A 107,643-nucleotide genomic window follows, 5' to 3' on the forward strand; every position below is an offset into this window, starting at 1 on the left:
ACTTCTTTCTTACTTTGTGTGTGTGTGTGTGTGTGTGTGTGTGTGTGTGTGTGGTGTGTGTGTGTGTGTCCCTTCTCGCCTTACAGCCCAGACATTCTCTCACCTGCATTGCCTTTATCGGCCAGCTTCTAAGCTATATTTGCAAATAAATCATAACATTCTGTTTGGGAAAAAAAGGAGGAAAAGAATGGAATTCCATTGATGAGGAAGGAAAAATAAGCATTTTCTCCAATTTGTCATATGAGTAGAATTAACAAAAGTAAGTATTATTTGCAGTCCTCCCTAGCGCATAACCTGACCAAATATCTAACGAATTAAGCGTCAGCCGAAAAACCTACAAAGAACGGAACTCGTCTAGCTTCAAGGGGGAAACCAGATGGCGCTATGGTTGGCCCGCTAGATGGCGCTGCCATAGGTCAAACGGATATCAACTGCGTTTCTTTTATATATGGACCCCCATTTTTATTACATATTCGTGTAGTACTTAAAGAAATATGAATGTTTTAGTTGGACCACTTTTTTCGCTTCGTGATAGATGGCGCTGTAATAGTAACAAACGTATAAGTACGTGGTATCACGTAACATTCTGCCAGTGCGGATGATATTTGCTTCGTAATACGTTACCCGTGTCAAAATGGACCGTTTACCAATTGCAGAAAAGGTCGATATCGTGTTGATGTACGGCTGTTGTGATCAAAATGTCGAACGGGCGTGTGCTATGTATGCTGCTCGGTATCATCCAAGTGTCCGGACCGTTCGCCGAATAGTTACGTTATTTAACGAAACAGGAAGTGTTCAGCCACATGTGAAACGTCAACGATGATCTGCAACAAATTATGATGCCCAAGTATGTGTTTTAGCTACTGTCGCGGCTAATCCGCACATCAGTAGCAGACAAATTGCGCGAGAATCGGGAATCTCGAAACGTCGGTGTTGAGAATGTTACATCAACATCGATTGCACCCATACCATATTTCTATGCACCAGGAATTGCATGGCGACGACTTCGAACGTCGTGTACGGTTCTGCCACTGGGCACAAGAGAAATTACGGGACGATGACAGATTTTTTGCACGTGTTCTATTTAGCGCCGAAGCGTCATTCACCAACAGCGGTAACGTAAACCGGCATAATATGCACTACTGGGCAACGGAAAACCCGCGATGGCTGCGACAAGTGGAACATCAGCGACCTTGGCGGGTTAATGTATGGGGCAGCATTATGGCAGGAAGGATAATTGGCCCCCATTTTAACGATGACAGTCTAAATGGTGCAATGTATGCTGATTTCTAACGCAATTTTCTACCGATGTTACTACAAGATGTTTCACTGCATGACAGAATGGCGATGCACTTCCAGCATGATGGATGTCCGGCACATAGTTCGCGTGCGGTTGAAGCGCTATTGAATAGCATATTTCATTACAGGTGGATTGGTCGTCGAAGCGCAAAATCATAGCCCGCACGTTCACCGGATCTGACGTCCTCGGATTTCTTTCTGTGGGGAAAATTGAAGGTTATTTGCGATAGTGATCCACCGACAACGCCTTACAACATGCGTCAGCGCATTGTTAATGCATGTGCGAAAATGCGAACATTACGGAAGGCGGACTACTCGCTGTTGAGAGGAATGTTGTTAGACGTATTACTAAATGCATTGAGGTTGACGGACATCATTTAGGGCATTTATTGCATTAATGTGGTATTTACAGGTACTAAAGCTCTAACAGCATGCGTTCTCAAAAATGATAAGTTCACAAAGGTACATGTATCACATTGGAACAACCGAAATAAAATGTTCAAACGTCCTTTATTTTTATTTTAAAAACCTACCTGTTACCAACTGTTCGTCTAAAATTGTGAGCCGTATGTTTGTGACTATTACAGCGCCATCTGTCACAAAGCGAAAAAAGTGGTCCAACTAAAACATTCTGTTGTGGATTGGCAAGAGAGCCAACCCACTATGAGAGGAAGCCGAAAGGCACGCGTTTTAGCTCACGCAGGCTGGCGTGAGGTCTGGAACAGGACAAGGAAGTGAGACTAGCGAAAAAAGGACGTAGCTGTGGAATACTTAACTTTAATCCATAAATGTTGAACGTAGCTCTTGTCTGTACGTTCTTTACAATATCAATAGCAACTGATAATGGCGTCTTGCTAGGTCGTAGCAAATGACGTAGCTGAAGGCTATGCTAACTATCGTCTCGGCAAACGAGAGCGTAATTTGTCAGTGAACCATCGCTAGCAAAGTCGGCTGTACAACTGGGGCGAGTGCTAGGAAGTCTCTCTAGACCTGCCGTGTGGCGGCGCTCGGTCTGCAATCACTGATAGTGGCGACACGCGGGTCCGACGTATACTAACGGACCGCGGCCGATTTAAAGGCTACCACCTAGCAAGTGTGGTGTCTGGCGGTGACACCATACATTCATATTTCTTTACGTACTACACGAATATGTAATAAAAATGGTGGTTCCTATTTTAAAAAAACGCAGTTGATATCCGTTTAATCTATGGCAGCGCCATCTAGCGGGCCAACCATAGCGCCATCTGGTTTCCCCCTTCAAGCTAGACAAGTTAGTTTCGTTCGTTGTAGTGTTTTCGTTTGACGCTTATTTCGTGAGATATTTGGCCCGGTTCTTCTTGATATTTCTTGTTTCCAAAGTAGTAAACACAAAAATTTATATTACACGAATGTCTATCACTTCATTGTTGAATGCAACTTTCTCTCCTGTTCTGCGAGAGAAAGGAAACGTAAGAACATTAAATGGGAAATAAAACTGCCTTCTGCAATGGTAAGCGCCTGGAATAACATCTTAAAATTTCGACAATAACTAAAGTCTCAGGAAGCAAGTAGGATTCTTATATACAGATCAGTGGCAACCTCTAGTATCCGAAATACTGGATTTGAAGTATTTAACCGTTGATTATGATGTGGAGCATACTTCCAAATACTCTCCTGTAGTTAAGATGTTGTCTTATTTTAAGGTGTTCAATTTCGATATAATAGTAATAATCTAGGAAAGTAGGATGCCTATTCTGCATAATAAACGATGGTGTGTGGCCCACGATCCACGTTGCAGCGTTGTTTTTTGCTAGTGGATACCTCAGTTTTTGTAGCTGAATGATTTCTAAAAGGTCTACGCTATTAGGCGTCGTGCGGTCTTATCACCGACCATCTTTGAAAAAGAAATATTGCAATTTCTTCTGCATGTCCGCACGTAAGCCTATGAATTAGTGTATCTTCTCTTCTGCATGCGTCACAGTTGGCGTCGGATGAAGGCGTATCTTATGTAGCTTGTCAATCGTTGCTACTTTATAGTTGACTGTGAGATACCAGTCGGCTATAACGTGTGACGGTAACACGTCGCTGTGCACATCCCGCCATACTTTACTCCATGTTATATGTGGACATTTGTCTTCGAGACGATTCCTGTGGTTTGTTGTCATGAGAAGGTTATAATGTTTCCTATTTGTCAGACTGCTGGTATCGACGATGTTGTGTCGGATGTAGCTCAGTTCCATGTGTTGCATGTCGGAATAAAACGGAATGCCGGTGATATCAGCGGGTGGCTCAAGGCTATGAGCCTTCCATCGCTGGGTGAGGTTTGTGATGATACTGGTCCTCCGGGTACGAACGTCCTTCCTCATGCGATTTAGGAGCAGGATGACACATTTTTTGTGTACCTTAATGAGGTTAAGGCCACCTTTGGACGTAGGTAAAGTTAATGCATCAAATTGAAGTCTTAAAATGTGTCCTATAAAAAGAAGCCCGCATAGCGCTTGTTGGATACTCTTTGCTAGATGGTCGGATATAGGAAGAATTTGCGCCAAATAATTCATCTTGCTTGTAATGGCGATCCCTATGGTCTTAACTTTCTGTATTATGTTCAAATCACGGTCGGGGTGGAGTATCAAAACAGCCCGTAATTTGGTAAGCCTTTGTGACCAGTTCTGCGTCAGGAATTTGTCTGGGATGGCCTCAAAGGTAACACCGAGAGTTTTGTGACAATCCTTTACATTGCACCAGGTAACATGGGATACATCTCTGATATCGCCTCCGATGGGAAAAACTGTGGTTTTAGTTCTATTTAATATTGCTCCTGAAAGAAACGTGAATACTTGTAAAAGAGTTTCTGCTGACATAAGTTGTTGTGAGGATGAAACAGCTACGCATGTATCGTTAGCATCCGCAATACATGTGACAGTAACAGAATCGATGCTAAGCCCGATCCCACAGTGCACTAAGCTGTGCAGTAGCGGCTCTACTGCAATGGCGTACAAAATCATTGACAGAGGACATCCTTGTGGGATGGATTGCCCAATGGATACTTCTTTTGTAAAATGGCCATTAATGAGAAACCGGGAAGAGACATTCGTAGTAAGTTTGCGAATTAATTCTATGAGATGAGGTCCAAAACCTAGAGTCCCCATGCTTTTAAAGAGGAAGTCATGAGGTACACGGTCATAAACCTTACCAAAATCTAGAAAGATCAGAACGTCATTTCCTTTGGTTTCAGCATATGAACAGATGATGTCCCTCAAATCACAAGCAATTGAGATTGCACTTCGGCCTTGCACTGCACTGTATTGGTAATTACCTAAAACCTTGTGCATAGTGGTTTGCATCCGAAGCTTAATCGATCTGGTAACGATTTTGAAATCGGCGTTCAGGAGTGTGATGGGTTGCATGTTTTCTACCTTCCTGCTGGTGCCTTTTTTCGGCAAGGGAAAGATGATACCTTCCTTGAATGCCTTGGGTATTACTTCCAGGTGCCAGATTTCATTCGCTATCCCGAGGAGTGTCGGGCCGATAATGTTCCAGTAGCGGTGATAAAAGTCAGCGCTGAGACCGTCGGGTCCTGGTGATTTCCCTTTCTTTGCACTGTGGACAGCTAGTAGGATTTCGTCCTCCGTGAAAACAGATTCCAGATTTGCATTACGCTCGTGTGACAAGCGGCAGCTCAAGGTCCTCAGAAAATTGTCGCACAAGTGTTCACCAACTGGTTGCGTCTTGTAAAGTTCACTATAATAGTCGTAGACGTGCGAAATGATGTCACGTTGCTTCGCAACGGCATTCTCGGCGTCATCAACGACGACTTCAATTTCGCCGGTCTCAGGATGTGGTACAGAGAGGCCCGTTCTTCGGCGGCAACGTCTTGTGGGCTGGCTCGCACGGTGATTCCTTCCATTCGTTTGCGTTGCATCACCGTGATTTCGCTTTACATAGTTTGATCTTGACATCGATATCATGAGAAGGATTGGTAGTGCGACTGTACAGTTCTCTCAAACAGCGATAATAAAATTCCATAGTCTGTTTTTGCCAAAAGCTTTTTTGTCGGGAGTATGGCATGATAGTGAGGCGTAATTTGGGCTTAGCACACTGAATCCACCACTGTAGAACGCTAGCGTAACGACGTCGGTGCCACTGGAACTGTAGCCACGTTATGTTCACCTCCTCGTCAAGCTGGCCATCCTGCAGAAGGCTGACATTCAATTTCCAGTAGCCTTTGCCGCGGTAGATTTGCTGACGTAGGTTAAGGTGACACTGATATGCGTAATGGTCGGATATGTTGACCGGAGCTATGTCACAGTTCTCAGTGTGGCACTGGAGGGCATCGGACACAGAGATCCTATCCAGCCGACTGGCAGAATGACTGGTTACGAAGGTGTACGCTACCCGTTCACCGTGCAGTTTCTCCCACGTATCGTGAAGACGCAAGCCATGAATTAAGTGTAGAAGTTCTACACACCTGTTCGTGTTAGGACGTTGGTCTCTGTTGTTAAGTTGCAGTTCATGACATCCAGTCTTACAAATTTCAAAACTCCGCCATTTCTCTCCCCACATCCACCACTGCTGGCGGCTCAACTCCAACTGCGCAACGCTACGCGATGTTCACATCCAGCTGCCCAACACTACAATGGCAGACAACAATGCAAACTAGCCACAGACTGCACACAGCACAGCCAGTGATTTTCAAACAGAGCGCTCCGTAACGTTGCCAATAAGAAAACATAAACAGCCTACTTACATATCCCCCATGCTCCCCACAAAAAAATTTTACAAATTGTTTTGGGCAGTGGCCAATAATAATTTGATAAAATTTTTCATAATTACAATAACAAAGAAATCAAATAAACACACTTATTCATACAATGTTGGTCAAAAGCTAAAATTTTCTCACAGTCCATTAAGACAGTCCTGATCATTCATCACAGTAAAACTGCCGTTTCTTTTCTCAAAGTCTGGGCAGTAAAAGACAATGCACACGGAAATAGTGGATTTCCATGCAGTTTTGAAGAAGTAGTGTTGTCCTTCCAACGGAAAGACAGTGCTGACTCTTGACATGCTGACAGGTAATGGGCCACAACAGAGCAAACCCACAGCAGAGTCAGTCGAAGTTTTGAAGAATATTGGTAAGTAGGTCATCACAGAGCAGACCCACTGTAGTCCTGGTAGAGATTATGGTATTGGTGGGCCATCAAAGATGCAGACCCACTGTAGTCCATGTAGAGACGGCCAGCAGCCATCTGTTGCGACTGTGCAGGTGCACAATCACCATCGAAGAGTCTTGTGGAGAATATAGGAAGTCCATAAACTACCACTTGTCCACTCACAAAAAATTTGTTTGAAATGTCCTTAGAACCAGCAATGCTGTTATCCAGTCCCTTGCTGAATTATTAACACACGTGCAAACACTATCAGTCCCTACTTCTCACATATTGTCCATATACTATGACCAACAGAAACGTGTGCAGTGAAATGTAACTTACAAGTTACTTAATTTGATGAACTGGTGTCAATTACAATTTTATAACGTAAGAATACAATAACAAAGGTACAAAATACATCATCAAAGAACATAACAATACTGATAACATTTGTAGTAATACGGGCTTTACAAAAGAAACGAAATAACACATACATCAGTGTTACAGGAATTACGACATAAGTAAATACATAAAAGATCAGAATAACTTTTGAAACATCAACTTCGCACATGAGCATTAAAACAAAACAGAATAAATAATGTCTAAGCATATTTACAAGGTAAATAACATATTATCAGAAAAATTCTACAACATAAATCTTATTAGCTAGACACACACAGACAGGAAAAACACAAATTCACATAGTGTAAAAACACAAAAATACAGGACAGCGTTAGTTTTCAGTGTAACATTTGTTACTGCAGTCCAACACAAAACTTCATTCCATAGATCTTTCGTCTTATTTCAACATTTGTTTACACCAAAAAAATCCTATCCAAGCATGCTTTCTGTATTTATTTGTTCACATATTTCTTACCTCCTTATTTATTTTCCGTTATCTTACCTCATCATTTATTTCCAAGAAAATCCTACCTATACCTGCTTTCTGTACTTTTTTCGTATAACTTCTCAATGCATTTCTTCCAATTCATCGCAACTCATTCTCTTATATAGTCTAACCCCTCTTAAGATAACTTAAATCTACTGAGCTCAGATGCTAAACTAAGGGACGAGGCAATGCAGCAGCATAAAACAATTAATACAAACAGCAATGATAAAAAATACAAATGGCAAAGCAAGCAGCATAAATTAGCAAAGCAAATGCAATATTAGAACTAATATAAGGCAATGTGCAGCAAACAAGAAAAATAAATCAGTAGTAAAACTAGATTAACAGAGTAATACAAAATGAAATTTAATAACACTATGCCTGGCAAACAGCAGCAGCAAATGCAATAACTGATATCTAAACATGACATAGCTCAAGCAGGAAAAATAGTACACTAAAGTAAACAATGCAGATAAGGGAAGTGTATATTCACATCTTAATATCTATGTCATTAAAGTGGTGCACCACAACTTATTCTACAAAATAAATTACCAAGTACTTGAAAAGAAAATTATGAATGCAGTTTCTGTTAAGGTAAATGTCTTTTTGTGCTCCCTTATTTTTTTGAAAAAATTTATTATTTACTCGATCTGTAGACACAAAATATTTATATTAGTACATCTATAAAATTTTATTTTAACCAATGCTGCAGTGCAGCTAGAAACTAGATATTAAACGAAATGAGCAAATATATACAAAGCAATGTGTGAAACGTCATTCACTAGGCAAATGGCGTCTCCAAAGCCAGTAAAAAAATCTCTCAACTAGAAAGACAATAGATGTAAAAATGTTTCTCGTCATTTCATTAGGCAATTTAGTAAATATCATAAATTAAGAGCTCCACAGTGTAATCATATGTTTTCAAGTTCGACCGTGTCGTTTTTGCGATGCTTTCTACAAAAGAATGTCAATAGCGAGGATAATGGCCTCTTTTTTTCTCCACCTGTGGCTTTATCCTTTTTCACAAGTCAGAGTCCCTAACCACTACTCATTATTCCTTACCTTATTACACATAAACATATTCGTCGACACGTCAATCTTGCGGCGACACTTCAATATTTCATCATAATAAATATGTAGCATAATCAAATTCCTCATATAGCATCAGCTTATTGATCATAAACATACCTCAGCAGCATAATATACATTGTCGTCGTAAAAATAACATCATAACACCTCAGTCAAATCTCAAAAACGTCGTAGCTTTCTGCAATAATTTAAAAACCTAAAAAAAATTCTCTGCTAATTTCAATAGTGTCATCTAACTCAAATGTACTTTAAAAATCATGATCCCATACCAAATACATCATTCAAAGCTCTCGTAGCATCACAATGGTTCCGAAAAAAATGAACAGTTCACAAAGTACAGACAAAATACAGTTTCATAAGTGTGAAGTTATCCAACTGTGTAATTGCGTAAACATGTGTCACTGATATAGTAAAAAAATGTTTGTTTCTCTGTTAAATAATCTGATAGCTGTGTAATTCTGTGTTGGAGAAATATGATACCGATGTGTAAAGTTGTATAAGCAAATACCATATTAGCTAGGCCTCCTTGTGCTTGCCACACACATGGTACACAAAGTAAGCGTGTACCCCCCTGAGGATTAATGTAATTATACCCTCAGGTGTTACAGATTACAGCAATGGAATGAAATGTATCACGGAAAACTTTCTTTGTAATTCAAAAATCTTGAAAAATAAATAGTTTAAGTACAAAATTAATCACTCAAATGCATGTCCTGTAGCGCTAAGTGTGCGTCTTGCTGTAAGATAATTCTGTGGAACTGTCGTAGTTATCGTCCTCTGTAAGCAAAGTTCTGCTGAAGTCAATGTACTTACCTCATCATAAACGAAAGTGAAATGCTTTGCGTATAGATATCGTAGTTATTATGCTTATTGCCGTGATGAAGAAAGTACTATAATGTAACCTATTGTTGTGCTATGAAAAAGAGTGTCTCTTTGTAGCTATACCACAAAAGTTACTACTAAAACATGTTTTACTTACCAGAAGAATTCAGAAAAACTGTGCAGATATAAAACAGATACACCGCAAAAACAACATTGTAAATTGTCACTCATTAGTAGCGTCGTGATAAAATCGTGTAACTGTCACATTAACTAACCACTGTGTCATCTGGTATCTCACAGAAAGTACTTTAAATCCAGAATGTATTTTCAAGTAAACCAAAATGTTGCATTAAAACCTCATTAGCAGTACTAGTATATGTTCTAAGTATGTAAGCCTTATAGTTGTTACGTAATCGTGCAACTAACAAGCAAGAATGTACAAATAACAACACTGTGTCGTCTGTTCACCATAACAATGCATTCGTAATTTCTGTTTAAATAATTTCTCTTGGTTCTTGACTGGATGGTTAACTTCAAAACATTGTTGCATGTTAACAGTTTCTATGTGTGACAAATTGTACTAGTAGTGTGAAGTGAAAAATTTTATGGCAAAGACTAAGTTAAAAAGCAGATTATCTCTCAATGAACGGTTTTACATGTGAAATGTGGTGCAATCCTTTACTCTTCATAGTACTCAGAGTTTCAACTTGAACGCAACTATCATGCGGTATACGTCGGTAAAGAATACTGGAATTTTTCTCAAGGTTAGCGTCTATGTTATTTTTCTCTGAGACAGCCGGCGCACGCGGCTGCCTGCGGTGCGAGTCATTGTTTGTTTCTTTGTCAGTGCGCGTCGTTATTGGGATTAGGAGACCTAACTTCTACAAATTCACCTTGTCGAGAGTGCCCAGCTCTGTTTGAATACCGCCAGTTCTGATGGAATTCAGGTCTGTCGTTTTGTCGGTAGTTTACATAGTTTATTGTTTGTCGGTCATGTGGTGGATAATTTCTCCTGGAATCGTAACTGCGCGCTGGACTGTTGCGTCTGAAGTTATTCTGTCTCCCTTGATAATAATTGTTTTTGTTCCCATATTGTCTGTTTCTATGGTAATCTCTGTCACATTCATTACTACGGAAATGCGATCTTTCTCTCTAACTATTACTCTGCCAGTGGTTGTCATACGGGTGGTGTCTGTTTTGTTCACGGTTTGCATTGTAAGAATAGACTTGTCGTGTCCAGTTATTGTTTCTGTCGTCACGGAATTGTGACGGATGCGACCTGTAGTGATTGTTATCCTGTTTTCGCATCCCGCGACTGTCTGTGTCAATTTCTAATTCTTGTAAGAGTCCCTGAAAAGCTTCAATGTCGTCTTTGCAACGTCCTGCCATAATATTTCTTAAATGTTCAGGCAATTTGATTAAGCAAATGCGGATGAGTTCTGAGGGGCTGTATGGGTTTGACAGGTACTGATTCTTGTGCAACATGTCTTCAAAATATTTCGCAAGACTGGAGAATTCAGATTGTTCGAAATGTTTCATCATTATGATGCTATGTTTTACTCGGTCTTGTGTAGCTTGAGACCAATATGCTGAGAGGAAGGCATGATAAAATTCTCCTTCACTGTGACAATCGTGAATGACCGATCGCATTCTTACAGCTGGTTCATTCTCTAAATAGCCACACATAAATTCTAATCTGTGTTCTAACGACCAGTTGGGAGGAAAACAATGAGAGAATTGATGGAGCCACGCTTGTGGATGAATGTCGTCGTCAGAATTCTTAAATGTTTTGAATTTACGTGTAGTAATGAACAGCCTATAGTCAAAATCATCGTGTCGGCGAGTCGCACATCGCTCATTGTTACTTTGTTTCGGCGGTTCCATCTCAAAATTCAATGCGCTGTGCCAATTTCTTTCATAATTTCCGAAGTTTCCTGTGTTATTATTTTGTGGTTGCTCCGTATTTCTATGTCCCTCTTCCCGTACTGGAGCGCGAGTGTCCTCTGAAATATGTAATTCTTGTATTACTTGTGCCAACTGATCTTGTATTTCCCGGATTTCTCTTTTGTACTGTGTATTGATTTGATTTTGATTTTGTTTGAATTTTCTAATTTGTACATACTCTTCAGTGTCAGTGAAGGCTGCAGGTCTTGTGTCATTCAGATCATCATCTACCTTTGTAGATAAGTTAGTGAACTGATCTAAAAGTTCGGCTACTTTATCCGATAGTAAAATTATTTCCTCTGTGTGTTTTTCTGAACCAAGTTTCAGAGTGTCCATTTGTGTTGAAATCGTATCTACTGTGTCTTTTAAGTTTTCCTGAGTTTTTACAAGTTGCGTAACCGAATCGGTAGATGCAACTGAGTCAATTTTAGCTTGCAAGGTGTCACGATTTTCATGAACAATAGTTTGCAGTTCTTTTATGGCTGCTTCGTGATTCTGCAATGCATTTTCATGACGCGAAAAAATAGGTTGGAAATGCTCACAAATTTGTGTTTTTACGTCATTACAGGCTTTTTGACATTTCGATTCAATGTTATGTAACTCAGTAGTTAAATCTTCACGTGTTTGTTCAAGTGTGATGTCTAATTTTTGAAGCTTTTGCTGTGTTTGTCTCTGATTTTGTTCCATTGTGTCTAACTGTTGCTGTGTTTGTCTCTGATTTTGTTCCATTGTGTCTAACTTTTGAAGATTTTGTTCCATTGTGTCTAACTTTTGAAGCTTTTGCTGGGTTTGTCTCTGATTTTGTTCAATTTGTTGCATTAATTGCAATAATAATGTATTAGTGTCTGGAATGTGTTTCTCTATGCTTTTTGGCAGTGCATTTTCACCGGCAACATTCGCATTTTGAAAAGCAGAATATGTGTCTTGACTTATTTGAGAAAACGGTGAGGACGCAAAACCTGAATCTGCAGTATTTGCAAGATTGTGTCCTGTCATTTCGGATTCCTGAGGCGAGCTGTTGCCGACCGATCGATCGATAATTCTTCCCTGTTTACTATTTGTTTGCCGCCCGCTCCATTTCCCTATGCACAATTACCAAATTACTATGTTGAACATTAGTTAATTCATTACATGGTGGCACTAACACACTGCTTTCGTCTTCACTGTCATTTCTCAGTTTACTTTGGAGCCTAGTATTACGTTTTTCACACGCCATTATTGACACAATATTTCACACGACAACACAGAAAAGCACAATTTGAAGAGAAAAATAACAAAACACATTAACATCGTGGTGTCACCGCCAGACACCACACTTGCTAGGTGGTAGCCTTTAAATAGGCCGCGTTCCGTTACTATACGTCGGACCCGCGTGTCGCCACTGTCAGTGATTGCAGACCGAGCGCCGCCACACGGCAGGTCTAGAGAGGCTTCCTAGCACTCGCCCCAGTTGTACAGCCGACTTTGCTAGCGATGGTTCACTGACAAATTTCGCTCTCATTTGCCGAGACGATAGTTAGCATAGCCTTCAGCTACGTCATTTGCTACGACCTAGCAAGGCGCCATTACCAGTTACTATTGATGTTGTAAAACATGTACCGTCAAGAGCGATGTTCACCAATTATGGATTAAAGTTAAGTATTCCAGCAGCTACGTACTATTTTTGCTAGTCTCATTTCCCTGACCTGTTCCAGACCTCACGCCAGCCTGCGTGAGCTTAAACGCGTGCCTTTCGGCTTCCTCATAGTGGCATGGCTGTCTTGCCAAGCCACAACAAACATAGCATTGAAAATAGTATCTAGTTAATTGCAAGCGCAGCTGCGAAATACTTGGTGCAAATCTACATGCATGCCACAACTGTTTTACTGTACAACAATGAAAGATTGCAACTACAAAGGAGATTCTCTCTACAATTACGCGCTAGCAATAAACAAAATCTACACTAATTACACAAACTACAAGAAAAAATGAGAAGATTCCAGTGAGGTATCCTCGGCCAAGGGTCGACATATGAAACGTCCCCTTAGAAAAATTATACAAGACTGTGCTTAAACTGACACACAGTATTTTTAGCGCAACGCAATCTGACTTTCAAAAATCCCTACAAAAGAATGGCCCTGACTAACATTAACCTATACCTTTCACAAATCACTTACCTCACAAAAATCTTCGTTACTCGAACTACTGCAATACAGCGAGCGCCATTACTGCCAGCTAAATAAGAGATTCAAACTACGGAAGGCACTAACTACTGATAGGCATAGTTAGCAAATGAAAGATTTTAGTAGGGAACAAACAATATATTTACCTTAATAGTGTTGAAAAATCATAATATACATAGCAGTTCATGACATCCAGTCTTACAAATTTCAAAACTCCGCCATTTCTCTCCCCACATCCACCACTGCTGGCGGCTCAACTCCAACTGCGCAACGCTACGCGCCGTTAACATCCAGCTGCCCAACACTACAATGGCAGACAACAATGCAAACTGGTCACAGACTGCACACAGCACAACCAGTGATTTTTAAACAGAGCGCTACGTAACGATGCCAATAAGAAAACATAAACAGCCTACTTACAAAGTAAACAATTGAAGTCACCACCAAGAATGAGATGTGCACGGTAAGCGCTAAGGAACATGGGAACCTCGTTTTTACACTACTGGCCATTTAAATTGCTACACCAAGAAGAAATGCAGATGATAAACGGGTATTCATTGGACAAATATAGTATACTAGAACTGAGATGTGATTACATTTTCACGCAATTTGGGTGCATAGATCCTGAGAAATCAATACCCAGAACCACCACCTCTGGCCATAATAACGACCTTGATACGCTGGGGATGTACGGGTACAGCTGTCCATGCAGCTTCAACACGATACCACAGTTCATCAGGAGTAGTGACTGGCGTATTGTGACGAGCCAGTTGCTCGGCCACCATTGACCAGACGTTTTCAATTGGTGAGAGATCTGGAGAATGTGCAGGGCAGGGCAGCAGTCGAACATTTTCTGTATGCACTAAGGACTCTACAGGACCTGCAACATGCTGTCGTGCATTATGCTGCTGAAATGTAGGGTTTCGCAGGAATCGAATGAAGGGTAGAGCTACGGGTCATAACACATCTGAAATGTAACGTCCACTGTTCAAAGCGCCGTCAATGCGAACAAAATGTGACCGAGACGTGTAAACAATGGCACCCCATGCCAACACGCCGGGTTATGCGCCAGTATGGTGATGACGAATACACGCTTCCAATGTGCGTTGATCGCGATGCCGCCAAACACGGATGCGACCATCACGATGCTGTAAACAGAACCTGGATTCATCCGAAAAAATGACGTTTTGCCATTCATGCACCCAGGTTCGTCGTTGAGGACACCATCGCAGGCGCTCATGTCTGTGACGCAGCGACAAGGTAACCGCAGCCATGGTCTCCGAGCTGATAGTCCATGCTGCTGCAAACGTCGTCGAACTGTTCGTGCAGATGGTTGTTGTCTTGCAAACGTCCCCATCTGTTGACTCAGGGATCGAGACGTGGCTGCACGATCCGTTACAGCCATGCGGATAAGATGCCTGTCATCTCGACTGCTAGTGATACGAGGCCGTTGGGACCCAGCACGGCGTTCCATATTACCCTCCTGAACCCACCGATTCCATATTCTGCTAACAGTCTTTGGATCTCGACCAACGCGAGCAGCAATGTCGCGATACGATAAACCGCAATCGCAATAGGCTAGAATCCGACCTTTATCAAAGTCGGAAACGTGATGGTACGCATTTGTCCTCCTTACACGAGGCATCACAACAACGTTTCACCAGGCAACGCCGGCCAACCGCGGTTTGTGTATGAGAAATCTGTTGGAAACTTTCCTCATGTCAGCACGTTGTAGGTGTCGCCACCGGCGTCAACCTTGTGTGAATGCTCTGAAAAGCTAATCATTTGCATATGAGAGCATCTTCTTCCCGTTGGTCTGTAGCACGACATCTTCGTGGTGTAGCAATTTCAATGGCCAGTAGTGCATAAAACGTTGAACGTTCTGTCTTATGGCTGCTAACTGAGAGGGCGTACACACCATGCACTCGAAGAGAAATGCCACGACGACTAGGCAGCCGTTGCACGTCCGCAAAGGGTAAGCGTCGGGCAAAAGTATGGCAGTGCCAACAGCATCCAGCATATCGACGTTATCAGTAAGTACATAACCGGACACTTCTAAGGCAGTGACTACCTCCTGCAGCAGGGCAATGTCAGCGCTGGAACCATACAAGACATCAGTCAGGGCACAGAGCTTCACCGCACTTTGAACTCTATTGATATTAAGTGTGGTAATATGGTAGGTTTGGCTATCGCACATAGTGGAACAAAGTGCGAATTATTGGGATCGTCGTGGTCGACAGTTTCAAACCAGGCTCGTTTTGCGACGTCTGCAGTATGAGGCGATACGCCAGTGCCATAACGTGTCAGGGAGTGGCATTGTCACGCGCGAGAGCCGCTGCTGCTGCATCTCCCGGTCCTGCCGCCCCCACAGCTCACTGCTGCCGGGGAGGTGCGCGGTGAGCCCGCCGCCTTGCCCGCCACCGCCGGCTGAGCCTGTCAGCGTGGCCGCATCGGGCGGGGCAAAGCCTTCTAGATACAAGGCCTACGCACAGCGGCCACATTGGCACGTGACGCACAAACTGTTGGTCATCTTATCTGTAGTCGGCAGTCCTGTTGGAGTGTATGTTGTGTTGAAAGTGTGTGCCACGTGAAAGTGATATATATTTCATAAAGTATTCGCCTACAGTTCTTCGAAGTATGGCATACAAGTGTTGCGTTCCCTTATGCCAGGGTAATTATAAATTCCAAAATGGCATGAAAGTGCACATGTTTAGGTTTCCCAAATGTGTGAAGTTGAGAAATCGCTGGATTGCAGCTATTCCGAGACAGAAATTCGTGTCTACGCATCAATCAAGGGTAAGTAAATAACAAAAAAATTATATCGTGTTATTTGTTTCCATTGCACCACATTTGCCAATTGTTTTTAAAAGCAGTTATGTATCATGTACCAGAATAATTTGTTTCTTAATTCTGGACCATTGCTGCGAGGTTAATACGAAGCAACTATTGTCACACAGAATAGTTATATTAATTAGTGTGACTCGAAAATGTTTACTATTCCTTATCATTCCTACCAGATTATTGAGTTTCCAGTACTTTTATATGGAAGAGAGACAGAATAATTTTGTTCAGTTTTACATATACAGCTGTTCGGAAATAATTTCAATTTGGGTAAACTACGTTAGAAAATTGCTTTAATGAATTGAGTGTTCGACAGATTAAGCAGTATAGGAAGCAGAATTTCGATGTAAGTGCTGTGATTGCATTAACAGCACTCTGTGACACGAATTTCAGTCAAGGATACAGGAGAGACAATCTTCTCATGTTTAAGGTTCTACAGTTCTGGAGAAACAGGGAAATAAAACATTTTTTCAGTTTTTTTATTTATTAAACCTTACGTCAGGAGGTGCTACATTTCATCGAATGATCTGAGTTTCGTGAGAGGTCAGCAAATTTTGAAGTGGAGAGGAAAATTTACGAAAATAACCAGGGAAACAAATTCTTCAATTCTGTAGCAGCTCCAGCTTCTTTATTTAAACCCGGAAACGTCTGCTTGTTATTGCATATTGCTGATTTTTTACTGCAAGAAAACATAGCTTCTGAGGTAAAAGACAGAATTTAAAATTACAGTTTGTATTCGAGCCTAGAAATGCGTATTTAATGCATATCGTCAAAATAATTTTACATCTTTAAATATCATAGGGCAGTTTTGTTCAGTTATTTTACGCAATGATATAAATTTCCATACTTTCATTGCACGGCCATGTAGAAGAGGAAAGCACGAGAATCCCTATGCGGTCTCAGCTCTAAAACTCGTGAAGTTCTTATAGCTGCAGAGTGCTTAACAGGAGCGTTCGGATACAGACCCGGCCATTAGTATGTGACGTTACAAGTGGGCACGCAGGCCTGTAGTCTAGGTGGTGTTGATCGGGGCTGCGACTGACGTTATCGAGTTCCTGCGGGAGCGCTGCTGCGGCTGCTCGCTGCTCTGCCCGCTCTTCCTCTTGGCCGGTACGGCGCTCTGTTCCCTCTCGGCGCTCGGTAGTGCCTTCAGCTGTATGGTTTGTTAGAGAATGCCTCGCAGTTTTCTCGCAGCGCACTGAGCGAGAAGACTGAGGTTCAGTATCGCTGCCACTTTCTGACACGGATACGGTTATCAAGTCATCCGACTTTTCCTCTTTGCCGCTATTCCCTTTCCTTCTCCTTCGACGTCCTTTCTTCGTTTCTGCTGCAGTCTCTGCCGGTAGGGGTGGTTCGGGCAAACTGATCTGCACCTCTTCCTGCGCCTCACACGGCTGAGTTTCGGAGGAGGCCGCCGCATCGTCGGTATCCGGCGCTAACTGTCCCGGCGCGGATGGCGGCGCCGAAGTGCCGTCCGTCCTGCCGGGAATGCCTTTGTCACTGCTTTCCACCTGAACTGTCTTTGTTAAGATGTTCCGGCTGCAGAGGTTGTAGTACAGTCCCCGCGGCTACCTCACTCAATAATGGAACAAGCCTTTCACTCCCGTCTGCAAGACGTTCCGGTGGAAGCTGAACTGGACGTCGACGTACATCCGCAGATGTTCTGTCGAATGGCAGATCGAACAGGTAGGAGGTTGACTAATGTAAGTTACCTGGGAGCGACAGCCGCCAATGGCAACACACGAAGGTATATGCTTTTCCAAGTCTATAGTACACCTGTAACGCCACTGACCTCGTCCTGGGCCTTGTCCTGGCGCTGCTCGTCTGTTCGCCGCGTCGCAGACGGCCGGAGGACATCCGCACTCACGTGGCGTGCCTCACGGCTCTGGGTCTGCCGACACAGAAACCGTGGACTGGGTACCGGCTGTCGCCGGGCCGCCGCCGCCGCCCACGTCTCCCGAGGTCACTACCCTGACGGGTGTGATGGAGTCACTGCCGCCCACGGACAGCCCGATGGCGAACCCACCTACTGTGGACACCGCGGTTGTGGGTGGACCGTTGCCTCCTTCCGCACACTTCCCTCGTTTATGTGTGGAGCGCAGGGCACTGGCCGGGAGGCAGACCGGGGCCAGAGTCGACGGCCAGAGCAACCCCCGGTCCCATCACTAACGTCTCACCCACACCTTCTCCCCGTCCTCGTCGTAGTCACCGTGACACACAGTATTCGACGGCGGTGCGTCGCTTTCGAGTGAGGGGGGGGGGGGTGATGTCGCCTGAGAGATCGATCCACCGGATGCGATTATCTCGATAAAAGGAACAGAAGAACGGCTGTGCTGGCCAAGGAGTACACAGCCAGTCGCCGCTAGGCCATTTCATGTGCAGCAGGAGACTAGTGCAGTTGTGCCGGTCTACACTTCGTAGCCCTGCTCAGTGGTCAGCTAGCGCTTTTCCAACTTAGTCTTCAAATTCACCGGATTCGACATAAAATTACAGTTATAAAGAAAAGAGACCTAAGCAATGCTCGCACACGCTGCTCGGCTCCCCACCTCGACTGTCACCGCGCGCTGAGCACTGGCCGCCTGCCCGACCACGACTGATGGAGATTAAATTTAAAAAAAAGAAATAAAGGAAAAACACGCAGCAGCACAGTGCCAGGGCGCGCTGGTGCATATTATCCGCTGAGGAAGAGGCGCAAAGCGCGAACTGCCCATACAACAGGTTGAACGTATCGTCTCTCGCGGTGGTATGAGTTGCGGTCGACAAAGACACCGTCGATACCGCAGACTGCATCTCCTATCCCTAACGATTCCAAGCTATTTAGCAGAATGTCAAGATCAACAGTATCAAAAGCCTTGGACAAATCTAAGAACGAGCGTGTAAAACACTCGTCCTTCTCAAAAGCGTCAAGTATCACATTTGCAAATTTTAATATGATTAGTTCTGTAGTTCTACCATTTCAGAGCCGAAACTGTGCCAAATTTCGAGGAATGTATTTACACAGATAATTCGTTATCCTAACTTTCATACTCTAATTCTGGAAGCTGAACAAATGAATTAAAATTTGTGCCCCCGCCGAGACACGAACTCGGCTTCTCTGCCTCACTCGATAGAATTGCTGACCATTACACCACCCCAGCTCTATGGTCGTGAGGCTTGCACCAACTACTAACTTAATTCATTTCTTCAGCTTCCAGCATTATCGTAATAAATATGAGACTTAAATGTCTCAGGAAAAATCTAATTATTTGCACAAAAGAGAGCATATCAAAGGCAATAAATTGTAGCAATGAGAAAAAGAAGAGACGAAAACTATCATTGTATACGTTTCCTAAGAATACAAGAGGTATGAAAGAACAGACTACAGAATTGTCTATTTACGATTCGCGAGAAATTCATTTACTGAAGAATAACGTTTCTCTTTTAGAACAAGAAACAGATAATAAATAGCAGAAAACATATATTTGAGAAAGACGTCGTATATGTAGACAATGATCTTATGATCTGTATAATACGAATATTGCACTGGTAGCAGCAAGATTTTAGTTTAACCTCGTTCCGACACCTGTTATAGCTATCTTCATCAGAAAATCCACACAGTTATATGTAGTAACAGATGAACAGATTTACGAGCGAAACGCTCTCGTCATGCAAAATACTTCATAAAAGCTATTTTCTTGAAGTATTCTACACTCCTGGAAATGGAAAAAAGAACACATTGACACCGGTGTGTCAGACCCACCATACTTGCTCCGGACACTGCGAGAGGGCTGTACAAGCAATGATCACACGCACGGCACAGCGGACACACCAGGAACCGCGGTGTTGGCCGTCGAATGGCGCTAGCTGCGCCGCATTTGTGCACCGCCGCCGTCACTGTCAGCCAGTTTGCCGTGGCATACGGAGCTCCATCGCAGTCTTTAACACTGGTAGCATGCCGCGACAGCGTGGACGTGAACCGTATGTGCAGTAGACGGACTTTGAGCGAGGGTGTATAGTGGGCATGCGGGAGGCCGGGTGGACGTACCGCCGAATTGCTCAACACGTGGGGCGTGAGGTCTCCACAGTACATCGATGTTGTCGCCAGTGGTCGGCGGAAGGTGCACGTGCCCGTCGACCTGGGACCGGACCGCAGCGACGCACGGATGCACGCCAAGACCGTAGGATCCTACGCAGTGCCGTAGGCGACCGCACCGCCACATCCCAGCAAATTAGGGACACTGTTGCTCCTGGGGTATCGGGGAGTACCATTCGCAACCGTCTCCATGAAGCTAGGCTACGGTCCCGCACACCGTTAGGCCGTCTTCCGCTCACGCCCCAACATCGTGCAGCCCGCCTCCAGTGGTGTCGCCTGTCGACAGGCGTGAATGGAGGGACGAATGGAGACGTGTCGTCTTCAGCGATGAGAGTCGCTTCTGCCTTGGTGCCAATGATGGTCGTATACGTGTTTGGCGCCGTGCAGGTGAGCGCCACAATCAGGACTGCATACGACCGAGGCACACAGGGCCAACACCCGGCATCATGGTGTGGGGAGCGATCTCCTACACTGGCCGTACACCACTGGTGATCGTCGAGGGGACACTGAATAGTGCACGGTACATCCAAACCGTCATCGAACCCATCGTTCTACCATTCCTAGACCGGCAAGGGAACTTGCTGTTCCAACAGGACAATGCACGTCCGCATGTATCCCGTGCCACCCAACGTGCTCTAGAAGGTGTAAGTCAACTACCCTGGCCAGCAAGATCTCCGGATCTGTCCCCCATTGAGCATGTTTGGGACTGGATGAAGCGTCGTCTCACGCGGTCTGCACGTCCAGCACGAACGCTGGTCCAACTGAGGCGCCAGGTGGAAATGGCATGGCAAGCCGTTTCACAGGACTACATCCAGCATCTCTACGATCGTCTCCATGGGAGAATAGCAGCCTGCATTGCTGCGAAAGGTGGATATACACTGTACTAGTGCCGACATTGTGCATGCTCTGTTGCCTGTGTCTATGTGCCTGTGGTTCTGTCAGTGTGATCATGTGATGTATCTGACCCCAGGAATGTGTCAATAAAGTTTCCCCTTCCTGGGACAATGAATTCACGGTGTTCTTATTTCAATTTCCAGGAGTGTATATGACGGGAGCATTTTGCCGGAAAATATGTTCATTTGTTACTGCGTGTAATTTTTTGGATTTTCTGATGAAGGCGCCCATAGTAGGCGTCGAACTCAGGTGAAAGTAAAACCTTGCTGCAACCGGTTGGCAGTGTTATGCAAACGATATTGTTGTACGGCTGCTGTCTCACAGCCATGTTCAAAATTTCAAGCTTCTGTTTTTATCTGTCACACTTTTATTTGTTTTCTATACTTTTAAATGAAGAAAACAGCTATATTTTGTACAAAAAGCATCATACAGTCTTTTCTTTATAAGATTTTTTAAAAATGTTTTAAAGTTTCCATTCATAAATATTTTGTCTCAATTCATATTCTGTAAAACTCTTGGCTGAAGAACGGAATTTGTACCAGTTGCAGACCACCCTCCACCGTTATGATGCGAGGAGGATGAAATAAGAATAAGGGGAAAAAACCACCCCTCTGCCGATTAGAGGCTCTGATACGTACTCCAGTTTACAAAGCTGCTATTGTCTCAGTTCATCGTATTATTCATTTGTGCCTACAAGACTTGCAGGGAATAGCGCTGGCAAGCTGTGAGAATAAGTACGGCGACACGTGTGGCCTCAACAATGGCGTTGCTTGCCCTGTGTTTAGTGCAGCATGCAATGGCAGTCTGTCCGATGTATCGTTAGTTTGCTGTCGTAGTAAACGGTTGTACGGGTCGGCCGCGAGAAATAATTCGTCTCCGGATGATAAGAAAGTTTTCTTAAATAGTGCTTATTCACGCGAAATGGTCCAAGGTTTAATTAAATTGACAACCAGAAAGTTTAGTTAAGGACAGAGGAATGTAGGATACTGTGAATTAGTTTATAAAGGAGAAGTATGTTGCAACATACTCTCGTATGAGAAATTTAAATTCAGTTTACCGATCCACACTCATCCCGCTTTAGGACAAGGGGGAAAGAGACGGCGAACAATTAGTCTAACGGCACGGAGGTTATAAGTGCCTACGAATATAAGACAGAATTCGGCGATAATTGCTTATCTCTAGATGGCTCCGAAGATACTGATATATCGCGATACAAGAACACCTTGTGTTCGGCATCAGCAGTATCTTATGGAAAATCAATTAAACTGCCAACAGTCTGTTAGCAACCGTCGAACGCTACCTTATCAAAGCTCTCGTATAAAGGAAACGGCTAATAAGCATTATCTGATGAGTCATTAGCTCTTGAGCCATCAATACTTCTGAAACAGTAAGCAGGAAAGCGGTGCTCCATATAAACGACTTCCTGCCAATATACACCATCTCCACTGATAATACCCACTTCTCTCTTGTAACTGCGGCATATCTACGTACTTGTTTGTAGCTTATCTCGTTAATGACTTATCTATTATCATTGAATGTTTCATAAGAGTAAACATCATGTGGAGTATTATTGCGTAACATGTTTATTAAATTAAAACACAGGCGAGGTATATAACTGTTTCTACGTCTGACACGGTCACTGGTGTGGAACAATGTTGAGGCTGGTGGTCGCTCTCTCGGCCGTGTTGGCCACTGGTTCGGCACAGACCGCCACTAACAGATTCCCAGACGGTTTCATGTTGGGAGCCGCCACGGCTGCCTATCAGATAGAAGGCGCCTGGAACGAGGATGGTGAGTCAGCAGAAAACAGCAGAAGTAGTCACTGTATTCCAGATCTGCAGGAGATCTTAGGCTTAATATTTACGCCAGTAACGCTGCTCACGAGGAGAACATGGCAAGTGCCATAACCCGATTTCCCGGAAACTTCGCGCAGTGGAAGACGAGTCAAAATAAGCGAACACATGTAGCAGAGGCGTATCCATAAGTATTCTATCTTTACCGAGAAAACCGACGGTCAAAGTTTTCGAAGTACTTCGTATGCCTCTTAGTGAATAAACAGTTCATCTAAAGTGGTGGTACGGTGGCTATAGTTGCGGGCTGTCACTTTTGCGTCCCGTATTCGAAACCCTTGTATTATTTTTATTTTTCATATTTCTCCCCACGTCTGCAGAAATTACTACATGAATGTTTTCCAGTGTATACTGGAATAACTTTGTCGTTATTTGTCTGATAATGTTATATCTGGTGAACGAATTAATAAATGAAAGGAAAAACGTTTTTTGCCGGCCAGAGTGGCCGTGCGGTTCTCGGCGCTACAATCTGCAACCGAGCGACCGCTACGGTCGCAGGTTCGAATCCTGCCTCGGGCATGGATGTGTGTGATGTCCTTAGGTTAGTTAGGTTTAAGTAGTTCTAAGTTCTAGGCGACTGATGACCTCAGAAGTTAAGTCGCATAGTGCTCAGAGCCATTTAAAAAACTTTTTGAAATTGTTTTCGGTAAAATGCCTGTAGTGTATCTTGAATCATCCTCATGGCAAGCGTCAGTTTTCGGAAAAGTGATCCATTACGCGTGGCTCGTCGTGAAATTATTGCCAACGCTTGAAATCTTCAGTAATGATGTTGACGATGTTCTTTTCCCGAGATAGTTTCATAGGAAGAACTGTCACTGTGACACACCTGCCTAAGCGCGATGGTTGGGGTGTCTGGAATATCCATGTTTCAAATGTTTTCAGTATCATGTAAGGGAATGCATCAAATCTCCGTGGAGAATAAACATAACAATACAATAGAAGAATTAACGACTATTATAAGAATATGAGAATTTAAGATGACTGAAACCCCTGAAAATACCATATATACATATGTTGTATAAAAATGTATGATGCTTGTTGTGAATTTCAGTTGCAATTTTATAATTAATATAGCTCTCTCATATCACCTAACTTGATCAGAAAAATTCGTGTAGTAACCTCCTACAAAAACCGGATAGATAAATGAAAGTAAAATAAAGTAAAGTAAAATAAATGAAAATAATAACTCGATTTCGAACACGGGACGCAAAACGTGAGGAGGTGTATGGCTAGCCACTACGCCACCTATTGGGCTGAGCTAATCAAATGCCAAAAGGCATCTAAATTAAAACGAAAATTTCGACAGTTGTTTTCTCAGAAATGGTCGAATATCCAGGAATAACCTGAGACAAGTGTTCGCTTATTTGACCTCCTCTTCCAATGTGCAAAGTGTCCGGGAAATCGGGTTATGGCATTTGTCTGCTCTCCTCGTTAGTTTATTTTATGCTATGGTAACATGCATTGACGGGCCAAAACATTATGGCCACCTGCTTGGAAGCATGTTGGCCCACATACGGAACGCAATACAGTAGCGATTCTGCGTCTCATGGATTCGACAAGTCCGTAGTAGGTTCACAGAGGTAATTAGCACCATATCTATGGACAGATCACGGAAACCCGATAAATAACGGACAAGTGGTTTGTGGGCACTCCACTGGAGCCGGGTAGCGTCCCGGATGTATTCCACTGGGTTCACATCAGGAGAATTTTGTGGACGTGTCTTCAACGTGAGTTCGCTATCACGCTTCTCAAACCAATGTAACGCTGCTTTGGAGTTGTACAAGAACAGTTATCCTTCTGGAAGTTGGCGACACTGTTGGGGAAGACATCAAGTGTGTAGGGATGCAGGTGCTCCGCTGTAATGTTCACGTCCTCCGCAACTGCCACGACGGCTTCGATTAATTGAAGCGCAGGTGTATGTCCCCCATACCTTAATACCGCCCCCATAAGTCTGACCCCATGGCACTGAGCATGTTCTGAGTAGCTTTTTGCAGGCGGAATCAGCAACCTGGTGCATCAAGAAACCTGAATCACGTGACCAGATTCCACATTTCCATTGACCCATAGACAATGGAAATACATAGCGGACGTCTCTCGCAGAGCTACTTGTTCAACACTGTGCACTAAATGGTTTTCCCTGAAACACTTATTCTTGCACTAACATTGTACTCTGTCGTCAGACTTGCCGCAGATCGCCAACTAACCCGCTTTCTAGAGTCGACCTCCACGTCTAGGACACCCACAATCTTGTCCACTGGCGGTTTCACGGCCCTTACCACTTTCCATAGTACAGACGCACAGTAATAGACAGCAGTCAAATTTCAGCGTTTGCAAGATGCTCGTCACCAAGGGCCGGACTACAACAATCTGCGCTTTGTGAAAGTCGCTTACACAGTGTGTCCCAGAACCGTTAGGACTGTGGCTGTGAAAAATAAAAGTCACGGATTATGCTCACGATATTGCTGTATCTGAATAAACAAAAAAAGCTGAAATCGTATTAAAAGTATTTGAAACAGTCACAGTAGTCATTTTTTGGATCTGCATTTATAATCGAGACAGTGTAAGATGATCCATGGCAGCTAGTAGCACTGTGGGACAGACAATAGCCTTCTATAGAACTGCAGAAACACTGAGTCGTTTACAGAATCGCGTTACGTGACTGGTTGACGTAGGCGCGTGAAGCTGCAGAGCCCAGCCCGCTGCAACTGTCAGCTACTTTTTTACGCCGTCTCGACCATAGCGCTGCAGTACAGATTACTTAGATGTCGTCAGTTGCGCTGTAACGGTGTCCTTTCATTTCTAACTTCAATCTCGGGAAACAACCAGAAGTGAGCTCGGGCCAAATCCGGCGAATACGGCGGTCGGTTCAGGACTCCAATCCGTTGCTAGCCAAAACTAGTGCACGATCTTCGTTTTGTGGGCTGGTGCGTCGTTGTGGCGAGCGAGCAGGAATCTGCCTCTCGGTATTTGGATCGAATGCCACTAATTCTCGTCCACAAATGATCGAGGCCGCGGAAATATTACTCAGGATTAACGGTTAGCCCTTCTGGTGTATGGACCTTCTGAATGATTCCTTTGCTTTGATTTCGAAGGAAAGTCTTAGCGTTGTCATGACACAAATCTTCTGCAAATGCAGATTCTTTGGTTTCGGATTGTATGGGATTGACCACGCTGCACTCTGCCACTTTGTACGAGGTTCGTCGCCAGTTGCCATCCATTTAGTATCACTGTGTAACAGGGCTTTGCAGTGTTCGACGCTGCCACGTTTTTCAATGCCCGAAAGTGCATGCAGCCCTAACTGCGCAAATCCTCGATCAAAATTCCGCGCACAACAGTTTTCGATAGCGTTGACAGCTCATCGACGAGTGCAGATGCAATTATTTCGGCAATTGTTTTGGACATTTTCGTTCGTGCGACTTGTTCGCGGCTTCGATACTCGTGGCGCGTCCTTGATGACCTCCTTACCGTCACGATTTAGAGCACATCACCGAAAAACATTTGAGCGACTTAAAAAATCACTACCATAAACACACTTCATCATATCAGACGTTCCACTGGCTGATTTGTCTAAGTAAATACCCCACACGGGGTAGCCGCGCGGTCAAGGGCGCCTTGTCACGGTCCGCGCGGCTTCTCCCGTCGGAGGTTCGAGTCCTCCCTCGGGCATGGGCGTGTGTGTTGTCCTTAGCGTTAGTTTAAGTTGGATTAAGAAGTGTGTAAGCTTGAGGACCGATGACCTAAGCAGTTTCGACCCATAATATCTTACCACAAATTTACAAATTCTAGGTTAACACAAAACACGATGCTGCCTGGATGCTCCACCGCCGTTTTCCGACAAGTGTCAGACACGTACTGTTATATTCGCAGCCAGGCCTCCGGCTGCAGCATTGTTATTACTTTGGCCTTCTACACAGCTGTTATTGAAACTTCGAGGATGCCCAATTCGAAACGAGACGGCATTTCAGTTTGGAATTTCACACAGGCAGTTCTTGCGGACCTGGAACACACCGTGTACGTCAATCGGTTTTCAGATTTGCACTCTGTATCGTCTCCAGAACGATTCCCAACTGTCCTCTGCTCCGCTTACATACATGCCCCGCTGGATCACGTGTCCACAACGCCACCAAGTGGCGTTTAATCTATCGGTGGAAAGTGCTCATAATGATTTGGCTTATCAGTGCAGCTACTTTATGAATTTGTCCAGAAGTACAATTTTTATGTGTTTGTAGGTAAAGGAGAAAGCATCCAGGACCATTTTTACCATAACTATCCTCTACTCGGCCTAAACAGCACAGGGGACGTCGCTTGCGATTCTTACCACAAGTATAAGGAAGACGTGCAGATGCTGAAGGGTATAAACGTGAGTATTATGTAGGAGTATGTAATCGAAATATGCAATTTGCAAGTCTCGCTAATATTAGTGATCGCAAGGTGATATTCGCTTTCAGTATACTTTTATTTCCTTTCTGAATACGATATCATGGATTTCACTCTCTGATAACTAAATGACTTACTTGTCACATAGTAGCTGGTGAATATGAACAACTTTATACATATCGTAAGTAAAACATATCATCGAAATAGACTGAAACATTCTCATCAAAGTGAACCAAAGCTCTGACCCACAATCATGTTAAACTTGTCTATTAGAGGGGCTCCAGACCTAATTCCGAAAGATTCTGATCATAAACGTATAATAGTTGCGAAATTTAAAACATTCCCGCCGTATAGATCGTTCCGTGTGGTTTCGAGCGAACTGCCTGTTGTCTGTAACTACCTGCTGCGATATTTCGGAGCATAGTTTTCTGGTCATCTTCAGGTATATACCGCGAAAAAGTACAGAGTTCCCTTGTTTAAAGCACTGTCAACGCATGCGTGGTGTGCCAAGTTGTCACTGCGCATGCGTTATTTTAGCCCTGTGCTGCTGCTACATGCCAGAGCGCTACTCCATGGCGTCAGCTTATAACCACCCACTACACTTCCGGCTGAGGATTTAAATGGAGCGTGTGCCGAAAGTTCCCTGTTGCTAAATGAAGTCCGTGAACTGTATGTGCAGTTATTACCCAGTCGCTAATGCTCTGTACTTGCAGCAATGGCGACAAGAACTAAAAACTCAGTTAAGATTAAAAGAATATAAAATTTGGATGCATGGAATTACAGTAGACAGTTAAATTTCGAAAATGTTACGAGTTTAGTCAATGAATTAAAGAAATTCAACGGTCTCTTTTTTAAACAGTTACGTAAATGCAAAATTTCTGTGACGTCACACACTGTAATGCTTACTGTCTTTAATTTTACTCAAAACGTTATTTATGTCTACTCATTACTGAATGCTAGCATTCACTTAAAATTAATCGTAACGATATAGCATCATTCCTATGAGTTACAGCTAAGTAATTTGTAAAGTCAAACTTTCGATTGCAAAAGGACGACAAAGCTCATAATATGATTTCACTGACTCACTGGTTTCTTGTAATTTCAGCTTTTAATACTATTCATTAATATTTTCTGCTAAACACTTTGTGCAGATATTACTGTTATTAGCTCAAGTCATTAACGCACATTTCTAGTTGCAGTCGCGTAAAAATGAAAAAACAAAAAAAAATTCTGCACAGAACTTCCTCATTCCTTACCTTGTCACTACACTTAATTTTCAACATTTCTTCAACAATGCTTCGATTCTCTTCCAGTTTTCCCACAGTCCTTGTTTCACTACCATACAATGCTATATTCCAGACGTTCATTCGCAGAAATTTCTTCCTCAAATTGAGGCCGATATTTGATATTAGTAGACTCTTCTTGGCCAGGAATGCCCTTTTTGCCATTGCTAGTCTGCTTTTTGATGTCCTTGATCCGTCCGTCACTCGTTATTTTACTGCCTAAGCAGCAGAATTCCTTAACTTCATCTGTTTCGTGAACATCGATTCTGATTTTAAGTTTGTCGCTGTTCTCATTTCTACTACTTCTCAATACCTTTGTCTTTCTTTGATTTACTCTCAATCCATACCATGTACTCATTAGACTGTTCATTCAGTTGAGCAGATCATGTAATTCTTACTCACTTTCACTCAGGATAACAATGTCATCAGCGAATCTTATCATTGATATCATTTCACCTCGAATTTTAATTCCACTACTGAACCTTACTTTTATTTCTGTCATTACTTCCTCGATACACAGATCGAACAGTAGGCGCGAAAGACTACATCCCTCTCTTACACCCTTTTTAATACGAGCACTTCGTTCCTGGTCGTCCACTTTTATTATTCCTTCTTGTCTGTTATACATATTGTGTATGACCCGTCTCTCCCTGTAGCTTGCCCCTACTTTTTTCAAAATTTTGAACACCTTGCACCATTTTACATTGTCGAACGCTTTGTCCGGATCGACAAATCCTATGAACGTGTCTTGATTTTCCTTTAGCCTTGCTTCCATTATTAACCGCAACGTCAGAATTGCCTCTCTCGCGCTTTTACCTTTCCTAAAGCCTAACTGATCGTCATCAAGCTCATCCTCAAATTTCTTTTTCCATTCTTCTGTATATTATTCTCGTCAGCAACTTGAATGCATGAGCTGTTAAGCTGATTGTGCGATATTTCTCGCACTTGTCAGCTCTTGCCGTCATCGGAATTGTGTGGATGATGTTTTTTCCGAAGGTCATATCGTATGTCACCAGTTATACATTCTACACACCAACGCGAATAGCCGTTTTGTTGCAACTCCCCCTAACGATTTTAGACATTCTGATGGAAAGTTATCTATCCCTTCTCCTTTATTTGCTCACCAAAGCTCTTCTAAATTCTGGTTCTAATACAGGGTACCCTGTCTCTTCTATCACGCCAGTCAAATCTTCCCCCTCATAGAGGGGTTCAGTATATTCTTTCCACCTATCCGCTCCATTGTCTGTATTTACCAGTGGAATTCCCGTTGCACTATTTATGTTATCACCCTTACTTTTAATGTCACTGAAGGTTGTTTTGACTTTCCTGTATGCTGAGTCAGGCCTAGCGACAATCATTTCTTCTTCGATGTCTTCACATTTTTCATGCAGCCATTTGGCTTAGCTTCTGTGCACTTCCTATTTATTTCATTCCTCAGTGACTTGTATTTCTGTATTCCTGAGTCTCCCGTAACATTTTCTTACTTCCTCCTTTCATCCATCAATTGAATTATTTCTTCTGTAACTCATGGTTTCTTTGCAGTTACCTACTTTGTGCCTATGTTTTCCTTCCCAACTTCTCTTTCCGCCCTTTTTAGGGATGTCCATTCATCTTCAGCTGTACTGCTTAGCTATTCCTTATTGCTCTATCTGTAGGCTTAGAGAACTTCAAACGTGTCTCGTCATTCCTTAGTACTTCTGTATCCCACTTCTTTGCGTGTTGATTCTTCCTGGCTAATGTGTTAAACTTCAGCCTATTATTCGTCAGTACTGTGTTGTGATTTGAGTCTATATATGCTCCTTGGTACGCCTTACAATCTGATTTCGGAATCTCTGTCTAACCATGATGTAATCTAATTGAAATCTTCCCGTATCAAGCATTCCTTTTCAAGTATACCTCCTCCTTTTGTGATTCCTGAAAAGAGTATTCGCTATTACTGTTGTGGACTCGCAAGACAGCCAATCCACAGTGACGGATAGCCGAAAGGCACGCGTTTAAGCTCACGCAGACTGGCGTGAGGTCTGGAACAGTTAAAGGATTTGAGTCTAGCAAATAAAGTACGTAGCTGTTGGAATACTTAACTTTAATCCATAATTGGTGAACATCGGTCTGACGGTACATGCATCACAAAAACAGCAAAAGATAATGGCGCCTTGCTAGGTCGTAGCAAATGACGTAGCTGAAGGCTATGCTAACTATAGTCTCGGCAAATGAGAGCGTAATTTGTCAGTGAACCCTCGCTAGCAAAGTCGGCTGTACAACTGGGGCGAGTGCTAGGAAGTCTCTCTAGACCTGCCGTGTGGCGGCGCTCGGTCTGCAATCACTGACAGTGGCGACACGCGGGTCCGACGTATACTAACGGGCCGCGGCCGATTTAAAGGCTACCACCTAGCAAGTGTGGTGTCTAGCGGTGACACCACAATTATTAGCTGAAGTTTATTACAAAAGTCAATTAATCTTTCTCCTCTCTCATTCCTTGTGCCAAGCCGACATTCGCCTGTAACTTTTTCTTCTACTCCTTCCCCTAGAACTGCATTTCAGTACACCATGACTATTAGATTTTCATATGCTTTTGAATATTGTATTATACTTGTAATATCCTCATATACTTTCTATATCTCTTCATCTTCAGCTTGCGACGTCGGCACGTATACGTGAACTATCGTTGTCGGTGTTGGTTTCCTGTCGATTCTGATAAAAACAACCGTATCACTGAACTGTTCACAGTAACACACTCTCTGCCCTGTCTTCCTATACGTAACGAGTCCTACTCCCGTTATCCCATTTTTTGCTGCCGTTTATATTACCCGTACTGACTGACCTGACCAGATATCCTTCTTTCCACTTCACTTCACTGACCCCTACTATATGTACATTGAGCCTTTGCATTTCCCTTTTCATATTTTCTAGTTTCCGTACCACGTTCAAGCTCCTGCCATTCCACGTCCCGACTCGTAGAACGTTATCCTTCCGTTGATTATCCAATCTTTTTCTCATGGTAACCTCCTCCTTGGAAATCCTCTCCCTTTTGCTAAAGGAGAGATCATCATGACACTTTTTCAGTTACAGGCCATACACATGTCCAGTGGATACACGTTACGTGTCTTTAATGCAATGGTTTACATTGCCTTCTGCATCCTCATGGCGTTGATCTTTGTTGATTCTTCCGCGTTCAGGGTCAGTTTCCCACCCCTAGGACAAGAGAATGCCGTGAATCTCTGTCTGATCCTGCGCCCTCTTTGGCAAGTCCTTTAGCAGAATGAGGGTGACTTCTTGTGTCGGAAGTCACTATGCTACGCTAATCCTTCACCTGCATATACCTACTGTATTCCGCTCTGTCAAGGAACTGTACTTTTTTTTAATCTCGTTGACCCTACAGCGTTTATCCTTTAATAAACAATACAATGCCGGGTTAAATAATATAACTCAGAGCGTATTTCATACCTTTATTTTACAACAGTTATCAGATCTCATGGAGGTAGTTCAGCAAAAAAGTTCGTTGAAGTTTGTCCGCTCGCTGTTAGTGCCCATTTGCACTTTTCTTAAAACGCGCAAGAAAGCATCAGAAAAAGCTGTGTGTGTGTGTGTGTGTGTGTGTGTGTGTGTGTGTGTGTGTGTGTGTGTGTGTGTGTGTCTACACTCGTCTCACAGACAGCCGTCAGTACAGAACGCCTGCAGAGGAAGCTCTCATCGCCTCGAGTCTTAGCAGGAAGTCAGCAGTTCTTTATTTCTCCGCTGCTCCTTCACTTCACGCCGTGGCACTGAGCAGCACGAGTAGAAGAAGACGTTCATTACGGGTGAGCATACGGGGTTAAAGTGGAGGCCTTCAATTTCTTCGAACTGTTACGATGAAAATACGGAATTTCATTAAATGTAAATATTCGATTGCGTGTCTCTAGAAACATTGTCTTAGCTGCGTATTAGACATGCTATTCCTGTCTACCGAGGACCTGTGCTTCAAACTCTGTCAAATAACCACGTTTTTGGTACGTAAAGATCCTCACTGCCAGCACCATTTTTCTTTGAGGCGTCTGCAGCTTGAACCTGTGACCTTTAAATTCTATTTTAGTTTTAATTTCCTGCACTGTTGTCTGATATCTACACTATTTGAACATAGAGCATACTCAGATTAATGCTGTATCAGGTTTGCTTTTGTTGTGATAATCTTTTCTCCTGATGTCAAAAACAGACAGCTTCAGTTAGTAATGTCCAATTAAATCACTCTCGTGTCCTTTGCACTATCTTGCCATATTCTGCTGTCATTCTTGTCGAAACCACTTTGTCAGATCGCCGCGGTGACTTTGAATGCACAGATGCGGACATCGTCACTGCCTGAAAGCGCACATGTGAGTGAACGCTTCGATTTGTATCGGCAACATTCGTAGAATATCGCGCACGGGTACGAATAATTAAATGCACTGCAGCAGTCACCCCCCCGGGACGAGATTTTTTGGTGGTCGCGTAAGCTGAGCAGAAGAGGTGATGAGTGAAGCTACTAGCGCAGGGGGCCGAGCACACCAGCCGCTGCTGGTGGTTTAGGGGGAGGGGACCAAACAGCTAAGGTCGTCGGTCCCATCGCGTAAGGGAAGGATGGGGGAGGAAGTCGGCCGTGCCCTTTGAAAAGAACCATCCCGGCACTTGCCTGAAGCGATTTAGGGAAATCACGGAAAGCCTAAATCGGGACGGCTGGACGCGCGTTTGAACCGTCGTCCTCCCGAATGCGAGTCCACAGATCACTCGGTGTGGGTGGCTGACGTAGGCCCTAGGGGGTCAGTGAAACAGCGCTGTCGGGCATCATATTGGGATTAATTTTGATTGTCTTCTCCAGCGCAGCGGCAGGTGTGCTGATTCGCACACTCGAGTGTGAGAAGGAATGCGTCGTCAGCCGCGTCCGTTGTGCAGGTCAGGACCCAGCAGCGCGTCGTGCGGGTGGCGCAGACAGACACCTGCAGGCGCCAGCGGGCCACAGCTCACTGACAGCTGGTGCGGCCCGCGCCGTCACTCCAGTGAGGGACGTGCATTTCAGCGGGTGCCGACAGCGTACCGTGACGGTGGGTGCCGTGGAAGCGGGTGTTCAGGACCCAAACCAGCAGCACAGCGTACTGCCAGAGAGGCGGTGCTGCCAGGTAGGCGGTGCCAAGGTGTCGCCTGAGAGATTCTAGGCGGTTTTTAATGGTCACTCAGTGCAGCCCTTCACCAGTGGCAGCCACAGACTCGTCCACATCTTCTTGAATCACGGCGGCGACAAAGCAGCAGTGGCAGCTTGCAGCGGCTGGCTGTGGCCTCTGAGGCGAAGTGTTCTCTTGCCAACGGGCACCACATCACGATTCGCCAGTGAAGTAATCCTGTATCTATCGAAACTGTCATTCCGTCGGAATCAGGGAGCAGACGGGATTACCAGTCACTGAGACTAAGGCTTCAGAATCGGTGGTAGGGTAAGACTGGGAGAGTGGATCACTTGCTTCAATGTGGGACAGATGGAGAACAGTTAAATTTAGCTTCAAGGCATGTTGAATAATCCTACTGAACATTGCCGCAGTCTCAGGTTATGCTTATTTGTCGGAAGATTCGTTTCTGCATGGTGCAGGGAATGGCAATTGAATCTCAATGTAGACAAGTGTAATGTGCTGCGAATACATAGAAAGAAAGATCCCTTATCATTTAGCTACAATATAGCAGGTCAGCAACTGCAAGCAGTTAATTCCATAAATTATCTGGGAGTAGGCATTAGGAATGATTTAAAATGGAATGATCATATAAAGTTGATCGTCGGTAAAGCAGATGCCACACTGAGATTCATTGTAAGAATCCTATGGAAATGCAATCTGAAAACAAAGGAAGTAGGTTACAGTACACTTGTTCGCCCACTGCTTGAATACTGCTCACGGGTGTGGGATCCGTACCAAATAGGGTTGATAGAAGAGATAGAGAAGATCCGACTGACAGCAGCGCGCTTCGTTACAGGATCATTTAGTAATCGCGAAAGCGTTACGGAGATGACAGATAAACTCCAGTGGAAGACTCTGCAGGAGAGACGCTCAGTAGCTCGGTACGGGCTTTTATTGAAGTTTCGAGAGCATACCTTCACCGAGGAGTCAAGCAGTATATTGCTCCCTCCTACGTATATTTCGAGGAGAGACCATGAGGATAAAATCAGAGAGATTAGAGCCCACACAGAGGCATACCGACAATTCTTTTTTCCACGAACAATACGAGATTGGAATAGAAGGGAGAACCGAAGAGGTACTCAAGGTATCCTCCGCCACACACCGTCAGGTGGCTAGCGGGGTATGGATGTAGATGTCACCAAAATGAAGAGCAGAACCTCACGCAGAGGGCAACTGATCCCAAGCGCGTCAAAAGAGCAGAGTCATCTGAAAAAGTCAAATTCCTACATAACTTCGGACTCCACCACTTCTAAATCTATAAGATTAACACCTAAAAACTACTACCCCTAAGCTAACACTGACCAAACTTATGAGAGAAGTACTATTCCGTCTATTGATAAAATCACGACTTTAAAGAGGAAGGCAGCAGCTGTATTCAGAGTGTTAAACTCTGCTCAAAATATTTAAACTGTAGAGAAAAAGGAGAATAACAAAATGGAGGAAACAGAAAAAGAACAAAACGATCACTAAATGGAAATACTAGTGAACAAAAAAAAAGACTGAAGAAGCTAAAAAACAAAAGTGCTGCAAGTTACTCACCATGTTCATCAGATGCATGCATTGTAGAAAATTACAAAAATAACGTTGATGCGTGGGGTGAAATGAATGTGCTGGGTGTGGTGAAATCCATTACACGAAAGTAATAGTAATGACGACTGGATTCAGTGTGCTTCCTGGTCAGGTTGCTCTGGTCAGGTTGCTCACGTGAATGCTGCTCGACATTTGCTAATTAATGCAACTGCCGTGGCTAGAGAAAGACAGGCTAATGTTCGAGCAGAACCAACACCTCATTACAAAAGTCTATGTTCAATCAAGTTTTATAACAAACTGATAACATTGTTTTAAAGTGACACATTTAATATTATAATTCTATATTCATTACCACGCACTACACATAAAAATTTGTTATTTTAATTGATTCTTTTATTCATGCACACCTATTATTATATCGTCCATCTCTCTCAGTACTTTGGTCCGTCTCGCCCACACATCTATGGATGAGATGGACCTCTCATGTAGATGTTCATTTTATCATATCTTATTTTGGCAGTGTCTCAGTAACGTGGTATATTGTACATAAGTTTATATGACACACGGTACGAACACACTGCCAGAATTCAAAAAAAAGTTTTAAAAAAGAAACAAATTTTATGGTGAAGAAGAAAAGCAGCTGAGCTCGGAGCTTACATGTTATGTTTCCGTAGTGGAAGGTTCGCGGACTGACGCATTATCAGCTTCCACACAGTGCCGTTTGTGTTTCTTGATTACGGCTCGGCTTCATGTGGCAATGTGTTACGAGCGGCGCCCTGCCTCCTGCAACATGGCACACTCTTTGCGTGTCTCAGACACATAGTACGAGCCGGATCTGATTCTCTGCCGTTCCGCCAACTAATAACTTCAAAAATTTATGTGCGCACTCGGGAATTGAATTTGCTATGCAACTCTGTGTACGGTGTATTTGGTCAGGAGATCCCATCTGGGGAGTTAGCCACCTCGTGCCAGCTTTTTTTCTTTTTTTCTTTTTTTACTTGCGAGTTGATGAGGATGGAGTGGTGATTCAGGCAACGTACACGCCCCGTACCGAGAGGAGAAAATGGACGAATCGGCCGGTATTCGTACCCTCGCCTTCGTTATAAAAGTCACCAAAGCTAACGATACGGAACAGACTTGCCTTTGGTTCCATGTAACATGAAGCCAGAAGGTGAGGGTAGCGAGTTTAGGCAATTTACGCAACTCTAGATGTTTTGTTCTCTTTGCCGTTTTTATGTCGTCTCGCTGTCTCTGTAGAGCTGTACCGTGGGAAGCAAGGAGACGGTGTTTGTTGGTGGCCGGTTTCCTCGTTGTGTAACACAAACTGCACGCAATTAATAACTGTGTTCTATATTCATAAAGAAAGAGCTACTTAAACCAAGTTTCCATGTTCTGTGGAACAAGCTCTCTTCTGTATAGTCCATACAGCCTCAATGCTGTCGAAGTCTGCTATGGTCACTATAAAGTTACTATGTGCTGCCTGTCTCTGTTCCAGAGGCTAAGTCTGCGGCTCCATCTTGGTGACACGCTGCAACTCCACAGCGCACAGACTCGAACTAACTGCAACAGGCTCGAACTGACTGACTAACTGGCTAAAGCTCGAACCAGCTGCCCAACTAACTGACCCTTTGATCCGTGGCGGCGATCCTAAATACTGGCGGCTGAGAGGGCGTTGCCTCTGTCGATACTCTCGTAACCTTTATGCCGCACGGAGTGCTGGCGCCAGCGTACGCCAGCACACTGGAGACACTTGTAGACGAAAAGCATCTGTTGTTCGTCTTTTTCTTTTCACATTGGACACTTCAGGATTACGTTATTTCAACTGGGTTTTTCCTATTTCTTGAGCCTGGGCTTTAACTTTAGCACAGTATTCCCACATTTGCTTGCTATAGTGTTCCTTCCTCGCTTCAGTCCACGTTTTGCCAGTTTTTAGTTTTCGCTTGGAACCAAGGTGCTCCTGGAGTTTATGGATATCCTCAGTTTATCAAATGCAATCAACAGATATCAAATGCTTCACATCCTTAATGATGTGTGCCTATTCATCCTTCTTCCGTAGTAAAAATTGCAATAGCAATGGAGTGTTTCTTATACGATATGTGATGATGCGGCTAAATACTGCTCAGACAGGCTTGAAGTTATATGTTACAATATAAACTTTACAGATAATAGTTTCCAGTCGTATCTGGAATACATTTACATCTGTACTCCGCAAACCATCTTACGGGGTGTCCTCCGGTGTTATCCTCAATTCTTGAGATCTTTTTCAAAATCGGTGAACCAGACATGTTTGATTTTATTGTTGAGAAAGTGACGGAAAATCCGATTGATCAACCTTGTACCACTCATACCGATAATGTGGCTATAGAAAACTATGAATGGTGCCTGTGATCGTTTCTACGTGTGTATAGAGTTCATGTTTGTATAGTCTCCTGAATTCGCCATTTTCTTTGATCTGACCTAGGAACTACCTCAAGATTTGTCCTTCAAATTTCTCGATCAGAATTTTTTTTATCATAATTTGGCATTCTGTGCAGTAATGTTACACCTCGGCATTAACACTGTCCTTTTCTTGTAGACACTTTTAGTTAGTTGATGTGCTGTTTAAATTTTTACGATCCGTGATGCGAAGGCTTCTTTTTCAGAGTAGTTTCGCCAGACTCACTCTTCTACGCAACCGAACCTCTCCATCCCTTTACCGTTCCCTTCTTTTACCTCCAATATTCTGAGTAGTGACGTTATGGTCGTAACAAATTCAGTTTTCTCGAAGGAGATCTCAAGTCCCACCTATGCTGCCTGTGTATCCAGTCCATTGATTTACGCTACAGCTGTATATAACGAACCGCAGAAAACATTCAAGGTCATCTGCAAAGACCAAGTAGATCAACCTCAAATTTATGTTCCTCGGCCAACCCTGAGTCCATTTTTAACACATTTGTCACTCATTGTCTCCGGCCACGCGTGGATCTTTTCTTGAGTACACAGCTGAATAGAAAGGGCGAGACTCCGACTCCGGAACTGATCTCAAAAAGTTTTTGCGATCTCTTCCATGATCTTCTCTTTGGGGGTGGTTTCGGTAAGAGTCTGTCAGATGATAATCCGTGTCTTGTTATACAAGCCGAATCGTTTGAGGTTTTCGGTAGGAGTAGTTCGTTCAATTGAATCAAAATCCTTTTTGAAGTCTACGAAGGTAACCACGAATTTCTCAAAAGTTCATCGTGTGTTCAGCTCATGAACTGTTTTTCTGTCGTAGCCTGAAGCGCTTTTGAAAGAATCTTCTAGATTATCAAGAGAAGAGAGATGCCACGATATATGCTTACATCAGTTCAGTCTTCTTTCCAGTGAAGTGGGTGGACCAATGCGGAGAACTACTCAGACGTAAGTTCCTCAGTTTCTCAGATGGATTATCAAAGGTAGTTCTCTGCTTTCCTCCAAATTTCAGCAGTTATTGAGTCTTCACCTGATACTTTTGAGTTCTTTAGCTTCATTAATTTCTTTTTATGTAGGAGGTAACGAGTCAGAACGGTTGGGTTCGCTTTCTTCGAACTTGAAACTTGGTTTTGGAGCCTCGTAACTGTAGAAGCAATCGAAATTATGCGCCAGAATATGGTAATCATCTTTATTATTGCAGGCAACTTTAACATCGGGCCTCTGAGGTGTAGACCTGGTGAACTTGCAGAAGTTAAGAATTAACTCGCAGTTCCCATGCATGCATGTCGGACGGAACATTGCTTCGTATTATATACACTGAAGAGCCAAGGAAACTGGTACACCTGCCTGATATCGTGTAGGGCCGCCGCCAGCACGCAGAAGTGCCTCAACACGACGTGCCATGGACTCGACTAATGTCTGATGTAGCGCTGGAGGGAACTGACACCACGAACCCTGCAGGGTTTTCCATAAATCCATAAGAGGGGGTGCAGATCTCTTCTGAACAGCACTTTGCAAGGCATCCCAGATATGCTCAATAATCTTCATATCTGGGAAGTTTGGTGGCCAGTGAAAGTGTTTAAACTCAGAAGAGTGTTCCTGGAGCCACTATGTAGTAATTCTGGACGAGTGGGGTGTCGCATTGCCCTGCTGGAATTGCCCAAGTTTGTCAAAATCCACAATGGACATGAATGGATGCAGGTGATCAGACAGGATGCTTACGTACGTATCGAGATGAATCAGGGGTCCCATATCACTCCAACCGTACACGCCCAGCGCCATTACTGAGCATCCACCAGCTTGAACAGTCCCCTGCTGACATGTATTGATGAGATTGTCTCCATACCCGTAAACGTCTATTCGCTCGATACAATCTGAAACGAGATTCGTCCGAACAGGCAACATGTTTCCAGTCATCAACAGTCCAATGTCGGTGTTGACGGTCCCAGGCGAGGCGTAAGACTTTGAGTCTTGCGGTCATCAAGGGTACCAGAGTGGGCCTTCGGCTCCGAAAGCCCAAATTGATGATGTTTCGTTGGATGCTTCTTATGCTGACACTTGTTGATGGCCCAGCATTGAAATCTGTAGCTACTTTCAGAAAAATTGCACTTCTGTCACGTTGAACGATTCTCTTCAGACGTCGTTGGTCCTGTTCTTGCAGGATCTTGCTCCAGCTGCAGTGATGTCGGAGATTCGATGTTTTACCAGATTGCCGATATTCACGGTACAGCTCGTGAAACTGTCGTACGGGAAAATCCCCACTTCACCGCTGCTTCAGAGATGCTGTGTCCCACCTCTCGTGCGTCAGCTATGACGCCACATTCGAACTCACTTAAATCTTGATAACCTGCCATTGTAGTAGCAGTAACCGATCTAACAACCGCACCAGACACTTGCTGTCTTATATACGAGTTGCCGACCCTGGATGTTTACATATATCTGTATTTGAATACGCATGCCTAGGCCAGTTTCTTTGGCGCTTCAGTGTAGTACAACACAGATACTACACTACAGTATTGGATTCCGCAGGAAGGTGATGTGACGAGTGAAGACAGTGTCTCACCCAGTGCAGGAATCACGAGATTATAATGCGAGCACAAGAGTGTAAAGACATCACGACAAACGGAGATTTGGGCCGCTCCTGGAAACGTTCTTGGATGGCTGAAGTGGTTAATACTCGTATAATCGCTCCCGACAAGTGGGAGATCCGGGTTCGAGTCCCGATGCAGCATAATGGATTTGCTACTCAGGAAATTGTGGTCTTACGTAAAATCGGTATGCGGGTCGAAGGCTTCCATCCAGTCACTCACTGATCAGTCTGGTCTGGCAACGGAAGACAGCAAAACGAAAGCTGAAATTTTAAATTTAGCATTTGAGAAATCTTTCACGCAGGAGGATCGTACAAACATACCGCCGTTCGAGTCTCGTACAGATTCCCGTATGGAGGACATAGTGATGGACATCCCTGGGGTTGTGAAACAGCTGAATGGGTTGAAAATAAATAAATCACCAGGTCCTGATGGGATTCCAATTCGGTTTTACAGAGAGTACTCTACTCCATTGGCTCCTTACTTAGCTTACATTTATCACGAATTTCTTGCCAACGTAAAGTACCGAGAGACTGGAAAAAAGCGCAGATGACGCCTGTATATAAGAAGGGTAGAAGGACGGATCCTCAAAATTACAGACCAATATCCTTAACATCGGTTTGTTGCAGGATTCTCGAACACACTCTCAGTTCAAATATAATGAATTTCCTTGAGACAGAGAAGTTGCTGTCCATGCATCAGCACGGCTTTAGAAAGCAGCGCTTCTGCGAAACGCAACTCGCCCTTTTTTCACATGATATTTTGCGAACCATGGATGAAGGGTATCAGACTGATGCCATATTCCTTGACTTCCGGAAAGCGTTTGACTCGGTGCCCCACTGCAGACTCCCAACTAAGGTAAGAACATATGGGATTGCTTCCGAAATATGTGAGTGGCTCGAAGACTTCTTCAGTAATAGAACCCAGTACGTTGTCCTCGATGATGAGTGTTGATCGGAGGTGAGGGTATCATCTGGAGTGCCCCAGGGAAGTGTGGTAGGTCCGTTGTTCTTTTCTATCTACATAAATGATCTCTTGGATGGCGTGGATAGCAATGTGCGGCTGTTTGCTGATGATGCTGTGGTGTACGGGGAGGTGTCGTCGTTGAGTGACTGTAGGAGGATACAAGATGACTTGTACAGGATTAGTGATTGGTGTAAAGAATGACAGCTAACTCTAAATATAGTTAAATGTAAATCAATGTAGATGGATAGGAAAAAGAATCCAATAATGTTTTAATACTCCATTAGTAGTGTAGCGCTTGACACAGTCACGTCGATTAAATATTTGGGCGTAACATTGCAGAGCGATATGAAGCGGGACAACCATGTTGTGGGGAAGGCTGATAGTCGTCTTCGGTTCATTGGTAGAATTTTGGGAAGATGTGGTTCATCTGTAAAGGAGACCGCTTATAAAACACTAATACGACATATTCTTGAGTACTGCTCGAGCGTTTGGGATCCCTATCAGGTCGGATTGAGGGAGGACATAGAAGCAATTCAGAGGCGGGCTGCTATATTTGTTACTGGTAGGTTTGATCATCACGCGAGTGGTACGGAAATGCTTCAGGAACTCGGGTGGGAGTCTCTAGAGGAAAGGAGGCGTTCTTTTCGTGAATCGCTACTGAGGGAATTTAGAGAACCAGCATTTGGGGCTGACTGCAGTATAATTTTACTGCCGCCAACTTACATTTCGCGGAAAGACCAGAAAGATAAGATAAGAGATATTAGGACTCGTACAGAGGCACATAGGCAGTCATTTTTCCGTCGTTCTGTTTGGGAGTGGAACAGGGAGAGAAGATGCTAGTTGTGGTACAAGGTACCCTCCGCCATGCACCGTATGGTGGATTGCGGAGTACGTATGTAGATATGTAGATGTTGATGAGGTGACATGCAGTAAGCAGACCACGTTCCAAGTCAATGAGCTCTTCTGACCGACACACTCTGCCCTCACTGCTTCTCCACTGACAACACGATACTCCCCGCCTCTTTTTGTTATTGACGTGTTCACTCCTCGTGACAATCAGCGGTCAATTCCGCATTATATATAGTGATCTCCGGTCACTGTAGATCGGATATCGTATCTATTGCTATACTGGGACATACTGTGTGACAACCACACGGAAGCATCATAACATCTATTCCGAAGGAAGTATCTGAAACAGAAGCGAAATTTCAGTTCACATGGTGTTAGGAATTACGTGTGGAGGCAGCAAAAATGTTTATATTGTGTGATGTGGCGACAACTGGCGACATATATATATATATATATATATATATATATATATATATATATATAAGCTTTCTACAGTTAGACTGCTTCTAGAATCGGAAGTGAGTGAATGAGTGTCATTTTATGGATTTCCTCCTCACTGTCTGCAACATTTTTATCCGCATTCGTTTGTTTTCACGAGAGTGAGGACGCCGAGAACCCCATCACTGAGCGTCCATAAGCTCTAAACACACACACACAGACACACACACTGCTTCTAGAAACAGTATCAACTGAATATCAGTTCTAGATAAGTTGCAAAATTTCTTTTCTCTCTGTCGATCGATATACCAATTAGATGAAGAAGAAGAATATAAGAACTTGCAGGGGGACATACAGACGTATCATTATTCCTTACTGGTTTATAATATTGATCAATAAATAAGAAATTATGTTGATTAGGTCTTCAAATTAAAAAAAACCAACAGGTGCATTGTATTAATGTATATATGTTGACGCATGATGTTGTTGTCACTCGCCCCTTACACCTTGTGATGCAACAGGCGGACGTGTACCGATTCTCGATATCCTGGCCACGTGTCCTTCCAACTGGAGATCTTGACGTCATCAACCAGGCTGGCATCGACTACTACAACAACCTCATCAACGAGCTGCTCGCCAATGGAATTCAGCCTCTGGTGAGTCAGGGTAAAGAGTTTTCATTTCAAACAGGATCATCTAGAAGGGTATGCATTTGAAGCTTGTAGTTCAGCAATTCTAGCTTTGAATTTTGCAATACATTTCTTTCTCTCTTGTGTGTGTCTCTCTCTTCATGGTAACATAACTGATAAAACCGTCATTTTCTACAGTCTGGCCCACACATTCGACTCGTAACAGTACTGTGCGTGTTTTCCTGTCTACTCATCAACTCTACTGCTAAATTAACCAATTCGGATGGCTAGTCCCATGAGCTCATTTCTTATTGAATCGGTGTTATATGGTTTTGGCCACCAGTTCATGAGTCAGCTACTAACGTTATAAATTTTGGTAGCAAAAGGAGAAAGGGGTGAGTGCCAATTAGACTATCTTTATGGTGCCCCTGCGGAAATATGGGAAATAAAACTGATGACGTTCTTGGTGAGAATCTTGCCGGCCGGTGTGGCCGAGCGGTTCTAGGCGCTTCAGTCTGGAACCGCGCGACCACTACGATCGCAGGTTCGAATCCTACCTCGGGCAGCGGGCTGATGACCTCAGAAGTCCCATAGTGCTCAGAGCGATTTGAACCATTTTTTGAGAATTTGTATAAACATTTAGTCCTTTCACATATTTACATCTTCAGCTTTATCTCGGTTCCGACAGTATGTGAGGTGCCACTAAAATTTCCCCAAAAATGTGAACATTTGCTTCACATCTTAAATTTAACCCTCTCCTTCAACGTAGTCCCCCCGCACCTGTATGCAACACACATTTCTTTTTTCAGGAAATTCTCTTCTTGCTATTGACAGTATGCATTATTTATCCTCTCTACTTCGGCCGTCATCAGCTATTTTGGTGCCCAAATAGCAACACTCATCTACCACATTTAGTGTCTCACTTCCTAATCTAATTCACTCAGCATCACCTGAGTTAATGGCTCTGAGCACTATGCGACCTAACTTCTGAGGTCATCAGTGGCCTAGAACTTAGAACTAATTAAACCTAACTAACCTAAGGACATCACACACATCCACGATCGAGGTAGGATTCGAACCTGCGACCGTAGCGGTTGCTCGGCTCCAGACTGTAGCGCCTAGAACCGCACGGCCACTCCAGCCGGCTCACCTGAGTTAATTCGTCTACATTCCATTACCGCAGTTCCACGTTTTAGATATTCTTAGCATAACCTCTTTTCAAGAATTGATTTTCCAAATCCTTGGTCCTCTCTGACATAATGTCAATGACAACGGCAAACCTCCAAATTTTAATTTCTTCTCCCTGCAGATTAACGCCATTTCCAAATTGCCCATGGTTTCATTCACTGCTTGTTGAATGTGCAGATGGAATAACATCGGGGACAGGCTGCAACCCTGTTTCATTGCCCTTTAAGTGTCCTTTAATTCTTGCACTTGGAGTCAACATTCCGTACAAGTTTTATTTAAGCTCTCGTTCCCTCTATTTTATCGCTGCTCCCAGACTGCGGAGAAGTGTAATCTCCTGAATTTGGTGGTGTGTCGCCTTGTGCAGGTGACGATGTACCACTGGGACCTGCCGCAGGCGCTGCAGTACCTCGGAGGCTGGCCCAACGAGTTGATGGTCGACTACTTTGTGGAGTACGCCAGGATACTATTCGAAAACTTTGGCGACAGGGTGAGTCCCAGTCAAGCTGAACTTTCTTATTGGAGTGTTTTTTTTTCGAACTTTAGGAAAACATGTCCCTTCACAGGTGAAATGGTGGATCACGTTCAACGAACCAGCCGTTTTCGTGAGCTGGTACGCGGCCATAGGCATGGCTCCCTCACAGAACGCTTCCGGCATCGGCGACTACTTGTCCACCCACACACTGCTCAAGGCGCACGCTCGCGTCTGGCACCTGTACGACGAGCAGTACAGAGCGACACAGAACGGTGAGTGTTCTATCGCACCTTCATTAGTCGCTTAATCACGGATGCTGATCACTTCCATTGTAGTCTGTTTTCTGTACACTAAGGTGATAAAAGTCGAGATATTCACATATACAGATGGCAGTAAGGTCGCATACACAAGGTATAACGGGGCAGCGCATTGGCCGAACTGTCATTTGTACTCGTGTGATTCATGTGGAAATGTTTCCGACGCCAGATTTCGCCGCACTCTTGACACTGTAGATCTCGAAATACTGAATTCCCTAACGAGAATTAACAGAGATTAAACGAGAGATGATAGTTGGAGCTAGACGCATGAGACATTCCAGTTCGGAAATCGTTAAGGAATTCAATATTCCGAGATCTACAGGGTCAAGAGGGTGCCGAGAATATCGATTTTCAAGCATAACCTCTCACGAAGGACGACGCAGTGGCGAACGGCCTTCACTTAAGGACCGAGAGCAGCGGTGTTTGCGTAGTGTTGTCAGTGCTAACAGACAAGCAGCACTGCGCGAAACAACTGCAGAAAGCAATTTGAGACTACGACTAACGAATCCGTTAGGACAGTGTGGCGAAATCTGGCGTTAACGGGCTGTGTAAGCAGACGACCGACGCGAGTGCCTCTGGTAACAGGATGAAACTGCCTGCAGCACCACTCCTGGGGTCATGACCATATCGGTTGGACCCTTGACGAGTGAGTAACTGTGGCCTGGTCAGATGAGTCCCGATTTCAGTTGGTAAGAGCTGGTTGAACGTTTAGAGCGTGGTACAGACCCCAAGAAGCCATGGACCCAAGTTGTCAACAAGGCACTGTGCAAGTTGATGGTGGCACCAAAATGGTACGGACTGTGTTTACACGGAGTGGACTGCGTCCTCTGTTCCAACAGAACCGATCATTGACTGGAAATGTTTGTGTTCGGCTCCCTGCAGACCATGAGTGAAGTTCCAAAAAACGATGGTCTTTTTATGGATGACAGTACGCCGTGCTACCGGGCCACAGTTGTGCGCGATTGGTTTGAAGAACATTCTGAACAGTTAGAGTGAGTAATTTGACCACCCAGACTGCCTGACATGAATACCACTGAATCTTTATGGGCCACAATCGAGAGGTCAGTCCTTACTCAAAATCCTGCACTGGCAACATTTTCGCAATTACGGACGGCCATAGAGGCAGCGTGGCTCAGTGTTTCTGCAGGGGACCTCCAAAGACTTGTTGGGTCCACGCCAGGTCGAGCTGCTACACTATGCCGGGGAAAAGGAGGTCCGTCAAGATATTGGGAGACACCCCACGACTTTTATCGCCTCAGTGTATCTCTGCACATCTTCCATTTTTATATACTTAGTGCTATTCCTTTGATTTTGTACACGTTTATACTAATGCGGACAACTTTTATTAATTCACGATTAAACAACCACAGAATGAAGTTAAAGTTCGCACTACCTAAACCAGCTGCATCGGCGCGATTGAGCAAACTTGGTGGTCGAAGAATGGTACTCGAAACTCCGTAACTCTTTTCAGACTCGTTATTAGTACGGGAATTATTACTCCGTATAGCAGTCTATAAGCGAATCCAGTAGCAGGCAACCATGTTCCAGTACTGCCTCGCGAGGATGAGGTCAACAGTCATCACTCGGCGAATGATATGTCAGTGCAGCTCGCAGTCGCTTCTAGGTTGCGCGACCAATAACATGGAGCAGTACTTGTCCTGAGCTGCTTTCACGTACAAACATCGATTCATTCTCTGACGAAATCGATGTCGCTATCCGGGTGAGACACAAGACTTCATATGTATACGAGATCTCAAAAACTTTTTCTCAGTGTGTAAATAACGGAAACAACGAGATAAAGGTCCGTATACTACAAGTCCGCACTCGGACGAACTCACAACAGAAACTACATAAGCAAATTTATGGAAACTATATTTTGTCACAATTTAATCGTGTCAGGTTGAAAACACTTTGAGAGTGTATTTGACATCGTGAGGTACATGAAACACTGTCTGGTACCATGTGAAAGCAGTCACAAAGAAAAGTTGGGTCAGTTACTAAAATTACCTTCACGAGTTATCACAAAAGCTAGAGAAATATTATTTAAGCAAATACATTGCAGAAGAAGCACTGTAAGAAGCTGTTTGATACCACAAGACACACGTGGTCGGAATCACTAAGAGGTATCGACTAATTTAAGGAATAAGAAACCATGGAACATCAAAATAACTACATCTACATCTACATCTACATCTATACTCCGCGAGCCACCTTACGGTGTGTGGCGGAGGGTACTTATTGTACCACTATCTGATCCCCCCTTCCCTGTTCCATTCACGAATTGTGCGTGGGAAGAACGACTGCTTGTAAGTCTCCGTATTTGCTCTAATTTCTCGGATCTTTTCGTTGTGATCATTACGCGAGATATATGTGGGCGGTAGTAATATGTTGCCCATCTCTTCCCGGAATGTGCTCTCTCGTAATTTCGATAATAAACCTCTCCGTATTGCGTAACGCCTTTCTTGAAGTGTCCGCCACTGGAGCTTGTTCAGCATCTCCGTAACGCTCTCGCGCTGACTAAATGTCCCCATGACGAATCGCGCTGCTTTTCGCTGGATCATGTCTATCTCTTCTATTAATCCAACCTGGTAAGGGTCCCATACTGATGAGCAATACTCAAGAATCGGACGAACAAGCGTTTTGTAAGCTACTTCTTTCGTCGATGAGTCACATTTTCTTAGAATTCTTCCTATGAATCTCAACCTGGCGCCTGCTTTTCCCACTATTTGTTTTATGTGATCATTCCACTTCAGATCGCTCCGGATAGTAACTCCTAAGTATTTTACGGTCGTTACCGCTTCCAATGATTTACCACCTATGGCATAATCGTACTGGAATGGATTTCTGCCCTGAAGGCAGTATTCAAATAAACTGCACTCTGAAAAGACTGGGGAATCATAAATTGTTCCCTAACTATCCTCGACATTCTAACAGCTATGGATCCCAATGCTGACCCTCAGTGCAGCAAAAAAACGTAACTGGATGGTCCTACTGTGACCAGCCCCAAGAAGCCCGTGTTTTCTCGAGATGTCTCGCTCCACACACACACATACCGCCAAAACCCAATGGACAAGAAAAACAAGTGACCAATGCCAACTACAGCAACTTAAGCCTCTCGACCTCTTTGGTCAGTTATCTCCACGTCTATTCACGGACCTAAGGTTTTAGAGTTTATATTCTTTGCAAACCGATGGCCTTATGAAAGTTGCTAGGTGATCGCTGTAGCTACTGTCACAAAAGGAGAAAAGGAGCACGGTAAACATGTCATTAACCTACAGGTGTCGGTAATTTCTCTCATTGTTGCCCATATTTTACTCTTTTAAACCAAAGAGAGACTTAATATCGCTCGTCTTGTGAAACGGGTCGGCCCTATACTCTCCTCATGCGTTTTCCTCTCTTGAAGGCTACTGCAACAGGAGCTCAGATATTCGTACTTGTCGTACATATGACAGAATCACAAACCCAGAGAAATATTATAGAAAAAGTTTTTACTTTCCTATAAATTGCTTTAAATATGTTCGTCATGTACTTGATTTTTACTCTAATGGGAACTTCAGTATCAGCTGAGTTACAGACTGTTGGAAGACCTCTCGTGTGACATACAAACGTGACTAGCCGCAAAATGCAATCGTAACACGTGTGAAATTACTTCCACAGCAGATTTGTAGCCATTGTAGTGTTTCGTACCATATAACTCTAATCAGTTATGTGAGAAATCGGTAATCTAAATTCAGTTCCTTGTTAAACAGCTCACAACAGACGGATGATTCTGTTAAGTTTTTGATAGCTGGGAAGACCATGAGAAGTGCTGAAACGCAGTCACGCAACCAAATCAGATGTGATATAATCGGTTAGAGAATAGACATGTTAGATTATAGCATTGTTGTTAATTAATTAAATGTGCAACTCGGGATACCCTTGGTCACTCTGAATAATCAAAATAGTGTCTCTCCTGGAAATTATTGTCTGCATGATGAATTATCCGTCCCCACGCATAGCAATACGGAAATGTCGGACTCCGGGTACGCCTGTTGGGCACACGCTATTCGTATACGGGCATGCTGAAGTGAAGGGTCAAGAAAACGAACTTCAACGTTTGTCATATGACGTCCGCTAAGATCAAATATAACAAATCTGGAATGAGATTTTCACTCTGCAGCGGAGTGTGCGCTGATATGAAACTTCCTGGCAGATTAAAACTGTGTGCCCGTCCGAGACTCGAAGGTGTGAGGACCGGGCGTGACTCGTCCTTCGGTAGCTCAGATGGTATAGCACTTGCCCGCGAAAGGCAAAAGGTCCCGAGTTCGAGTCTCGGTCGGGCACACAGTTTTAATCTGCCAGGAAGTTTCATATCAGCGCACACTCCGCTGCAGAGTGAAAATCTCATTCTGGAAACATCCCCCAGGCTGTGGCTAAGCCATGTCTCCGCAGTATCCTTTCTTTCAGGAGTGATAGTTCTGCAAGGTTCGCAGGAGAGATTCTGTAAAGTTTGGAAGGTAGGAGACGAGATACTGGCAGAAGTGAAGCTGTGAGGACCGGGCGTGAGTCGTGCTTCGGTAGCTCAGATGGTAGAGCACTTGCCCGCGAAAGGCAAAGGTCCCGAGTTCGAGTCTCGGTCGGGCACACAGTTTTAATCTGCCATGAAGTTTCATAACAAATTTGTCCCGGGTTTGAAACTCGCCACCGCTTAAATTTTGATTAATAATCAGCATTGTCTGTCGAAGACATCCGGCATAAGGAGTTATCCTCATTCTGCCATTCACCTCATCAACAGACTTGCACTTGGAGTGGGAAACTGCCCCTAAAGGCGGAAGAATCAACAAAGATCAACGGCATGAGGATGCAAAAGGCAATGGGAAGCACTGCATTAAAGACATATAACGTGCATCCACAGGACATGTGGCCTGTAACTGAAGAAGTGTCATGATGATCTCTCCGTTTGCAAAAGATTCTGGAATACTCCCCCATTCGCATTTCCGGGAGGGGACTGCCACGGGGGAGGTGACTATGAGAAAAAAATTGAATAATCAACAAAAGGGTAACGTTCTACGAGTCGGGACGTGGAAAGTCAGAACCTTGAATGTGGTAGGGAAGCTAGAAAATCTGAAAAAGGAAATGCAAGGGCTCAATCTAGATATAGTAGGGGTCAGTGAAGTGAAATGGAAAAAGACCACGATTTCTGGACAGATGAGTGCAGGGTAATGTCAACAACAGCAGAAAATGACATAATTGGAGTAGGATTCGTTATGAATAGGAAGGTAGGGCAGAGAGTGTGTTACTGTGAACGATTCAGTGATAGGGTTATTCTTATCTGAATCGACAGCAAACCACCATCGACAACGATAGTTCAGGTATACATGCCGATATCACAAGCTGAAAATGAAGAGATAGAGAAAGTATATGAGGATATTAAAAGTCTTATACAATACGCAAAGGGAGATGAAAATCTAATAGTCATGGGGGACTGGAATGCAGTTGTAGGAGAAGGAGTAGAAGAAAATGTAACTGGAGAATATGGCCTTGGGACAAGGAATGACAGAGAAGAAAGACTAATTGAATTCTGTAATAAATTTCAGCTAGTAATAGCGAATACCCTGTTCAAGAATCACAAGAGGAGAAGGTATACTTGGAAAAGGCCGAATGATACGGGAAGATTTCAGATGGCCAGACAGAGATTCTGTAATCAGATACTGGATTGTAAGGCGTACCCAGGAGCAGATATAGACTCAGATCACAATGCAGCAGTGATGAAGTGTAGGCTGAAGTTTAAGAGAGCAGTCACGAAGAATCAGTACGCAAAGAAGTGGTATACGGAAGTGCTAAGCAACAACGATATTCTCTTGAAGTTCACTAAGGCTGTAGATACAGCAATAAGGTATAGCTCAGCAGAGAAAAAAATAGGTGCGAAGAAGGTAATTGCGAAGAAACCATGCGTAACAGAAGAAATACTTCAGCTGATCGATGAAAGAAGGAAGTACAAAAATGTCCAGGGAAATACAGGGATACAAGAAATGAAAGTCGCTGGGGAAAGAAATAAATAGGAAGCACAGGGAAGCTAAAACGAAATGGCCACATGTAAAATGTGAAGAAGTCGAAAAAGAAATGATTGCGGGAAGGACTGACTCAGCATATAGGAAAGCCAAAAGAACCTTCGGTGAAATTAAAAGCAAGGGTGGTAATATTATGAGTGCAACGGGAATTCCACTGCTAAATGCAGAGGAGAGAGCGGATAGGTGGCAAGAGTAAACTGAAGCCCTCTGTCAGGAGGAAGATTTGTCTGACATAATAGAAGAAGAAACAGGATTCGATTTAGAAGAGACAGGGGATCAAGTATTAGAATCAGTATATTCCATCAAAATTTCGACAATCGTTGGGGGAAGTGGCAACAAAACGACTATTCACGTTGGTATGTCGAATGCATTTGTTTGGTAATATAGTGTCCGAATTTCGGAAAAATATCATCCACACGATTCCGAAGACTGCAAGAGCTGATAAGTGCGAGAATTATCGCACAATCACCTTAACAGCTCATGCATCCAAGTTGCTGAAAAGAATAATACACGAAAGAATGGAAAAATAAATTGAGCAGTTTTGGTTTACGAAATGTAAAGGCACCAGAAAGGCATTTCTGACGTTGCGGTTGATAACGGAGACAAGACTAAAGAAAAATCGAGACACGTTTATAGGATTTGTCGACCTTGAAAAAGCGTTCGATAATGTGAAATGGTGAAAGCTGTTCGAAATTATGAGAAAGTAGGGGTAAGCTACAGGGAGAGACGAGTAATATACAACATGTACAGGAACCAAGAGGGGTAATAAGAGTGGACGGCCAAGAACGAAGTGCTCAGATTAAAATGGGTGTAAGACAGGGACGTCCTCTTTGGCCCCTACCGGTCAATCTGTACATCGATGAAGCAGTGATGGAAATAAAAGAAAGGTTCAAGAGTGGAATTAAAATTCAAGGTGAAAGGATGTCAGTGATACGATACGCTGATGGCATTGCTACCCTGAGTGAAAGTGAAGAAGAATTGCGTGATCTACTGAATGGAATGAACAGTCTAACGAGTGCAGATTATGGACTGAGAGTAAATCGAAGAAAGACGATGGTAATGAGAATTGGCAGGAATTAGAAAAACGATAAACTTAACATACGGATTAATGGCCCCGAAGTAGATGAAGTTAAGGAATTCTGCTACCTACGCAGTAAAATAAGCACTGACGCAAGGAGCAAGAGGAAATGAATAGAAAACTAGCACTGGCAAAAAGGGCGTTCCTGTCCAGCAGAAGTCTCCACTATGGAACATACGAGGTAATCTGAGGAAGAAATTTCTGAGAATGTACATTTGAAGCACAGAATTGCATGGTAGTGAAACATGGACTGTGGGAAAACCGGAAGAGAAGAGAATCGAAGCATTTGAGATGTGGTGCTACAGACGAATGTTGAAAATTAGATGGAGTAATAAGGTAAGGAATGAGGAGTTCCTGCGCCGAATCTGAAAGGAAAGGAATATGTGGAAAACAGTGACAAGGAGAAGGGAACATCTGTTAAGACATCAGGGAATGACATCCGTGGTACTACATGGAGGTGTAGGCGGTAAAAACTGTAGAGGAAGACAGTGATTGGAATACATCCAGCAAATAATTGAGGATATAGGTTGCAAGTGCTACTCTGAGATGAAGAGGTTTGGACAGGAGAGGAATTCGTGGCGGGCCGCAGCAAACTAATCAGAAGACTGATGACTAAAAAAAGAAAAGTACTGCAAGCAGAGCTGGTTTGCGACCAACGGACCGAAGCGGCAACTTGGGCGGCGAAGCTCAGAGCTACACCAGAGGCGCCAGAGTGCAAAATTTACATACAATTTGTACCGTAATCAGCAGCGAAAATCCTCACATGTGAACGCATACAATAATGCTGGTAGAAGCACAAACTTTGCATTAAACACAAATTCGCAAACGAGCCGAGGGAGAGAAACTGGGAATTTGTTGTTACGAGCCGCCACTGATATCTCTATCAAAAATTGTCCTGGTTAATGAAAAGTATTTAGAACATGGGAATGTTTTCACGAAAGATGTCTAAGAACCCTAAATACAGTCAATAAACGACAGTACATAACTGTATTGAATGCCTGCCGAATGTAAAATACGATGAAATACTGAACTGAGTATCATGAAATCTTTCATTGTCAAGGATAGTAATTGCCTTTAAATCTGTTGAATTCGTGCCATTAAGAACAACACATCAAAGACTAGAAAAATTTAAGTATAATAATCTTATCAATGGCAAAAAATGCCTCTACTTGTACTGAAGTCAGATGGGAATCATACTTGACTTTTTCAATAGAACATTTCTATTTCGCATCACACACAAACTTGTGTTTTCCTTTCCAGTTTCATACACAAAACATTTGACTTTATTTGTCGAATACCAACTACTTTCATGGCAAATTTTTCAAAACTTAGCTTAGATTTTCTTCAAAAGTAACACACAAGTTAAGCAAGTAAACAGTGTCTTCTGTTTAACACATCAATATAAAATTAGATGATTTTTTTGTATTTGTGTTTCAGTTTTTCTGATCGAAAGAGAAATAATTTGTAAATTATAGAATTACAAAATTCCCATTATTAAATTAAGAAAATAAAATAAGTTTTGCATTTTTGTTGTTTTCAACCAGTTTAATAGATAACACAGTTTTATAGAAACTAGAAAATACAATCAGTCTAGTTATTCCGGCTTTCTTTAAAAGTTTTTAATAAAGTTAGCAACTGTTATAGATGAAGATGAAATACATGTTAATATTTTACACTAGATATTATTCAGAAATGTATTTCTACTACAGCGGAATCTCCGTCTAAACTTTATTTGAAAGAAAAAACAGTCCATTTTCACGATCACAAGAGGTAGATGTATAAGGTGCGATAAAAAAGTTTCCGTTGGAAGGCGTCACTAATCCATTTCCCACATGTCAGTGCTTATGTACACGCAACGGAATGGCGCTGTGTTACCTATAGCTGCAACAACACCCTTAAACGGAAACTTGCTGTTTATGTTTTTTAAGGTCTTCCCAAGAGTCCAAGCGAAGGAAAGTAATATCTGATGGATTGGGGGAGTACGATATAGCACTTGTGAGGAAAAATGTTCTCGAACCAGCCCAGGAACATCACATTACAGCATAACTTTTTTTACTCCTTTCCCTACGCCTCTACACTTTTTCCATACTCTTCTCGACAACTCAGAGGATCCTGCACTAGTCCTTAAGGTTTTGCTTGCAGCTTTCACCATTTCAATCGGATTCGATGATATTCCTTGGTTGATGCCTTAGGCCCACTTTTTGTCTACCATGACTTCTTCTGCATTGAAATTATGAGGCAATCTGTTTCGTTCTACGCTGTCAAAAGGAAATTTTCTTACGTCTGACATGCATAAACTGGACATCATCTATTCAAATCTAAGAATATGTTCTACGATTTGGTTTCAGCCTCGTTGCAAAATAATTTGCTTCGGACAAATACGTTTACATCCACGTTTGATTTTTACTTTTATCTTCAACACACTCTTTAATTGTTGGTTTAGGGTCCGCATCTCGTGGTCGTGCGGTAGCGTTCTCGCTTCCCACGCCCGGGCTCCTGGGTTCCCGGGTTCGATTCCCGGCGGGGTCAGGGATTTTCTCTGCCTCGTGATCGCTGGGTGTTGTGTGCTGTCCTTAGGTTAGTTAGTTAGTTAGTTCTAAGTTCTAGGGGACTGATGACCATAGATGTTAGGTCCCATAGTGCTCAGAGCCATTTGAACCATTTTGTTGGTTTAGGTACATTTTATGTGCGTGGACATTCATTTAATCCATGATCCCAATTTAGATGTATTGTTACAGCTACATGTTGTTTGTCTGCGCTCCACTTTCCATAATGCCTTTCTGTGGGCATATTGTAATGCAAATTAACTATGAACTAATAATGCTAACCATTTCCTGAGCCCCACTATACCGGCATGTTTCTTAAATTGTACCTGTACAATACCGGAACCTTATAGCGGTACATTATAGACAAAGTCGTCATTTCCTCTTTACAAGCTTTCTACTAACGAATCGCAATGAATACAGATTCGTGACACTTTGGAAAGTAATGTAATTTCATGCATATTCACCCATAAACAAAACATTATGTGGGCTCTTACCTTATAACAGTAATTCTCTTCACCACGTACACAAAAGCATTACATGAAAAAACAAACCAGATCAACGCTTCAGACAATTTGTTATCATTTGAAAGTGACTTCTGATAGTATGACTCCAAGAAGCTCGTAGTTCATGCAGACCTTACTAAATATCGGATGGCACAAATCAAGAGACGGTACAATACAGGTAGTTCTCTCCTAAATGACGATGTTATTGTTGCGACACCAGATACAGGCAGACCCACATAACCAGCCAAGAGGTGTGAAAACCTACCGCTGACGTAATTTTGGAACCGGGGGCTGCATTTACTGTGCTGGCCTGCAGTGGGGCATTCTACAGTTGGTGGTGTACTAGAGTGACAAATGCTGTAGCGCATCGTACCGATTCCACTACCGACTACATGATGGAATGCTGCCTCTTGTCATAACACACCCTCCGAGAGCGAGTGTCACGGATTCTACAGGTCCTAGATCGGTTTCCAAAGGTACGTAGCACTAGATGCCGAAGCACAGGTCAAGAAATTCTGGCAATTTAGGAGAGTGTGGTTTGTGCGCGTGAATCTGGTCCCTGACATGTATTCCAGTGGGTACAGGTCAGGCAAAATCGTTGGCGAAGGATCGATGAGAGTTGACTACTATGCCCCTCAAACAACTATGGCGCGTCTCGCGCCCGTCGGCCGTCGCATTTTAATTTGTTGTTTACTACAGGCATTTATTGGTAGCGGTGACTGTGGCCGACTTAAGTGGTGGGCCTTAATCAAAATGGTATTTCATTCAATTTTGATTTAGAATTAAATGCTTTTGTGAAGTTCTCTTTTTTTAACTATATTGATCTTCAGTGAAAATTATTTGTTACGTTAATGAACGTTAGACTAGCTGAATCTTAAAACATGAACATATAAGTTGAACAATGGAATAAACTTTTCATATTAATTTCCTCGGCTAGTCAGTTCATTTTAAAGCAAAAAATCTTTAGTTATTAATTACAATTGCGGCCCACACACGCGCGAAAGTATTTTTTCTTACCTCCGTTAACCATTGCACTGTAGTCGGAGTCCTGGCTCTGGCTCTCGGCTGTTTTACTGAAAATAAGAATCTTAAAGCTACGTATTTTCTGCAACGTCGGGTGGCTGTGGAGAAAAATGTATATTATGTTAATAGCGGGCTAGTTTTTCGCTTCCGCTAATTTTTATAAGTTAATATCTCCACGTAATGGCGTCGTTGGCTGCATCGGCCGCTGCGATTGTTGAACTGTAAATTACTTGAATGCAGGTTAATTCAAAAGAAGGCGGACATGAAATCAGGATCACCTCTCACAGATTAAACGTGAACGATAACATTAAATCAATATATTATCTGCTTAATTAGTACAAATATGTTTACATTTTCCAGCACTCGCAAGATGTCCGTCTACACTCAACCAAGATAAGAGAAGAAGTGAAGACGACTAAAAAATTAACAAAAGAGCGTATCTTGTCGTCTCTTTAGATCATTTTGATATATTTCTTTGCCCTCGAAACTTACACAGAGAAATTATTATAATACGGATACATGAGAAAAATATATGTTCGCCTGAGCCGCTGGCTCATAAACATAAAGTTTATGTGACCGCTCTAAGCCTGTTGATACCAGTGCCTACCAATTTTAATTGTATATTACAGCACTGAGGATGGTCACTAAGTGACCGAAAATCGATTTTGCGGATAATAAAACAAAAAAAAAATACGACCAATGCTGTTTCTCCTTCCAAATGTCCGTGTAGTTCACTGGTGTCACGGTGCCCTGGATTAGCACCAGAGATCCCGTGGAATCCGAAGCCAGCGCGACCCCACAGCGAAATCCGCCCTCACCTACCTGCATCTGTGGCACGGTGCATGTTACAAGCAGCCATTCGCCTGGATGAGGGCACCATCTGCCTGGTGTAGCAAGAAATGCGATTCATTGGACCAGGCGACACGTCTCTATCGATCCACGGCGAAAGCTCAGCGATGCTGTGGCCACTGCAATCGTAATAGATGTCGATGGGTCGACACGGGAACAATGGCGTTTGAATTGTGTGCTCCGAAACAGTTTTGCTGCACCAGCATTGTCCTCTGTCATCAGATCTGCCACAGATCGCTGCCTATCACGGATTACATAGCGGGCTGTCCTCCGACTGCTACGTTTTGTGACGAGAAGGGGCGTCCAAAACCATATAGCTTTCTCGTTATTTCACCAAACTTCAGTTACTTTCCACAGGTGCTCACGACAGTAGTAGGCGAAAAGCCGACCAGATTGGACGTTTAAATGATTCTCGTTTAGAGCTGCAGCGGCACAACAATGTGCCCTTCATCAAAACCACTTATATCAGTAGATTTCTGAATTTGCGGCCCGTATCTTTCCTGCAATGACTATCCATTCTTTTCTGTTCTGCTTCTATTCTTTCCTCCTGCGTCACGTGCGCGAACCACCACCATGAGGCGTTGACGCTCGCTGTGGCCTGTGGTCATAACATTTTGGCTCATCAGTGTTCATGATGCCAGCTCAGCAGGTTATAGCGTCCCTTCGGCGCTGTACATTCGACCGGAGAATTTCCGTGCGTGTCATCGACCGAGTGTGTGGCTAAGCGACTACAGCCCAATCATCATCGTCAACTAGGCAAAGACAGTGGCCGTCAGCTACCCCTTGTGTGGTTCTGGATTTCGAACTGGATCTACCAGCCCGAGACCTGCCAGTGGGTGCCATCTCTCGACACTCAGTCTCCAAGGGTCCTCGGTTCTACTCGGGGCGCCTGCACGTTTCTGTCAGCTGCCACGGGCCACGTACTACAGTGTACACCAGCCCAGCCACAGAGCCTCACTGCACTGTGAGGCTGACACGCGACTTGCGCTAGATAGGGCGTCGCCGTCACCAGTCGCTGTCTGTTAGCTGCGGTCGGTAGCTGCGTCGCAGCTGTCGACCTCCTGCATGGAAAAGTGAATACAGATAATGTTGGTGAGTGCTCATTCTTGACTCTGCGCTCGCCGCAGTACTGGAGATCCCATTCCAAAGCTACGCACCCTCTGGAGGCAGAAATAGCTATACTGCAACACTAATTTTGCTGACCTCCGGCTGTACAACGCTGGCGCCAACGGTTAATGATGGACTGTAGCAGGGTCGCAGTGATGGAGGAGAATTGCACGGATCGTAAGATAAAAACGTTCTTCACTTTGAGAATGACTCTCGTAATACTACTCAGTTTTCAAGTTAAATACTTCATACTTTGTAGAACAGAATAACTTTCGGTACAAAAGGAACTTTGTTTGTAAGTTAGCTCTCAAGCGAATTCAAAATGTTGTTGCTATTCACTCACATTTTGTTAAGCATTTACGTTTTTCCCTATATCTACATAACACACTCTGCAAGCCACTATACGGTATAGCGGAAGGCATCTCTCGCCACTTCTAGTATTTCCGTTCCCTGTTCGACTCGCAGATCGATCGAGAGACAAAAGATTTTTCATATGCCTGCGATATATAGATTTCTCTTACCTTGTCTTCGCCTTTCTTACGTGAAATGTATGTTCGAGGCAGACAGTAGAGTTGTTTTGCAATCAGCCAAAAATGACGGTTTAAACCTCATGAACAGTGTTTCGCAAAAGTAACGTTGTTTGTACATCTACATCTAATCTACATAGATATTCCGCCAGCCACCGTACTGTGCATGGCAGAGGGTTCTCTTTATCATCACTAATCATTTCCTTTCCTGTTCCACTTGCACATAGAGCGAGGGGAAAACGACTGTCTATACGCCTCTGTACAAGCCCTAATTTCTCGTATGTTATTTTCGTGATCCTTAACGCGCAACGTATGTTGGTGGCGGTAGAATCGTTCGGCAGTCAGCTTCAGATGCCGGTTCTCTAATTCTCTCCGGGAATTTCCATTTCAGATCACGCGACAACTCCGTAATACTCATGTGCTGATCAAACATACAGAACTAGCAGCATAACTTTGAATATTTCAGTGTCTTCCTTTAATCCGATTTGGTAGGGATCCTAAACACTCAATCAGTACTCAAGGACGGGTTGCACTCGCGTTTTATATGCGATCTCCTTCATAAAACGAGCCACACCTCCCTAAAATTCTCCCAATAAATCTAAGTCCGCCATTCGCATTATCGACCTTAGGCGCTTGTTCCACTTCATGTCGTTTTGCAAAGTGATGCCTAGATATCTAATCGTTGTCACTGTGTCAAGGATTTCTTCACCAATATTGTACTTGAACATTACCGGCTTGCTTTTGTTACTCATTTGCATTGCCTTACATTTTCCTACATTTAGAGCAAGCTGCCATTCATCACACCAAATTAAAATTCTAAGTCAGCTTGTATCCTCCTAAGTCACTGAAAGACAATACTTTTTCGTAAACTATAGCGTCATCAGCAAACAGTCGCAGATTGCTGCTCACCCTACGTCCGATGATTTATGTGTACAGAGAACACTTCTATGGAGCACTCCCGCGAGATCCTTGTCTCTAATGAACACTCATTCCCCAGGACAACGATTTGGGTTCGATTACTTAAGAAGTCGTCGAGCCAATCACATATCTGGGAACCAATTCCGTATGCTAAGACCTTCATTAGCGGTCTCTAGTGGGACACTGTGTCAGACCCTTTACGAAAATCTAGGAATACAGAATTTGCCATTGCCCCTCATCCGTGGTTCGGGATGTACCGAATGAGAAAAGACGAAGCTGAGTCTCGCATGAGCGATGCTTTCTAAATCCGAACTGGTTCGTGAACAAAAGCTTTCCTCCTTCAAGGAAACGTGATTAATAGTTCTTCAGCAAACCGTTGTTAAGGGTATTGATCTGGAATTTTGTGGGTCTGTTTTCTTACCCTTCTTGTATAATTGCACATGAACTGACCTTAATGTTAGACATATATTTTACAGGTAGTGTGGGTATCACACTGAATATTGAAGGTCTTGAGCCAGCAACTAATTCGACAGAAGATGCAGAAGCTAGCGACAGAGCCCGTCAATTCCAGGTGCGTACAATAACTCTGACGTCCCGAAGTTTCATCGATACAGCCTGTAAAAGCCTTCTGCTGAAGCTGTAATTACGTCCGAGAGTACTGAAATGTGTACTCTGTTAAGCCTGAAATGTAATATTTTGAGAAGTCGTGTTTTTTTGAACTAAGTAGTTCATAGTTTGTGAGAGCAGAAAAAATTATTTCTTACAAGTTTAGCCGTTCAGAGTTTATACAGGGTGGCTAAAGTGAAATTGGCCAGGCAAATATTGCATGCACTTTAAGACAGGCAACCCAACTAACATCATCCGTATCAAGGGCAGGAAATGTAAGTTATGTTGCTTATCTTAACCTCTTAACCCCTGAAAGTAAAAAAATTCACAGGGTATTTTTCTTTTCGTGTTTTCCAACAAACCAATTCACAAGCATGATACAAATGCAGTATAAATATGGTTTTGATGATTCGCTAATTTACGGGGTGGTCCTAAACTATATGTCAAAAATGTAAAGGCCTAAATAAGCAGATTTCGTATAGAAAGGTGTGTGCGGTAATGACACAGCTCTAGCTTTTAGAGCAGTATGAAACACAGGAAACTGAAAAGGCATGTAAAGGCAAATGACATCAGAAATATTTCAATAGTTTACAACAGGTGCTCGAAAGAGCGGCTACCAACAGCAATGCACGATTCACAGCGACGGCGCAAAATTCAGTCGGAAGAGGCGTCAGGCGTGTCGATAGCAGCAACAGGCACGCGGGCGACGAGACCTTCTTCAGACGTGACGGGACTCTCGCACATCAGGCTTCTCATACGACCCCACAAGAAAAAATCCACGCACGTTAAATGGGAGGACGCGATGACCAGGAAACTGAAGTGTCCTATCCGCAGCTGCCCGTACACAGCGAACTGCTAATTCTTGACGTTTCGACTGAGCTGGGGCTCCATCGTGCTGGAACCACATTCGTCTGCAAACAGGTAGAAGAACATCGCCCAGAAGTTAAAGTAAGACCTCCTGTAGGAAGATGTAACTGTAGCCTGTTAAACGAGTAGGTAGAGTGTACGGTACTACAAAGTTATTGTGCACAGTGCCTGTCCAAACATTAACGAAAAACTTTTCTTGGTAGGTGTGTGTACTATTGTGCTATTTCGGTTACCATGTGCCCACAGGTGAGAATTATGGATGTTCAATTGCCTTATCGCGTAAAGGTAGCCTCATCAGTAAATAAAACATCTGCAGGGAAGGTTTCGTTGATTGCAGTCTGCTGTAGGTGCCAACGAGCGAAGTTGAGATGTGGAAGGTAACCGTCAGGGGTCGTTGCTTGCACTCTCTGTAAATGGCAATGTTACGGATGCATTCCGTCTTTATGTAAAGACTTTTTGATGGCTCACACGAAGCGCACGTCCTACAGGTCTCGAGCTTGTCGATGGCTTATATTCTACGGTGTTTTGCACATTTTCTTTCACTGCAGGAGTTTTGCAATATCTTCCAATGCCAGTTCCACGCCTGGAAGCGCAAAACAATCTACTCGTGGGCAACTTCCTATGAAGACGCTCGAATGTTCGGCGAGCCGGATTATTCCCATTCGGGAATCGCTCCCTGAACATCCTTTGAGCAGCTAATCCATTCCCTTGTGCAGCCGCATACATGAAGTGTATGTCGGCCAGGTATGCATTGGTGAACCGATGCATGCTGCTCAAGATCCGTGCGGGAATTTGTGAATCCAGCAAGAGAAACGCTTTTACACGCCACCATCATCAGCGCTCTCTACCGGGTTAAGGTAGAATTACCACACACACATTCCTATACGACATGTGTTTGTTTCGATACGCTCTACGTGCCGTTACATTTTTGACATATAGTTGAGGACCACCCTGTATAAATGGAAGTCCACGTGTTTGGATTTTCAGTCTCATTTGCAGTAAAACCCACTACCCCCTGCTTTGTATTTTCTCTTCTTTTTACAGCAAAATTTTTATCCTATTTAAAACAGTCAACTGCATATGCTAATATACACAGAGAATAGGTTTGATAATGTTAACATTTTCGAAATATGTGATTTCCAATACAAGATTTTGTTGATGCGCTGAAATAACTTCATGAATGCAAAGAAATAAGAATCTTACAATAGTTTCTGGAAAGTAATAATTTGCTACTGCCAGTAAAAAAAAATCTTTACTTTTTAGTATTAGCTGCAAAACAATTACTTTCCACAATACATAAATAAATTTCATACTTTTTGCATGTGGCTCTTGTCTTGTCTGCGTTTCCTGCATTCTGAAACACTCTTTGCGTCTAGAAATTTCGTGAGATGCTTAGCTTTCTCAAACCTTACTTCAGTAACTGGTTGCAAAACAGCTCATTTTCGCTATTTAGATTTTCTACATCATTTACGTCTTCACTGTCAGAGAAATTCACCGTACAAGAATGTTCTCTTTTCGCAGTAACTAGCCTGACATATTTGTAATTAAATTTAACTTTGCCTACATGTGTTTTGTAGTCAGTCACCGACAGTCTTTTCTGCTTAGCTATCTGATTAACTGTGGTACCTGACCCTACAACTGGCAATCACAGGGTCTATAAAATGACTAAAAACCCATACCGGCCATTTTTATGTGCGATTGTAACATCTATAATATGACAGAAATGTGTCACAAAGACGAACATCTCCCATGTTTTCCTTATAGCGTTTCTCCATCATTGGTTGTGGAACATCTGATTTCTTTTTCTCTTATCTGCAATATGACCAAGGTCCATGTACGAGGACTCGCAGGAAGTGTGCTATTTCACAGTGACGAATTAAATTTATCCAAATGTGAACTAATTCTCACCATCTAGAATAGTTGGAGAGCTTTCGACAAAAACACGGATTCTCAGTTTAGTATTTCGGCATAGTAATTACTTATAAATCTTTCTAGTTCGTTGAAGAAGCCATTTTCAGCATACGACCAACTCTAAACGAACACGCAATGGCTTGCAAGACGCTGCATTCTAGTGTTAATATTAAGAACAGGAAGGTCCCCACTTGTAGACAATCGTTGTATAAGCGAAAAAAATGCGCGTATCTGTGAAGAAACGATGATCGAAGGTCGACATTTGTGGACGGAAAGAACAAACAGATTATGGTGAGTGAAATATTCTCCGAGCCGCTTTTACTCGTATTTTGCCCAAACCTGAATGTAGTGACTGCCAGAGAAGGATGCTGGTCTACTCTGTATTGCAGATGGGCATTTACGCTCACCCCATCTACAGTGCGGAAGGGGACTACCCGGCTGTGGTGAGAGAGAGGGTGGACGCCAACAGCGCAGCAGAGGGGAGACCGCGGTCCAGGCTGCCGTCCTTCACACAGGAAGAGGTCCAGTACATCAGGGGTGAGCGTCTAAGCAGGTTCCACTCTAACACGAGACTCTGCCAGCTTCTAAAGTCTTAGGCCTACTACTAGGGCTATACGGAATGTAAGTTCCATTAATTTATTTAAGAAAAACGCCAGTACAGGGACAGATATTTCATTATATGCAACATAAAGCTACAACTGTCAGCTGTTTTTCTCAGCAATTACGTTGTTCATTAAGGCACTTCCCATATCGAGGAAGGAGTTTTTCAGTGGCCTCGTTGTAGAATTCTGCCTCCTGTGAGCTAACCATGGTTTGACACTCTCCTTTACCAACTCATCTTCAAATTTCTGTGACCATACCCATAGTCTCCCTCAGACATCACGGACCGTGTTGGACGATATTGTGACGGATAAGCTCGATTATTAAAATTTTTTTGTACACTGGGTCCTAAACCCTGTGGATGATGCCCGGAATACGAGGAGCATGGGAGATACATCAAAGTTTCTGATGCGGTGCGATGCAGAAGGAGACAAATTCTCCAGACACACTGTGACAGGTGATGAAACATAGGTTGCAACATGGAGACGAAATACCAATCCATGGAGTGGAGCCTCACTATCTCGCGACGAAAGCCTTTTAGAGTGCTGCACAAATACTGATGACAGCTTTTTTGGGGACTGAGAGGGACAACTGCTTGTAGATTTTATGGAAAGAGGCACTGCAATAAATTCCGAAATTGTGCGCATTAACGGTAAGCCCCACACGGCCGCACGACACAAACGTTGCTGAACAGTCCGAACTGAGAATAATCTGCTCATCCTTCCGTACGGACACGATTTCTCACACAATGATTTTCAGCTGTTACCAAAGATGAAAAACTAACTTCTGATCCTCTGCTGGAATGCGAAGACGAGTTAAAGGAGACTGTCATAGCATGTCCTAGTTCACAGGCGGCAGAATTCTACAACGAGGGTTGTGAAGAACACGTTCCTCAATGTGACAACTGCCTTATTGTAGATGATGATTGTAGAAGCAGTTATGTAGAAAAGCAGCTGACAGTTAGGAGTTGTATAATAAGAACAGAGTATTTAAAGTAGGTTAGAAACAATTCGTACCATTCTAATATTTTTAGCCAACGATACTCATGGTTACAACTTCCTGATGTCTGAATCAACTGTGTAAAAGCAGTACCTCACTTTGCATAATAATCCCTGTGGAATAGTAAAATTCTGGCAAGGGTCGTCACACAGCTATGGAATCTGTGCAATACGTTTATACGCCAAATTCAGTAAAAAGTGCAGTGTCACGAAGGGGCGACTTGATTTTAATTAAAATTAGTCCTCGTACAGCACAAAAACCGATTAAGCAGTCAATGCAATAAAACAGTGTTACATCCAGGAAAAGGGCTTTGATGCTACTGTGGAGAGACCTAATTTAACTGACCAAAAGATTTAAGTGGTTGCAGGAACAAAAATCTAAATGTTAATTACCGCAGGTGACAATTTCTTTTCATACATTTTTAAGATTTTTTATAATAAAGGAGTATTCTAGTACCTAGTGTGGTTCCTCTGTCAAAAAGTTCTTAAACATGTGTCCAAACAAAGTTAAAATCTCTAACCAAAAAGTGAAGTATCGTGAAGGGGAGGAGGAAACGAAATGATGAATCACCAGGCATGTCATGTTATTTCAGTGACTACAAAATCGAGTGAAATTCAAAAACAAGTAGGCAGTACGAGCACACTCATGGGCGTGACGCTGCACCCCTCTGGCACCGAATAGGTCGAGCAGGCTGCCATAAAGCCTTTATACTCTCTCCTGAGACAAGTTGGCACACAGTTGTTGTAAGTGATCCTCAATACGTCCGGGTCCCACACGTGTTCTATCTGGGCATCTTGCTGGTCACAGAAGTACCTCTGCATGGCACGGTTCATAGAGACCTGTGCCATGTGTGGACGCACATTGTCCGTTGAAAATGCCACAACGATACTATGACTTGAGAGAAAATATATGAGGATGGAGGATGTCCGCGACGCACCGTTGTGTTCTCGTAATCCCTCAGCCACTACCAGTTGTGACTTGAAGTCATGGCTTGCCGTACCTTGATACTAGGGGTGACACCGCAGTGGCTCTAAAAAACAATTGAAGATTGGGACCTCTCCTCACGTTGCCCCCATACTCTCCAATAGTAATACATGGTAGTGCAGGACCGCAGCTGATGGCTGAACACAGTGCGAGTCCATTCATCAGCCGACCATGGTCTCCGGTCACAGCGCCACTCCAAATACAGTTGTGGTGTTAACGGCAGCCTACGCACAGGCTGGAAATTGCCTCGTCTGTCTGCTGCTAGTCTCCAACCAATGGTACGGAATGACACAGAATGTTGCAACAGCTCCATTAGTTTTTCTCGGATAGCAGGTACAGATGGGAAGAGGCTACAATGTGCTTGGTGCACAATACGGAGATACTTCTATGTGGTGGGTAGACGTGGACGACTAGAAACTTGATGGCGAATATACCTGCCCTCGTATTCCCATGCAGTCCAAAAAGTGAGCCACAGTCATATTCGAATGCCCTACAAATCTGGATATTCCGCTATTCGGTGTCCAAATGGATACCTACAATGACGCCTGTTTCAAATTCTATGAGATCCTGATAACGCTGTCTCACACGAGTGAGATATTCTGTTCCAATTCTGCCCCACAGAGCGCTCCCTGATGTCCATCATCTCGTCCATGGGCAGAAGCAGATGGGCCCTATTGCCCTATTGCACACATCCTGCGCAAGTGCGAACCATTTTGCCACCCCTGCTCTCGCACGCTTCCCAAGTGCTCTACAGAGCCAAAGACCTATCTGGCTGCCTAAGTATCAGCTGTTTGCCCACCGCTGCCAACCTGTGCCTTTGGGCGCCTGACTTTCCCCTGACTGGAACAGCCCAACTTAAGGTGACAAAAAGCTTATTCATCCTCAAAATGGCAAGTGATCAGCACAAGCTGGCAACACTGTAGGCTGTGGCGGTATAAGGAGAAAGTCCTCCACTCCAACTGTTAGTGATCGAGTGGTAAATAGCATGCTACGTAAACAGCAAGTTCTGCATCAACATCAGAAGGAAGGGGTCATTCTTTGAATACGTGTCGAGGACTGAGATTTAAATCTGTGATTTATTCGTGTCTCTTCCTGTTACATTATAATGTCGTGTGAACCATATCAGGAAAGTTACAACAAATAACTCTCTTGCAGGATCAGCAGACTTTATTGGACTGAATCACTACTCCACAGACTTCGTGACTTCTGGAGTGACTGGTATATCGCCCTCCAAAAACCGTGATTCCGGCGTCATCAGTTCATATAATGAGGTAAGCTGTTACCGTTACCATCATTTGTGTAAAAGTGACAACAGTGAGTTTGCTGAAACAGCCGAAATGTTCACCAAAATGTCACACGTAACCGGAAGACAATGAACTGTGACAGCAGAGATTTATTGCACACACTCAAATGAGTTTCATTCAGCTCCAAAACTTTCAAATGGTCGTTAAGTTCCATTGAGAATCATTATCCTCCCACCCTTTAGCTTCCAAGTTAATTCACCCAAGTTCATTCCAAACTCAATGTGATGATATACTTCAAACGCTCGTCCCTCAACAACTTGTATTGTCAAAAATGCATTGAATTGGAAGGCGTTATTTACTCAGGAATTCTATTATCAGTGTAACATTTCAAACTGGTGTTAATATTTATTTTACAGCGGCAATATGTAACAGATACGTAGTACAATTTCGTGCTTGTAAACCTGAGACAGTATGGGCATACGCAAACCGCAGCAACCTAAGTTCGAGATTTAGTATGGCTTGTGCTACGAGACGTTAATATGCACTCGTAGATAGAAGTTGCTAATACGACCATATGAAAGTAATAAGTGTAGAGGAAAACAATGCTATTAGAAAATGACAACATGGTTAATAACAGGACTGGAGAGAATGGTAGTTTTTAACAATCAAAGCTAAGGTAACCGTTAGAGTGAAATTAAACTAAAAACATAAAAATGTTAATGGAAAGCAATTGATACATACTGCATGCATACAAAGTAGTAGTTAAACCATATACGACGTTTCAGGAGGGGTAATAGATATTTTAGAAGACGGTAATATAAATTAATTCGTTCAAGAACGTCTAATGCAGTTATAAATTATGAGTATCCGGATATGTTATTTGTGTATAGGTTTTGTGATGGAAACGCTGTGTATACTTGTAGAGAATACGGCAGACGATTTCCTAACCGCAGAATACCAGATTCGGGAGTGTTTACTCCTGTTTTTACCAGACGGTGTAAAATTGGCGCAGTGTCAAGAAGTCATATTTCATCTGAACGCGCAAACGAACAGAACATGGATGCAGTTTATTATTCAGTTTGTAGAACTTAGTCCCTCAACAAGAACACGCAGAATTTCTACATGTACCTGAAGCGGTAGGGCGCTGGTTGGGAAGTGGCAAAGTACTGAGACCACAAAACAAAGAATACTTGAACAGCAGTTTATTTATTATCAGTAACAATTAAACTTTTTACAAAGAGAAAATGCACAATTTAATACTGGCAGCATTGATGGCTGGTGGATAAGAATCACCACATCAGTAAATACAATCCTTGAAATGCATAGGTGCAAGTTGATAATATAAGTTATTTAATAAAGATCGGCCCACGTCGTTGATTCAACATACAATAATCAGTGAGAGCATAAACAAACAATTACAGGTCATGAACACCTTAGATGAAACTAACAACGTCACTTAGAAACTGCACCAACGACTTAAGGCCCAATGATGAATTCCTCCCACGGTGAAGCCAAACTAGTTTAAATTACTTAAACTGTATATACAGATGTCATTAGGGGACGTAATGCCAGTTTACTGATACACTGACCGACCTTAGATGAACAGAATTTCTCTACGAGGAACTTCAACAGCATTTCAGCAAAATACAGGATAACTCAATTAATGCCCGGCGGACATACAAACAAGCCTTGCAACTGGTGAAGATGCTTTAGGATTTACACGAAATTTGATTAAAATACAAAAAAAAACAGTAGTAGCTAAATTGATATATTTTAAGCTTACGTCTGATCACGCCTTCACATAAAGGCAGGTTATAACGCTTACAAACAAAATTAATTTTCCAGTGCAATGGCTGATCAAAAGTGTCCGTAGAACTTATACTAAAGGCCACCTGTGGATGGTATTGAGTCGATTTACTTAAGTGGGATTTAGAAGAAATCAGTTGCATTGAACAAACAAATCACAAGCTATTATCACACAGGCGTCTAGTTCGGAAAACAGCTAATAACAAGTAAGGCGGATTTACTAGAATCAGCTGGCTAGCTGTCTTACCAAAATAAGTACCTTTTCTACGGATACATGAGGAATTTAAATAAAAAAGTGATTTAGGTATTGACAAAAGACCATACGAAACATACAGTGATGCCCCTTTCCGGGTTTGCCCCTGAATTTCGTAAATAAGGTCTGTTCTGAAACACAAACACATAAGCCAAATGAAACACTGTTCTAATATAATACAAAACGCTAATGAATAGAACAAGTCTGGCAAGCACTGAAAGCATAAACAATGTTCTAATAAAATACTAAACACCAATGAATGAAACAAGGCCGGTAAACACTGAATAGGTAATGCGCCAGGTAAGTACTTTACAGTTAACTTTACGGAAAAATTTGACAGAAAGCGCGCGTTAGTGTACACAAGCAACCAATCCACATTAACCAATAACATGGAGAGTTGGCAACAAAAATCAAATTAACGAGCATTTTCACTAACAACAGAAAATCGGAGGTACGATCACAAATACCAGCAAGACCCGAAAGGAACCAGGATAAGCTAAGAACGAAATTACTGCCCGTTAGAAAAGGATCCACCATATAGTCCACAAGAAGGGCATGCAACAGTTCCCCGAGCATGCTTGCTTCTTCCAGCGGTCGAGTAACAGACAGTTAAAATCCAATTGGTGTGATGTGAATAGACCAGCTATGCTTGGCCCAATAGAGCACTCACACATCCTAGTTAAACCCGGCCCACCAATTGTTCACAGCGCAGCCGGCAAGCCACTTCGCTTAAGCATACGTCTATATGCTTGTCCGCCACAGCTGCTCCGGACAAGTGTCCTTCCGTATCCCAGCAATGCAGCACAGACAGACACACAGCAGACACAATCGATGCCTGAGCAGCAAGGATGTTGCACATGCACGCCACAATATCGATGTTCCATGTAAAAGAATAAGGTCGGCATTACATATGTCCTTACGATTTTCAGCGGATTCATCACCTTCGAGAAGAAAATGGAAGCAGACTATTGGAATTTTTTTGTTAGCTAATTGCAAATCGCTGAGTAATCTCATCAATACTGTTCACTGACGAAGTCTCCTTCAGTTATGATTATACCAATAAGGCTCGTAACGCATTGTCGATGTGATGGAAAAGCACACGTGGAGGGACATTTTCAAGAACGCTTTGCTGTAAATACGTTGTTTGGTATGATAGACTATAAGCCGATTGGGCCTTTCGTCTTACTCCACTCTCTTACGTGGTCCCATCATCTAGAAATCCTTGAAAACTAGCTTCCAGCATTACAGGAAAAGAATACTTCGGCTTCAAGGATGGGTATCTCGGGGGTTCTCTACTCGTCATGTGACACCACATCCAAACCAAACACTCCCAGGAACATGGATCGACAAAAGCGGCATTAAGGTCCCTGGAAATCAATACTTTGGATATTTATCTGTGAAGATGGTTCAAATGGTTCAAATGGCGCTGAGCACTATGGGACTCAACATCTTAGGTCATAAGCCCCCTAGAACTTAGAACTACTTAAACCTAACTAACCTAAGGACATCACACACACCCATGCCCGAGGCAGGATTCGAACCTGCGACCGTAGCAGTCCCGCGGTTCCGGACTGCAGCGCCAGAACCGCACGGCCACCGCGGCCGGCTCTGTGAAGATGGTTGAAAGGTGAAGTCCAGAACGAAAAAAGTATACAAAAGAGACGAACTGATAATTCGGGTTATGAATAGTACTGCCCTCAAAAAGAACATCAAAGAATTTGAAATTGCATTAAAGTCGGAAGTGGAATTTATGGAAAACAAGTTTGGACTTAATCATTTGCCCCCTGTGACCATTTCTTTAGGTTACATTCTAACAGCTGTACCCCTGTACACAATAAAAATTTGACACATGTTCCATCTCCTAAAATGTTTAGTATTCCTCTTCAAGCGCCTTGTTTAGTAACTCTCCTTCCCTATCAGCTATTTTAAAGATTGTTGGCTACGAGACTGAGAAACAGAACGAGCAAAAGTGAAATTTGTGGTTTTGGGGAACGAAATGTAGCTAATAGTAAAACAAATACAAGCATTAAAACAAACGACAGCATTTTTAATTTATATTTAGAATGGAATAGAGGAAACTAAACAAGTATGCAGTACACCTCAAAGTTGTTTGGAATGGTCTGAAGGTTTTGAATGTTGTGTTTTAATTATTTCGTTTGGCACTTGAACATAATTGCATCAATACGTAACTAATGTTCTTGATGTTGCAGTCAGACGGAGGCCCTCGCGCCCCCGTGTGGCGGGAGCAGCGTACACAAAAGAATTTGGTTCACATCTGAGCAGAGGGCGTTGAGAGGCCAGACAAACGTGTGGTTCCTGAAGAGTGGCAGCAGCCTTTTCAGTAGTTGCAGGGGCAACAGTCTGGATGATTAACTGATCTGGCCTTGTAATACTAACCAAAACGGCCTTGCTGTGCTGATACTGCGAACGGCTGAAAGCAAGGGGCAACTACAGCCGTAATTTTTCCCGAGGGCATGCAGCTTTACTGTACGGTTAAATGATGATGGCGTCCTCTTGGGTAAAATATTCCGGAGGTAAAATAGTCCCCCAATCCGATCTCCGGTCGGGGACTACTCAAGAGGACGTCGTTAATCAGGAGAAAGAAAACTGGCGTTCTACGGATCGGAGCGTGGAATGTCAGATCCCTTAATCGGGTAGGTACGTTAGAAAATTTAAAAAGGGAAATGGATAGGTTAAAGTTAGATATGGTGGTAATTAGTGAAGCTCGGTGGAAGGAGGAACAAGACTTTTGGTCAGGTGAATACAGGGTTATAAATACAGGGGTAATGCAGGAGTAGGTTTAATAATGAATAAAAAAATAGGAGTGCGGGTAAGCTACTACAAACAGCATAGTGAACGCATTATTGTGGCCAAGATGGACACGAAGTCCATGCCTACTACAGTAGTACAAGTTTATATGCCAACTAGCTCTGCAGGTGATGAAGAAATTGATGAAATGTATGAGGAGATAAAAGAAATTATTCAGGTAGTGAAGGGAGACGAAAATTTAATAGTCTTGGGTGACTGGAACTCGACAGTAGGAAAAGGAAGAGAAGGAAACGTAGTAGGTAATCAGTCCCCTAGAACTTAGAACTACTTAAACCTGACTAACCTAAGGACATCCCACACATCCATCCCCGAGGCAGGATTCGAACCTGCGACTGTAGCGGTCGCGCGGTCCCAGACTGTAGCGCCTAGAACCGCTCGGCCAGGTGAATATGGACTGAGGCTAAGAAGTGCAAGAGGAAGCCGCCTGGTAGAATTTTGCACAGAGCATAACTTAATTATAGCTAACACTTGGTTCAAGAATCATAAAAGAAGGTTGTATACGTGGACGAATCCTGGAGATACTAGAAGGTTTCAGGTTATATAACGGTAAGACAGAGATTTAGGAACCAGGTTTTAAATTGTAAGACATTTCCAGGGGCAGATGTGGACTCTGACCACAATCTATTGGTTATGAACTGTAGATTAAAACTGAAGAAACTGCAAATAGGTGGGAATTTAAGGAGATGGGACCTGGATAAACTGACTAAACCAGTGGTTGTACAGAGTTTCAGGGAGAGCATAAGGGAACAACTGACAGGAATGGGGGAAAGAAATACAGTAGTAGGAGAATGGGTAGCTCTGAGGGGTGTAGTAGTCAAGGCAGCAGAGGATCAAGTAGGTAAAAAGACGAGGGCTAGAAGAATTCCTTGGGTAACAGAAGAAATATTGAATTTAATTGATGAAAGGAGAAAATATAAAAATGCAGTAAATGAAGCAGGCAAAAAGGAATACAAACGTCTCAAAAATGAGATCGACAGGAAGTGCAAAATGGCTAAACAGGGAGGGCTAGAGGACAAATGTAAGGATGTAATCTCACTAGGGGTAAGATAGATACTGCCTACAGGAGAATTATAGAGACATTTGGAGAAAAGAGAGCCACTTGTATGAATATCAAGAGCTCAGATGGAATCCCAGTTCTAAGCAAAGAAGGGAAAGCAGAAAGGTGGAAGGAGTATATAGAGGGTCTCTACAAGAGCGATGTCCTTTAGGACAATATTATGGAAATGGAAGAGGATGTAGATGAAGATGAAATGGGAGATACGATACTGCGTGAAGAGTTTGCCAGAGCACTGAAAGACCTGAGTCGAAACAAGGCCCCGGGAGTAGACAACATTCCATTAGAACTACTGACGGCCTTGGGAGAGCCAGTCCTGACAAAATTCTACCATCTGGTGAGCAAGATGTATGAGACAGGCGAATAACCTCAGACTTCAAGAAGAATTTAATAATTCTGAATGGAAAAACTGGGAGAAGCCGACCTCGGGGAAGATCAGTTTGGATTCCGTAGAAATGTTGGAACACGTGAGGCAATACTGACCTTACGACTTATCTTAGAAGAAAGATTAAGGAAAGACAAACCTACGTTTCTAGCATTTATAGACTTAGAGAAAGCTTTTGACAATGTTGACTGGAATACTCTCTTTCAAATTCTAAAGGTGGCAGGCGTAAAACACAGGGAGCGAAAGGCTATTTACAATTTGTACAGAAACCAGATGGCAGTTATAAGAGTCGAGGGACGTGAAAGGGAAGAAGTGGTTGGGAAGCGAGTGAGACAGGGTTGTAGCCTCTCCCCGATGTTATTCAATCTGAATATTGAGCAAGCAGTAAAGGAAACAAAAGAAAAATTCGGAGTAGGTATTAAAATTCATGGAGAAGAAATAAAAACTTTGAGGCTCGCCGATGACATTGTAATTCTGTCAGAGACAGCAAAGGACGGAAGAACAGTTGAACGGAATGGACAGTCTCCTGAAAGGAGGATATAAGATGAACATCAACAAAAGCGAAACGAGGATAATGGAATGTAGTCGAATTAGATCGGGTGATGCTGCGGGAATTAGATTAGGAAATGAGACATTTAAAGTAGTAAAAGAGTTTTGCTATTTGGAGAAGAAAATAACTGATGATGGTCGAAGTAGAGAGATTATAAAATGTAGACTGGCAATGGCAAGGAAAGCGTTTCTGAGGAAGAGAAATTTGTTAACATCGAGTATAGATTGAAGTGTCAGGAAGTCGTTTCTGAAGGTATTTGTATGGCCTGTAGTATTTCGCATCTGTTGCACTTCATCTTCGTGGTGTAGCAATTTTAATGGCCAGTAGTGTATTTATACACTACTGGCCATTAAAATTGCTACACACGAAGATGACGGGCAACAGACGCGAAATTTAACAGACAGGAAGAACATGCTGTGATATGCAAATGATTAGCTTTTCAGAGCATTCACACAAGGTTGGCGCCGGTGGCGACACCTACAACGTGCTGACATGAGGAAAGTTTCCAACCGATTTCTCATACACAAACAGCAGTTGACCGGCGTTGCCTCGTGAAACGTTGCTGTGATGCCTCGTGTAAGGAGGAGAAATGTGTACCATCACGTTTCCGACTTTGATAAAGTTCCAATTGTAGCCTATCGCGATTGCGGTTTATCGTATCGCGAGATTGCTGCTCGCGTTGATCGAGGTCCAATGACTGTTAGCAGAATATGGAATCGGTGGGTTCAGGAGGGTAATACGGAACGCTGTGCTCGATCCCAGCGGCCTCTTATCCCTAGCAGTCGACATGACAGGCATCTTATCCGCATGGCTATAACGGGTCGTGCAGCCACGTCTCGATCCCTGAGTCAACAGACGAGGACGTTTGCGAGACAACAACCATCTGCACGAACTGTTCGACGACGTTTGTAGCAGCATTGACTATCAGCTCGGAGACCATGGCTGCGGTTACCCCTGACGCTGCACCACAGACAGGAGCGCCTGCGATGGTGTAGTCAACGACGAACCTGGGTGCACGAATGGCAAAACGTCATTTTTTCGGATGAATCCAGGTTCTGCTTACAGCATCATGTTGGTCGCATCCGTGTTTGGCGACATCGCTGGGAACGCACGTTGGAAGCGTGTCTTTATTCGTCATCGCCATACTGGCATATCACCCGGCGTGATGGTATGGGGTGCCATTGGTTACACGTCTCGGTCACCTCTTGTTCAAATTGACGGCAGTTTGAACAGTGGACGTTACATTTCAGATGTGTTACGACCCGTGGTTCTACCCTTCATTCGATCCCTGCGAGACCCTACATTTTCAGCAGGATAATGCGCGACCACATGTAGAAGTCCTGTAGGGGCCTTTCTGGATACAGAAAATGTTCGACTGCTGCCCTGGCCAGCACATTCTCCAGATCTCTCACCAACTGAAAACGTCTGGTCAATGGTGGCCGAGCAACTGGCTCGTCATAATAGGCCAGTCACTACTCTTGATGAACTGTGGTATCATGTTGAAGCTGCATGGGCAGCTGTACCTGTACACGCCACCCAAGTTCTGTCAGTTCTAGTATAATAAATTTGTCCAATGAATATCCGTATATCATCTACATTTCTTCTTGGTGTAGCAATTTTACTTGCCAGTAGTGTATGTGACATAAATGTCCGCATCTTTAGTCTACATTGATTTAGATGATTAAGTATTTTAATCGTCATGGGCCCGTAGACATTAGCATTTGTCATAAATTTCAACTTAATACGTCAACCCGGTTCCTGAGAAAAACGGTCTTACTAGACGGACAGCAAAGTTCACCTATGGATTCCACATTCCAGTGCCTGTGTTGTAAGTAATAGACACTGCAGCGACTACAGCCGGTATGAAATGTTTTTGCAGTTGCGAATACGAGGATCCATGAGCTGCATAAGGGTATGACGAAAGTGAAAATTTGTGCCAGACTGGGACTCGAACCTGAGTTTGCCGCTTTACGCGAGTAGCCGCCTTAGCCGCTTTGGATAGCCGTGAGAGACTGTTGACCGGGCCTAGACTTCCATATGCCGTCGATACTGTGTCGCAGCCTGCATTCGGACGCACAGTATGTAATTCCCGTGCAGGGGGGACATTTTAACCAGAAGTTGCTGCCTGGTACGAGTGGATAAATATGATATTGCAGTGCGTGTATTGTTAAGAAGAACGATGCAATATTCCTTCGGACGTGCATGCGTGGATGTATCCAAGCACAGACGATAGTTGTTCTTACTCGCAACTGAGGATACACTACTGGCCGTTAAAATTGCTACACCAAGAAGAAATGCAGATGATAAACGGGTATTCATTAGACAAATATATTAAACTAGAACTGGCATGTGATTACATGTTCACGCAATTTGGGTGCATTGATCCTGCGAAAACAGTACCCAGAACAACCACCTCTGGCCGTAATAACGGCCTTGATACGCCTGGGCATTGAATCAAACAGAGCTTGGATGGCGTGTACAGGGACAGCTGCCGATGCAGCTTCAACACCATACCACAGTTCATCAACGGTAGTGACGGGCGTAATGTGACGAGGCAGTTGCTCGGTCACCATTGACAAAACGTTTTCAATTGATGAGAGATCTGGAGAATGTGCTGGCCAGGGCAGCAGTCGAACATTTTATGTATCCAGAAAGGCCCCTACAGGCCCTGCACATGTGGTCGTGCATTATCCTGCTGAAATGTAGGGTTTCGCAGGGATCGAGTGAAGGGTAGAGCTACGGGTCGTAACACATCTGAAATGTAACGTCCACTGTTCAAATTGCCCTCAATGTGAACAAGAGGTGACCGAGACGTGTAACCAATGGCACCCCATACCATCACGCTGCTTGTTCTCCGAACATGCATACACGCATGCGTGTCCGAAGAAATATTGGATCGTTCTTAACAATACAGGCATTGTAATATCATATTTATCCGCTCACACCAGGCAGCGACTTTCAATTGAAATGCCTGTCCTGCTCGAGAACCACATAATGCGTGTTAGAGTGCAGGTTGTGACTCAGGTATGACGACGTATGCGAAGTCTGGGTCTGGGCGTGAGTCGTGCACGGTTAGCCAAACCGCTTCAGGCGACCGCACGCGTAAGATGGGAAATCCGGTTTTGTGCTCCAGTCGGGTAAAAATTTTCACTGTCGTCATTCCCTCGTGTAACTGAAGCTTGCTCGTATCCGCAACAGCGAAGACCTTTCATGTACAAGGATTCCGTTTCTACCGATTGAGGGAAGGAGCTCTAAAAATTGCCTGCATTCAGCCCTGGTTTTTATTGCACGCCAAGGCGTTTAGTCTTCTGAGATCTGACATACTAAAAGCCACAGTGGGTGTACGATAGAAAGGAACGGTGGTGGATGATGATTTTATGGTTGCCTTGGATTGATGGGGAGGCTTTTGTGTGTATATGTGTGTGTGTGTGTGAGAGAGAGAGAGAGAGAGAGAGAGAGAGAGAGAGAGAGACAGACAGATAGACAGACAGACAGAGAGATCTAGGCATAGAGAGAAAGAAAGAGAGGGAGAGAGAACGTTACGAATATAGCGAGCGCTGGGGACAGAGCCCGTGAATTAAGCGGATGAAAGAGTGAATGTCCATAACATTCCTATCTGTCTTAAAAAGAAAGTATTAGTGGAAAAATGATAAATACAAGAAATGTCTTCTTTTTCTTTCAGGCAGTTCCCTGGGGATTCCGAAGTTTACTGAACTGGATTGCTAACGAATATCCTGGATATCCGATTTTTGTAACAGAGAATGGTCTGAGGAATTCAGGAGGACGGAACGACACTGACAGGATCGACTACTATATCGTACGTAACACTCACGCCCCTGTGTTGCAGTCCGACATCGGTTTTGACGTCTGTGAGCTCATTTCAGTTACAAGGATTGTATTTTTTTTACCTGTAGGGTTTCCTGGGAGCTCTTCTGGAAGCAGTGAACGTTGATGGAGTTCCAGTGATTGGGTACACGACGTGGACTCTTATGGACAACGTGGAATGGAGTTTGGGAACCAGGTGAGTAATCCTGGAAATCTTTGTTCATCAGACACTGTCCTCTCATAAGTTTGGATTGACCGGTGGTCTGAAATGCCAAAACATTTTCTGTTATGGAAAGTTATACAATTGTAATGAAGTAGTTCTTTCACTAATTTGGGAACAAATAGTAAGGCATATCATTCTGTTTACAACTTCAGTATACAGCCCCTGATATCAGTTGGTATTTTTAGTGTGTTGGTGGGACCATCTGAATTTTAGGAAAAAGCTGTCCTTCTCTATGAGAAATACAACTATCTACACATTAAATGCCCAGTGGGAAGTAATGAGAGAAGTGGCACGTGTGATCACATTTCTGTCCTCCTCCCATCATGGACATATTGTGCCTAACTCTAAAATGACAAAATTAATAAATCGAGGAAATAAGATCACATTTGAGAATGCTTTATTTAAGAGACAGCATTGTTTGGTCCTAAAAACATTAGGATTTCTGTATTTTTCTAATAGATTCTTCAAACGTAATGGAGTCAAGTGTTTATTTATTACTGTCAAGAAAAGTAGCCTTCCTTGATGTTTAGGAAGGTTGATGTCACCTCTGGACGTGCCCTGTATAGGAAGCCAACTCACTCTGATTTGTATCTTCCGGATGATAGCTTTCAATATCCGTGTCAGCGTGAGGGGTATTTCGTACCTTGCCTCGTAGGACCCATGTCATCTCACATCCTGAACGTTTGTCATCTCAGTTTTCCCACCTCGAAGTCACTGTCTGTCAAATTGTAGTGAAAGACGTGCATTGCACTATCGACTAACCATCAATCGGGACGGTGATGACAATAACGAGGCGGTACCAAAGACCACAGCCATTTTATCTTACGCAGCTAGCAGTTCCAACCTAGGAAAAAGAGGAAAAAAAAGATGTCTTCCGAATGGGACTGAAACCGATGGATATTATGTACATGCACACAAAACAAAAGACCGCAGTTTCAGAAAAATTGGGTGGTTTATTCAAGAGGGAGAGCTTCACGAACTGTGCGAGTTTATAACGCTTTGGTCCACCTCTGGCCCCTATGCAAGGAGTTATTCGGCTTGGCGTAGACTGACAGAATCGCTGGATATCCTGCTGAGGGATATTGTGCCAGATTGTGTCCAACTGGAGCGTTAGATCGTCAAAATCTCGAACTGGTTGCGGGGTCCTGCCCATAATGCTCCAAACGTTCTGAAACGGGGAGAGATCCTGTCGTGTACTGAAGCAGCACACAAGAAGAATTTGCAACAGTTGCTACCAGAAGTACCGTGGACGTACTCGTACTGCGCGCAAATCAATCAAACTGCCGCGCGAGTCACGCACAGTGGAGCGGCAGCGCCACCAGGAAGAGAGGGGCGGGCTTAAGTAGTCGTGCGAGAGCCGAAGTTGTCAGCTACAAGTCGGAAGTCAGTCCGAGACTTGCTAGGGAATTCCTGCAGAACTTTCGTCGTGTCTTCAAGCCTTCAAGTCGATATATAGTGGTTAGTCTTCAGTAGAAACAGAAAAGTGATTAGAATTGACATGTATGGACAGAGACCGCTTGCCTACAGATTTAACTGAGTGCCGTTAGTTTGGAACTGTTCTTAGAATAGTACAGTACATCGAGACAGACGATAAGTTTTCTTCAGACTTTAGTCCAGAGAACATGATTTAATTTGTGTCCATGGAACTGTAGTCAACGCAGGACAGATACACTAAACCCACATTCTACAATAGCTGTAACGAACGTTACCAAAGCTGAGTAATATATTTTGCTATTTGATACTCTGTGTTACTTTCATTGTATATGTGCTTCCCCGAAAACCCAAGCATTCGTCCTGCCAAAAGATCTGTATCAATTTTTTCAGCGACAGTGAGATTTTCATCAAAGTGGATGCCGCTAGTCCACAACAGATCCGACGACCTTCCTGGCCAAGCTAGGGTTTGGCGAGCACGAAGATGAGCAGTAGATATTCTTGCCGTTTGCGGGAAGGCATTATCTTGCTGCAGCGTCAGCCCAGGATGGCTTGCGATGAAGGGCTACAAATCGGGTCGTAGAATGTCTTCGACGTAGCGCTGTGCTGCAAGGGTGCCGTGGCTGACAACGAAAGGGGCCCTGCTACGAAAAGAACACCCCGCACCGTCACTCCCACTTGTAGGGGCGTGTGGTGGTCGGCAGTGAGATCGGTATCCCACCAATGTCTGCGGCTCCAGCCATGTCTTCGGTCTCGAATCTCACTGCCTGGACTGGAATTGCCGTTAGAGATGAGTCCTGCTACGAAATGACCCCCGGTAACCAACGAAGACGTGTCTGGAGACGCCTGAGACAGCGGTGGGACACCGACCTCACTGCCGACCACCATACGCCCCTACAAGCAGGAGTGATGGTGCGGTGTGTTCTTTTCGTAGCAGGACCCCTTTCATTGTCTTCTGCGGAACCCTCTCTCACAGTTGAGCAAGTTTGGAGCTTTGAGGGCAGGGACCTACAACCAGCTCGGGATTTCGACGATCTATGTGCGAGTTGGACAGAATTTGGTACGATATCCTTCAGGAGGACGTAGAACAACTCTATCGGTCAATGACAAGCCGAATCAGTGGTTGCTTAAGGGCCAGCGATGAAGCAAAGCATTATCAACTTGTTCAGTTTTTGAACCTCTTTCGCTTGCGTGAATCATCTAGTTTTTCTGAAATTGTAATCATTTGTTTGTCTGCACCGATTTCCATCCCATTCGGAAAACTGCTTTGAAGTGCGTCGTACACTACTGGCCATTAAAATTGCTACACCAAGAAGAAATGCAGATTATAAACGGGTATTCATTGGACAAATATATCATACTAGAAATGACATGTGATTACATTTTGACACAGTTTGGGTGCATACATCCTGAGAAATCAGTACCCAGAACAACCACCTCTGGCCGTAATAACGGCCTTGATTCGCCTGGGTATTCAGTCAAACAGAGCTTGGATGGCGCGTACAGGTACAGCTGCCCATGCAACTTCAACACGATACCACAGTTCATCAAGACTAGTGACTGGCGTATTGTGACGAGGCAGTTGCTCGGCCACCATTGACGAGACGTTTTCAATTGGTGAGAGATCTGAGGAATGTTCTGGACAGCGCAGCAGTCGAACATTTTATGTATCCAGAAAGGCCCGTACAGGACCTGCAACATGCGGTCGTGCATTATCCTGCTCAAATGTACGGTTTCGCGGGGATCGAATGAAGGGTAGGGCCTCGGGCCGTAACACATCTCAAGTGTAACGTCCACTGTTCAAAGTACCGTCAATGCGAACAAGAGGTGACCGAGACGTGTAACCATTGGCACCCCATACAATTACGCCGGGTGATATGCCAGTATGGCGATTACGAATACTCGCTTCCAATGTGCGTTCACCGCGATGTCGACAAATACGGATTCGACCATCGTGATGCTGTAAACAGAACCCGGATTCATCCGAAAAAATGACGTTTTGCCATTCGTGCACCCAGGTTCGTCGTTGACTACACCATCGCAGGCGCTCCTGTTTGTGATGCAGCGTGAAGGGTAACCGCAGCCATGATCTCCGAGCTGATAGCCCATGCTGCTGCAAACGTCGTCGAACTGTTCGCGCAGATGGTTGTTGTCTTGCAAACGTCCCCATCTGTTGACTCAGGGATCGAGACGTGGCTGCACGATCCGTTACAGTCATGCCTGTCGACTGCTAGTGATACGAGGCCGCTGGGATCCAGCACGGCGTTCCGTATTACCCTCCTGAACCCACCGATTCCATATTCTGCTAGCAGTCATTGGATCTCGATCAACGCGAGCAGCAATGTCGCGATACGATTAACCGCAATCGTGATAGGCTACAATCCGACCTTCATCAAAGTCGGAAACGTGATGGTACGCATTTCTCCTCCTTACACGAGGCATGGCAATAACGTTTCAACAGGCAACGCCGGTCAACTGCTGTTTGCGTATGAGAAATCGGTTGGAAACTTTCCTCATTTCAGCACGTTGTAGGCATCGCCACCGGCGCCAACCTTGTGTGAATGCTCTGAAAAGCTAATCATTTGCATATCACAGCATCTTCTTCCTGTCAGTTAAATTTCGCGTCTGTAGCATGTCATCTTCGTGGTGTAGCTATTTTAATGGCCAGTAGTATATTTTAGTTCTCTCGGAGTGTGTGATATGAAATGTATTTTTCGACCACTATCTAAGAGAACGCCTCTTTTAGGGTACGTAAAGAATGATGTGGGTTGGCGTTAGGCAGGTGTCTACCATATTCCTTTCAGTTGTTGCGTATCATATATTGGTCAGACCACCAGCACCATGGACGATCGATGTATTGATAACAAGCGTGACACACTCTTACAAGAGCATAGCAAATCTGCTATTGCAGAACATTTCCTGGGCATTGATCACCATATGCAATATAACAACAAGCAGATTCTTGCATGCACTTCCACCAATTGAGAATATGTTATTAAGTGAGCAGTTGAGGTTAAATCAGCAAGTGACCTTATATTGATGGAGGTTTTTACTTAAATATTCTCCGCAGATTCCTACGCTCTCTCTCTCTCTCTCTCTCTCTCTCTCTCTCTCTCTCTCTCTCTCTACAGAGGGACGGAATTAATGCATTAATGCTACGTCTTCTATTAGTCGCTAATATTCACTGTCGATAACTTGTGACATTGGTCATTTTTGTTGCATCGTCACGAAACTGTTTATAGCGTGTGTGTGTGTGTGTGTGTGTGTGTGTGTGTGTGTGTGTGTGTGTGTGTGTGGGTGAGTTGTGCAGCATGTCACCTGCAATTTCCTAGCACAGTGCTCTGTCGTTGCATTGTCCCTCAGAAACTACAGAAGGTGCACCTATCGAATCGTTAGTGGTTGCCGAAGACGTCACCCCGCTGCAATCCCATTTATCTGAACATTCTTGCATTTGCCTGCAGCGATTTAGGCAAACCGTAGATATAGCTAAACCTGGAAGGCCAAGTGGGGATTCCGTCGCCCAGTTCAGTGTGTAACCATTACGCTCCACACTCGGGCTTCCGTTTTGTATTGCTCGTCTGCATTGCTGTAAGAATTCTACGAACTAGTTTAGTTTAGTCGAAGTATAATGGGCAACCTGAAACAAAGTGTAACTGGTATAAATTTCAGAATCACTGATTATGCTAGCCGAAACCTACATCCACCATACCCTAAAACTTATCAGTGGTGTCAAATTTCAAACAGCATCACGTACCACACAGACACTTGGTGCAGCAAACACTCCCTTTCCGGATAGATGCACAGGTCTGCTATTCGACCGTTAATCTCTTCATAGACGCAGAATGGAGAATAATTGACGGACACTGGAGTAATTTCTACCGTTCTCCAGGCGGGGTTAGCATGGATCATCGGTGTTCTCTTAAGACATTATCTCCTCGAAAAGCATCAACTTTAATTCCTGACAGCGCGCAGCTGTCAGAAACAAGTATCAAAAATAAATTTATTAATGTTCACTTAGAACTAAACAAAACATTAAACTGGTTCAAAGATTGACAGCAAATGACACGTGGCACTCTATTGCCGCACTGGTGCGTCTCACATGACAGTCATAATTTGACTGACAATCAGTACTACGAGGGCTATCCAGGAGGTAACAGATGTTTTGTTCTGTCGTGACGGTGGGTGGAGCTACAGCCACCATCTTGGTTCCATAACGTTCCTACACTCAGTACGTATCCAGTGATGGTAACGTTTGGCGTGTGTCTTTTATTTTGCTTTCTGTGACATGCTAAAATGTGTTCTGTAATAGAAAATCCCGCCAATTGTGACGTGTGTTCTGTGATAAGGTTTTCGTCGGCAACAACTGCAGACCAATTGAAATTTATCGCGACCTTTGTGATGGGTACGGAAAAGGAATAACGACTGAAAGCCGAGTGAGGCAATGGTATATTGAGTTTAAAAACGGCCATACAAGTGTCCACGATGAAGGTCGCAGTGGTAGGCCTAACCCTGTGGCCGACAAACTGGCCCGCATCTCGTGGTCGTGCGGTAGCGTTCTCGCTTCCCACGCCCGGGTTCCCGGGTTCGATTCCCGGCGGGATCAGGGATTTTCTCTGCCTCGTGATGGCTGGGTGTTGTGTGCTGTCCTTAGGTTAGTTAGGTTTAATTAGTTCTAAGTTCTAGGGGACTGATGACCACAGATGTTAAGTCCCATAGTGCTCAGAGCCATTTGAACCATTTGACAAACTGGTGATGAAAATCAACACAAAATTCGTGAAAAATCGTCGTTTCACGGTTATAGAACTTGCGCAACATTTTTCCCAAATGTTGTGGAGTTCAGTGCATGAAACTCCGGTAGAGAAGCGTGGTTACTGAAATTTTTAATTTAGGTAGATTGCCAAGGCCACAGAAAACTGATACTGGCTGCAGCACTGACCTTCCTCAAGATTACGGGGAAAACACTAATAAAGTTATCGATAGTACCGTAACTGGGGACGAGACTTGGGTGAAGCATATCAATTCGGAAACAAAAAGGCAATCGATGGAATGGGTACAGACAAATTCTTCAAAGAACCAAGGAAGAGTTTGCAAGCGCTATTAACAAGAAATATCAAGGCCACTGTGTTTTGGGACTCTGTGGTAGTGATTCTCCTTGATTTCCTTGAATGTGGATGACAAGTTAATTCGGAGGGGTATATTCAAACACCGACAAAGTTCAGGCGGGCGATACAAAATAAGTGTACGGGAAAACTTTGTGTAAAAGGAAATTTGTGGGCCGGCCGAAGTGGCCGTTTGGTTCTAGGCGCTACAGTCTGGAACCGAACGACCGCTACGGTCGCAGGTTGGAATCCTGCCTCGGGCATGGGTGTGTGTGATGTCCTTAGGTTAGTTAGGTTTAATTAGTTCTAAGTTGTAGGTGACTGATGACCTCAGAAGTTAAGTCGCATAGTGCTCAGAGCCATTTGAACCATTTTTTTTTAAATTTGTGGGAAGTTCCTATGAGACCAAACCGCTGAGGTCATCGGTCCCTAGGCTTACACACTATTTAACCTAATTTAAAGTAACTTACGCTAAGGACAACACACACACCCATGCCCGAGAGAGGATTCGAACCTCCTACGGAGAAGCCGCGAGAACCGTGACAAGGCGCCTGAGACCGCGCGGCTACACCGTGCGGTTTAGCGTAAAGGTTTAGTTTTGTTCACCACAACGCGCATCCAGAAACGACCAATCGTACCCGAGTGCTCCGTCAGGATTTTGGATGGGAGGCGTTTGAAGATCCAGCATACAGCCCGGATTTGCCTCTGAGCGACTACGACTGCCTCCAAGCAATGGAGGTGTTGCTCGCTACACAACACTTCGGTACTGACGCCGAACTGCATGCTCGCATAAACGGGTGGCAGCAATCGCAGGGGGCAGATTTCCACAGTGACGGTATTGAAAAATTTGTGCCAAGATACGCTAAGCGCCTCAATTTGGAAGGCGATTATGTAGAAAAATAGCTGAAGAGTGTGCCTTTAAAATGTATGTATTAAAATTTGGTTCTTCAACATTGTTAACTTTTTTTATTTCAAAACGTCTGCTACTTTCTGGATAGCCCTTGTATCTGAGTTTAATTCCCGCCTTTTCATTAAAACAATTAACAGCTGTAATGAGTAACGTCTGATTGCCAAATGAAGCCAGCTAATTCTACGTTAATTCTTTCTTTTTTTGTGGGGGTTTTGCATGAATTTTTCTGAAGTTCAGTTCAGTGCATGATTATCCACGCTGGATGTCCAGGCGAGTGACCCAGTGTTGGAACGACCGCCTAGGGGCTGAGGGCTGCCTCTTCAGTGGCCTGTGTAGACCACAGCGGCTGTGAGGAAGCACGCCGGGCCCCGCTACTGCCCGGGGCTGACGACGACCACACGTCTTCCTGCCGGTGTCACACAGTACTTTGCGCTCTGTGCGACGTGGGTCCAACGTCGCTGTCATGGAAATACATAACGTGGCGTGACGAACACCTGAGAAGAAAGTCACGAGTTTTACGAACCAGAGCGTCCGGGGCACACAGATTTCAAAGGCTCCACTTTCCAGGAACGCTATGTGGAGGGCAGTCAGAAAACATCTCTCCATACCATCAGATACGGCTGGCCTGCTTTGTGAATGTAAATTCTGATCTCCTTTGGCCACCTCTCTTTACCACCTTAAGTGAGGTGGACGACTCTTGTCTTATAAAATTGGAAGAGGTCTGGCTCCTCATTGGTTAATCTAAACAAATTGCATTGCGGGACAAACCAAGTCGAAAGTTTTCGAGAAGTGTATAAGTGGAGAAAACGGCATTGGCAAGAGTATCGAACAGACTGGAGAGTGGGAGAGAAACGCACAATTATTTGAGAGTTCAAAGCCAGGTTGTGTAGCGACTGGTAAACATTATAAATCTATAGCATGGAGGCAAGACTTGCTGACTGGCCAACAATTTGCAAAGCTCTTGCCACTGGTCCTCTGAAATTCTGTAAACTTGCATAAAAAAGAGACAGGCCACAGAGAATAGTAGAGGACAAACTTATGCACAGTCCTCAGGAGAGAGCACATGACAGAGGGAAAACTTCACTTTGGTTCTTGAAGGACAACACTAGGCTTAGGAATTTCAGCTGATGTGTTACAGTCTGCAGCAGATCACTTCAACCTCACTGAGTCTGGTGATAGCTTGCAGCTTTGGTGAGGAGGGTGCTACAACTCACACGCATTTATCGGCTTGCTCTTACGGCAAGGCACATTTCAGAACCCAACACTTTCGTGATTGTCCGCAACCTTATTACGATTCAGTCTGAAATGTTAGTTGTGTGTGTAATGATTTCATTCTTTTGGACAATACAGGCAACCACTTTGCAATCATCACGGATATAAATGTTGAAAAGTAATGTGTAGATTCTAGCTTCGTCCCATTCATCTGAATTACCCAATCTACGACAAGGTATTCACGTCTTAGATTTATAACGATCCATGTTAACAGTTAGGCAACGGCTTCGCCACAGTGGATACATCGTTTCCCGCCAGATCACCGAAGTTAAGCGCAGTCGGGCGTGGCCGGCACTTTTATGGATGACCATCTGGGCCGCCATGCACTGTTGCCATTTTTCGGGGTTCACTCAGCCTCGTGATGTCAACTGAGGAGCTACTCGACCGAATAGTAGCGGCTCCGGTCAAAGAAAACCATCATAACGACCGGGAGAGCCCGTTCTATCCACATCCTCAGCTGAGGATGACCCGGGGGTCGGATGTAGAGAGCTGCAACGCTCCATGTTTGACCGGTCCCGGCTCGCCTGTTGACGGGGCGACCGAGCCTCTCGTGTCCGGCCCCACACCACTCGGCTCGGTCACACACTCGCCCCATGTCTGATGTCCGGATTCCGGACACGCGGATAACCGAGCACGACCGGTCACCGCTCACGTCTCACCTCGAATCGCCACGGCTCGCTGCACTGTACTGTACAAATCCAAAGCATCTCTCTATTTTAATACAAAAGTAACGTTTCCAAGAACGGGTACGTTCTTCATAGAGCACTTTCTTTTATAATATTTACTTCCGTCTTCCTAACGTCCAGGAATTTTGTTGTAAATAAAACATTGATCACAAGAGACCAATCTGTGTTAATGTAATGAAATGTAAGCCTCAAATGGTGCGCCTGATTATGCGAATCAGTCCACATATCAACTGTCGCAGCACATGTTTTATTAATAACTTCCGCAATAACAGAAGGCATTATACTGTTTCGTATTGCATCAGCTTGCTCTTTGACATGTCTGCTTATAGTAGAGGGATGTGGCATGGCATCTGCCACGTTAACTTTTCCATAATGCGCACCCAGATGTATTAATTCTTGCCCTAGTTCTCTGAAACCTTCACCGCAAACAACATTAAAAGGTCTCATATCTTTAGCACACATTGCAACACACTTTGCTGTAATACTATTTTTTATTACTGCCGGTGTTCCTGAAGGAGCTGTATGTTTGTGAGGTTTCTTGCAACTGTGTTTCTTTAAAAGAGTGGTTCGCGATTGGAAACACAATAATGTGGAGCAGTTTATGCACGATACGTACCCAGTAGACGCACTGTTTTCGTCTACAACCACCAAAAATCAAAAATATGCTCCGTACTTGGCTTTTTAGACCTTTCCGTCTCTTCAACGTGTAAACATTGATTTCAATCTTACGTCTTACTGCACTGGTTTCCTCGCACTGCATGATTGCAGAGAGAGAGAGAGAGACCACAAATGAGAAGCCCGTACTGGCTGCAGTCTCACACGGATAATGACACGTGTAATGTGTTTGAAGTTACGTGCTACGTGTTCGGTCACGGCTTCTATGCTCGGTCACTAGAACCAGTGCGGGCAGCCTATCCAGTTAGGGTGTGCTCGCCCCATCTCGTATTTTGTGCTCACTTACTCGGTCATGCAGGACTCTAGTCGGATGGTCCCGACGGGCCACTTGTGGCCTGAAGACGGAGTGCTGCTGCTGCTGTTGCCGCTATGATAACAGTTGATAGTTTCCTCATTCTCTGCATTGCTTGTGGTAGAACTAATCCAGTACTAATTTGTTATTTGTGTATGTCAACAAGGAATATTGTAATAAACTGAGATAAATAAAGACCACTGCTTCATCTCGTAGTTAGATGAACACTGTGTTTTTTATCTTGTCTGTGTTACAGCACGCAGGTCTCACGATTGCTAACGCCATCCCGTGTCGTTAATTATTCATTGCACAATACTTTTTTCACTAAATGCATGTGAGTACATGGGGTGCGATCTGACAAACGTAGGTGTACCAATGTTGATCATTCTGCCATCCACAGGGGTACCGCCACCTATGTGGAAGGCTGATCTGTAGCCTCAAACGAATGCATTGTTGATGATTCTGATATCGACAGGTGTATGTATGTATGTTGAGGACTCCGCCGTAACCTCACATTCATGCTTAACAGAATGTAAAAATGAAGTAGCCTTTTACAAAAACATATATCCATGAATTCTGTACCTATTGATCCTGTAGAAATTACGTTGATTAAAAAACGTTAAAGATTGACATAAACATAGACACAGATGATTTAAATATTGCCTCACCCTCGTTTCGTAAACAGAAGGAAATGACATGTTACATATTGTACATTAAAAAAGTGCTGTCAGCCTGCCAACTCTAAAATTCTGCGTGGTGACTGTTTGTTCTATGTCGTGTCTCCCTACCACTTTCGCGCAACGACGCTCTGAGCGTGTTTTTTAGGGAATTGACTAGTTTGAACCTGGGACCTGTTGCTGGTAAGGAGACGCCAGACCACACATGACATGTAGAGTTCAGAAGAGTCCACTGAGACTAGCGATGATATAACCAAATATTTAATGATTTCAGCGTCAGCTCCACTGCACTCCCAGTAAAAGAATCTTAATACTAACTAAATTTAGTGCAAGGGGTTCAAGGCTTTCCTATTTTTAGTTATCTGGTAAAATAACGTCGAAAAAGCAGTTAAGTTTACCATTGGAAATTTTATTCTACTCACAAAACATTGTTTATAAATTGCACTATTGATAAAAGGATATGTTTTAATACAGGATGGTAAAAATCAACTGCGTTCAACAAAAATGTGAACGAATATTCCCTGAATGGCTTTCCAAGTTCTACAATGGATCGAAGGATGACCTATGCCATATCATATCTATAATCTAGGTTTAAATTAAGTTTCACAAAAGAGAAAACTATCAAAATGGTCTACAGTGACCCTCAATTATCTTTAATTACTTATCTAACTTGTCGTAAATTACAGTGGCTGATGTGGCCTCTCAATAACTATGTAACAGAAAAATCATCGCGTTTCAGATTTTTACTTCAAGTGGCAAATGTGAACACCATGAGCTTTAATTGACGATCGACACTAGTATTACGTAAAGGGGTGTAACAGATGAGACTTCTGCAGTTCTGAGTGAAGCTTTATCCGCTGTTTTGCGGCATCGCGTGCGTTCATTACCTTGTCGATGTTCGTCAGGGGGCGGCGGACAGCACAGCTCCGCTCACCTCGCCGTCTCGGAAGCAACTCTCACCTAACTTCTTCTTACTACAATTTACCGAAGTTAGTTTAAAAAAACCATCTGGCTGTGTTTTCATCTGACCAATCAGAGTCTCAATGTTAACCTTAAGCTCCGCCTACAAATATTCTGTCTATCCAATGAGAAACGTTATACTTTTCATAGTGGGGCAATGTTTTTAAAGTTTGCAACGTAACAGAGACGCGAAAAAATCTCACGCTAAAATTTGCAGCTGGTGTGGTCCTTTTAGTGTTATCTTAAGATCTATACTGTTCTTCTGGAGGGCTCTATCTTTTAACATGGGCTGGGGGGTGGTCCTGACATAACAGAGACGTGAAAAAGTCTCACGCTAAAACTTGAGGTTGGAGTAGCCCTTTTTGTGTTATCGTAAGATCTATACTGTTCTTCTGGAGGGCTCTAGCTTTTAACATGGGCTGGGGGTGGTCCTAGCGGTTAGCTGGTGACGTGGGTGTCCGTCCCTTATCGTAGGGCCTTCTAACTTAACACGGTCCTGCTCTCGGCTCCTGTTCTCGTTTCTCCCCTCCTAACTGCGTCTGTCTCACGGTGGGAAGATATAACATGCATTTAGGCACTCTTGTGTTAGTCTGTGGTATTCCATTTGCTCACTCGTTACTCGTAATACTTTGGTTAATTTAATGTCACGATTTATTCGGAGCTATGTGACATACTAGTGGATTTGCTTATCATGTCAGGGTTTTCATGGAAGGTGATGGATTTGCCTGACACCTTACACAACTGGAATTATTTTACAAGGGATGCATCTAGTAGATGTTCATAGTTTTGTGTACTCACTGTATGGTTGATGATCTGTGCGTGTGTATGTGTATGTGTGTGTGTGTGTGTGTGTGTGTGTGTGTGTGTGTGTGTGTGTGTGTGTGTGTATATGTGTCTGTGTGTGTCAAGTATCAACAACGCATCTCACGTAATGTAATAAAATTTTTACACAGGGCAAAGTTTGGTCTGTACGAGGTGGATTTCAGCAGCCCAAACCTAACGAGAACGCCCAAGGAATCGGCCGGCTTCATAGCGGAAGTCTACGGGAGCAGAGAGCTGCCAGAGCAATACTTCTGGTAGGAAGAGCTCATAGCTGAGTCTGTGAGAGAAATAAGTTATATGTTGTATCTTATTTCAGGAACTTCTGAATGTCTGAGGTAACTAATTTCAAAACCAGCGTCAATACCAGAAGTCTACGGAAGCAGAGAGCTACCAGATCAGTACTTGTGGTAGAAAAAGTTCATAGGTATATCTATGAGTGAAGTAGGTTTTAAGCCATATTTAAGTTCAGAAACTACTGAATGGCTGAAGTAATTTATTATAAAATCAGTGTCAATAAATAAATTTATAAAAATAAATCGTTTGTACTTATTCTCCTTGTTAACAGAACGTAGATAGAAGTGTACTCCTAAATCGTTGTTATTCTGTCACGCAGATCTGTAGATCGAAATAACTGATATATTATAACATGATTAAATTGGCGATGGACAAATTGTCGTAAAACGTCTAGTAAACGCTATATTCTACTCATTAACTGTGTCTAGAGGAACTGAGCAATGAAAGTCATCAAATTTTTCTGCTCCACTATTGGCCATAGAGGATGCTCAATAACGCTCAGTTAGTGAGCGTGAACGGGCCCCAATAGGTGCTCGCATGATTTAATTGTTTGCCAATCTACGTCAAGTAGATTGACAGTGATGACCCTGGAGCAATGTCGACTTGCAAGCTGCGTCAGTGTTACTGAACAACAGAGTTTGGTCACCTGAAAGTTGCACATGGCCAACGTAACATATAAACTTAAATTACAAAATACCACTATCGCGCCTCATTGATTGTATTTCCTCTTTCTTCTTATCCGCGTTTCCCACTCACGTGTCTATACAATGCTGTGTCAGAGAGGCGCACATTGAAAAAATCCTTCCTGAAATCTAAGTTAGAATTTGACATAAGTAGAACTGTTTTCCTGAAGTCTTCTTACACCTCTTCAAACGATGTCTCCATTTTTCTGTTTCCTTACTTAGAGTTGGTTTTTTTTTTTTTTGTCTTCTACTACTCGAACATCCCGAATTTCGTGTTCGACAAACGTCACTTCTTCTTCCTATTGCTGTGAATCATCTATGTCGTCCACAAACTTGGCATTGTGAGTCATGTCACCTGCACTTTAATGTACCTGGCGAAGCCGGCATAAGAAAACACAGTCAGCTACAAAATACTTGAAAACATTTATTATACTTAAACATCCTGCTGCGACAGACTTTAAAAGGAATTAATTCTTGAATATTTATCGAACGAAAGGAAACATTCTGACTTTCAGTTGCATATTTAACAAACAGCCTAACTTCAACAAGTTAGTTGTGTTATCCTGAGTAAAGCGCGTAAGGCTGAAGTCCGGTAACGGTCGTCACATAATGATGAGATGAGATGAAACGGTAATGTTAGTGTTTTGTTGTAGAGTATTGCGTGTGTTTTTATATGATATATATGATGAATAGTATGTTTGTATCTAGGTGTATGTACATGTTGGGAACGAACTAAGGTGTATCTGCAATGATTCAAGTGCTTTGTTTTGAAACACTTTTAGTTTGTCCAGGGAGTATCAGCAGCTGTGTCTTAGAACTCACGACCATTAAGTATAGTCGGAAGTACTATTGTCTTTCAAATTAAGTTTCGCGGTGATTGTCAACCCATTGCCCTTGAGTAGTGGGTATAACTGATGAAGCATGCGCAAACCCCTATTGCATGCACCGCTAAAGTTTAAACTCCGAAATAGTTTGTGATTAATTTTGAGGCCTAAAAATTTTACCGATTCACACCAGAGGACATCCCACCCGTCTAGAAAGAACTGACAGTTGGGAAGTCTCCTCCTGATAGTGGACGTGGTAGCGTTGAATTTTTCGGGGTCAATTTACGTCTTCCAAAAGTTGCACCATTGAGTAATGTGGCGAAGCATTTGTCTTCATGGACGACAAGTCACGTCCCCATCGTGCACATCTTGTCAATGACTTCTTTCAGGATAACATCGATCGACTAGAGTGGCCAGCGTGTACTCCAGACATGAACCCTATCGAACATCTCTGGGATAGATTGAAAAGGGCTGTTTATGGACGACGTGACCTACCAACCACTCTGAGGCTTCTTTAACTGACAAGCAAAACGTGCCACTATTACAAATGCGGACTAACAATCACGAGCCTATCCCTGCAATTGCGCTTTACGCTAAGCTTGCGAATTTTACCTTGAATTCCATCTTCAAGCGAAGTTAAACCATCTAAATCCCTCCTAGCCATATAAATGAAATTCGGCCATGAGTGTGGTAAGATCTGCCATCAACGACATGAGGGCAGTGTGACATGTCCTCTGTCTCAGAGCTCCCAACCGAGACCACTTAGAACCGCGCTCCCCTTTGCGCCCTCAGATTGTACCATCGATATCTGAGTGCTTATTTATTCCCAATCTTACACAATGCAAAGAACAGCGTTGAGTTGGATACGTTATTTTCATTGTAATGGAGCATCCTGACACACTCCTTACATAGCCTCCCAGTTGCTTTTTTATGAATTTGAACGGAACTTACGTACAGATAGCACAAAAGCATCTAAAAATTCTTAATTATGAAACATATTAAACATATAGGTTAACCAGTAAATGTTGTTTTTACAAAGAATATCGTGAAGCATTTCTTGCTTACTAAAAATGTTCTAATATTTAAACAAAATACATAAAGATGTAGAACTATAAATGTTATAAGGATTGTTCGTTATTAGCTCAATTATCTTGAGACAGTTTTGGGAGCCTTTTAAAATAAGTAATTAGGCACATTTTAATACATGAACTATTTCAACCTGTAAAATTTAGAAAAATAACAAGGCAAACAAGTAGAGTGTTATTGTATTGTAAAAATGGAATGTTCACTGCACAGGGAGTTTGGTATTATTTTGCACTTCACATACTTGTAGAAATATGAGAGGAGAAGCAATGTTGTAAACTGTGTGTGGAGTTGTGTTTACTGTCTATATCACTAAAACCTCAACGTAGAGTGTAATAGAACGATGCAGCAGTGTGTACAGTGTCCATCTCACTGACTCCTTTGCTTGGAGAAACTGCATATTTTTTTGACACAGTGGCTGGTGTTCTTTCATTGAGACAGCACTGTGTAATTGTGGCTCTCGAAGGCAAAGCGCAACATTGGTTGCTGGTTGCCACTCAAGCACAGGTATCTATTGCAGACATCCTTCATTATGACAGACCTCCTTGGTTGCTGCCATCACTGGAAGTGACGCCATTATTGTAGCATGTGCATTTAGTAATCTGTTTATGCCCTGGCAGAATCCTGTTACTTGGTACTCTAAAGACAGAAAATATTTATTGTAACAACTTTACAAAGTGTTTTACATATTCCTGTAAACATAAGTGAAAATAGTTAAGTAACTGCACGTGTAGTTTATTTGAATGAAAGTTTGTAAATTGTACATGTGAGACACAGATATATTAACATGAATCTAAAATTATTGTACATAAAACTCATACATGTGGCATTACGAGAACTGTTTAATTACTAATTGAGATATCTGCTCATGAAGCTTAAGGTAAACATATGAAGTTTAAATAGAGTATTTAGTAATTCTGCACAGGCAATGTTTGATTATAATAGAAACATCAAACAAAGTGTGCTGTATTGTACAGTTTTACGCACGAAAGACACAAAAAAATTATATTGCCTAAGAAATGCTTTGCATATTTCAGCGTCATATACAAAATGATACCAAAAATATTACATTGCATAACAAGTGCTTTGTATATATTGACATAGGATATGCTGCTTGATGCAGCTACATGCAAGAATGCTAAAAAGATATTGCTCTGGACAGGCAGCATTTGGTGCATATTGATTAAAAATCTTAAGAATGGCATATATATATTAGTGTTTTATTTAAGTAACCTTAATGTCTTAATAATCATACATTGAATAATATCGTACTGTTCTGGCAGTTATTTGTATGATCAGAAGTGCACTTTTGTTGGGGAATGGAAGTAGTATCCTGCCATCACCCTAACTACTGGTATCACAAAACACACAGGAATCTATACTACACATAAATTGGATGCGTCTTTCTGCAGGATATGGACTGTAGTAAAGGGGAATGGTATAGTTAGCTTTCTAATTGATGTATTCACTATGGGATTCTGTTCAATATATGTTCTCTCTTGTATTTTTATCTGAAAAAAATTGTTTAGTCTTTATGCTAACAGTAGTATAAATGTTACATAAAACTCTTTCATATCTTGGAGATCATCAGCTCCTGTTATTTGGAAAATTGTTATTAATTCTTATTTTCACATTCATGTTGGAACGTTTATTATTGTCATTTTGGTTTCTAAAGGAAGAAATTCGTTAGTGTGTAAGTTAACAAGTAATAAGTTTTCTTCTTTCTGGAGTGGCTGCCAAGTTCAGTTTCCTCTGACACCAGCAAAAATATTATTAGTACAGGAAATATTACTAATGTCTTTTAATTAACATTTTGTGGTTCGCCTCCTTTCATTTTATTATGATTTACCTCCATCTCTGGTCCTTTCCCTTCTTATTTGATTTCTATTTTTATCCGAAAAGATTTCATTAGTGGCACACATATATACATTATAAATTCTACAGTACTGTATTTGTCTATGTTTACTTGTTACAGTGAAAAATTATATGAGACAAACCTGAATGTTACCTTGTTCCACGATTTTAGTATTTCCTTTCTCCATAATCTGCATTGTTAGCATTCCTGCCTTTTTTTCGAGTTATGCCCTGAACTATTTTCTGTGAGACTATCCTTTGACTCCTTAGAAAAGTTTGCTTAACCTGGAATAATCGTAACAATGTCGATTTATTAATAATATAATAATCGAAGTGTCCTTCCACACACATTCTTAGAAAACATTCAGTATTGGAGGCGTCTGCAATGGTCCCTCAAGGCATTTTACCTTCATTTACTTACTTTAAAATGGTGGAATTCCTTAAAATCCTCTTGTATTACTTAACACTAATCCTTTTCTGAGAGTGGTGTCATCTTGTTATTTTAATTGTGCTATCCGCATCTGTTCCTACTGGCAGCTGACACAAATGATAAGTGCTGTTATGCATCAACTTCTGGAGTGTTCTGAAAACTAACATTATGCTTTAGCAAGCGGAAGTTTCTTTACGTAACATGTGTCGTCGTAATCTGTCAAAAGTAAGCATTTCATCACTTAGAAAGCGCCGGATTCTTTTATTAAGCGAATGATAAAACAGTGGTATCGTTTATTATTTAAAAGTGGAAGGACAGAGGTATTATTTTCCGTGGAGACAACGACGACCATTTACTTTCGCAACGTAGTAAATGGTTTCTTTTTTTTTTTTTTTGTTTCTTAAAAGGAACGCTTCAGTGAGGGCTGTGAAGTATTTTTACGAGCTGTCCGCTGGAGGTACACCAAAAACAGGTGAACTGGTAACAGCGTCCTAAGCTGGCCGACGAACTCCCGCTAATGCTTTTGGCCTTGACCTACCTTGTGGCCAGCTGCGTCACGCTAAAGTGAAAAAATAAACTGCTTCACTCTCTCATCGCTGTCTCTCGAAAGCTTATTGTGGCATCGTGTATTAGTGTACAAAATTTAATAGTGTAGTGCCATTGTCGTTTCTACTAAATGTGCTTTTGCTACTGGCTATGCTAGTCGCGGTGCTATTTCACGGGAATTATTTCGAGGATCTGGTGACCTTATTTCAACAAATTCACGCAGATTTTGCTGCTTTATATCGTCACTGGGTTGCCAATCTTGAGCTGACGGTTGCGGTTGTCTAATTCGAAAATTGGGAGGAGAATGCTTAGGACTGTTACTCTGAGTAGAAATTGCCCAACCTTGATTTGCGTGGCCATGACCATTAGATGGCAAATCACATTACGAGTAATTGTTGTAGCTATCTGGTGGATGGTTACCACCATTGTCAAAACTACACTGATTTATATTATTATAATGCATGTTGTGGGGAGCATTGTTTCCCTGGGAACTGTGACTGTTATAATAATTGTTTCTTCTATTACTCTTGTTTCTAAAATTTTTCTTTCAGTTAAAGTGTCCATTCAGGAAATTTCCATTGCATCTGTTTCTTTGGAACTTACCAGATTCGCCATTGAATTGTTGACTGGGCACACTACCTTCATCATAATGTGTTTACTGCTGGTTTTGTTGGTGGTAATTGTTGTAGTTGTTAGGACTACTGTTAAAACCTTGCGTAGGTGGATTGTTCTGAACAAACTGTGGGTTCTGTGCAAATTGTTGCGAATAGTCATGTTGGTATGCATGATTTTCGTAATTATAATGGTCATTTGAGTGGCCATTCTCTCCGTACTGGTTCACAGAAGCTTGCATTTGCCTATTATTTCTACTTTTGTTATTATTAGAACCCTGTCTATTGAGGTGATTGTCGTCATCATCTTCCAGTTCTTGCAAAAGACCTGTGAACTCGTCAGTGTCGTCTTTGCATCTACTTGCTACCATGACATGTTTTATATAAGTGGGCAGTGTTGTTATGATAATACCGATAAGTTCTGCTAGACTGTGCGGATTATCTAAATACTGGTTTCTACGCACCATTTCAAAGTACAATGTTGGGGTTGTAGATTCCGATCTTTCGAGCGGTTTCTGGTTTAATATGCTGGATTTTACGTGTGACTGCGTTGGGGGAGACTAGTATGCGGTCAAAAAAGCGTGCTGAAATTCTGCCAATGATCGGCATTGTTGCGCTATTTAACTCATTCTAGAAGCTGGCTCATTTTTCAAATAAGAGCACGTGAATTCCGTCTTGTTTCCAATCGGCCATTCAGGGGTAAAGAATAATCGAATTGATCAAGCCAGGCCCTTGCGTGTATTTCTCTACTAGAACTAAGAAATGTTTTAAATTTTCGTACCTGAAGGCAGTGTTTGCAGTCGATCCTGTCATCCCTTCTTAGTTCAAAATTGTGGGGATGGAATCTCATCGATTGGTCTGCTTGTTGCCTATCGTAATGTTCAGGTTGATGGACACTAGTGCAAATGCGTTGTGAATCATACTGTCCTCTAATATTGTCGCCTATACGGTCGACAGGTATCTGACCTCTGAGGCAATCCGATGGTTGCGTAATTTACAATCTTTATGCGCTCCAGTAGGCGCTGGTATTTTTTCGCGTTAACAATTGTTCGTTATAAAGAATGTAATCCATCTTTTACTTCCGTGTTGATGAGCATTTGCCCTTCCTGTACACGTTTCATTTCTAAATTGTGCTTTTGCAAATCTGTCTCAGTCTTTGAAATTCTTTCTGTTTGTTGAGTTTGCACAGTCTCAACAGTGTTAATTTTAGTTTCTAAAGTCTGCACTTTAGGGAACAATTGTTCATGCAGTGTTTTGGTCAGTTCATTCACAATTGTTTTGTTTTCTGTTTGCGATGTCGTGATGTGAGTTTCCAAGCCCTCTATCATTGTTTGTGTGTCCTGTGTAGACTTGTTAAACATGTCTACAATGAGTCATTTGTACCAAACTGAACATTGCTGTTATGTGAAGGCGCCTGACGCACTGCTTGTACCTCATAATGATTTACAGAACCTGAATTTACTGCCTCGGAAAATATTTGTCGTGATGTATCACTGTGCTGTGATACTTCATTATCTGTTAATTCGGCAGTGCTTCCTGCATTGCTGCTGAATTCATCTGTTACATTGTTTGACCCTTGTAATGAGGCAGTAGAAATTTGTGTCTCGATATATGTGAGAACGTTTTCCTCTTCAGTCTCTGAAGGCTGGGAATGTTCTGGAGAGTTAATCTCGTCATTAGTGGTGTTCTTATTTGGAAGTTCCCTGAGGCCCATAATGCGACTAGCGGATCTCGTGTTGTGAGCCATCGTTAGTAATAATCACAAAAGGTATAACAGAAAATTATTTCTTACCTATGAATCTATCTTGTTACAAAATCACTTACGAAACAGAGATAATGAGTTCTGCTAGTGCAAGAAAAATTGTCTGCCACTTAGCATTAATTATGTCACACCCAAAAATGATGTTCCTAACTCTCAGTCCTCGACAATGAGTCGTGAAATATGACACACGCGATTCTTATAACTACCATACGTCAATAATACACAATTATTGATGAAAAAGAAAGTACATACATAATTAGTGTACTTTGTGTGTAATGTTGATCTGACTGCATTTTTATAATTTCCAATGGTGTCGACTAGCAATAGCATTTAATAAATGGGAGCTTGCTTGGGTCCTATCAACTACTAAATAACTTGTAAGAAAGGATCTCATAAAGTAAGTCTGTTTGAAACTTCAGAAGTCATCATGACCAATAATAGTTTGACGAGTATAAACAATGGTGAAATGCCTGACAATGACATAAGTATCACTAATGGCTGAGTGCTAGATTAACAAATTGTTTCAATTTCAAAGTTACATTAACATTTAATAACCGCAGCATATTTATCTGGAGGATATGGAGGCTTCTTTAACTGACAAGCAAAACATGGGATTATTGCAGACTCGAACTTGCAATCACGAGCCTAACCCTGAAACTGCGCTTACGCTATGCTTGCGAATTTTACCTTGAATTACATCCTCAAACTTAGTTAAGACGTCTAAGTGTCTCCTGGCCATATAAATGAAATGAGGCCTTCAGTATGGACCTTGAGTGTGGTAAGATCACCGACCTGAGGGCAGCGTGACACGTCTTCTGTCTCCGAGCTCTCGACCGACACTACTCAGAATCGCGCTCCCTGTTTCCCCTCAGATTTTTACTATCGATATCTGAGTGCTTATTTATTTCCAATACTACACAATGCAAAGAATCGCGTTAAGTTGGCTATGTTGTTTTCAATGGAATGGAAAGTTCTGACACGCTCGTTACAACAAATATTATTTATTAAAATATGTATTTAATATAACATTCATACACTGTTAATGTGCATTTTTGCACTGAAAAAAATAAAGTGTTATTGTTTAAACACTCTCATTCTTTTTTCCTCTACATCAGCCCCACTGAGATTTCTACAATATTTTCCAACTAACTGATTTTAATATATTTTAAATTCAGCTTGTACGTTCAAACCAAAATGGAGCACTAATAGGCTTAGGTATGGCTTTTGTAAACACCATTCGTATGGAATATCTGATTACTGGAGTGATACTAGCAGACTTAGGTATAACAAACATATATGTCGTTATACACTAGTCTAGCTCTTCTTCCTCCATATTAACGTAATGTTCGAGCACACACCCAACAACGTTATCGAGAAGTGCTTTAATATATACTCTCCATAGACAGTCTCTCCTCAGTGATCCATACTGCACTGTATAAGCCATACTGGTTGACGATGCTTGGTTTCTTTAAATATTACTATATGCAATGTGCTGGGTCTTCAGATGTTACTCTCAATGTATCACCTCCAAAGATGTTGGCGATGGATGCATTGCTGCTGCTTCTGAAGATATCAGAGCTTCAAGTAATGTGTTGAAGTCTGTTTGTATGCAGTCTTTGATGTATTCCTTATCACAGAACTGCACAGTTATTTCCCACTGGACACTCTCTGCTTCTACCATAATTTCAAAGCCTATGACAGGTGCTCTATTGACGTTAACACATTTGGATCCACTGGCAGTCATACCATAAGTAGTGTTGAATAGCAGCATTCTGGAAGAACTTGACGTGCTGTAGGCATTGACTATAGCTGAAATTCATTGTCTGGAAACAATTCTGTGTGAGTTGATTTTCACTCCAATGGTCAAAAGCTACATCAGGGAGTGTGTCTGCATGCTGACTTGATTTCTGCTGCAGCTCAAGTATATATGTCACTGCATCGTATATGTAAAGAAGCTGTCATACTTGGGAGGAATAAGAAAAAACCATGAAAAACATATACATACACTATAAATAATTAAACCTTGAGAAAGAGGAATGAGTTAGTACCTAAAATCGACTATGTGGCTCCGTTTTTTTCTGTCTGTATGTAGCAGATTTCTGATGACACTTTATAATGATAACCATCCATAGAGATCTACAGAGGATGAGTTCCGAGTCCATCTCATAGCTACTAAGTATGGGTGCTGTGGATGAGAGGCAGGTGTAGACAACTGTAGTGTCAAAAAATTGGAACAACGATTTGGGCTGACAGTGTTGCAAGCTGTGCCGTATCACCAGATCTCCCATCTTGGCACAGCATTGTGGAATCTGTCGTCACAAGTGATGTCCTGGGAAATCTGGTAACTATGCGAATCATGCTATGGTCTGTGACCTTGGATCGCTATCTTGGATCACCATCTTGGATTCTAAACATAGAACAATGCAGACTGTGCCAGTACCTTCAGTTCCACCATCTTGGACTGTCCACCATGCAGCCTGCACTAATGTCAGCCAAGTGGGTAAAGTCGAAAATCTTGGATTATCATTTTGTGTTCTACACGTAGCACAACTGAACTACTTCCATTGTAGCATCAGAGGAAATTGCAGGAGGACAAGGACTATCTTGGATTACAATATTGGTTTCTATCCTTAGCAGATTCGGACTCGCAGAAATCCAGTGGGATTTTGAATTCCAGAGTTTAAAACTGACAGGTTAACAACAATTAATGAGCATTCGTTTGGTAAAGTGTTAAACTACGCTAAAATCGATAATACAGGCTCCTATATATGTATTAAATGAAACGATTTTGACGAGAAAATACACTTATTTTGATCCAAAATTGGTTGATTCTAACCTAGATTCACTATTTTCGAACGGAAATTGACATTTTGCAACAGTTTTGCTGTAATAGTGTCAATTTATTACAATTTTACTGTAAGATGTGGCAATGTGCTACAAATTGTCAGCCGCATGTGCCATAACAAGAGTCAGTTTGTTACAATTCTGCTGCAGCTGGGAGTAATTTGTGACACTGTTACTCTAACGTAGCAGTCTACTGTTTTCTTTGTTACAATTCTGCTGTAACATGAGGAATAAAGAATGGAATTTAAGGACTGCCTACACTGAGATCATGGGGGACAAAACACTTAAGCACATTAATGCAAGAATTAATCAGTAGTGACCTTGTTGAAAGAACCACGCTGATGTACATCGAAATTATTTATAAATTCCATAGAAACATTTATAATCTGTACCAGGCTTTTAGAAGTGTATCCAAGAGATAGTGACATCTATTATATTTTCGGTGTGAGGAGTATTCGTTAGAAATCCTGTGGAATCGTTTGTTGTAATTTGTCCAATGTAAACACATAGTGAAATATGAATCCTTAGTTTTAAATGTTTTTTTGGGGGGGTGGGGAGGGGGGGGGGGGAGGTGGTACTTCAGCTCCGCACCTGCAGTTTAGGGATACTGTGTGTATGTGTGCTGCCAAATACCCCAGATAACCTGGAAGAGTTCCTTAGCTAACGAAAGACTTGCCCCACAAAAACCATGTGTCCTTCCGACCACTGGAACTGTTTCTTTCAGTCCGTGTACTTCTCTCCTGAAATCTTTTATATCAGTTTATTTTGGCACGAAATTCTCCAATTTGCTGTATGAATGTGCTATAGCGTATATCTCAATTTCCTCTTCTGCTGTTTCGGTTAATTATATTTCTTTGTTTAATTTGATCTCCATGCTGATGTTCATTATAACCACCTCGAATCTTTCTGCCTCCCTTTTCGTTGTGCTATGCAAGTATTTCTCCTAAGCCTGTGTTGTAGTTGTAAGCATCAAGGCGGTCTTAAGTGCGTTGGTTTCAGGGTCACTACAAGTTTGTGTTTCATCTCATTTCAAATTTCAGTCTACATATGTACTCAAGATGCCCTCATACGGCACATACTGGAGTCTAGCTTTTCTCATGGATAGACTTTCCTTTTCCAGTACCATTCGCAAATGGAGTAGAACGTGAACACCTCTGTGCTTCTGTATGAGGCTTGATTTCTCCTGTCTTTGTGTCCTTACCTGAAATGCGCACTCGCACCATTAAATCCCACATGTTTTGGGATTTCAGTACAAACGATAAAGTGCTCCACCCTCCTTGACACAGCTGAATCGCTAGGCTTTGGTCAATCATATTAAAGCATCAAATGACGAAACTTCAGCGAGGGTTATGTGAGTGTGTAGCTTTGTACAAGTCTTGATTTCTCTCATCTTTGCGATTATTACTTGAGGTGTCCATTCAGGGCTGTAAACAGTTCTGCAGTGTGTCACAAATGTATGTCCTCTGCTTTTTCTCAATAATGTTTAACAAAACGAACACCCACAGACCTCTGAATTGTTTCCAAGTGTTTCACCCATCTGATTGCCTGACTAGAAAGCCCACTGCAGTACACTTACATTCTAGTAGATGTAGAAACTCCTGTCTTGGACATTTCATTTAGCCGTTTTACAACTTTTTTATATAAACATTTGATGTCACGTATCTCAAGATACCTAACACGGGCTGGAGTCACACGGAATCTACGATGTGTTGGTTGTAGAAGGTAGCTGCTTCAAGCACCCGTTGCCCGCCACCCTATCGCCTAGTATCGGCACGGCAGCCTGCCTGAACCGGAGCGTACAATGCAGCACATCAGCAGCTGGCAGAGGGCAGAACATCTGAGTCAGCCTGCATCATGCTGGACGGCCCACGTGACACCTGTAACTGAGATGTGGGTGCTATGTTCATCTACTGTCTACCAGCTGAGGTTGCGCTCTCCTGCTGATGATAAAATAGTTTTTTCGTCCTGAAACGTATCAAACAAGAGGGGTACAGATATTTACTCTCATAAGACGGCCTTCTCTCATCACATTTATTATCCTCGTTTTTAATGGTTACAATTCGCCTTGTCAGTTCATATAAACGTTTATTGCACTCATATTGTGGAATCCAGTTACTGTATTTTTAAGAATGATGTGTATTTACCCAATTGGAAATTGGCTGTGTACAATGCAGCTTAGTGCTTGTTTAAAAGCTGTTGCCCAACCTACACTAAGTTTTTGGTAGTGATTTTTATAAATATAGTCCCAGGATTTTTTTTGTCCTTGTGAAACTGCATATATTCTGTTACAGGACGAGTGTGCTTGAATTTTACAATTTCCCAGCAGAATGTATGTGTGTGAGGTTTGTCATTTTAACCTTAGGAAAATTTTCCTTTTCTGAATAGTTGTCGCAGTGCTGCCACCGTAAACAACATACTAGTGGAGGAAATCAGAATCATTGTTTTGGATTTTTTAATTGCCCACAACTCCTAACTTAGGTTAAGTGACCTTGTTCATACTGAACTTGAGACTTGGTGTCCATGGTCTGCGAGGTAGGCAGAGGCTATGCAGTGGGAGTAGCATCATCTCTACCACAATTTCTAACATACAGCATCTGAGCTGTTGTATTCTAAATTCAGGGCTTGGTGCCAGTGGTCTGCATCCCTGCGGGGCAGGGGCTGTGGCGTCTGCAAGGCTGTGCAGGTGGTGAAGGCAGTGCTGGGCAAGCTGTGTAGAGGAGGTTTCCACAAGGCTATCTCACATTTTAAACTCGAAATACCCACAAACCTATACTTGGCGCAGACGAGTTCTTAGTTTCTAAATAGGGACTTGGTGCCAATGGTCTACAGTTGTATGGTGTTGACTGAAGTGTCTACAGCAGTGTGGGTTGCTGAGCAGTTGAACTTGGTCTGGTGGCAGTGGGGTGACTGTCCCCAGGGCTTTAAACTTCGGACAGTCTAGCTCAGACAACTTGTTTAAACATGCAAGCAGGGTTAGTGGACTGTGAGTTCAGAAGGGTTGGGGAAATTGTTTGAACTTAGGGCAACTAAGCTACCACTATTTTAAACTTAGCACAAGTGACCTAGTTCCATTATGATGTAAGGGAAAGTTGAGTCTTGGATTAGCACTCTGAACTGTGCTCATCTCTTTAGGTTCACTGTATTGCATTTATGTAACCTGGCGACCACGCTCACCACAGTTTCGTAGATGGTCTCAGAACTCTGCCCTTATCGCAGGTCTCTCATACTGGATTGACGTATGACAAGACTGGCCATGAATTCCTAGGTCTTCAATCTTGGATCATCGTCTTTGATTCTGACGTCATAGTGTTGCACTTTCATGTCCACATCCGACGTCTTGGATCACCATCTTGGAGTCTGATGTCATATCAGTATGTCAACACTGTATTCTCAGGTCCACCATCTGGACTGTGACATCATCTCAGGTCAGTTATCTATGAATTTATGCTTTGGATAATTTGGCTAGATCCGCCATCACGGATTTTTTAATTTCCCACTATTTTGTACGTAAATAAATTGGGATATTTAGAATTCTCTGGAATTTTATTCCTACGGAAAATGGGTTACTTCGAATTTCCAGTCATTTTAGTGTAGGACTTTGGGCACTTTTCTTTACTTACTTTCCCACCATTTTCTACTTAGACCAGTTGGCGAATCTATATCATACTTTATATCGTGCTTGAATGCAATCAGCCCAAGTATTATGTTAGCAGTGTGAGCCACGTATAGAAGAAATGGTACGGCATAGCGATAAAGACCTCAAAAATGTGTTTAAGAGACCTCAAAACTCGCAATAGTAGTGGAATTAACAACACAGTACCAAGGTCTGTGCCCACAATGAAAAATCGAAACAACAGCCCTGATAGCAGCGCAGCGTGATATATTACAGAAGAATGATAGCTTTTTCCCTTATGTATCACATATGAACCCAGACGCTCGTCGATATGAATGTTTAATTAAATCCCTTCAGAACATAATTGCGAGGAATATCGTAAATGACAGTACCGAAACGTATTGGAGTCCTTCAAAATTCATCAGTCAAACTTGAAAAAACCTTCTCCTGCAGCTGGAGAATTACCCGTCAGTTATAAAAAAAGACTTAAAACAAAGTGCGAAGGCTCTCATTACTATGGCAGGCCAAGTAACTTTTACTGAATGGTGTATTAAGACTCAAAGTGACTTAGACACTCTTTTCTAACATAGTCACAAAGTCTACGTAAATAAAGGTCGGAACGCTCTGCTAATCGCTCAATTCCAGGACGATAGAAATCCGCTCCAAGGCCATGGAGCCGTTTGAGAACCGCACTGCGAACGCCCTCATTGTTGGCCAACCGGTTCCCAACCCCCCCCCCCCCCCCAAGATTATCCTCCTCGATTGCCTGAACATTGTCATCTGTGGTGAACAACGATTACATTGCTTCCCAATCAGCGGGGCCCACGTCTGTGCGGCCTTGGTCAAATTGTTGTCACCATTTTACTACGACTGGAAGCGAGAATGCATTTGGTCCTAATACCGCCCGGTTTTCGCAGTGAATCTGGGTGTAGTTTATTCGTCGTGCCCAAATGACTCGCACTGTTTCCATTATCTGCGCAGTTTCACACCCACGCTGTGATGCCCGTGTTATCCGTAGCGCGCTGGAACTGTGTCTGCAGGAAATGTGGGACGTGTACTCTCTTCTGACAACGCGCCACTCTTGCTGTGGTCTTAGCGTGGAACTACAGGTGTCAGTTACTTTCCGAAGTTCACAGGTACAAGATCAGAGAACGCTTTGGCAGGGTTACAGACACAAAATTCATTTTTTTTTCCATATACTACACATGTGCTCCAAATTCGAGTCACTCTCCCAGTTTCAACAGCAAGTCCAGAATTTTCTACCTTAAAACGTTTGAAAATCTACCTAAGAAACAGTAGAATGGGGTGGCCTTGCTCTCGTCTCTGTGCACGCAGCGTTCCAGTTTATCCGTAGGAAGCCGTGAATCTCTTTTTGAAGCTGACATGACAGATAAAGGTAAGAGCTACCAGTTACTCTGCATTTGACTTCTTGCTTAATATCGATGAAGTTAAATAGTGAATATTGGGTCATCAAGAAATTTAAACACAGCTTCACCACCCATGCCCCCACCCCCACTCCTACCGGAAAAGAAAATTAAATATCTTCACGCTGTTAATGCTACTAATGCGTGCACTGACGAACAAGCAGACCATTTGAACAGCTGCCGTGGGCCGTTCAGACCCCAGCATGGATGTTATCGAGTGTCTATGGCTGGCTGTTGATCAGAAAAAGTTAATAACGTTTATTTCTCCACAACCAATAAATGTGAATGCTACACAATATGACGACTGGTACCATATTCCTGTAGACACAACTCGTGAACTGTATGTATGATTTACTTGACCGTATGTAAAAGTTCAGCGCCATATTCATGATGTTCATGGTGGAGAATTAGTTAAATCGGTATATAGCTCAGGTAGGTGTGGGTCTTGGCTATTGCGTATGTCAGCTAATTATGAAAACGGCCCCTCCCTGCTGGCAGTAAGAAACTGTGTCAGACTTCCTTTTGCCCGGCTTCGTGCAGCAGCTGCACGTGTCATGGACTCTATGAGTTGTTGGAAGTCACCTGCAGAAGTATTGAGCAATACTGCCTCTACAGCCGTCCACAATTGCGGGAGTGCTGCCAGTGCGTGATGTTGTGCGCGATCTTATCTCTCGATTTGAATGACTGATGCGATTCACATCGGGCAATCTCGGTGGTCGGAACATTCACCTGCGTTGTTCAGTCTTCTTCAAACCAAGAATGGCTGTAAATTGTCTCTAAGTAGCCGAGCATAACCAGGACCCAGTAAACGATCGGTTCAGTTGGACCAGAGGGCCCAGTCCATTCCATGAAAACACAGCCCACACCATTGTGGGGCCGCCATCAGTTTGCACA

The 107,643-nt window shown here is 43.0% G+C and overlaps 1 protein-coding gene across 1 annotated transcript; it reads left to right on the forward strand.

The window, feature by feature from the left end:
• Positions 1-22,790: 22,790 nt before the first annotated feature.
• On the forward strand, positions 22,791-91,107 carry LOC124805017 (myrosinase 1-like). Its single transcript, XM_047265424.1, has 11 exons — positions 22,791-22,929; positions 27,218-27,348; positions 43,136-43,270; positions 44,796-44,918; positions 44,995-45,175; positions 60,298-60,392; positions 63,595-63,742; positions 66,944-67,059; positions 77,592-77,726; positions 77,824-77,930; positions 91,098-91,107. The coding sequence occupies exons 1-11, from the start codon at positions 22,791-22,793 to the stop codon at positions 91,105-91,107; spliced, it is 1,320 nt and encodes a 439-aa protein (XP_047121380.1).
• The last annotated feature ends 16,536 nt before the right edge of the window (positions 91,108-107,643 follow it).

This window comes from Schistocerca piceifrons, chromosome 7 (assembly GCF_021461385.2).
Source record: "Schistocerca piceifrons isolate TAMUIC-IGC-003096 chromosome 7, iqSchPice1.1, whole genome shotgun sequence".
Lineage (NCBI taxonomy): Eukaryota > Metazoa > Arthropoda > Insecta > Orthoptera > Acrididae > Schistocerca > Schistocerca piceifrons.

Bases quoted from the DNA above. Each gene is read 5' to 3' on its own strand.
- LOC124805017 (XM_047265424.1), top strand. From the start codon at position 22,791: ATGTTGAGGCTGGTGGTCGCTCTCTCGGCCGTGTTGGCCACTGGTTCG. The intron at 27,349-43,135 runs GTGAGTATTATG...GTGATGCAACAG, and splicing joins AGATGCTGAAGGGTATAAAC to GCGGACGTGTACCGATTCTC. The intron at 67,060-77,591 runs GTAAGCTGTTAC...TTTTTCTTTCAG, and splicing joins TCATCAGTTCATATAATGAG to GCAGTTCCCTGGGGATTCCG.